Raw genomic sequence first — 143,669 nt, 5'->3', positions numbered from 1 at the left:
CCAAGCAAGATGGGTTGCACAGGAGCAAAAGGGCAACGACTGCCGGCCCGCAGCAAGATGCCAGGACGGTTGGTAGGGCAGGGGGATCTGCAGCCCCCCTCCTCCAACTCCACAGCAAACGCCGGGAGATCCTTACCTGGCTATTTCTCTCATGCTTCTCCCACCGGTTCCTGGTTTGGCTGCCAGCAGGCAGCTGCTAGCAACACCCCGCAGGGAGCGGTGCACAATGCGGTCGCCCTGCCTCTCACGGCACACACAGGTACCTGGGGAGCTGCCCCCGGCGCGGCAGCCGGGCAGAGCCCCCGCGGGACTACATCTCCCAGAAGGCCTTGCGCCTCCCGGCCCTTGCGGCCCCCGCTGTGCCTCGCCGCGCACTATGGGGGTTGTAGTGCCACGGCCTCTGCTGCCGTGCTCCGTGTCCTTGCCGTGAAAGGGCTTTGCGTGGCTGCGTAGTGGAAGGAAACAGGCACCCTGACATCGACTGAATACGTATTTTAAAATACGTATGTGTGTACACATACAAAAGCAAGAGACAACATGTATTTCTGCCTACAGTAAGGGGAAAATGGGAAGTGTGGGTACTTGCAATGCTCTTTTTGATTCCGGAGGTGGTTGTTTCACTGGGAGGGGAAGGTGGCTGGGGGGGGGGGGGGAAAGAGGGGGGATGAAGGAGGAGGGGGGATGAAACAGGGATGACAAGCAGCTATTGCCAAATAACTTCATAAAATCAGATTGGAGAAACTCAAATGTTTCCATGCACTAATTTGTTAATGACTGGCCTCAAGCCTTAAAACGTGCCCGTACTTAACTGTATCCTCCACTGAAGTGAATGCAATTGAATCTCATACTCCAGTTGTTCCAGAAACTAGAGGCCTCTAGAAATTATAAGCACGGCTTAGTAATGGTGAGATTTTAGAAGTAATTACAGGCTTACCCACATTCGGAGTTGCTGCACAGCAGCTTCCCTTGAACTACTCCCCTCCCCTGTTCTAGGTGTGTATTTCTCACTCATTTTGCTCTATTCTGAATTTATTTGCACCATTTGGGCTTTCAGTTCACAAGTTACCTTCTCCTGAACTAACAGACCTGTGCAAGGTGAGCCTAAATTGCACACTCTCTTTTAACTTGTGTTTAAGCCTTTTTTTAGGCATTTTGCCCAAAGAAGCTGTGGATGCCCCATCCCTGGAGGCATTCAAGACTACGTTGGATAGGGCCCTGAGCAGCCTGATCTAATGCCTGATTTAATGGTCAGCAACCCTGCCCGTGGCAGAGGGCTTAGAACTACATCATCTCTAAGGTCCTCTTCATCCTAAGCCATTCTATTGTGCTATGATGATGATATCTCCCCAAAAGCTGGGTATTGATTTTGAAGACCAGAAGCTCAGGAAGTCCTGAATTTGGGAGATCAGTAGGAACACTAAATGCTCTGAGGTTCTCAGAAAAGTTTAGAAACACAGCCCAATTTTCATAACTGGGATCAAAATATTTGTTTTCCTGACACCATCAGGAAAACTGAGCTGAGGGGAGAACACTCTGATTTCAGAGCCAAATCTCTCAGTAATTAGCCCCCATGCATAACAAGTTTTAATGTTAATTCATGGAGAATATAAATAACACTTATAATCTGTCCAGATTATAGTCTCCAAGCTTTAAAGTTTTGCCCAGGTTTTATTAACTGCACATGCATCAAAAATGTGAAAAATGTTCATATATAACCAGCCAGAGAAGTTCTTCCAAGACCAGAAGTTATTAAGCTCATGGACATACAAACAGCTTTCTATTATCTGAGACAAAGTAGAGGAGGAGAAAGGGTTGTTTTCCTAGATGGAAAATAATAATCCAAGAGCCATGCAGGAGATTGTATTGCACAGACATGGCACTCAGGAAGACTCCTTAGCTCTCACACCGTGCTGAGCCAAAGCTGTGTGGCTTTATGGACACGTTCCTAAATCAAGAAGACTTCCAGGGCCTGGAGCATGATACAGAGGCACCAGGGAGTGCTGCAGAACCACAGAGGACCTGCACTGCTCAGACAACCTACCCTGTGGGGCTGATGGGCAGACGCAGGGCATCCCTGCTCGTGCCAAGCCACCGAATGCTGCCAGAGCTCATCTGGACCAGGAGGAGTTCAGCTCTGAGCAGGGCTCTGTGCCTCGTCCTGTGCTCCCAGAACAAGCTGGCACCACACAAATTGCATACTTAATCCATAGCCTGGATAAGCCTTCCAGGATGATTAAGATTCTACAGTATGTGACTTTGAAAAGCAAGGTTTCGTGGACTCACTAGAAAAATGTGAGTTTTGACCTGGCACTTTTCATTCTAAGAGTTCTGAATAATCTTTTTTAATGTAGGTTTAGAGAAGAAAAAGAATAGAAAAGAATGTGTTGACTTCAGTTCAAGTTCAATTGATACGAAATCTATTAATCATTGGCATGTAATTTACATTAAGAATGCCTGTATTAAGGCAGAGACATAGAAAAGCTGGGATGGATTGCTTTCTAAGATCTTGTGGCATTAAGGCTGGAGCTGTGTTTATTTTTTTCTTTGTTCTGAACTCTGTAGCATTCAGTTGACTGAGGCAGTGTCTCTCGTTATAAATGAGCTGTTTTAAACTGCTTTTGTGAACACACAGGATTATTACTTACCCCAACAGGTACTTTGTTAGTCTCTGACTCTGCAAAGACTTGCATGACTAAATACACTGTGAATAAGTCCATTGAAATTGCTAAGGTCTGTCTACTGTTTTCATCTTCCTATTTCCCAGCACAATTAAGGTCTCAGTCATCTATTATTTGCAAGAATTCACAGATAAAATCTGAATAAAGACGAAGCGTGGATAACATAGCACCAGACCCTCATGTTGTTCCACTGGCACAGGGAAATCCACTGGAGACTCAACTTTGTGCAGACATCACTCTGATACTGGAGGGATGCCCTTCTCTGCACCGAGGGAACGGCTGCTGAGTGAGTCCAGCCATCCCTACTGCAGAGCTGGAGGAGATGCCATCTGTGAGGACCACAGGAGGGTGAACACAGCCTTTTTCCTCTGTGGAAAAGAGAAGCAAAGTCCAGGTGTAGCCATTTCCCAATAGCAGAAGGCAGGACAAGAGGAAAAATGATTTAGTGCCAGCGGTGCCAGAGCTAAAAATCCCCGTCTTGCACAGGGGAGCTTTCTTAAAGCCTGTGCACACAAGCTGTGGGGCTCCAGCCTGTCTCCTCGCACAGAAATGAGCAAGTCAGGCCTGCAAAACCACTCAGCTGCATACATGGCAAAGGCCTTCTGTGTGGTTTCAATATTTTGGGAAGACCTGAATTTCCTCAGCAAGCTCACTTAAACACATCTCAGCACACCCCCAACAGTATGCTACTCTGAGGAGGGCATTTTCACTAGGGTTTGCCTGATTGCAAGTGAACCCTGAGAGCAGCTTCTCAGTCAGCAGATGTGATGGCCTGCTAGACGCCAAAGCAGAGGGAAGCTGCCGGGAAACCAGTTCCTTGTCCCGAGGGCGGGGTGAAACGCCATCCCCTGCCTGCGGCCATTGCGGGCAGGCGAAAGGAGGCCCGGGCTAGCCGGGCTGGGTGGGCAGCAGGAGGCGTGGAGGCTCCGCCTTGTTCCTGCCAGTAGATGGAGCAGGCCTGGCACAGGACGTGAGAGCTGCTGGAGGTGTGCTGCCTCCATTCTGTGGCTTCCTCGAGGCAGCTCCTTCCTGGGCTTTCTCCTTTCCTCCGCTGACTGGAGGCTCCATCCCACACCCACAGACACGCTCCCCCTCTCACAGTTTGCCTATGGAGAGCTCTGGGTAGATGGAGATCGTCCGCACCTCTTTGTTAACCTTCTGTTTCTCCCAAACCAGTTCAGTGTCACTGTCCGTAATGGCCAACTAGGATATTTTCTGCTCGTATCACTGTTCTGTTGAGTTTAAACCAGGATCAACGTGAAAGATGGATATGTGCATGTCAGTTCAGCAAATTAAACCTACAGAGCTAAAAATGATCGGATTCCCAAGGTGAAAAATCAGAGGTGGGGGTTGAAATGGAGATGAATTACTCTTTTCCTACTCAGCCTTGGACATGGGAATTAATGGGAAAAGACAATATTAACTCCCTGCCCTCCTTCCCTCTTGCCTTAGGGCCTTGGAGAGCCAAGACTGATTCCCTGTGACGCCCATTTCTTTGCCGTCTTTCACTTGCTTTTTAGCGACACAAAGAGATGCTGGTCCTTCTGCAGCTCCTACCCACCCTACACATTTCAAGCTTCAGAAGCTAGAGATAACACACCCTGTGACTGGCACACATCAGTGCACTGCTCCCACCTCATGATGGCTGTAGATAGCACGGGGGATAGAGGTGAGGAGAGCCCCGATGGCTGCATTTTCATCTTTGAAGAGGAATGTGTCAGAGCCCACTGCCTCAAGGTAGTCAGGACATAAGGCAATCGGGGCGTGAGTAGCAAGGCAGCTCTGGGTTCTGCTCAGCAGGCAGCACTCAGTGGGCATTACAGCCAGCTAGCAGATAATGCAGGCACGGTGCCGCTAATGTGTGCATGCTTCGATGCAAACATAAAGACTGACAGATTATCCTGTGAATGATGTTAAGTGCTGTGCAGGATACAGCAGACTGTAAAGAATATGCACTTATTTGCAAAGAGAGGCGTTTGCAGGTAACTTCAATATTTACGCCACATACTTCCCTGTTTTCCCTTTTGGTTTTCATTATTCCGCTTTTTGAAACCAGCTCATTATTGTTCCTCAAGGGAGTGGGAATATTTTCTTTTCCTTATTTTTCAAAAGCAGTTCTTTTGTTTATGTCATACTTATGATCTCCACCATCATTAATTAAGACATCACCTGGTGTTATGCCCACAGGGGCAAATACAAGGCTTTGTAAATGGAGAAGTACATCAGTAGCTCATTTGCTTAATAATGGGCTACACATTTGAAGCCAAAAAGTAGTTGTGTGGCCTTGGTTTCTTCCAAATCTACCATCCTATTGTCATTTATTTTAGCCTATTGGAGGAAAAAAAGACGGTCAAAAATCCTAAAAGCTCATATCTGAGAAAGAACAGTGAGAAATCAAGACAATTTCTGTTGTCTTCTGCTTTTCTAGGGGCAGAAAGAGGTCTGCTGCAGAAAATATCTTTGAAATAGATATTTGACTGTTCTGCTGGACAGTAAGGAATAGAATTTTATGAAGTTTTTATGGGGTATTAAAAATCCAAAGTGGCCAAGTTTTCTTATGGAAAAAGTAAAATATTTAAGGTTTGAACAGAGGCACCATCTGCACGGGAGCGACCCCAGACCGATTGACAGTGTGTGAGTGTGTGTATGTGTTTCAAAGAGACATTCTTTATTTCAGTTCCGTTATAATTCTTTTAAATATTTATTACTGGAATGTAAATTGTGCTGAAAACTGAGGTCTTTGCTTTGGAAAAAACAGACAATCACCTACCATGGGTGTTGTGGCTCAGTGGAATATCCAAGTCCCCCTTGGAGAAACAAAAGGATTCGGTTATATAAACAAGTCACTGTGTTGAATTATAAAAGTGAAAAGAAAAAAAAATACCCCAAACCTGCTGACTGCTGGTTGAACTAACTGCTGGTTGAACTACTCCTTGGCTATGTGTGAACTGAAGTTCTGCAGATCTAGCAAGAAGCAGGAGCAATATTAAAATGAATTGGTTACAAATAGTGGAAATAGTCCAGCAAGCACATTTAGAATATGCAGCCCTAAGTATGGTTTTGTTTTCAGATTGCTTTGTCTTTATTTTGAGTGTAAAACATTAATAAGCTTCTTAAGGAGATTGGGGATGGGAAAAAACACTGCCTGATCGCCTTAAAGCCCGGGAAAATAAAAAAAGTTCTCAAGTTGCTGGATGAAATAACAAACCAGAATCGGTTTATACTTCTTACATTGCTATGAAAGCTTTACTTCTTGATCACTTCCAGACACCAGAAGGTTATTAAAAATCCACAAAGTAAAAGAAATTCTACATTTATATGAGCTTTAAAACTTATTTGGGGACCTCAGCTTGTTACCAGTGCCATGCGAAAGGCAAGCCTGTAGCATGAAAATAATTAATTGACAAAATGTGAGACCAAGGACCAACCTGACACTGCCAACATATTGGGAGAGATTAACCATGTAGTTCTGGGGAAGACAATATCTTCTGGAGGGTCAAGCTGAAGCAGGCTGGTGTGGATAGCACCAGTACTTTAGACGCAGGTATTTGTATCACTTCAAGCCCCACTGTCGTTTCAAAGATATAAATAGGCTTGCAAAAATCAGATTATTGGGAGGATTAAATTGGGATCAGTGTCAGTAATAATCTATGCCTTTGCAGTGACACCAATTTAAAGAGGGAAAGTTTGGGGGAGGGGATTCACATCGTACAGTATTGCCTATGGTCTGCATGGGAATGAAGAACTGAAAGGAAAAGAAGGGGGGTTGAACAGTACGGCTACCTGAGTCTGGTGGGGACCTGTGAGAGAACAAGGACACCAGATCCTTTTCAGCAGTAGCACCAAGTGCTAGCTGCAGAGACGAAACACTGAAGTATGCTTGTCGTTCTACTTGTTAAACTAATAAAGTCTCTCTTCAAACTGCATTCCCATACTTCTAGCCCCATATATATATTATCTATTTCTTTATTTTTTTAATCACATTGCCTGAGTCTTCTCTCCACAGCGTCATTCCCTCTCTCCTCCAACTGAGTTGCAGAAAGGCAGCTGATGCCCAGCCGTGGTATCTCTGGAGCTTTTGCACACCCCAGGCTGAGGACCATAACATGACCCATCATTATCACGCCCCTCTGTCCCAGCCTCTCAACCACTCTCTACATTTTCCCAGCCAGTCCTCACTCAGCAGCTCTGCTACCCAAACCAGTGCAGGTGCTGCCTCCTGTGACTAAGCATGAGGTAGCTGGTTGAGGCTCGTTATCATTGCCCAAAACACATCTCTGCAAGTGAGATCAAATTTACTCCGTTCTTTTCGATCCAGAATGATTTTGATAGCGGTACCTTTGATTTGATGATAAATTGCCTGCTGAATTTCCTTTCATCCAGAGACATGAGAGAGCAGACTATGCAAGGTACCCTGTGAAGTGATGTTGAGTGAATAAGGCATATTTAGACTTGTTTCCACTTGAGCCTTTCAGAAGAAAGTTGAAGGCTGTGTTCCCAGCCCAGGAGCAGCGTAAGGCAGTGTAAGGCAAGCCAGCCCTGCTTCTGTGTAGCCATACTTTTGCCCACTACTAGCACTGCTGTTTGAAGGGGTGGGAGGCCGTTCCAGTGAACAGCTGAGGACATCTTCCATCTGGGGAGCTGTCATAAATGCCTGTTGGCTTTTGGGATGTGCCATAAGGCCAGAGGCCTATCCTTTTCCCAGTTTTTCCTTACTAAGCATGAAGAGGCAGATGAGGAAAGGCATGTTGCTACGGAATGGTGCTTCACCCTTCTGCTGGCCGTCCGACCAGGATCAATGCAGCTCAGAGCTGTGAGCACCTTTCAGTAAATACACCTGGCTACAGCAGAGTCATGCTGAGAAGAAAGGAACGCAATACTTATTGGAATAAAAAATACTTGGGATAACTGCCTCAGCTGTGCTACCCAGTGACTAGAGCAATGCTAACAAGGTAAAAGATTCCCAGAACTGGCCTTCAGTGCTTTCTGTAAAGTTCACTCTCGCTCTGTGATAAACAAATTACTATTTTTTTTTTGTTAAAGGAACAAGTGTTGATATTTGGATTTGTGCCTTTACAGCTCTATCCTTTCAGTGGCTTTCTCATGAAAGCACTTCACATTTCTCATGTTAATTTTTTGCCTCCTAAATACGTATTTACATTTCTTCCCTATTTCTTTAGAGGCAAAATGCAAACCTGCGTCTAACAGAAAGACTCAGGCACCCCTCTTTTCCTTCTGCCTTTCAGTCTTGCTTCTGCTTTCCGATTTTACTTCTGCTCAGTTAATTAGTCACTCATAATTATTTCCCTCTTTATTTACATGGACATGTATTTTCCCTTGGAAGCTGCTGCCTGCTCCTTCAGAGCCAGCGTAACCTGACTCCAGCCCTGCAAACCTACTGGCGTCACACAGCCCAGCTCCAGCAGCCCACAGCACTTTGTGTGCAGACTGGGTGCTGGGTGTTGGGTGCTGGAAAACCTGTGCCCTCTGCATCATTAACAAAATGAAGGGTGCTCTTCCAAGCTGAGAATCAATGGCTTGGTTTTGAGAGCAGAAAGTCAGGCGGGAGCGTAGCAGGATGGGCACAAGCACCTTGTGAGAGCGAGGTAGATGAGGGCAGCCCTGCGTCATCACTGTGCTGCCCTTCTGCTGGGGAGCGAAGCCTGCAGCATCATGGTACCTGCTTCAAAGAGCTGTGGCAAAGCACGTCACTGCTGTTAGGGTAATGGGCTGGAGTTCTTGAGCAAATGGTGATACATAAAGGAAAAGTCTTTGCATAATTACTGATACTTAGAACATTGCATTCCAGAAAATTTGAGGGTAAGGAAATAGCTTTAAGGGTAATCAGGAGATAAATCTGAGTTCAGACCCCTTCCTTGTTTTTGCATTTTCAGCATCTCTTGGGGTTGATGTCCTACAAGCAGCACATACTGAGGGCATAATTCTTCTGCATGTTGAAGGATTTTCTGACTGTCCTTGGACAGCAATTAGAACCAATAGGGCTGTTCAACAAGCAGGGAAAAAAATCTTCACAGATATTTCATTTCAGTATCCTTTTTATTTTTTTAAGAACTTCACAGGTTTTCCAACTGTGTTTTGAACACTTTATTCTGAGGTTGTAAGTAAATTTCCCTCTTCTCTCCCATAGCTGGATAATAATAGAAACAACATATGCCCCTTCTATATCCACATTAAAAAACTTGATGCCCGTTCCACTTAGGAACTAGCTGCAACTGTGATTTCATTTTTTCATCTCATCTCACCTTTCGTATGGGATCATTTTAATTTCTCTGTAGTGGTAGACAGGAAGTCTGAGGTAGGTGTTTTTCTCAGAATCAAGCTCGGACTGTCTCTGGCCACAGCTGTTGGTCCAGTTTTCTTTGAGCAACCTGACCAAGTTGAGCAAAGGCTCTACTTTGTCCAAGCAGCAAACTTTACCACCAACAGCCAGAAGAAATTCTTCATGTGAACGCCAGTCAGGCTCCTACAGCTTTCTGCTTGCTTCTAGGCAACTCAGCATCTTAGAGTTCAAAGATTTCATTGGCCTGTGACCAGGGTACCCTCTGTAACCCTGCAAAGATATGGAAGTAATGCCTGGTTTGATGTCAGCTGTCCCAATTGCTACAGTTTGCTGGATTTCAAAAAGCATCCTAAAGGCAAACAACATGTGCCAGCAGCCAGAAGGCCAACTGTATCCTGGGCTGCATCAAAAGAGGGATGGCAGTAGGGCAAGGGAGGGGATTGTCTCCTGCTCTGCCATTGTGAGGACCTGCTGGATTACTTCATCCAGGCCTGAGGTCCCCAGCACAAGATAGTTGTGGGACTGTTGGGGTGGGTCCAGAGGAAGACTATGAGGATGATCAGAGGACTCCTATCAGCTCTCCTATGGGGGAGGAGGGAGTTGGGCTTGTTCAGTTTGGAGAAGGCCACAGGAAAACCTCACTGTGGCCTTCCAGAACATGAAGGGAGCTTATAAGCAGGAGGGGACTGAGTTTTTACATGGTCTGATAGTGACAAGACAGGGAAAATGGCCTTAAGCTAAAAGAAGGGAGGTTAGATGTTAGGTAGAAATTCTTTACTTGGAGGGTGGTGAGGCACTGGTACAGGTTTCCCAGAGAAGCTGTGGGTGCCCCATTCCTGGAGGCATTCAAGACCTATCTAGGATGGGCCCTGGGCAGTCTGAGCTGGTGGGTGCCCATGGTAGAATATTGGATCTTTGTGGGCTTTCAGATCGCTTCCATCCTAACCCATTCTATGATTCTATGACAAGCATTTTCTTTGTACGTTCTGCAAGCAAGATATACCCAAGTGACATCTGAGAATGCTGAGGGCTCTGCTCCGAGTACACAGCACATCAGTTCTTTGAGTCACCCAGCAGCAGGAGTGTGTTCCCTCTGCTGCACTTCTCAAACCTCTCTGCATGAGTTGTCCCCTGGGATATCCTCTCCATGATCCCCTTGCAGCATCACTGCTAATCTTCCTAGCCAAAATGAGAGCAGAAGCTGTAGCCAAGTGATCCCACATAATCTGTGAGTATCTCTGTTACTGAACATTTGTAACTATGGTCCAGAAATACTCCTGTAGGGAACCTGTCATAACTTCGGCTGACTCTGTTTTTTATGATGGGAGAAGTTTTCAGGAGTCAGAAGTCTGGGGCTAAGGGCTCGGGGGCCCCAGTAGGGTGAGGTCAAAAGCTGCAACTGTTTTTGGAGCAGAGTGCAAAATTCACCTTTCTGTAGATTCCTCACAAATACAAAAAGGAGGCGGAGGAGGGGACAAAGAAAAGTGAAGGGGGCCAGCCACTAGGATGGGAAGAGCAGAGTCCATGTTCAATAACATTTGTGCTTATCTCAATATTGTACCTGGCGCCTAGATACTGCAGCAATTGGAACCTCATAAATACTGGTGACAGATAGTAATTAGCACCCCATAAATACCATCAACAGATAATCTTGCCGCTAGGAAGCAATAACAAGTCTTTCATACTCAACTGGCTAAGCAAGCTTGAAAGTGAAAATAACAAGTGGATGGAAAATACACTATTCAAAAACAGAAGTCTTCCTCCAGAGTCAAACTTCTTCATGGAAATAAAGCCTACACCAGAAGTCTTATACAAGCCTAAGGCTTCAGAATGCCTCAAGTCAATTTATATCTGGCTGATAAAAGGGTACTTGATTGATTTGTAATAGCTAAAGGTGCAGCTCCTAGGAATGCATAGGGGTTATTTATTTTTTTTTCTGGAATCTCTGTGATCTCTACTGAGGGTGAGGAGAAGATTCCAAATTATGATGTATTTTTGGAAATACATTGAGACGGTTTCACAGAAAAGTCACCTTCACGTTTCTAAGAATTTTCTTGACTCTCTCTAGGGACTGATGATAGAAAGCTCCTAGTGTGATGTTTTTATCTGAGAGAGAATGATTATAGCAGATCCTAAAAGCATGATAAGCTGATCATATTTGGACTAAAATTAAGATCTTGAAGCAGAACCTCAAGTTTTCTATGTGTGTCCTAAACTAAAAGCATAGATTTTAGTTTAGCAAATGAGGGTATTGGGAAGCAATAACAAATTAACAGATATCCATAGATCAGCTAAAGGAGAAGGAAAAAACACAAACCTGAAAAACTAGCAAATGGCTGATAGGAAAAACCCACGTTTCCATTCAGCATTTGAATTCCACTGGTTTCCAAAATAGTATGTATTACAGGTTAACAAAAAGCACAGATCATAGAAACAGAATTGTTTGGCTGGGAAGGCACGTTTTAAGGTCTGCTAGTCCAACTCCCCTGCAATGAACAGGAACACTTACAGCTAGATCAGAATGCTCAGAGACCCATCCTGCCTGACCTTGCTCAGATGTCTGCAAGATCGGGACATCCACCACCTCTCCAGGCAACCTGTTCTGGCGCCTCACAACCCTTATTGTAAAATACTTCTTTCTTATGTGCAATCTAAATCTCTCCTCTTCTAGTTTGATGCTATTTCCCCTTGTTCTATTACAACAGACTCTGCTAGAGAGTCTATCTCTTTTCTTACAGCCCTCCCTTTAGATATTGAAAGGCTTGCTGGACGCTATCCAACATATCCATGTCTCTCCTATACCAAGGACTCCACATCTGGATGCAGAACTCCAGGTGAGGCCTCACCAGTGCAGAGCAGAGGGGCAGGATCCCCTCCCTGACCTGCTGGCCATGCTGCTTTTGATGCAGCCAAGGATGTGGTTGGCTCATGTCCTGCTTACCATCTACCACATCCATTTAGCAAAAGCAGAGCATTCAGGTATTCTTTTAGGTATCAGCTGTTGTGAAGAGCAGAGCTGCATGTCAAGTTTGTGTCTGTGTTGAAACATTTATTTGTTGAAACCTCCACTGACTTCATTAGAGTAAAACACATGAAGCAAAGTCATCGTAATCTGCTTTGCAGTGGCACAAGTATACATAACCCTTGTTCGTATGACAGGAGTGTCCAGATTTTGCATCCCAGCCTCTGACAAGGTTTGAGGGGGTTGAAAGAGGGAGCAGAGAAGGAAGGGCCACCAGCACTGCTCAGCTGATACTGCTAACACAAATGAGAGCAGCCGCTAAGTCTCTCACTGCCTCCACCCTTGCCAGCAGCCTCATTACTGTAAATAATGCTGCACTTATTTGAGACCTCAGGTTTCCCAAGGCTGGCGGCACTGGGGAAGCAGGCAGCATGAGCTTCCAGACGCCGACCCAGAGCCTGAATTGGTCCCTAGCACTGCTTCCCACTGCTTCCAGCCTTAGCTTCTTCCTTCAAGTGAAAGCATAGTGTGGCAGCTTCTCTAATCACGATGTCTAAATATAATACAAGGGAACACAGTTTAAGAGAGCTCAGATACATTTTTTTTTAAGCAACTGTCAGGAAACTGCCTCTGTTGCTTGCTGGTTTAGAGTAAGATTAAATGAATCAGTCTCAGCATTTGAATGCGTGGGACATCAGAGACACCAAAGTGACAACTAAGGAAATTTTATTTATAATAGGGCCCTCCTCCTGTAGCTGTTTGTGCACTAAGTTCGAGAGTACCTGCCCTTTATGTACAATTACTCACAAATGCTACGTGCAGGCCAGGTGGATGCCTGTGCTGGTTTGGCTGATTATAAAGTTCATGTAATTATTCTTAAACTGTCTAGTGATGTTTGGAAAAAATAGAGTTTATTTTGCAGCTGTTTCAAAAGGCTCTCTGAAGAGACCTCCACAGTGAGGAGCAGCCTGAGCTGGGCATCACTGCTGGGAACAGCCCCAGGGTGCAGCACAGGAACTAAAGCTCTAGCAGAGAAGTTCAGTAGTTGATAGCAGTGGTTGATTATTTAGTCCACAAGGAGTGAAATGGCAAAGACAAATTGGTTTGTCATAGGAAGCCTGGGCTTCTCAGCTCCCCAGCCACCGGATGGGGCCCCAAAGCTTTGCAGTGCCCTTCTGAGTAAGGACAGGCCATACCCATAGATCTCAGGTGAAGTGGCAGATGGAGGGCCAGGGGGTGGCACAGCCCCTTAGGAAGCAGCAGAACTGTTGTTCACTCAGCTACCAAGCACATCAGGGAGCTTTGCTGACCTCACTTTGTGAGTTTGCCTCACTCTCCCTCCCCATTTTGTCATGCTTGGCCTTTAGTCTGTAGCCTCAGCTTCTAACTGGGAAATATTAAAATGGCATTAAATATTAAGAGAGACAACACAGCATTCCTCACAGTGAGGGAGCTCCTGACACAGCAATGCTTTTCCTAATAAACTGCCTTGACAAACAGTTTACTTATATTCTTATTTCAATTAAATGAGCTGTTATGCAGTGGCGAGGATGAGTGTGGCTGGATGTTATTATGAGAAGCAGTAAATATTTATTTTGTTCTCTTAGAATAGAAGTGATGGGCAACAGGGTCTCAGGATGAGATGTCCTCAGCACAAATTTTGAAGCCATAGTCACAGGCTGTGGCTAACCAAGCTGTGCAAGACCAAGGCAGTTGTATGGATACATCATTGATAACAGTGATGGACTTCATGGCTAGTTTGGCTTTTGCTAAGATGTGAGCAAGAAATACAGATGATCAGTATTAAATATTCAAATAAAGGTAAATCCCATCCTTAACTTGGAAAAAGCAGTTGCCTTCTTGAATATCTTCAGCAGCTCTCTGCAACTCGTGGATTGGAAGCAATTGAGAACGTATAGCCTTGTCCCTGAAATGTGGAAGATCATCTCTGGCCGTGCAGAACAGAGAATCCCTCACACCAGTCTTCTGCAGCACACTGTACAATGCTGTAATCACAACCTGCTCCCAGTGAGATTTTTTTTCTACATTGCCCTTTTAATCTGAGATCGTTTCTTCCTTTGACTGGTGTTCAAGAATGGATTTAAAATGGGTATTAAGTCTAAAATTTCAGATGCAGAAGCATGGGGCTTGGAGTGCAGTAAGCTTCTTCATGCACGCTCACCTCTACAGAGATTATTCAAAGCCTGCCTGAATTGCCCTTCCATGGAGTTAGGGACACGCGTAGCTGTGCATGGGGCCCTGCTGATGCCACCAGCCATCAGCAAGGCTGAACTGGCTGGAACCGTCCCTCCCACTAGGGAGGAACTTTGTGTAGTAGGGAGTGTATGAGGTGGATTTTATGGGACGTGCTGGTAGTTTCACAAAAAAAAAAAAAAAAAAAAAAAAAAGCCAAGGAGTTACTAAGAGTAACCAGAGCAAAATTTAGAAGATCATCACTTCAAAAAATATTTTTTTAAAAAATGGGGCAATATTAGGGGGAAAAAAAATGTGGAAATAACTTTCTACACACTGAGCTTTTTTGAGCAAGGATATAAGGACTACATTCATCTTTGCTGTGTAGGATGGGGATTTTTTTTCTTGTGCTTAGCCTGTCTCTTAACACAGCCTTAACCGTGGAATAATTAACCAAGTCTGCATCGCAAATGCAGTGCTCTCAGGAGTTAGGTACTGATGTGCCCTTTCCCTCTGCAGCTGAGGTAGGAGGATTTCTAGAGAGCTCTGGGAGACAGCAGTCTCTCAGGAATTTCGGAGCACAGAAAACGTACGACTATTTTCACCAGGAGAATTTTCTTTAGTGAATTTTTCCTCCTTCTTGCCAAGGACAAACCCCTGACACCAGCCCACATTATTGTCTGAAGACAGATTGAAATCTCGTGATTCTGACATTGCTTTATTTTTAATTTCCACACTGCAAATGTCAGGGGAAAAAATACCCTAAAAATTATACTTCAGAAAAGGCTATAATTACTTCCAATTAAATCATGGCCCTGGTTGTTTGAAAGACTTGACCACAGCTAGAATTTCATTATCTGATAAGCACTTTTTTATTATTTTAAAGTTGTTTTTTTTTTTTTTTTTTAATAAGAAGAAAAGGATCCAAGGCTCTGCCAACAATACCTGAGCCAAATGCAAAAGCTAGAGGATGGAAAATTGCATTTAACCCCTCGAATGCAGAGGCCACATCATTTTTAGGGCATTTATTTCAGCGATACTCCTGGGGGGAAGGAAGGTTCAACAGTGCGCTGCTCAGATGTGGCTGAGGTGACCCAGATCCCTGCCTGCCCCAGGGCAGTGGCTGGGCTGCGTGCTGTCACCTCACCTCCCTGCTGTGAGGGACGAGGTTAATGGGCATGGTGGTGGGGAATTGATGGTTGAATTTGATGATCTTAGAAGTCTTTTCCAAACGTAATGTTTCTGTGATTCTATGATCTGTCTTGCTCTTCAGCATGCTGCCTTCGTCAAGGGTGCAATGCTGAACTTGCTGAAGTTTTACCAGCCTGCAGCCATGACAGGGCCATCAGCCCCCAGCCCACTTAAGCACACAACATATTTTCCATGTGTGTTCAAAGATAAGAGCATTTTCTCAGAAACGAGCTGCTGTAGCCCCAGAACACTGTGCCCGCTGCTTTTGGCCTAGTCAGAACCTAGTCAAAACCTGGTCTGGAGGCCTGAGCACTGCAGAGGCCAGAGGGCAAGCAGCTCCTCTCAAGGCTCAGCCCAGGGACCAGGCCTTGCTGCACACAGAGGCCTGGTGGCTTGGAGAGGAGTGGAGCCAAGTGGCCAAGCAGCAGGAGGGTGCACAGCAATTCAGCCTCACAGCCCCAGCAGCCCTTCCAGCAGGAAGCATGAGTGGCTTTGTGTGGCACCAGCAGTGCCCCCAGATCCCAGTCACAATAGATGGGGTTTTCATAGAATCACAGAATGGCTTAAGTTGGAAAGGACTTTTAAAGCCCAGCCAGTCTCAACCCCCTGCCATGGACAGGGCTGCCGCCCAGCAGCTCAGGCTGCCCAGGGCCCCATCCAACCTGGCCTTGAGCACCTCCAGGGATGGGGCACCACAGCTTCTCTGGGCAGCTGTGCCAGTGCCTTGCCACCCTCTGAGTAAAGAATTTTCCCCTAACATCTAACCTTCTCCCTTTTAGTTTAAAGCCATTCTTGTTCTGCTCCTATTAGACCATATGAAAAGTTGGTCCCCTTCCTGTCTCACTTCATGTACTGGAAGGCTGCAACGAGGTCTCCCTCGAGCCTTCTCTTCTCCAAGTGATACCTTGATGGATGTAGCCTCTGCAAAGCATTACCTTAAGATAAGCAGAGATGTAAGGCTGGAAATGGACCCACCGTTGCTGGCTGCATGAGACCCCACAGCTTGCACATGGAGCAGGCATTCCTGCTATCCATGAAAAAAACCTTCCCTCAGAACTCCATATTACAGTGGCTAGTCTCTGGGCTGATTGTCTTAGGTAGAAAGAAATTAAAAACTGCCATTGACTCACCAGTAAAAATATGTGAGTGTACCCTGCAAATAAAGTAGATTCCCTCAGCACTTACCTAATAATTTTCCTTTTAATTAAACTGTCCGTTCCCGCACTGATTTACATTTAAAAAGAAAACATCTGTGTCTATTTCACTGGGAAACCTTCCCCTGATGTTTACAAAAATATTTTGCTTTGCTTAATGTGAAAGATTTGGGGCCTGATTCTCTTTAACAAAATGATGCCTTCCAGCTCCTCCACGAAGGCAAAAAGATATTGAAGGTTCTTACTGACAGAGAGTTGCACACTCTCTGTGCTTAGAGACTTTCTCTTGTACTTTTTCTTTTTAAAATGTACATTACAGCTTTGTGTTGGAATATTTTTAATGCTGAATCTTTCTGAAGAAGAAAATGCACTGAATGGTTTTGAACAGACTGCCCAGAAAGGTTGTGGATTCTCCTTCTCTAGAAATATTCAAGACCTGCCTGGATGCTTTCTGTGCTACCTACTGTAGGGAATGTGCTTTAGCAGGGGGTTGTACTCAGTGATGTCCCTTCCAACTATGTCCCTTCCAACCCCTAAAATTCTGTGATTTTGTGATTCTGTGCCTTGACTGTGACAATGAGCTGAGAAAGCTGGATGCCACAGACGCTCTCAGACTTCTTCACTTTTCTTTAAGAGGAAGAGGAATAAATCACATGGGCAGTGATGGAGAGGAGGGAATCCCACAGCAGTGTTTGAGAGAACAAAGGGCACCTTGTGTCTGCACAAGAGACAGGGAAGGGTGCATCTCGCAGCACGATGCCCATCAGCCACTTCAAAGCTCACTTGCCTTCCAAAATTGATATTAACTTCAAAAACAGAGAAGAAAAGAAAGAAAAAAAAAAAAAGAAAAAAAAAAAGGAAAAAAAAACACTGGAAGAAAAATCTCAAATCACCATTTCCAGAAAAAAAAAAAAAAAAAGCAACTCCCATTGCTTTACTGCAGTTGTATGTAGAAGCTCTGCTCCCTACCAACAGCCCCCAGGACATGCTAGTCAAGCACCATATGCCTTTCTGCAGGAGAGAGCAACTTGCCCAAGGTCACTAAAGTTTGCCTATGTAGGGAGGAAATAGGAAAGGGTGACTTGTGCAAAGGCCATCCTACTGTCCCCTGCTTGCTCAGTGCCGCTGCTGCCCATGACTCACAGAGGACATAGCTGGCGGAGCTGCATGGGTGGTGTATGGCATTCTCTGATAGTTTATGAGAATGCTGTGTACTTGTCCATTAGCCACAAGTGTTTATGGTAGGCTTATGCATGTAAATGGAGAAGTGAAAAACTGAATGATGAAACAGTGAACTGTGCTTCTCCAGCACCGCCTCCTGTCCTCTCCCAAGGGAAGTGGTCAAAGAGAAGAAATGCTCAGAAATACTGGGGTGGGAAAGACTCAGTGGACTGAAAATTTTGATGCCATGTTCTGTTGGTTGCAGACACTCACAGTGTGGGCAATGATCCCTCCTGCACCAGAAGGGTGGCCAGGAGCATCCATCCTCTGAGCAATCTGACCCAGGTGGGGTCTAAATGATCAAGGAAAATGTCCTCATGTGGCTGCTCTGTTTAGGGAGGATGGAAGGAAGGTGGTAGAGCAGGGACATCTCCTGCGTGCATTGCACAGAGCAATGGCAAAGTGCAGCAAGGTATTGTATCCCCGCTCGAAACCACACGTCCCAAATGTTCTCTGAAGAAGGCTCTCACTTTGCATTTAAACATATGTATAGAGTGGTCCAGGGTGGTGAAAATATCTCTGTTGGCTTTCCTATTGTTATCAACAGATAAGCATCTGTGAACTTGATGGGATTACTGAATCTGAAGATGGGAATTTCTGTCCTGGGCCAGCTGTACAGTCCACTCCACTGTAGCATCTCACCCTAGCAGAGATAGAATGGCCCATGCTGTGGAGCCAAGCAGCTCCAGCACCTATTTGGGTACATCACACACAGGTCTGGCTGTTCCCGTATCTTCCTCCATACTCCACCAGCCAGCAGAGGGAGAGAAGGCACCTTGTCCATGCCCAGGCAACAGAAAAGAAGTCCTGAAAGTGAAGTTTAGCACAGGTGCAATGACTACAGGATAACTTAGGGTAAAACAGAGAGGGCAGAGTAGAGGAAACATCAGCACATCTTCATGTGGCAGGGACCATCGCTCCTGTTTTGCAGGTGAGGAAAACAAACCTGATGTGTGGCCTGAAGCCATGCTGCAGCAAAACACAATGATGAGGAAGGAGGGTGGTTCCTTCAATCTCCTGCTCCTCCACTGTGTTTTTGTCCCCTGCTGTTTTCTGACACTTTTCCACATCTTCTCCATGGCTCTGAAATAGGGCTCCACGGCTGCTGCTCTGATCAAGGGCAAGGAGGCAGGCTGGGATTGTAAGCATCAGCGGCCTTGAAAAGCAGAAAATATCCTCAATCACAGGAGATGAGAGAAGTGCAGAATTACAATGACCAGAAATGTGGTTCAGGGAAATGGGAAGAGCTGAAGTCTGAGGGTCTGCATGGCTCAGGAAAAGAGAAGAAAGAAGCAATTTCAATACTGCACCCATTGCTCGCCCTCCAGTTCTGGACTCCTCAGTGGTCCAAGTGCAGACAGCTCTATTTCTTTCCTAGATTTGGAATTGTTGGGTCTGGAGATCACTCTCCAAATGAAGCATGCTGGGCCCACAGCAGGCTTTGCTCCCTCTGCTGTACGCAGCCCTCCAGTGCTGGCCCAGCACCTCCACTTGCCCTCCTACTGCACCCCAGTGCTTCTGGCACATCCTCACCTTCCTGTCACAAACACAGCACTCGTGGGCAGTGAGGCAGCCTCTGTGTTATTCCAGGAAGAGGAAAAACCATGCAGAAAGCAGATGATGCCTTGCACACAACAGGGCCCACGAGAGTCCAGGGGTCATGTCATCCAGTCATCCAGCTCTATGGGCCAACAGGCACAGTTTTCTGTTCACTTCAATCTGTTGCTCTGAGCACCCCCCGAATCTCATTAAATCCCTCAATAAAAGTTACTGTGCTCCTCCTCCTTGAGACAAGCAAAGCACAGCGCATCCAGCACTGCCTATCCTGCAGTAGGAGAGGTCTGGGTTGACCCCAGCAGCACTGAGTGGCAGCGTGTTGAGGAGCAGCCGCGACAGCGGGCACAAAGCCAGGCCATCCCCCCTCTTTTGGTCCCAGGCTGCTCTCTGAGAGGAGCTCCATGCGGGACTCAGCGCAGGATCACAGCCCCAGGTTTTGTCCCCGCCTTTGTCAGAGGCTCTGCTGCTGTGTCTTGTGTCCCCGCTTGTGTCACGTTACCTGGCGGCTCATGTTCCTCTGCAAAGCCACCTTCAGGAAAAAGGGTTCTGGATAGTGTGGCTTTACCTATGGCTTTCTCATATGAACTGGCAAAAAAGATGCTCATCGGGTTGGGTTGGTGCTCCTACAGCAGGAGCTGAAAGAGGGAGAAAAATGGGGAGTGGAGGGGCGGCAGTGGCTGTCAATCTCAGTAAGAAAACACTTCTTTGATGTGGTTCTGTTGTGTTGGTTTTCTTAAAAAAAAAAAACAAAACCAAAAAAAACACAACACAAAATCATAACCCAAATCCTAGAAGCAACAACATATGTTTATTTTAAATGCATCCGCTAAATATTTACACTGCAAGCAAACTAAATTTAAAAAAAAAAAGGAAAAAATTGGAACTTTTCTCGGTGAACCAGATTGTGAAATGCCTTGAGGGAATAGAAGATTTATTTGGGGAGAGGGGGAGAGGTAGGAATTTTCCGCGCTATTGTAAAACATGAGCTCAAATTATATGATCCCCACAGCCAGTGAATTGCACAGCTTCAATCAGCCGCCTTTTTTATTTTTTTTCCTCCTCTCTTTTCTATAAAGAGGAGGGGGGAAGACAGAAGTGTTTCACCAACTTCTGTTGACTGTTCCTTTTTTCTCCTGATTGAAATGTGTTGTTAAACAAGATCCCACATAATCTCAGCAGAGGGTTTCTCTCGCTCGCTGCCTCTCCTTCTGGGAAGCCGCGATCAGTGCCATCGGCGCTTGATTATTTGCAAACTCCCTTCCCTTGCTTTTTTTTTTTTTCCCTTTTTTTTTTTTTTTTTTTTTTTTTTTTCCTTCCCTCCTCTCCGTCTCCCTTTCCCTCTCTCTCCCTCCGTCTCTCTCTCCCTTCCTCTCGCCCCCAGTGCAACTTTTGCAGGCGCCCCGGCAGACGCAGCCATGCCGCGCTGAGAGCGGGGGCACGGCGCCAGCCCCCCTCCTTCCCTCCCTCCCTCTCTCCCTCCCTCCCTCCTGCTTCCCTCCCTCCCTCTCTCCTTCCCTCCTTCCCTCCCTCCCCAGCGCCGCCGTCCCGAGCCGGGGGGGCCCCGCCGCCCGCCGCCCCTGCCCGGCCCCGCGCCTCGCCCCGGCCTGGCCCGGCCCGGCCCGGCGCCGCCGCCCCCCGCCCGCTCGCCCGCCCCGGCCGCGTCGGAGGGCCGGCAGCGAGCGGGGCTGGATGTGCCCGGCTCCCCCCGCGCTGAGGCGGGCAGCGATGCAGAAGGCAGGCGGCAGCTTCGCCTCCGCCGAGAGACACCCGCTCAAGATGGCAGATGTGTGTTGAGTTTGGGGGGCTGCGATCTCGCGTCGTTCGTGGCGGCGTTGCCATGAATAACAGGCGTCCTTGCACCGATGGCCCCCATGTACGAAGGTAAGCGATCCTCGCCCCGCGGGCTCGGGGTCCCCGCAGAGCCCAGCAGGCTGCGGGCAGGCTGCACCCGGCGGGGAGCGGGGCGAGGCGCGGCCCCCCCCGAGCCCGGCGGTCCCGGGCGCCCGGCCCCCGGTGGGGGGCGGTGGGCGAAGTCGGTGCCGGTGCCGCGCAGAACAATGAGGCGGCCGGAGCTCGCCCTGCGCCTGCCGTGTGCTGCTCGGCGCGGCTCCGGCTCCCGGCACCGGCCGCCCCGCTCCATCGCTCCCTTCGAGAGTTGCCCCCTTCGTGGGTTGCCCTGGGCAGGGCACGGGGCTGCGGGCGGCCGCTGTCACAGGGGGGACCCGAGTGCCCCAACTTAGTTCCTGCGGCTGTGGTAGTGCCTATTGTGGGGTGGCTGTTGGAGACGTACGTGTGTGTGTGTGTGTGCGCGTAGGGCTGATTTAAATCCCCTCGCCGAGCGTTTTCGCTGCCCGGCGCCGGGCAGCGTTACATAAAGCGGAGGGCACCGTGCCGAGGGGGTTCTCGAGGCCGGTCGGTGCCGGGCTGGGGACGCGGGGGCAGCACTTCGTCGGCGTGCAGGGGTCGGGCAAACTTATCTGAGGAGAAAATCGAGTCGGGGCTGCGGCGCCCGGCGGGCCGTGTAAAGTTACCGGCCCGCCGCCGTACTGCCAGGCAGCCCCGCGCGGGGCCGGGACCCCGCGGGAGACAAAGGGGAGCGATTTAGGCAGCGCGACGAGAGCGCCGGTTCTCCCCTCCCTCTCCGCCGCCCGCCCTCCTCCCCCGCTGCCGGCGACCCGACCGCCGGAGCCTGGCGCCGCCGGGGGGCGCGGCGGGGCCCCGCGCGGCGGCGGCGGGCCGCGGCCGGGGCCGGTGCTGGTTGCGTCCCGGGGTGCCGGTCGGGGCCCGCCCGCCGGCGGCGCCCTCTGCCGGCCGCGCCGCTCAGCGGCCTCGGGCCCCGTCAGCCCTCCTGCGCCCGGGCCGCCTCCAGCGGCGGCGGGCGGCCCAGGGGACCTGCGGCGGGCGGGCGGGCGGAGGACGACACGGCCACCCCTCCGCCGCCCGTCCCCGCCCCGGCGCGTACCTGCCGGGCCGGGCCCGTGCCCCCGGCGCGGCCCCCGGGCAGCCGTCCTGCATCGCCCCGCGCGCTGCTATTCCCGTCCTCAGCCCTCCCCCCCTCCTCCTCCTCCTTCCCCCCTCCCCGCTCCGGTGGGATTATGCGGCGATTTGCGTGAACTTCGCTCCGCGCCGGGCTGCGTCCAGCCGGGGGGCGGCGGCTCCGCTCTCCTGGGGCAGGGGCATGAGCGGAGCCTGCGGCCGGGGCTGCGGCCTCGCGGCGCCCTGCCCGCCCCCACGGCTTCCCGGCCCCCGGGCAGGGGATGAGAGGGGAGCGGAGGCCGCGTCCCCCCGCGGCTCCCGGGAGCGATTGGCCGTGCCGCACCGCTGCGTGTGCGGGAAGTTTAGCGGTGCCTTCGCGCATCCCAACTTCGGCTGTGGCCTGGCTGGAAAACAGATGGGGGAAAGAAATAATGCCCTGAACGGCAACCTGTGAAAAAGAATCCCTTGGAACTGCTGCAGAAAATCCTAGAGGGTCTGCGGCACGTCTGGAGGCCTGAAGTAGGTGGATATTCCCAGGCACAAGAGCCGGAAAATAGCGTGGGGGGGGTGGTGGGGATTGCTTTATGTGTTTCGCGTTGCAGTGTGCTTGTGGGTTAAATTGTTTCTGGATTGCTGAGAGGGAGGCGGAGGAGGGGTTAATGGCTGTGACTCCTCTCCTGCTTGCCGTGAGAGGTCCTTACAATTCCCTGAAATATCACAGCGCATAGATAAAAACTTACTTATCGCAGGGGATGTAATTTCCTCCTTGGAAGGAGATGAGGGCCGCCATCCTCCTGCCATCTGCCTGCATCCCTGCGCCGGAGCATTGGCCACTGTTATGCTGCCGAGCTGAGCGTGAGGGTCAGCGCTGCGGCGGATGGCTGTGCTGCCATCGTGCTGGGGCTGCGGGGAGCTCCTGGGGTTCCAGGAGGACAGGGGTATGCAGGTCTGTGGCTTGCAGGCTGCAAAGCGTGGGCTTTTCTATGGAAAATGTGCCCCGGGAGGAAAGGTGACACCTGGAAGGCCTTGTGAAACGGTTTCATTGGAACTTTGGGAGAGTGTAACAGAGCACACACAGATCTCCGGCAGCTCATGGTGTTTGGATGAGCATGGTGTGTGTGCACCAAGCTGCCGTCTTAAATGCTAGCTTGGGAAGGAGAACGGAGCCCCGCCTGATATTAACAGGCGAGGCATGATGAATAAATAAATATCTGGTCTGAAATTCTCCTCCCTCACTGTGCTTTAACCATTCTTCTCAAGGAATTCAGGGGTTTTCATGTTCTCTCCTGCCTGCTTTTCTCATTCCATCTTTTCCAAGCATTGCAGAGCTGAGCGGTAAAATGAAAGACATAAAAACCTCCCCAGTAAAATACAACAGAAGGAACACCGCTGCGCAGTGTGTGACCTGGATTTGGGTTGTGAGCCGTATGGGGATGTGCACAGGGCTGGAGCACAGGCCTTGGTGGGTATGATGCCGCACAGCCCCTGCTCAGGGGCCGGGTCAGCGCACTTGGGGCTGAGTGCTGGGAGTGTGGCTTCGAGGGGAAGCGGCTGGCCCAGACAGGTGAGCCTTGAGCTACTCTTGCAGCCACATTGCCCTGGTCTTCTGGCACCCTTCAGAACCAGGTCTTTGAATGGTGTTTGCGTGCCTTAACCTTTATTTGCAAAACAGTGATTACCTCTGTTTGGGTTTAGTTCCTTTTTGCTTTGCTTCTCATTCCTAACAACTTCGTTGCAACTTGCAGTGTATTTTTAGCAGCAGCGTCGGTAGTTTTGTATGTGGGCGGCTTATGGAATTAATATCTGTAATATTTGTAAATTGCACCTCGCCACTGGTGCCACTGCAGGAGCTGCGTGCAGAAAGAAGCTGCCTGTGCACAGCTCCTTGCTGGGTTTTAGAGGTCTGGAGCACCCTGACCTCAGCTTGTGAGGGCTCAGATCCTGCCTCGCACCAAGGCTCCAGAGCAGTCTAACCTCGCTCATGGGTCATCACATCTTGTGAAAATGCACAGAGCTTCCTTGTCAGCCGGGCGGCACCAGTGACACCAAGGAGAGGTCCTTACCCCAGAGGTTCTGTGCTGGAATGATAACTCGGAGGCACTTCCTGTTTATGGAGCAATAACCATAACTTGGGCTAAATCAGCGCTGGGACCAAAAGCGTAAGTTTTTATTAGCTCAGGATAACAGGAAGCCCCCTCCAGTTATAATTAATCTTATCGTGCTGCAGCGTTTAGTGATTGAATGTTTTTCAGATGTAACAGTGAAAAATGTCATTTTATTTTGGGAAGCGGAAATGGCTGTGACCAGGGGCACGCCAATGAGCAAGGGGCTCTGGGGCAAAGGGAGCTGATGGCAGTGACCGGCCGGGGCCCTCAGACCCAGAGCAGCACAGGCTCCTGCTGGCAGGTGACAAGGCCATGCACCCGGAGTGTGTGGACTCTGAAGTCCTCCTTGGTGCCTGCCCCAGGTTTGAGCTCCTGTCACCCGCTGCAAGGTAGGCCATTTGCTCAGAGGCGAAGTATTTAGGAGGCTGATGGAATGAGCTTAAGTTTTGGTCACATCCCAATGGCTTGTAAAAGTAGGTGGATGGTTCTTCAGGAGGAGAGTCCTGGGAAGCCAAATGGTAGAGGAGTCAGTGACCTGGGAGCAGCGGTCAGTCTCTGTCCCAGCAGTGGTCACCGTGCAAAGGGTTTTGGTGATGGTCGTGCCAGACAGTGAAGTCAACAGCTGGTACACCGGCATGGGGCTATGCCATTGGTGTTTCATCAGCTGTGAGACAGCTGAGAAAGGGACTTCGCAGGGTAGATAACAAGGGGAAATGGTTTTAAGTTGAGAGAGGGAAGATTTTGGCTGGATGTCGGGGGGAAGTTCTTTACAGAGAGAATGATGAGGTGCTGGAACAGGCTGCCAAAAAGGTTGTGGATGCCCCGTGGTGTTCAAGGCCAGATTGGACGGGGCCCTGGGCAGCCTGGTCTAGTATTAAGTAGGGAGGTTGGTGGCCCTGCCTGTGGCAGGGGGGTTGGAGATTCATGATCCTTGAGGTCCCTTCCAACCCCGGCCATTCTGTGATTCTGTGGTGGGCTGACAGCTATTGCGGTGTCCCCATCACTGTGTCCAAAGAGGAGAAGACGGATGGGAGGTGAGGCCGGGTATTTTTGCAAGTTCCACCCTTTTCCTCTCTGTTCCCAATTTAAGAAGATATTTTAAGGTCTGTGCCTAAACTTAAGCTCACAGGTGGTGCTGCTGACTTCATTAGAATTGTTTATGTCTTTAAAGCCGACCACATGCTTAAGTACTTTTCTGACTCATGGCCTCTATAGCTTAATCAGTCCATTTATAAAAATGAGGCTGTTTCCTCACCCTTACTAGGAAATCTCTGCCCTCTGAATGTGAAATATTGTTTATATGTTGTTTTTCTTCTGACTTTCAGGAGGTTAACTAGTGGAAAATAAGTAAGAATTAAACACTATTTGGAGAAAAAGTTTTCTCTTCATCTGTTTCCATATCCTAATGTGGACTTGGGCATTTAGCATGAAGCCTTCTTCTTTGAAGCTTATGGCCCTAGCAGTACAGGATTCAGCTTTTGTTTTGAAAACAAATCGAGGGGATAATTTCATCTCAGAGAGGATATTTCACACTTTACGGTACGGGGAGAGTCGAGGCGTGTTACTGCTTCCACCTGCTCACAGCACAGTGGCACAGTGTGCACCTGTGTCCTTCATCTGGCCACATCAGGAGCTGATATCCTTCCTCTGGAAAACATGAGGACAAGTATTTGAGGATACTGTTGCATTTGGATAGCTTTTTGAGTCGGGTAACTTCTGGAGCAGAAATTGCTCTTGTAAGACTTGCCATCTTGTAAGTAAGTAGAGGAGCAGGCCCAGCCTTCCCAGGCTGGTGAGGGAATTGCCACGTCAGAGTATTTACAAGAATCCAGGGTCAGGGCTAGAAGAATAAACAACCATGCCATTAGAATGTATTTATTTAATGGAAATAGTAATAGTCTTTAATACTGTGTGTATATGCAATGCCATGTATGTTCATTTATAAAGGGTGGCTGTCTAATCAAACCATTGACAGCATGCTGAAGAGTAGCATCTTTTACTTATTCACAGTAGGGATATAAAATGGCCAGCAGGAGACAAGTGCCTTCAGATGCCAGTCCCAGGTTGCCTTGGGCTCAGCCTGGTCTCAGGGAGGTACAGCACAGATAGGCAGCGTGGCCAGTGGAGCTTTGTGTGTTTTACCCTGCCTAAGTTGTGTACTGCAGCAAGCTGGGGGTTATGCTGGGTAAGGGAAATGTAGGTTGTTCTCTTGTTTTTCTCCTGGTGGAATGTTTGGTTGGACTTGCAGGAGCTCACTTGTTATTCATGCCTTGTCCCCCGTTATACTTTTTAGTGCAGGCACTGGAAGGCGTCTGTCTCTGGTAGGATAAAATGAGGACAATCACTTGTGGTTCCTACCATTGCAGGAGGGAAAGGTCACCCCACAACACAGTGAGATTTGCCAGAGAAACTTGGGGAGCTCGGAAGGGCAGTGTTCCCTATCCATTGTAACCTTTAAAACTTGAAGGCACTGTCAAGACCTGGAACAAGAGTGTTACGCTGAGGTAGCCTACAGACTGATGTCTCCTTCAGTTCTGAAGGCTGACAGGTTTATCTTACTCTGTGAGCTATGTTGAAGTGCCTGAGAAACTTAGCGCTCACCAAAATCATAGTAAGTGGATGCAGCAAAGACTTAAAATAAGTTGTTCCCTCTCCTTCAAAGCAGGATGTACTACTGTGCCAGGTGTGCTTGCCAGCATGTTCCCTAACACACTCATCCCCATGTACAGCAGTTCTGCAGCCTGGGCAATCACTGCCCCTCGCTGTGATTGTCAGCATAAAGTTTTGTTCTCCTCTGTAACTCAGCTGTACTTTTCTTGCTACGATTCATTGCTCTATCAACAATAGCTGTAGAAAAAACAATTCTTTTTTCTTTGTTGTGTCTCTCCTCGTTTTTGTGTTCCTTAGGTTAATCCTTTTTCAGACCTGTCTTTCAGCTATCTCTTCTGTGCCTTGTTTGGTGGAGTTCTGACCATTCTGGCTCCCTGCATTCTTTCCAGTAGGCCCACATCTCTTCTGTACAGCACTGCTGGATCCCAGTGCTTTCCCCAGGGTTCACTGGCTACCTGGAGCAGTATTCCCTCTTGTGCCTTACAGATGGTGCTCCTATTTGCTTTGCCTTGTGCACCGCAGCATCATTCATCTGTGTTTAGCTTAAGATGTTCCATGGCTTCAGCTCCTGTCTAGAGATCTGATGCCTGGTGAGCTTTTTTCTATGCTGCATGTGTGAAGCTAGCTGTCCTGTTTGAATTCCATCCTGTCCTTCCTCATCTGTCAGGACTGTTTTGAGTTCTAATCTGATTGCACTGACTTTGCAGTCCCTTCCTGCTTGGTGTCACCTGCCAATTTAAAAAAAAAGCACAATCTGTTTCTTCACCAAGATCAGCTTTGTTTTCCACTTTGCAGTCCCAAATAGAAGGCTGAGAAAAAGAGACATTGTTTTATTGAAAAAGAAAAAAAAATCCTGCCCCCCAAATATAGAAGCAATTGGGGGAAAAAAAAAACACCCCACAAAGCCTTGACATTTCTTTCACTCTTCCTGTCTTACCGTTCTGTGGTGCTTTTAAAGTATTAACAATTATTTTTGCTGTTGTAGCACCAGTGCCAGAGAAAAGCAGGATCTCATTGTGCCAGGCATGATGTTGACATAATGTGATAGATAGTTCCCACACGACAGAATTTACATTTTGTGTAGATACAAGTACAGGAGAGTGGATAATGCAGACAGCATCTGTGGAGATAGGAAAACACAATGTAGGGAATTTTGTATGTGTTTTTTACCAGGTTTCATTTGGGGAAGGGGAGGATGGGCTGAAGGGAGGGAAGAAGTAAGTAGGTCAAGGGACAAGACAAAGGAGGATGAGAGAGACAGGTGGGGGAGAAAGGTGATGGCAAGTGACTAACAGGAGAGATGGTCCCTGCTAAGTGTAGGGCTTGAGGCTGTCATAGCCAAGGCTGTCAGGAACAGAAAGTTCTGTGAATCCCCGAAGGTTCTCCTGCTTGGGCTGTATTTGCAGCTGTTCTTAGTAACTTCGGTCCCTTCCAGGTTTTTTCCCTGGGGTTGTCTCTAACATCCTTTGGAGGGAAGGCAGGCAAGGGCAGGAGTTACCACCTATACCCTAATGCTCATAGGCAGGAAGGAGAGAGTAAGGATTCCCCTGCTAGAGCTGAGGCCAGAGGCAAAAATGATGCTGTAGCATTCCCGGAAGATCTCTGATGCTGTTCTCCATGCTGGGGAAATTCTGATCTGGATGAAATGAGCTGAAATATCCATACTTTTCATTGATCTGAGATTCTTGTGGTTTCCTCCTTTACTGCCACTGCCCTTTCCCTGATGATGGCAGCTATGCAGGAAGAATGTGATCTGCCATCCTCACTCCTCCTCCCTGGCAGACCCTGCATGCTGCATCCTCCTGCAGGCAGATGCCAGCACACGATGACGGCTTTAAGGGCACATGTGGCTGTTGCACCCTCTTTCCCCGTGCTTGCCCTCTCACCATCAGTGCAGGTGAGTGGAATGGCTGCAGGCACAGAAGCAGAGCCACCTGTGTGTGACAGTTGCACCAGTATCGTGCCCTGCACAATGCGAGCCACAATGTGGCTCTAAGGCAGGGTGTGCTGTGAGCCTACGAGGCACCCTGTGCTGTTTTCTCCACTAGCAGCCCAGGTATATCAGGGTGTTCAGCAGTGAGTCTGGAAGATTATGTATTTTTCTCTTGGGTGAAGAGAACAAAAAAAGCTCTTTCTTGCTTATAGTTTGGGGTTAGGGCGTTTATTTGCTACTGGATGTGATCCAGTGGATTCAGCACCTTGCTGTTTATTTTTGCTTGAAGACGCAGTTTTTCTCCCAGTCAAAGATCATAAAGGCACAGGGAGTGGCGGGAGGCCAGCAACTCCCCGGCTAGGAGCTGCAGTGGCAGGGTATTAGGCTTATGCTTCTGGGGGGAACTTTACAGCAGATGAGGGAGTGGGATGATGGAGGCCCGGACTCAAGCAGCAAGGCTCAGAAAACAGCCAGTCCAAGCAAACCTGTGGAACATTTCAGAGAAAGTTGAGTTTTTTGGGAACCTCCTATAGCTTCCCCAGAATATTTTTACTCATAGGCAAAATTGGTAAGCATTTATATTTTTAAAACGTGGTTTATATTCTGCTTCTATCTGTGGTAGCGTCAGTGCCATCGAGGTATTTGTCTTTACCCTTTTGATGCTTGCCATTCCTGGAACGTCTCCTGCTCAGCAGCTGTTTGTAGGTGGTTTTTTTCCTCTCCCATAGCCATGTACCTTTCCTTCCTGTTTGAGGCATCCATAAACCTCTCATGGTGACATCATAGCTGTTTCCATAGCAACAGATTATGATACTAGAACAGAGGATAATATCAAACAGGAGGAGGAAGAGATAAATTATGGTGTTTGTGTGCATGTGTCTGAAGGCTTGATTATATTCCTACATCTCATCCGAGGATGTTGTCTGCCCAGTTACTTCTCTGTTTATCTTACATGCCTTTTAAAGGTTAGAGGAAAGCTCAAAAAAAAATAAAGATATAGAGGTCAGAACAATACGGACACATTTTTGATCGTTTCCATGTAAACCTGGTAGGCTGAGATTTATTTTGTTTATCTCAGCGGTAGCTCTCCCATGTCCCCTGAGAGTCATCTAGACTGGAAAAAAACTTGGAAGTGCAACAGTTCCCTCGTGCAACTTCACTTTTATTTTAATTTCCAATTATTTATATCCACTGGCAGTCAGGATCCCAAGTCAAGGATCTTTGTGCTGCGCATTTTCTAGAAGATGGATGAGTGGAACGTTGCCCCAGAGAGCTGACAACCTGTTTATGAAAGGGTGCAACAGGTGATCAAATCTTCCATGCCTGCCATGGGGAGAACAGGGAGAGGTACACAAAAGAATATCAGCAGAAGTGTGGCCACTGGAAGAAGCTCCAGCCTGCCCTGAGCATGGCTGTAGCAGAGGCAGGCTGAGCCTCACCTTTAGAATCATAGAATATCCCGAGTTGAAAGGGACCCATTAGGATCATCGAATCCAACTCCTGGCTCCGAAAATCAGACCATATGAATGACCCAGGGTCAGGATTTTACAGTGGAGTTTCTGTAAGAGCTGCGCTGGAGGGGGCCTTGGGGCTCTCCTGTGTGACCATCTGGGTTCTTTCTCCAAGTGGAGCTGACAGCAGCAGGACTGCGGTGGGACACATCTGTGTTGCTCCATGCTTACGCTGGTGGAATGGCTCTCTGCATAAAGCACGAGGCTGGAGGTGAAGGACTTCTAGCTGAATGCATGGGGTTTTATTTTGTTCTCCTAGGCAGCATTTACTGTTGACAAATTCCAGAGAGTTTGGCATGAATTTTCAAGAGGTCTCTGTTTTGCTTCTAAATAGAGGTAATTTCTAGCCACTCTCCTTGCTTTCCTATTTTGATGATTGACTTTTAGAGGCTGGAGCTAAAATTGCTGAGAAAAGCCTTGTAGATATGCTCATAGCTCTGTGTGCACACAATCTTTAATCTTCCTCTCAAGACAACATTTCTGGGGAGTAAAGTAGCTATTACTAGCCTTGAAAATACCTATTGTAGGGTCTGGTCTAACACGGCAAATCTGTTGTGGTGCTATCGAGCACATGAACAATGGCACAAAGTTCTGATCCTGCACTTGGGCTCTCCGCTGCTGCAGGGAGAATTGTAGGCTAGGGACCTCTGCAGAACAGGATAAGGTATGACTGCCTCAACCTGAAGCCATCAGTGCTGCTAACTCCCAGATAAACAGCATTGTTCTAGTGTTCTCCTTCAGCTATCCCACCAGCCTGTCAGAAGGTCACTGAGTGTTAGCTGTCAGTGGAAAAAAAAACAAGTAATATGTAACATATTGGCTCGCTTTAGCCATGCAGTGGGGTAGGTGAGTACGTAATGAGGTTGTTTCCACGAGGGCGATTTGGTGCCTTGCGGCAAGACGTGCCCTGGGTCAGCAGAAGAGAAGCACGCAGAAGCTCTCTGGCTTCTGGCAGGCTGCTGATGGGCTTTGTGGCCATGTTGAGTGAAGAGTTTTTGGTCCAGCTCAGTGCAGCCAGGCTCGGAAGATGTTGGCAAGTGGGAGGAATTGCATGAGGCGCTTGAACACTGTTAACGCTGTCAGGGGTTAAAGTTATAAAATGCATGAGCGCAGAACAGCTCAACAGGAGTTAATAGTTAGGTCACCTTCATGGAAGCATACTGGAAACCAGCACAGACCACAGAGGACTGGTTTGGTGTGCTTCCCATGCACAGCTCGCATAATGACAGGCTCCAGTGCTGTGTGCTAGTGCTGTTTCTGAGCAGGCTGATAGCACTGTCCTGCAGAGAGCCGATTGCTGCAGGCAGAACTCATAGGAATGGGGCAACAGGGGCTGCACTGAAGTCCTCTGCAGAGAGAAGGGAGATTGCAGCCTTTTCTCTGAACCTGGATTTAAAGGGGGATAATTCCTGGCTGCAGCCAGCTTCAGGGCTCCATGGTGAAACCCAAGACATAATAGTTCCCCCAGGGCATGTGTCTGCAAAGCCAGTGGGGATCACATTTAGTCATGAGTAAAATTCCTTCATCTCTTCTGGCGCTTCCACTGGCTCCACTAGAAACCTGCCTTCCCATCAAACTCCCCCTCTGTGCTCTCAACATCAGAGTGTGGATGTATTTAGCAGGCGGGGATAAGAAACATGTTGCAAACCCCATTTAAAATAGCTGCACCGCCTGACAAGGACATGTGAGACGCAGACACAGACGTACCCCATTGGTGGTGACAATACTTCCCTTGCAGTGTCGTTTTCTCATTCCTTATCTGAGGCTGTGAGCACCTGGATAATGAAAGCGCAGCTTCCCAATGCTTGTGCTGTCTGAAAGCACACGAGTTGGAAAGGACTGTAGGCATCATTTGTGTGAGAATACAAGGGAAAAGTATACATGTATGTGTGCACATGTGGGATGCTTCCCTTGTTTGCAGGCATATGAAGGACTGCAGAGACGTGTGTGGTGTGGCTGCCCCCCCTTTGTTTACTGAAGTCTTCCTTCTGCAAGGAATAAAGAAGGGAGCTTTATAATAAATATAAATTAGGCCTCCTGTGTGCTTGTGAACTGTCTCAGCCTGCACAGGAGGAAATATACACAAGGTGAATGCAGGGTGTTTCTGTAGAGCGATGCTGTGGCAGCGTGTGTGTTGGCAGGAGTGCTGTCTGCAGTCTGTGCGTAAGGGGCTGTGTAGCGTTTGCGAGCATGGAAGGCTGTAAATCACAGAGTGTTCAGGAGGGGACACTGCCACTCTGCCTGTAAAAGGCAGGGAAAGATTTTGAAGCAATGTGACTCTTTCAGGCTGAAGAGTTACTAGAAATCGAAGCTGAAAAGAGGGAAAAAAAAAAAAAGGTATAACCAAGCTATTTTGGCTGGAAAGGATCTGTAATCCACATCCACCAGCTCGTCTCCATTCTGACGCAGAACAGCTGCATGCCTGGCATCTCATACACACCTCTCCCAGCATCAGCGTTTGGCGGCCCTGCTGAACTGCTTTCTGGGTCTGTCTCCAGCTCTCCTAGCAGTTCTCGGTTCTGTCCTGCTGCATCCTCAGTTATTTCAGTCTTGATGTGTTCCTACATTGTAGCTGGCATTTGTATGCAACGCAGTGTCTCCTAGGGATTCTGTACCCATTTAGATGTGTTGAGCATACCGCTCATAAAGTATCTGATGTAGGTGGGACCACCTCAGTGAAGTAGCTGTATCTGTTTCAGTATCCCTATAGAGAGGTGTCTGAGCCTTCATTTTGCTTAAAGTGAGCCTGTGCTACCATGGAGCTCCTTTCTTTAGGACTGGGCTTGGCTTCGAAGTTCTTTGGTGGTCCTCCAAAAACGTCGCTGTTTCCCAGGGGAGTACTTGAGTCATTAACAGTCCCTGCACTTCCTCTTAGCCAGGAGGGACTGAAGGGGTTTCAGGAAGAATCTTTCCTGAAAGGCGACATCTTCCTTCCCTTACAGAGGTCTGCCACAGACAGACACCATGTCTCCTGCCAAAAGCCCCTGCCTGTAGAAAATAAGGTGGGGAGAAAGAAGGTCGGATTTGGGTGAGTGACAAGGCAGGGCAGGGCTTCAGGTGGGGATGCCTCACTCTTTTGATAGCGGGTGCAATAAAGCAGATGTTTGTGGCCACACTGGGGGTAAGTTAGGAACATGTTTATGTCATTTAGCATCACTGGTACAAGTTGCAGGTCATAGATTTTCATTATTTTTGGGTTTCATTGTTTTTCTGCAGCAGCCATCAACAAATGAGAAGTTTTCCCAAATGTGTTGCAGCTGCTGTTGGTTCTCCTGTCTCACTCTGTGTCATTGTAGGACCCACAAGAGGGCTTGGGCTTTCACTCCTCTTTTGTTTTTTGTCTTCTCCCTTCTGTCCTCACCAGCTTCTGTTCCTCTGCTTCCTTCCCTCTACCACAGTCCTGTCATGTTCAGTCATGCTTGGCTGAAGGTTACCAGCCCACTGGAGGCCTTCATGGCTAAGGACGTGGTGAGCCACCTGCTGAGAGCACGCTGGCTTTCCATGGGAGTGGGATCATCTGCTGCTGGCCTCTCGCCCTGCAGGGCAGTGGGTGTGTGGAGGAGTGGGAGTGCAGGCGTGCTCATGTGGCAAAAACGCTCCATGGTTACCATGAAATGTTTGCTAAAAAGGCAGATATTGGGAGGGAAACCAGGTGCAGGGAGCAGCAGGCTCTTCTGATGGTGCCAGTTGTGTTCTCTGGGAATGTAGGGAATAGCAGTGTTGCTCTTGCCCTCCTTGGGACTGATCTATGGTGTGAGGCTTTCCCGTTTTGGGGTCATAGGGGGCAAGCTAGCAGCAGAGGAAACCTAGCCCCATGTTGTTGGCTGAGCTATACTTAAGCCCCTTGTAAGCTCCGATTTGGAGGCTTATGTGGACCTTCAGTGTCACATGGGGATGCTGGCAGGCTGTGGGGCTGAGTTTCACCCTGTGTGAGCCATGACAGCCTACAAGGAGGCCCAGGTGGCTACACAGGAGACCCCAGCAGAGCTTCTTGTCCCAGCACAAGCATTGGACTTGATCAGCTTTTAAACTCTAGGTGTGATTAATTGTGGCCAGCAATTCTGACCTCTGTGGTTTTCCCCTGGATGCCCAAATTGGAAAGAAAAAAAAAAAAAAAAAAAAAAAGGTTAATTGTGCCTGCAAGCCAGCTGGCTGTCATACATCTGGTTACATACGTTCACCCTATAGTTCAGTCCCCGAGTGAGAATGCTTAGCTTATGGTGGGCAGCAGATCACCCCTGTTGCTTCACCGCAGGACAGGAGGCTCATCTCCTGAAGGCCAATTAGCCATTGGTGGGCACCAGCTGGGGTAGCTCCATCCTGCCCACCTTCCTACCATGTTCAGGTCCATAGGGCATGGGACTTTGGCCAGTGTGCTGGATAGTTGGTATTAGTAAGCTTTTACAAGAAAACAGATTGTTTTAAACCACAGCTAGGAGTATAGAACATACTGGAGCCTGGGTAACAGTAAATCCTAGTTCTCATTTGCACAAATACATGTGGTTCCAATCCTAGAGGCATTTTGCCTTCCTCTGCCTGTACCTTAGTTTTAGAAACATGTAAGTTTAATTTGTATTTGTTTCTTCAAAACACTACAAAATGTGGCCAGGACAGAGGGGCTTTTAAATTGCATTTGACACAGAAGGGACAAAAGGGATCTGGAGTCTCCATGAGTTGGAACCAGGGGAAGCCTGTCATTTACATGCCGTCACAGGGGAGCACTGAAGAGACCATCTACACCAGGAGAGCAGTGGTGATATTTGCAGTCTCTTAATAGTAGGTTTGCTGCTCAGATCAGACCTCTCAGCTTTCTTCTGGCCCAGCCAGTGAGACCCTACATGCTGGGTCGTGTTTCAGGGGTGAACCTAAGTGTAGGGTCATCTGGTGGATAAATGTCCTGTCAAGTGATAGGGTTGGGCTATGTGGCGAGGTTGCTGCAGGAGAGGGAGGTGATGCTGGCTAGTTGGGCTCTTTCCAGCACAGAAAAATGCAGGGTGCTCCTGCCTCTCTTTGTGTTTTGCCCCTGGGACAAAGAAATGAGAGCAGGTGTTGGCTTCTGCCCTGAATATGGGAGGGGGGGGGGGGGGGGGGTTACAGACCTACCTGAAAAAGGAAGACCTTCCCTGTTAGAGGACCTCTCCCTTAGCCCATTGCCATCTGTGGAGGTAAGGGACAGTTTTGTGTCCTCTTCTGCCTTTCAGCCAGCAAGAATACGCTCTGCTAGTGATCACCACAGCTGGGGCTTCTTGACACCCTCTCTTGCCATGCTGATGGGTTTCATGACACTGCTCTTAGCACCTGAGGATGGGCGTGAAAAGGGAGGAGCTGAAGGAAGTGGAGGAGGAGGAGGTGGAGATAGTGGCAGTGGTGTGAGTTAATACAAGACCCAGTGGGAAGCAGCAGCAGGCAGTATTATTTCAGTGGTTTGAGCCAAAACTTTCTCTGTCTCTTTCTCTCTCATTAAATTACAACTAATGCAAGTAGCATTGTGAAGGAGGAATTTGGGAACTGTTGTTCATCATCCAATCACTTGTAACGAATGTGCTGCTCAGTGCCATAGCCCATAGCCTTGCTGAGAAGTAATTCACTTGGTATTTGCAGGCATGACATGCATGCCATAAAAATTCCACTGTTAGCATTATTCCAGCATTAGCAAGGGGATATGAAAATAAATGACGAGCTATTGTTTTTCATTATTAGGTCCAGGCTTTTTGCTCCGCTGTCTTCTTTTTTTTCCATCCTCTGTACGTGGGAGAGGGAGTTCTCCATTCCTTTCATTTCCTTGTCTCAGCCACACCTGTACTCTCCCACTTTTTCTCCCGCCTGTCTTCAGGAAGGTGGATGGTTGGGTCTAGATTTGGAGGTTAACCAGAGCAATTCATTAGACTGCCATAGCAGATCACCACGGAGTGGTACGATATCAGAGATTATCTCAGCATTTTGTTATGGGTCTACAAAGCTGTTTTGCCCCAGCTGTCTCCAATGGGGATTGAGTCCCCCCTTTTTGATGGTTGCACTGGCAAGGAAGACTTTGGAGACGGGTCAGCAACTTGCTACTTTGAGGCAATCTGCAGGCTTTAAATGCCTTTTCTATTATTTAAGAGAAGGCAGAAAAAAGTGGGAAAGCTCTTGAGGCAGTTGTCAGTCCGGAGGTGCGGGAGCAGCCTGTAGCTGGCCATGGTCAATGCTTAAAAGGAGAAATACACAAAATGAGCAGAAGGGGATCAGTGACCCACAGTTGTGAGAGGATGCCTCTGCATTCCAGTGGGCTTTCCTGCATTTTCCATGTACTTTCATAAAAGGGAGGGAGTTGAATGTGTCAGGGGGAATGAAGCAGTTAAATATTATTTATCACTACTTTCTACCAGGGGGTGACCAAAGAAGAAAGCGTAGCAATTTCAGAAATGACCCCTGTTTCTAGGATCATTGGTTCCTGGGGCTGGTTTAGGCAAGCATGCAAACGCCCACCTGCTCCAAATAAAAGACTTCTTTGGAGAAAACGGACTTAAATATCCCCATGAAATCCCCGGGCTGAGTCAGTATCAGCACTGTACAGGATTCCTGCGCTCTGAATCTTATTCTTAATCAGCTAACCCAGGCAGTCTTTCATGTCACTGAGTTGCTTCTCACTCCCATTGCCCCAGCCCGTGTTGGCTGTTCAGCAGAAGGCCTGGCTGAGCTGAAGGCAGATGGCAGGGTAGGAGCCTGTGCTGATCCTACTACTATTAACTCTACTACTCCTCTGCACAGCAAGCTGCTCCCTTTGAACATCAGCAGAGCCATTTTTAAGAGCCCTGCAGCCCAGCCTTGTGTGACAGAATAGCTCATTTTGTCAGGGAAAAAGATACCTTGGCAAACTTTTGAATATTAGCTGTTGGGGTAACCTCGAGACTCTGGAAAAAGCAGCAATGGGCTTTGAGAGAAGAGCAGAAGCTGCAGGTATTGAGTTCCCAACTGGAAGGGGATGTACGAAAACTGTGTCTTTTTTTTTTTTCCTCCCCATTTTCTTCATTCATTTTCTCAGAAGAGCACCAGAGTATGCGCCGGAGTTCTCTGTGACATCACTTTGCACGTCATCAGGGTTGTGAAATCCAAAGCTGTGGAATCACTTCACTGATCCTGCCCTACACTGTGTTACCAGCATAACTTGATGCAGAGCAACCTGCAGGACGTTGTGGTTATTGTGGGCAGCCGTGTCCCGTGGGTCTGCTCATATCTCAGGCCAAGCATCTCCCTCTCCTCGTAATCTGCACTTAGAGCTGTGCACACACGCAATAGAGCTGTACATTACACAGCTTTTAACACACCAACAGCAAGTGTGGCTCTCACTGGTACACTTCAGGGCTATTTCAAAGTCCTGTGTCCCTCTGCCTGAGCTCCTCATGCAGTCCCATGCTGAGATGTCCAAGATCCTTTCAATGGCAAAGCGATACCTGCACTCAGTTCTGCTAGGATTTTGCAATATGCCTGAATCGGGGTGGTGGTGACACTGGGTGTGAAGCCATCTACTCATATTTGCTCATGATCTAAGAAAGTGCTTTCAGTTCAGACCTCAAAGAATGAGCTGCTGTGTCATTTAAAATTGTGTTACCAGCAGAAACGTATGACCTCATGGTATGAATAAGCAAGAGGAGATTAGCAATAAGTAAGCCTCTACTGTACATAAATGTCCATAGGAAAAAGAAAAAAAATCTTAATAGAAGACTCAGTTGTCTGCGTAAGTGAAGGCTGGGGATATGAGTAATGTACTGGTTCTTTTGTACATCCAATCTGATTCTGTTGTTCCTTCTTTGATTCAGGCCCCCTCCTTTGCTTTCTGTGCTCCCTAGCCCTCCTAAAGGACTTTTTCTGCCTTTTAGGAGAGTGCAGACCAGGAAGGGTGGAAGGGCTCAGTGAGGAAGGAGTTAAAGGACTGCTCAGTGGGGATTATAAAACACTCAGGCACTTGGAAACAGTTAAGAAGAGAGAAACAGATCCGCCAGGAGGGAGTGTGGCACTGGAGCCAGCAATTTGTTTTGTTACCTCCTTACATGGCAATGCAGAAGACCCTTCTAGAATGGGCATCCAGGTATCAGGGGGCGTGGGATGGGTGGTGGGGGTCATGTAGAGAATGAACTTGTGTGCTATCAAGTTGGCAAGCCTTCCGACCAGTTCTTATTGATGTGCTGTGCCCTGGTTGTGTGTCCTCCTTGCTGGGGTGGGACTTAGTGCCTGCTGTAGCCCGAGGACATGATCTAGCCCTGAGGGGTTGCCTAGAGGCTCTAGCCTCTTTGGATGTTGAACCTAGATGGGGGAGAGTGGTCTGTGTGCTGTCGGCATCACCTGGAAAGGTGGATGTAACAAACCCACAGTGTGGGCAGGTGTGTGGGTGTGCTTACATGAGCCTTAGTTACATATGAGGGCCCCTGTGAGGGTGTCTGTGAGTGGACATCTTGTGCAAGTGTGCCTGGACACCAGGAGCTTTCTGTCATGCTCTAATGAGGTGGCCTTGAGTCACAAGAAGCTGTATTTTTACTCACCGTGTCTTCGTACCTCAGCAGCCAAACAGAAACCTTGCATGTGCTGAGGCATCATATACCTCAGCAAGGACAGAGGATCTCCATCATGGGAAGGAAAGGCACCTGGAGGCAAAGTGGCTCATGCTGGCCTGCCGGCAGATATCCCAGGACATGAAGATCCTTGGATCTTCATTCATGATATCCTCCACATTCCTGTGCTTTAGGCAATAACTGCTCCCTGATTATGGATGCTACTACTCTAAGCTAAGAAATGACCTGAACGCAGGCCTTGCTGTGACCTCCTGCCTGGCTCTTCAGTTGTGTGCATCAAACGATATTGGGCTGTGGGGCAGTAGGAGTGTACCTTGGAGTGACTACCATACCTGTAATGTGGAGTCCCATTCTTCATGGGAGAAAAACAGATGAAATTAGAGCCAAAGTGTGCAGAGAGAGGGATTAGTCAGTCTGCAAGTGTCAGGGGCTTGCTGAAGAAATAGCAGGAGTTTGCTGACTAATGCCTGCAATGTTCAAGGAATAAATGAGAAATACTGAGGGGAAACCCTCTAATTCTGAATTTGGTGGGGGAAAAAAAAAAAAAAGAGAGGGAAAAAAAAAAAAAGAGAAAGAAGATACTGAGTTACAACTCAGCCCCCTAAATCTCTGACCTATATCTCCCTCCTTTCCCTGGAGTCATTATTGAAATTAAAAATTAATAGAGAACAACCAGGTTTTACCTCCAGGGTGCCCTTTTAGGCTTTCACTTACTGCAGGCTGAGACCAGCAGATAGGACTTTGGTGTACCTCAATGTGATAGAAAAATCAGAGTGATCTCCATCTAGGGTGATGGGAGGACAACCAGATAGGTTGAAGGAAAGGAGGAAGCTTTCTCTTTGGGAACAGCAGTCTCCAGCTGCAGAAGGAAAATGATGTCAAGCCAACAGGTTAAGTGAAAATAGACCAGTAAAAAAGAATAGTCCTTGAAGTCACAGTAACCTTATCAGGGGAAATGGAGGTAAGAAGGAGAAAAGAAGTATTTCATATCACTAGCCCTCTAAGGGCCAAGTTCAATGTGTTTGCAGAATATTCCTCTCTCTCCTCCCATTCTTAGTTTTTTAATGAGGAAAGAGAATTCTTATTTAGGAGACTAAAACCTAGGGTTGTGGGTCAGGAGGTTTCATTTCCCAGTTCTGCTGCTGCCTTGCTGTTTAAGCTCAGGAAAGTCACTTTTTATTTTAGCTCCATCTTTGTCTCTATAGGGTGTGTGTGGAAAGACAGCAGTGTAACCTGGCAGCCCAAAGGGCCAACCAAACCCTGGACCCAGCACAGCCAGCTGGGTGAAGGAAGGGAAGTGTCCCACTCTGCTCTGCGCGGCTTCCCCTCCAGCACTGGGTGCAGTTTTGGGGCACAACAACATGAGGACACAAAGTAATTAGAGAGCATCCAAAGAAGGGCTATAGAGATGAAGAAGGGTCTGTAGGGCAAGGTGTGTGAGGAACGGCTGAGGGCCCTGTGGTTGCTCAGCACAGAGCAGAGGAGCTGAGGGGAGAGGCCTGATGGCGGCTGCAGCTCCTCACAGGGAGCGGAGGGCAGCGCTGAGCTCTGCTCTGTGTGACAGCGACAGGGCCGAGGGAACGGCATGGAGCTGTCAGGGGAGGGCATCTGGGGGTTAGGGACAGTCGGCAGTGGGCATGGAACAGGCCGTGACCAGAGCTCTTCAGTGAGGGTATGTCGTATAACCAGCAGAGAGTTCTCAGGCTTAGACTTGCCTCGTGAGAGTGCTGCTTTGCTCCTTGCTGCTATCCTTATGTGCTTAAGAGGGACCTGTTGCAGTTATTTGGCCACTAGGCTATGAAAACCTGCAGCCCTCCAGAGAAGGGTGATGGTAAGGAGGATGGAGAGTGGTGGGAATCACTCTTGGGGCCACAGCTCACTGCAGGGCCTGGAATATGCTCTGTGCCCATCTGTGTCTTTTGTTGGATACATGCTCCCGTGTGATATGGGAGGGATGGCATCTCATGGCCATGGAGCGCTATGAGGAGAGGTGATGTCACCTGCTGTGGCAGCCGTGTGTGTGGGCTGGCTTGGAGGGAGCCTGAGCACATGTGAAACTGCGCTCTTTCCCATTCTCTCATGTTGGATGACTGCAAATCGACATCCCCAAGATCACTATCTGTATTTATCACATACATCTGAATGCATCAGGTGCGCTTGTTTTGCTCCTTCAGAGCCTAGCTCTTTATCTTTCTGCAGCATACCTCAATTACTGCTACTTTTGGGATACGTAGACTCCATAACTCCAAAGTGCCATAAGCTGAGGCATACGGGCTTTCTCTTCATGGACTTCTGCCTCTCCAAAATTAGGATGCCTCATGCAGCTTGAGAAACTAGGTTATATAGCAGCTTTAGTGGGGCTTTTTCCAGACACCAATTGACCTGATTCCTCGGACCAGCTGTTTTATTTATTAAGCAAAATAGTAGAAAAAGAGTGCATCTCCTATATAAACTTGATTCCTTGCAAAGAATGTTTATCTTTGTTTTTCATAAATTGGCATGGAGTGCTTCCTTCACATTGATTTCAGATATATTAATTTATACACTAGAAATGGGGAAGATTTGCCTTTCCTCTAATCCTGTTTCTAGAAAGATTTACCTAATGTGCGGTGTAATTTGTCTAATGTACAACTTTGTACGTCGAGTGTACCCAGATCCAGTAGAAACAGTGGGTGTAATAAAGGAGAGCGCTGTAGTGCAGTGCTGTAAATCCCTCTGTAATTAAAAATACTAAATTAGTCAATGCTCATGCAGTCAGAAGACATTACTATCTGAAGAGCAGGGATATAAAGCAAAAGTTCTCAGTGCAGGACAGAGAAACTGGGTCTGTGTTCGTCTCTGTGTGCATGTGGTGTGTGCCAGGGGTGAGGGACAGCTTATAACATCATTCACCAGGAATACAGCTTGGGTGGCAAAGAGGAGTCATCGGGAATTATCCCGGGGTTGTGCTTGCATGTTCACAAGGTGGGGGAGCAAGCAATTCTCCTGCCAGTTTGCATGCTGTCCCACTCTATTTCTTTCCATCCAATGCAGTGGGCAGTTAGAAGGCTGGATTTTATACTTCTACAAAAGTCTCCCTTAAAATAATTCATAGTTTCTTTGAAGAAGGATGGTACCATGGATTGAATGATTTTTATTTTCCTTTGTCTGTCTGTCTGTCCTTTTGTCTGTCTTCCTTTGCTGCTTTTAACACAGATGAATCACTGCCTGAAGTTTTCACGTGGTTCTTTATTTAGGATTTTGTGAATCTCCCTGTAACTAATCAGGAAAGACTGATAGATAGCAATGTAAGAGTCCTTGCCTGTGATAACTGTCCATCCATCTGTTCTATATCCAACTTATGACCACTCCTGTCTACATTGCCTGATGCTCGACTTCCTTCCTCCTTCAGGGAGAACCTCAGGCTGAGTAGTTAGAAAAGAGCAGACTCCTAACTCTGTTGAAATGTTCACTGAATTTTAAAAACTGAAAATATTCAAATAAATGAGAAGACAATCCTCACCTTAACAGCCCCATGGAAATGTCTACAGTTTGTATATCAGAGGCACACCTTTTGCAGTTTTCAAGAACATTAGCCAATACATGGACAAGTTTTAAGCCTTACAGAAAATTGTTGTTGCCTCATCCGCAGCAGATAAAACAGATCTCTGAAGAACTGGGACCTAAGAGTTTCAGTTAGACAGTTAAAATTAGTAGAAGCTTTTCACGTTAATCTGTCTGTGCCTCAATTCCCTGCCCATGCCATATGGATAATGCAGAGTCTTACTTTATGAGGGCATTGTGAAAATACATTCCTTCATGTTTGTGAAACATTCAGTTACTCTAATGATGCATATGGTAGGAAAGCCCATGAGTAAATTACTAATTCCGTCTGCAGAACAGTTTGACTGGTACCTGGTAAACAAGGCTTGGGGCCACACCTCAACTGATGCAGGGAGGATGAAATACTGAAAAGCTGCTCACGAAATGAGCACCGTGTATCCTGTGTACTGGGTGAGGCTAAGGTCCTGTAGAAAAATAACCTGCAATTATTATGCAATTAACAGCTCTATCACAATACCCAGGAAAAAGAGGACGAAGGAAGGTTGCACAGGCAGCCATAAAACTGAAGTTTCCTGAGCCTTGCATTCTTGATTAGCAGCTTTAAATAATCTTGCTTTCACCTGTTTTGTTTTCTGTGTAATTGTCTGTCACATGGAGTGGGCATGAGGAATAATCAGCAACTGTTGTTTGTGGAAGAAGAGACAGGGAAATATCTTCTGCCACTGGCCATCAGAGAAGAGTATTCCTGCTAAAGCCTTGTGTCCAGGCATTGCGAATTGGAGCATTTGTGGATCCTCAAGAGAAAGAGAAGTCGAGGTTGAAATAAAAGCAGACAAACCAAGATGTCGTTTTTCCCTTGTGAGAAGTGCTCAGTTTATGTTGTGTTGCTGCGATAACTCTGTGTACCATTAAACATTAATGCCACAAACCAACAGACTTGAAAGTTGTTTTAAATAGGGACGAGATCACCCCCTTGCTTTTTGCTGTGGGTCTTGTGGGTTTCCTGATTTTACCCTGGTGTTCACAGTTCTGGGTTTTCCCTCTGCTGGGTCCTGCTCCGGAGAAATTTTCATACATACACAAGACTGACATTGTTAAACTTGGGCAAATGATCTAACACTGAATCATTGGCAGAACCATCCCCAAATTCCCCTACTTTTGCTCATTTTTTTATATTTTGCCTTTCTACCCATATGTGTTTCTTCAGGTAAAACGAAATAGCACTGCCCACAGCCTGTTATGAGTTTGGAGTTGTGAGTGGGCAACAGCAGGGGAGGAGATGCTGTGGTTGAGGGTTTTAAGTAGAAATCATCATCACACTACAGATGACCAAGCTACTGGGAGGCTGGGATGAACACTGCAGCAGAAGTTGGCCTGTACCTACTTCTGCACTGACTTAGCGTAAGGGTGAGCTGAACACTTCGGTGCTGTGAATGGGATGGGTGCAGAGAGCAAGGATTTGTGATGTGACAAGAGGTACATAGGTACACACCGATTTTAAAGGGTTACGCTTCAGTACCCAAGCATGTTTACTGAGCGTTACAAGTTAAGAGTCTTGCTTGCTTTCTGCCTGCACTGTGAGTCAAACTAGGATGTATGTCTTCTTGATGTGGCTTTCATAATTGATGTTTGGTTATTCCGCAGTTGCTTTTCCCCATGGAGTTTCTCTTAAAAATGCCCTGTATTTCCTTTTAATTTTGACTGTACGTAGCAAGTGTATATTTCAGAAAGAATATTCAAGCATCATTTTTTTGTAAAGATATGATGCTGTTAGGTTACACTGGGGAGGGAACTGCTTATTATTTGTGTTGTCCTCTGAGAAGCTGATAAAGGAGGTCCTAACAGTGTTTTCCCTTCTCTATGTGAGCTTTCACAAAGGCTTGTTAATGTTGACACTGGTCTGCCAGTACTGGCTGGTTATTATGGCTGTTCAAGCATTAGGCAATTGTTTTTAAGCAATTGTAGTTTCTCTTTCTATTTCTCGTGCTTGCTTTTTTTTGTTTTGTTTGTTTAATAGCAGATCCTTTTCACATTCCCTCCTATTGACTCATCCAGAAAAAGACACACATTTGAACTTAAGTATATAACTTTATAGTATCACAGAATGACAGAAAGGCTTAGGTTGGAGCAGACTTTAAAGCTCACCTAGTTCCAATCCCCTCCCATGGGCAGGGCTACCACCCACCAGCACAGGCTGCCCAGGGCTCCATCCAGCCTGGTCTTGAACAGCTCCAGGGATGGAGCACCCACAGCTTCTCTGGGTGACCTTCTCCAGTGCCTCACCACTCTCTGAGTAAAGAGTTTTATTTTCGTGTTTATTTCATCATGTCTCTTGTTGCACAGGGCAGCATTTCACCTCAAACTTTATGATGGCAAGAGATCTGGGTGGGATCTCTCAGCCCTACCCACCTCTGTTGAAACCATCAGGTGAAGTCAGGGTGGAGCGGATGATTCTGCTTAAGCTGAGGGCCCTGAGAGCAAGGAGTGAGGGGTCTGTGGTCCAAGCACTATGTGCATGTGCCAGCACAAAGAGACCAAGCACTGGCATGGGCATCTTCAGTCACCTCACAGCTGTACCTGTGCTTAGGGCTGAATCCCAGGGAGGGAAACCCAGCTTTGGGCTGGAGTCTTTTCTCTGCAGAGACCTCCTGCATTCTGCACCCTAACAGGAGGATGCTGGCTTTGCTACGATTTGCTGCTTCGCAAATAACCGTTGTGATGGAGGGGTGGTAAGGATGTAAGCCATGACATGCATGTACCCTACCTCCTTCTCCCACTGCAAAGCTTGCAGAGCCCCAGAGCTGAGAGATTCTGGGCAGCAGAAGGGAGGTGGTGAGGGTGATGACTCCTCTGAAGACCTGCTATATTCTGGGGCAGGGAGTGCACGACTCCATTTCTGATGTCTGAAAAAGTCTCATGAAAACCTGCTCTTTGCCCTTTTGCCACTAGCCAGATCTGTTCTGAGTTGGGTCAGAGCGCATAAGACACAGTAGAAGGGATCACCTTTCTTCGAGAAAACAAGTACGAGGTGGCACCAGCACTTGTTTTAATTTATTCCTGCTCCTGGGTGTAATTATAACCTCTGGTGTTCAGTGTAAAGGTGGAAGGGTTGCAATTGAATGGGGCTAAGGTTTTTTTCAAGATGCATTAATACGTGACTTCTATGAAAAACAACAGCACTCACCCAGGAATCCAGACAGCGTTTGCAAGCTGCCTGTGGATTTATGGAGCATGTTGGAAACACACAGTGTTATTTCCTGAGTTTGTTTCTTTGCACAGTGATGATGTTTGCTTATTCTGGGACAATGATGAGACATTAAGGTATTAAAAACAAAATTAAAGAAGGGGTAGAAAATGTTTATTTCAAAAGTGAATACAGCTGCATTTCTTAACAGAAATAAAAGGAAAAACCTTCCAGTGCCTACTTGGGACTTTGAGAGTTCTGCCTAGAGAAAGCAATTTATCTTATATCTATTAATGTTATTTTCTTGCTGCAAAGGCTGTTTACATCAAAACAATATCTTTATTTTTGGAGTTCATCTGTTCCCGTTGCTTTTTCCCCAGCTGAACTCACAATGCTCGGTCTGTGACATCACCATTGGCCGCAGCAGCAACGTGTTACAAAGCGGATTTTTCACTCCAGGTGGACCTTGTGCCACAGGAGCAGATGAGCTCTGTGATTCCACAGAGTGTGTTTGAATGTGCGTGCTACTGGTCGCGGGGAGAGAAGTAAAGGGCAAGTCCACAAGGCAAAATGCAGGACTGGAGAGCCTATGGAATGTCTGCATGGGCCTTCTGTGAGTATGTAGCTTGTGGAGTTAGCATCTGTTCCCTAGGCCATCCCTACCCCGAGATTTCTTTTTTAAATCAGTTGAATGCTTCAACAGACTTAACTGGTAGCAAATTACTCAGTTTAAAAATGGGAGAGTGGGAGAGAGGGATTTAATTTAGCTTCAAGTATGACTCTGGGATCTAAACTGTATCGACAAGTTTTGTGGGGGTTTTTGCTTTTTTTATGTTTCTCTTTTTCTACTCAGAACCCCTTGCAGAAAACAAGGGAAGATGACTAATGTGCTGATCCTGCTAACACTTACACATGTGGTTGGCTTTAAATGCATGAGTTGTCCTGCTGCAGTCAGTCAAGACAATTCATATGCTTAAACTCAGATGCAGCCCCACATGCCTGGAGCAGGAGGGTCTAGCCAGCTGCCTTCGGGGAACAGTTAAATGAAGAATTTATAGAATATTTTCTAATGCAGGCACTGTCTTAACCTGGAAAAGCTGAATTTGCTGGCCTGGGTCCTCCAGGAGAAAGAAACTGGCGTTGTGCCTTTCCTCATTGCTTTTGCCTGCCTAATTCACTCCTTGGGTCACAGTCATGCAGTCACAAGCTGGAAGGTGAGGCATGTCTGCCAGAGTTGGGAAGACTGTAGCCTAAGAGGTAACACTGAGAGATGATTAAAAAACGGAAACAGAACAGTGAAATGGTCACTAGCCTCACTGACTTTACTGCAATATACAAGTTTATATATACATCCACTCATTACTAGTGACAGGTCTCTTTGTTGACTGCCTTGAAGAATGGTTTCTCCTGGTGGCTTAGCATGAATGGAGATGGAGCAGTTGTCTCACATCCCCTCCAAAGTTGGCCCCCTGGAGGCTAGGGGCACCATGGAGACCATTCAGGTGTGCTTGCGGAATTCCTTCCATGTTTCAGCCTCGTGAGTTCACTGAGGACTGTGGTAGGACATGATCAGGAAGAGGTCTTGCTATTTCTCCAGCATAGCTTTCTTGCTATGTTGGAGAAGACCCTGAGCAACCTCTGCATCCAGTGAGCAGCCTTTGCTACAAATATGTTCTCACTTCCAGCATCCCAGGTGTCTTTTTGGTCAGGGTTTGAGTGCCCCATGAGAAGAGCCCGAGTGTTGCTCTTGCTTTTCCCACATGGAACCATTTCTTAAGTATCACAAGTCAGAAGAGCATATATATATATATGTTATAGTTTTTCAGGCAAGCCCTTTAGTGTAACTATACTGGCAGCTCCAGGAGAGTAGCCTTTTACTTAAATCTATGTTTTGAGATGTCTTCAGATTTGTTTGTTTTGCAGGCTGCACACTGTGTTGCTGTTGTGGCAATCCCTGTGATTCACGTCTTGCGCAGTCTGACAAGCTCACTGTAGCTTGCATGTGCTGAGGCACACACTCTGCTTACTGCACTGTGCGTGGCTGGTACGGGAGCAGCCCTTGGTGCTGGGATCCAAAAGTGCCAGGTGTGGGGGCTGCTTCATTGAGCTTCTTGTGTAATCTCTTCAGGAAATGAGGGGTTGTCAGAACACTTGCTTGGACTTTAGTTTTTAGAGCTCCTCCAGGAATAGCCTGTTCCTTGGAGCAAGCAGAGCAGGGAGCACAAGGATCAATTTGGGCATCTAGTGGTGCTGCAAGGATCCAATTTCATATTTATTTTCTGTCCCTGCAGAGCAGGAGGTATGTTATCATTTCATTTTAACAGCTCAGTGTCTCTACTGCTGAGCCTGTAAAAGAACATGTCCCATTATACCTGCTGCTGTTTGACACCTGTCTTCCCTAAGGCACTGATGTTACGCTGGCTTGTTGGTCCTTTGCTTGCCGATGCCCATCCAAACCTCTTGACTCTACTTTTCTTTCTTTTTTTGATAAAGAGAAAAGGAGAGAAGGTACAGAGGGCTGAAAGTGGAGGCACAGGTGCGTTGTAGCCTTGTTGAAACTCAGGGGTTGGACTGGGTGGAAGGATTGAGAAAAAACAAGAGTGGCATCAACAATTGGGAAAGACAGAACAGTTTTATGGAAGTCTGGTGCCATCTCACATGCAGGCCCTCAGTGCCATGCACTGTTCACTTGCCCCATGAGTTGTCCATAAAGCTCTGGGGTCGCTCAGCTTTGGCAGTTCATTTGAGGGAGCGATGGTGAGCTGTGCAGAGATGGGTTTCCCCGAGCAGCTGTGAAATGTGTTCCAGTCCTTTCAAGTCAGTGTTATTCTTCCATGACAACACGGGAGAACAGATGTTCCCTAGAGATCTACCTATTATTCATTTTGCTGTAGAGTTACATCTTCCCTCTTTTATTTGTCTCCTCTGTGAAGTAAATATTTCCATAATAGTTAATATTAGGGCTTTCCATAGCCCCCAGTGATTTTTTGTCACTCAGCTGTATCTTTTTTTTTCTATTTTTGTCAGAATACCATAAATGTGAACAGAGATTAAGACAAGCTCTGTGTCGTGGGACACTGATTTTGTAGGCACTGATATGAATGTGTCTATTTTAAACTTATATATGGCTGGCACTGCAGAACGTGAGGTTCCACTCTGCACTTCTATCTATGCAGGTGTGTCAGAGACATGCTTGATGGTGTGAGCTGGGTGATGCATGTTCAATTGGGCTGGGCAGTAGGTTGGGACTAGCATCATCTGCTGGATGCTGAAATGTGAGGTTGTGGTGCATTGTGCACACTGAGTGAGCTAACAGTCTCCCCGGGTCCTGAATACTGAACTTAAAAAACTTCTGCGATCACCATAAAAAGCCTGTTAGGTAAATACATTTTCTGTGCACAAAAGTAATTGCCCTGCTCTCTTTCGTTCTGAAAACAATAGACATCAAAATGAATTACAGACCTGTGTTCTTTAAAGGTCACAGCTATTTGGCCCTCAGGTAGGTGTGTATTGAAACAGCTTTGGTTGAGATTTGTTGATGGGCTAAAGAAATGAAATGAACTGGGACTTAGGTGTAGAAGTCTGAAAACCAGCTAGAAATTGCCATGGATGTGGAAGATGAAGGAGGGAACTCCTGAGGTAAGGAAATCCCTATTTCCTGATGTGACTGGGGTAGGGAAGCTGAATGGACAAGGACCTTGTGTCAGGTGCGAAACCAATGGTCAGTGTTTGTTTGGCATTGTACTGGTTTCTTTTATGACTTTTTTTATCTAGCTTAAAACAACAGCTGTAGTGGCCAGGCTCTCTAGCCCATGCTGTTTCATGAACGATTGGTTGCTAGGACAGCTGCCGTCATCCACATTTTAATTGTGGATGTGATGACCAATTTCTCATCTCTCCCCAAGCTTTGGCTGGATGACTCAGCTGGTCCTCTGGTGACTCATTGCAGTCTCCCATGAGCCCAGGAAGACTAAAGAGGGAAGTGTGGCTATTTTCAGATACGAATAATAACCAAACCCAGAGACTATGGCCATGAAGAAGTGCTGCAAACTTCAAATGAATTGGGTGTTTAAGTGGGGTATAGGCTGGCCCCTTTCCCACTGAAATTCTTTCCCTTGTTGATATATTTCTGATGAGTCTGGTTTCCAGTCTCTTCACCCACAGGAATATTTGTTTTAGGAAAGTTTTTCCGTGAGTTTTGAATGCACAAAGCCTCATGAATGCTCACAGGGCTTGTGGTACTAAATTCCCTTAGCCGTTTCTGGCAGTTATTCCCTCTCATCATTGATTTGGGGATGGGATACATGGGATTCTCATAATTGCTATAGCAACACAGGTCCACCTCAGGCAGTTTTTCTCTCCAGTCATTCTTGTGTTAGACATAAGACATAGCCCAAGGTTCTCATGGATCTATCAAAAGCTCTTGTGATTGACCACAAGATCTTACTGATCTGTTTTTTGGATCCGTGGAATCAGCAGTGTATTTTCATCTTCTGAGAAACTCATGCAGAGACTGCTTTCCCAGAAACTTCTTTCCTCGTGACTCAGTTTGGCCAGACTTTGTTTTCACTGTTGATCAAAGACAGTAGGTGAGACTAGGCAACTTGGCTGTGGTATCAGCATTGCATTGATGATGTTGAACTTGTCCCACTGCGTCTAGCCCAAGTTCTCTAATTTCTTTGCTAAGTGAAAAGGAGAAGTTGGCTTTTGTTGAAAGGACATGGCTGCAGAAACAGCTGTGGTAGTGCAAAGAAGATGCTTATGGAAGAGATTGGATGACACTCTGTTGCAAAGTACATAGTGATATGTCAGTTCGGAAATATAGGGCCATGAATGAGAAGGAGGTCTGACAGCACCTTTGTTTAGCTAGCCCACCTGTCCGTAGCTAACTATTCTTCCTAACCTGGATTTTTGATTCTGTAGGTTTGGCTTCAGCTTCTGTGCTGTGCCCATGAATGCCGCTCAGAAGTTACTGGCAGTGACCAGAGTAGGCAGTTTTATGTGGGTTAAGGCATGCTCAGATGCCCTTGTCTCTGCATGGCCCCATTTAGCATCTGTAAATCACCAAGTGGAAGTTACATCAAGGATTCTCTTTCACTGTACTCCACCAAGAATATCATATGCTTGCTTTTTCTTGACTGGAATGTGTACAGCCAGTCTGATGGTAGGGCTGTCTTAGCCTAGGGCCCTGCTTTTGAAGGTCAGTCCCCTTTTCTAGCCCAGAACAACTGTAGCATGCTCTGCAGAAGTCATTTGGTACGTGTCATACTGGATCTCCAAGTTCAGTTTTGTTCCTCCTCATCGTTTTTCAGTCTTGCTAGTGCAAAAAGCCTAACAGCTATGGCATTAAACACTGTAAAGCTGAGTAAATAAATACGTCAATAAATAATCATATTCTACACAAAAGAGAATCCTGGGGGAGAGACTGATGGTAGATAGGGAGTTCTGCTGGTACCAGTTGAGATTTTTATTGTTTTCTTTCTCTTAATGGCTTCCTTTGATTTCTTCTATTTCAGAGCTTTGACGGAGGGGTGTAGGCAGTTACTGGTATCCCTGAGCTTCTTCATCACACACAAGGGCCTTATATGTTTCTTTCTTAAGTCAGATATCCTCTCCTGAGCTCCTGGATCTTTACTCTTCAAGGCTCTGAAATGCTTTATGTAGTTTATCCCCATGCCTAAATCAAGTTTTCTTTCTGTGTTAGCAAAAGCTTTGTGCATCACTCAGGCTAGCCATCCTTAGCCTGACACGATTCTTCTCTGCACATTGAACTGACCCTGTCCTCTTGGACCTTGCTTAAAGGGAATGCTGCTGTAAAAAGTGTGGGGCAGGTTCTGCCAGCAGAGTGAAGCAGGGAGATGTCCAGAAGCACTTCCTTGGGATTGCGTGAGGTAGTGGAGTAGCTTCATTTGTTTCTTCTGAAGGAGATTCGTTGCCTGCAATGGGTTGTCCTGTGACTGTTCAAGTGCAAGCGTGTGCTTGTGTGTTGGAGAGTGGTCATGTGTTTCGAAAGACAGGGATCAATGCAGCCTCAAATAAAGCAGAATAAATCATTGGGCCTCCTAGATGATGACAAGGGTTCCCAAGGATACGCTTGTTAGCGCTGAGTGTCGTCATGGAGAGCACCGTGGCCCTGTGTCACTTTCTTCGTTGTGAACAGCTCGGTGCTCTCAGCATAGAAGAGCTGGAGACAATTAAGTGACACTTTTCTGTAGGGTTACACTTTTCAGATGCTGTCTGAAGTAAAGAGATGACTGAATTGGTTTTTGAGGAGGAAAGAGTTCACATTCAAACCCTAAACCTAGTACTTCCCCACCAGTCTTAGGCTGGGCCTGGCAGCTCAGGCCCACCACGTACATCTGCCCTTCCTGCTTCTGAGCCGTGCTGGAGGCCCCAACCCTTGCCATTTCGTACATTTTTGGTTTCATACTCTCAATTCAGAATGCAAAGCAAAAACCCGTTGATAACAGCAAAATGATTTGTGACTGTTCAGCCATTGTTTTCACTTTTGGGAGGTTTTCTTAGCCCTGAGCAGTGAAGAGGCTAAAATCTGGAAGACAAGGTGAAAAACTAATGCTCAAGGTGTGTTTTCTTTCAGAACTGAATGGCTGTTTTCTGGATGTATGTATGTTACTGTTCCTGTGGAAGACAGATTATGTACTGAACTGTTGTAACTAATTTAAATGCTGGTCGAGTAATCAACCTGCAGTAGCCTTTTTTTTTTTTTTTTTTTTTTTTTAATTTTCTGAAATGCCCCATAGCTCTCAGTGTAGTGTGTTGTAAATCATGTCTTTGGTCTTTCTCATTTGAAAGGAAGAGACGTTACAGCAGAAGCAAGGTGGGCTAGTTAACCCTGGCTTTGGGATAGTCAAGAGATCATTGAATCTGTCTACCTCAATTTTGTGATGCAGCAGAGCTCCTTGCCCAAGTTCCCCACCACTCTTCTTGCATCTTCATCTTCCTTAGCAGCCTCGGTCCTGTGTATTGCATCCAAACCTCATCAGAGGCTTGTTTCTCTCCAACAGGTTTTTATCCTGATGGAAATGAAACGAAGGGGGGGACTTTGTGAACAGGCAAACTGACCTTTTCAGCCCAGCTAGTGCTTGATCTGAGTTTCAGATTTCGTAAACAAAGCAAGCACTGAATGTCATGCAGTTGCCTCTTTGCAAATGAAACACTTATGAAAAAATCCTGTGGGAGTGAGAGGCTCAGCCTGAGACTCCAACAAGCCTTGCCCATGTCCTGCCTTCACAAATAGGGTTGCTTCTGTCGAGCGAAGTTTGCAAGGTGCCAGCCATTCCCTGTGGCTTCATCAAACTGTGGGCATGTTGGAGTCATCAACATTACAAAGCTAATATTTGCAGGTGGGAATTCATCCAGATGAGGCAGCAGCTGCGGAAAAAAACCAAGTCTCCTTCCCACTAAGTAGATGTTGAGGGAAGCCACAAGTGTGCCAGCGCTGCCTGGGTGAGTAGAGCACAAGGCAGGCAGCACAGGGAAACGCTTGATTCATTTTGGTCCCTTTTCCAGGGCCCCCAACACCCATTTTTGGAAACTAATATAGGTGATGGCCAAGTAGGGAACTGGAGTTGGAAATGAGGCCAGTCCTCTGTTTCCTTTGTAAGATGGGGTGATGCTGTCACCCCCTGTTTTGAAGATGGAAACTGAAGTGACCCAGCTGAGTGATGTGAGCCATACCGCCTGGAAAGCAGAGTCACATTGAGAATCTTCTTATTTCCAGTTCTGCTTTCAGGATGCAGCTCTGTCAGCAAGTAGTAATCAGAGATGGAGATTGTAAGAACCCAGAAACTCTCATATTACAGATCTGTTTGGAGGTTGAAAGTATGGGCCTGCACACATGTTAAGCTGGAGTACGAGGCAATACAAGTTATGTATTTACTACTCAGTCCATCTTATAGAGCTCTCCAGAGGAAACTTCAGGTTCTGTAGACATGCTGTGGTTACTGTTCCACTCTCCTTCCACAGAGGCCATACAATGGGAGGGAGAAGGTTGACCAGAACATATATGCTGTTACCAAAAAGTCCTGCTTGGCACATGAATCCAAATAGCTGTCAATTCATCTGACACCATTTTGTCTTCAGAGTGGGGAAGCCAAAAAACATTTCTTAAACTCAGTGATCTTTGTAGGCCCCTTCCAACTCAGGATGTTCTGTGATTCTGTCATTCCTCGATAGCTTTCCCTCCCATCTTCTCTGAATGCCTGGAGGAGCTGGCCGAGGCTTATGGAGGATTATGGAAGCATGCCAAACATCATTTAGGGCAGTGCTGCAAATGTCACCACGGTCCTGCTCCTTGAGCATGTGAACTGATGGCTGTCCCATCACCCTGTCTGCAGCCCCAGCTGGGAGCCACATGCTGGCCTCACCTCTGCCTGCTCCTCTGCAAGAAGCTGGGAAGATGAACTTCTTTGGCAAGGTGTTGTGATAGGAATTCCTCATTGTCTTCCACAGACAAAGCTTCTAAGCAGGGATGCCAGCAGTCCCACAGTCTTGATCTTTTTCATTCTTCCTCGTCCTACCTCTGGCTTCCAGAATGAGGTTCTCAAAGCAGGGCTGTTCATGGAGAGAAAGCTTTCCTCTGCTCTGATTGTGCTGGGCTTAACTCAATGAAGCTGGGCCTTCTCACACCGAGGCCTCGAGTTCTGTGTCAGGTCAGTTGCTGCAGCATTGGTGGGGAAATAACAAGGCAGCAGAGCCTCTGGTGAGGAATATTTTAACCTGCGTTCTCAGGTGCTGTGTCATTAATTAACTGTAATGGGAAACATAAACTAGCCACAGGATTTGCAGAGGAAATCTATAATATCTCTTGTCATTATTGTAATTCATTAAAGTGGGGATGGAGGTGACCCCGACAGAATCCTTCAGTGAAGTGTAATTAAAGACTTAAATCTAAGTGTATATATTTGTCTCCGATTTTCTTTCACAAGCTTAAACCCAGGAATATGTGAGAAGAGCCCACAGACTGTTACTCAGGCTCATGGGCACCTGAACCCACATCAAAGGGATGAATAAGAATTGGATGGAAACATAGATAACAAGCTATCTAATAGTAGGGCTTTGTGGATTAGTGTGGATATGGAAGAGTGGAGTTTGTAGTGGTAAGATGTGAGATTGTGGTGAATGAACACTGAAGAGCTTGATATTGCAGGGACTTGACTTTGGTCTACAGAGGCAAAATAAAAGACAGCACAGATGGTTCAGAGGGAGGGCTGTGATTGGCAGTGGCTTCTGTTCACTAATTCCTTGGAGTTTGGTGTTTCAGGTGCATAGTGGGCTCATTGAATTGCCCACAGTTTGTATCCAACTTGCACAGCGCGGTCCAGTGACCCACCAGGTGTGGTGGGCATAGATGGATGTGGTTTGGAGCAGCCTCTGTGTCTGAGCTTCCAACATGGGACCTACTGGAGTGGTGCAGCCCCATCCCTATGTACAGGATGTGCTGGGGCTCTGGCTGTGCTCCTATATGCATAGCTCTTCCACCTCACAGTCTCCATGCCATAGTCCTAGGAGATGCTGCCCCTGTGGGGGCTGTGCATGTGCACATCTTTCACTAGGAGGGGTGAGAGACCATCTCACCAGCCTTCAGCCCATGCCCACACTGGAGACCTGAGGTGCCATCCACCCTGCTGTCCAGGTGGTGCTTGCTGGCACCTGGTGATCCTTGTTGCTAGCTTTTATCTGGCTAAGTAGGAAAATTGCAGAGCAGACTGTGAAACAGCAAACAGGGTGCTGCAGATGATACAGGGCTGTGAAGGTGGTCTTGGTCCCCTGCCATCTCGCCGTGGTGAGACCTACTGTGCAGGTGGGAGGGAGGTGGGAGGAAAGAGTTGTTCAAATAGATCATTTGATTGCGTTTATGGCTACTCTGTGGGTCGAAAAGTGCTCTTCCACTGTCTGTAGGATGTGGATTGAACATGGCGGTTCAGAGCAACATGAAGCCAGAGCAGTGCAGGTGGCAGGCTCTGTCACATCTTTGAGACCCACTATTCCCTGCTGAAGCATTTAAGAATCTACTAATTAGGATGAAACAGTTTTAATAGCAGGATGGGAAAAGTAGAGCAGAAGGGCAGAGGGATTTTCACCTGGAATGAAAGCTCTTGAGACATCTTCTGCTCACCAACAACAGGAAGGAGCTGAGGCTGTTGGGGCTGGAACTCTTCTTTGAGGTTTCTCCAAACATTATTAGCACAAGGAATTTGTGTACTCTTGAAGGATGTCAATCTGAAGGAAACTCCAGAAATGTGTGGTACTGGGGACTCTAAAGCAGCCACACAGAGGCCACCTTGAAGAAGAATACTGTGCTTCAGACATGGCGATTTTGAAGGTGCAATACATTAGGCATACCTGGCAGATCCCCTTTTCATTGCCTTCGTAACCTGGGTGTGCATGTGAGTTTTCAGGCTTGCATTTCTCTGGGGAGAAGAGAAAGATATTTATTTCAGGAGTGTCTTGTGCGCATCATTTATATGCTGAACACACGCCTTGTGCTTTTTACAGTATTTTTCAAGCAGGCTCTGTCGCTTTCCTAGCAGTCAGCAAGCAGCCTCTGGTTACAGTGCACTGGCAGCTCTGCAGGTACTCCAGAAGGTCTTACTGCCTGCTTAGTACAGGGCAGGGGCTGGGTCTCTTGCCACTGCAAAGGCCATTTGTATAAATCAGTACTAAGTGCTCTGAGTGAAGCAGAAGAAAACATCAGTGACTTTCAAACTGTTCTTTCTTTAGTCCCCACAGTGCATTTTTTGACCTTTAGGGTGAGGTGGGTGGATAGGGACTTCATCTCATTTGCTCTCCTGAAACCTGTTGGAAGTCCTGGTGAGGTGGCTGCGGGATTTGTGTGCGCGCGCAGAAGAAGGCCATCTGAATTGTAAATAGCACATGCTAAATTATTATTAAATGCAAGCTGATGTGGGAGGAGTTCTTGGGAAAGAAGAAAAAATCAAGTCTTTTAATCAAAGTCATTCGGTCTATTTTAGCATCGTCCCCTCACTGCATGCTGCATACTTCAGCTCATGTGGATGCTGCAGAGAGTTACCTAAGTCACATCAAGGACAGGGGAAGGCCCCATTAAATCCAGTCACTATCAATTGTGTGAGAGCTCTAAATGGCTCCCTAAAACTCTTTATTAAAGAAAGGAACTATCAATTTTATTTAATGCATTGCCCAGCTCGCTGCCCAGAGACTCACCACATGCAGGGTCTGTATAAAACTGAGCCCCGTGCTCCCTGGGCCAAGGTGTGGGGATGCTCCTTTCCCAAGCACCAGCTCTGGGATGCTGAGAGCATCACTGCCATGGGGCTGGACCAGAAAGCATTGCCCTCCTGCAGCCATCCCATCTCCTCACTGGGTCGTGGCAGACCTCACACAATCAAAGGTCTATAGCTGTAATTTGTATCACAGGCTGCATTGTCGAATTTGATCCCTGTAACAAGCCATCCGACTGTTACTCACATTTACTACTATTGCTACTATTGCTATGGAATAAAGATAATTTAAAAAAAGGAGAATATGCCACCAGCATGGTTTGGTAATGTCCTTGGGAAATTTAGGGTTGTGTTTTTCTCCCATTAGCTGCACAGGCAAATTTGCAATAAAAATGACTTAGCTGCAGACGCCTTCCTTTCCCATCACCAAGCTGCCAATCAGACTGTAATTTCTTGGTTTCGGACTATGCTGAAGAGCTAGCTGAGCTATTTTCCTTATGACATGTCCCCTAAAACCTCAGACTAGCAAAAATCATTTTGGACGGAAGAAAGAAAATTTCATCCTTCTTTCATAGGGGAAAAAAATCTTTCTCACAATTATATATGACCTCTGACAAGGGTGGCAGTGGCAGCAGTGGAGTCCGCAGCCCTCCCAGTAGCCACGTGTCTGTGCTGCCTTCTCCAATCCCCTGTTTTTGGGTAACAGCGTACCCTGTTCCTGCACAAACAATGCGGCAGGACAGCGAGGGGCTTGTTGTTGATGTGGGAACCAAATCCTAACAACAACTCGTTTCAATGAGGGCACAGGCAGCCTTCTGACGTTGATGATGTTGAGTGACTGCTGACCTTGTTTTTAGCGTCAGCTGATATCGACTGGAGCTCTGCCAGTTTGCACCAGTTGAAAGTCTGTCTCCTAATGGTAGTGATTATCCTGATTTTCACAGCAGTGCTCAGAAAGTTGCAGCTGCTGCTCTTCATATCTCAGACTTTAATTTGGGGGCGATTGGTTCTTCTGGTGTCATTCTAGGGGACTTCGTGAGATGAAACTCGCTCCTTCTTCTGCGTCAGTCCTTTTTTTTCCCCTTTTCATTTTGTATGAAGAGATATTGCTCAAGTGCACCACGAAATGAAAGCCATAAAGCTATAAATTACACCTCAGTTAGGTCCACAATATGTTACCAATTACATCTGCTTTATTATTCGCGTCCAGGGGGAAAACATACATCAAGCCAACCCCGCACTCCAGAAAGGTTGGTTCTGTACTAAAAAGAACACCATGACTCTTCCTAATCTATGGGATTAATCTCTGGGAAAACAAACACAGCTCTGCCTTACTCACATACAACAGTGGTGTCCAGGATGACAGGCTGACTGATATTGATGTGGCTCTATGAGTTTGCTGCGTGCTTCAGCATTTGTGGCAACCTCATTGCCCCGCAGAGAGGAGGGATGAGAGAAAGCACTTACAGGGCAGGGACCTTGGGAGCTGCTGCTCAGTAGGTTGAGGTGGGGGTAATTCATACAAATCGCAGCAAACAGCATCCGGAATGGAGTGTGCTTGCCTGACTGTGTCACCCAGCTTTGGCAGCATGCACTTATGTTTGTGTTTGCTGGTATGTATAAGTGTGTATGTATATAAGAGTGTATGTGTGCATATGGATTCCATACCAACTTAAGAAGAACACAGACTAGTGGAGAATGGCCTTATTTTATGAAAGGGAGCTGACAGTTTGGTACTGTCAAATCGCTGTGTGAAGGAGCTATCCATGTGCATTACCGAGTTTGTTGAGTTTTTGTTGCTGAAGCATTAATTCAGCTCTTAACTTATTAAAGTTGCAAACAATTCAAGGTTATGTTTGTGCTTAATAATTCAGCAACAGTGCTAGCTCAGCATATTGTCTTTTTCTTCCCCAGTCGTTCTGGTTTACAATAAAGAAAAACTGGCAACAGACAAAAAGGTTGGTTGTTTTGCCTTCTGTGGTGAAACCAGATGAAGGGGTGATGCTGGAGTGGAGGAAGCACTCTTCCTGCTGTGCCATCACGGTTAGGTGGCTCCATGGGGACAGTGGGGACGGTTCATGGGGACCCCACCCTCATCCATGGTCAGCCTGATCAGCCTGGATCAGGTCCCCTCTCAGTCTTCTCTTCCCAAGGCTGAACAGACCCAGTTCACTCAGCCTTTCCTCATAGGAGAGATGCTCCAGGCCCTTCACCATCTTCGTGGCCCTCCGCTGGACTCTTTCCAAGAGATCCCTGTCCTTTCTGTACTGGGGAGCCCAGAACTGGACGCAGTACTCCAGATGAGGCCTCACCAGGGCAGAGTAGAGGGGGAGGATCACCTCCCTCGACCTGCTGACCACGCTCTTTTTAATGCACCCCACGGTTTCCTTTTCCCATTTTTTTTTTCCTTTTTTTTTTTTTTTTTTTTGAATAAAAGTGTAGAAGGTCATTATCTTTTCCACAGCCAAAGAAGCACACAGTAAAAGAGGTTCTTTTCTTTTCTTAGAAATTAAATGGACCTGATTTCTCCACAAGCTAATTTGCACCTTGTATTGTTAACAACAATGTTCACTTCCAGGGGACCTGCTTTCCAGTGGTGCTTTTGTCACTTTGCATAAGAATAGGTGAACATAATTTTATAAATTTGAGACAACTGAGAGCGTGTGGTAGAGATCATGTTGTCTAACTCAATCATCAGTGTCCCTGAGCAGAAACAAGCTCTGGACATGATTCCCACACACGGACTTGGCAAGCAACCTGGGACATCATCTGCTGCTTCTGTCCTGGCTCCTTAGCTTTGCCAGCGCACCTCCATTTGTCATGGCGTGTCCTTTTCTGGTCCCATCCTGGCTCTCCGCAAGCCAGAAGCTACTTAGTGGCTTTATGGGAGTAAACAGATGTCTTAGGTCAGATCCACCAAGCTGTTTAATACAGAAGGAGCCTGAGGATTTGCAATTTGGCCTCCGTAGGCAGAATATTTTGCAGTATTTTACATCAGCAAAAGAGATGTAGATGTATTCCTGGAGACAATGGGAATAGGAGTCTCCTCAGGCAAAGGAGGAAAAAAATAACATTTATGTTCTCATTATTAAAAATGGGAAGGGGCAGAGCAAGAGAGCAGAATTTGTTTTTTGCTAGGTGTTTGCTAGTATGGTTCAGTTGGGAGTAATGATTTATTTTAGAGCATAATATTTTATTTGTGATGAATACATATTCTGGAAGAATTTCATTTTTGTGCATGTGTTGCATCCGAAATCTGTATCCCATTCTCCCTTACTGCCTCTGTACAAATGAAAAAAAAAACAAACTGGGGAAAGCATATTGACTCTGGATTCGCTCTGATATTTTACTGCAGGTATGGCCTCGCATGTGCAAGTTTTCTCTCCTCACACCCTTCAGTCAAGTGCCTTCTGTAGCGTGAAGAAACTGAAAGTAGAGCCGAGTTCAAACTGGGATATGACTGGGTACGGCACACACAGTAAAGTCTACAGCCAGAGCAAGAACGTACAGTCCTCCCAAGCAGCCGCCGCAGCCGCCGTCAACGCCTCCCTCCAGATCCCCAATCCGAGCATCCCTTACGAACAGACCATCATCTTCCCAGCAAGCACGGGGCACATCGTAGTGACGTCCGCCAACAGCACTTCTGGCGTGGTGGCAGTGTCTGGGCAAACACTGGGCGGGCCACATAACCTGATGCGACGCAGCACTGTGAGCCTTCTGGACACCTACCAAAAATGTGGACTTAAGCGAAAGAGTGAGGAGATTGAGAACACGAGCAGCGTGCAGATCATTGAAGAGCATCCACCAATGATTCAGAACAATGCCAGTGGGGCCACTGTAGCCACCGCCACCACCTCCACGGCCACCTCCAAAAACAGTGGCTCCAACAGCGAAGGGGATTACCAGCTGGTGCAACATGAGGTGCTCTGTTCCATGACCAACACGTATGAAGTGTTAGAATTTCTTGGCAGGGGAACCTTCGGACAAGTAGTCAAATGCTGGAAACGTGGCACTAATGAGATTGTGGCCATCAAGATCCTAAAGAACCATCCTTCCTATGCCCGGCAAGGCCAGATTGAAGTGAGCATCCTGGCTCGGCTGAGCACAGAAAGTGCAGATGACTATAACTTTGTCCGTGCGTATGAGTGCTTCCAGCACAAGAATCACACGTGCTTGGTGTTTGAAATGTTAGAGCAGAACCTCTATGATTTCCTAAAACAAAACAAATTCAGTCCCTTGCCCCTTAAGTACATTCGACCAATTCTCCAGCAGGTAGCAACTGCCCTAATGAAGTTGAAAAGCTTGGGACTGATTCATGCTGATCTTAAACCAGAGAACATCATGTTGGTAGATCCATCCCGACAGCCATATAGGGTCAAGGTCATAGACTTCGGATCAGCTAGCCATGTGTCTAAAGCTGTGTGTTCTACCTACCTTCAATCCAGATATTACAGGTAAGACACCGGGCTCAAGTCACATTACTAGGTGAAGTATTTTACCTACAGGAATTTTCCTTCGTTGCTGCAGATGAATGAGAGTCATCCCTTAATCCTGAATTGGAATGGCTCTTAAAAAGGCTTGTTGGTGGTAAGAGAAAATGCTATCATTCGCTCTTGGAGTTTACTTGCAACGAAAACCTTGTCAATTTGTAAATAGCCATAAAATATTGGTTGCAAAAAAACTGTTTGTGAGTTTCAATTCAGGAAGCCTTTTGGTGTTGTCTGCACGTCCTTCTCTCTGTTTTTGGAAAGAGGTACTTGATACAGAGAGTTCACATTTTTTTTCCAAGTCAGTGCAAGTAGGTTCTTGGTTTCAGGAAGATCTTAAGCCAAGTAATCTATACGCTGTCTGTATCTTCCAGCCTTTGTTGATCAGTGAAACCAGGCATTTTACAAAAAAGAAGGTTGGCCCACAGGAAAGCAACTGTATGGGTGCAGATGATGCTTTGTCAAGGAGTAGTTTCCACACAGGCTGTGAAACTTACTGGAATCAGTGGGAGGATTCTTGTTGGCTCCCATCAGCTCTGCATCAGGCAGCCTGGCGGAGCTGAATGCACTTTTCTCTATGTGGGAAGCTGTCGGTAGGGATGAATGAGTATTGTCAGCAGTCTAGGGTTGGACTGAGAACCTGTCAGAGACTGACGATTCCCACTTCTAGTGATTTTAACTGCAGGTACGTCATGTGCTTGGATGGAGTTTCTGAGTTCTGTGTAGGTGCACTCAAAGCAAAACGTGTGAATCAGCTCTATCTCCTTTGGTCTGTAAAACAGTTTCAGCAAGGAAGCCTCTTCTCATAACTCTGGAAGGTAATCTCCTGCTTGCATATTTACTCCAAGAGAATAGCTCCCTCCATAGATGTTCTCCTCAGACCTTCTCTTTGGTATCACTCAGCTTTTTTCGGCATCCTAAGGACTGAGAAAAACAGTTCTGGCTCAGCCACGTGTGAGGGAAAATAGAAGGAAAAAAAAACACATTTGTCTTTAGAGGACAGCTGAATTTAGAAATGCTCGGGCCCTTTTGTTATTGTAATTTTGTGAAACAGGGGCAAGAGGGAAAATGTAATCCTTCCTGATGACTGATATAATGAAAATTTGTTCAGGCATTGCGCGCAGCTCCTCAGCTGGGTAACAGAAAAAGCAAGATAGTTGCTCTGTTTGTAAATAGGACAGAAATCTGTTTTATACGTAGAGAGTATTTGGGAAAAAAAAAATAGCCTGAGCTGTTATCTGACCCTTCTCCTACTTCATAAACATCCCAGTGGCAAAGCACTCCATAGCTTGGAGCTTGGGAAGAGTTAATTTGCACAGGAACAGGAACTTTGACAATGTAGCGCTGCAGCAGCTGATTTTTATCTGCTTGTCCTTTGCTCTGAAGGAGGCCAGAAAAAAAATTCCCAACCCTAGTTTGTACCTCTGAAGAGGCTTATTAAATGAAATATTCTACCTGATGACAGTCCCATCCTCCAGGAGAGACATGTTTCTGTGGTAAATATGCTAAAGCTTTTAGGGTTGCAATTACCTGGCAGACAAGTAGGAAAAAAAAAAAAAAGATAATACAGGCATTTTGTTGTTGAGTTATCTGTGATTCTGCATTAGCAGCCTAGGTCCCAAGCTGAAAGGCAGAAGGGGCAGCCAAAATGAAATATGTGACAGAAAGCAGAAATGAAAGAGAAAAATGGTTCATTCTCAGCGACAAACAAGGAATATTTTTGTGGCAGTCTCTGGGGAGGAAAAGGCTTGATAAAATTTGCTTTTTATATTTTAAATGTTATTCCTGCCCGGTATGAAGTTGCAGCTTCTTGGGTAATAAGTTCTGTCTGTCTAAATCCACTCTTTCTGTGCCTCAGTTGTTGGGAGGAGGGGAGAAAGGGCAGCAACTCAGTGGGGAAAAGAAAGTTTAAAAAGGGAAAAGAAAAATCTTGTTGGGATGAATTAGCTCAGCAGGGGGCTGCTGATGAAGCTAAACTCAAGTCATGAGGAAAATTTATATTCTTCATTTTCTGATGGGGAAAAATATGGCATAGAATAAAGACCCGTTCTACTCCAAAGAGAAGGAACTTTCATGCTAGGAGAAACACAGGACTTTATAAAGATTTCATGTGTCTTCCTTTTAATTTACACTTGTTTTGCTCGCTAGAGTATGAAAGACAAGGGGATGACTTCCAGAAATGGCACATTTAAGCTGAATGTGAAGGAAAAGCTTCATGAAAGTAAAACCTTATAGATTCTAAGCAGGCATGCCAGAAAAGAGACTTGCACATTTACTGAAAGACTAGGCAGAGTGCTAGGGAATATAACTGAGGTTGGTTCTCAGCTGGAGGAGGTGTTTTATTTTGAGCTTTTGGGAGCAATTCCCAGATTGTCCCCACATATTAGTGACAACTTTTTCTTTCCCCATTTTTAACAGTACTCTCAAGAGTGCGATGGCCAATCCTTCCAAATCAGGAAAGTTCTGTGGGACCCTGATAATTCTCATGGCAGTACAAGACATTTTCTGTTCCTATAAATGATAGGCATACTTCCTTCTCCCAGAGGTGGAAGACAGAACTGGCTTTAAATAAACTTTCTGTTCTTTCTTGACCACAATCTGCATGGCCCAGCATAAACTAAAACAGTCCCAGGGCTTGCAGATTGTACATGAGCCATGTGTTGTTGCCGCCATGTAAAGTGCTCTGCAGATAAGCTGAATCCTGCTGCCAGGTTTCCTGTGAGCAAAGCAGTAAGGAGACATTGTGTTGCACTGCCAGAGCAGCTTGAGAGCCCTCACTGAGTCCACCAGCATCAGGAATACTGCTGTCACATCAGGAATACTTCTATCAGGCAAAGCCAGTTCTCTCCAGAAGGATTGTGGTGATGTTGAGATGGCAGGGTAGAACGGAAGGTACCAAAAAAGGCCAGCAGAACGTCTTTGGTTAGTGTCACTTCTCTTGTTTCTCAGAGGGTGGAGCTAGATCTGCTGCCTCAATTGATACTTGGGAGATCTTCCTCTCTCTCTCCTTACTGTAGGGGACCCAAGAATGGCAGGCCATGCTGTGTTAAGCCCTTCTGGGATCACTGGATCCCTAGTGCCTACCTGAGAACTGCGCTTGGTCGAGATGCCAGGTGCTCCTTGATCCCCAGCACTGAGCCTGCACCTATATAAGTGAAGGATGGCCATTTGCAGCCTGAAGACTGCAGCTCGTTGTGGGTGAAGGCAGTGGGTTTCCCAGGGACTGTGCTGAAGGTCCAAACTCCTTCAGAAACATTTGATGAAAGGAGCAAGCCCAGAGCAGGCTGCCTGCCAAGGGTGGGATCCTCTTGTTTACCCACATCCATCATTCCAACACCTGGTGGCCATTGTGTTAGATTGCCTGCTTCTTTTTGGTTTGCTGCTCAGCTGAAGTCACTCCTGTGTTTCACCCCATAGATGTCTGCATTTCACTAATTAGTGTCATGATCAATCTAAGTCTTTTAGAATTAGCAGAGTATTGCAGGTTTAAAATAATGGCTGTTAACCCTGTGTTGTTAAAGGATAAGTGTGGTTTTGTGCCTTGTCTAAAATCTGTGGTATGTGGCATGTCTGGCCATGGGTTGAGATGTCTGCTATGTAGGTAAGTTGCTTTTGATGAAATGTTTGGATAGCAGGGAGTATTGGTTTGAGGAGTTGGTAATCTTTGTTGGTCCCATTTCAGATACTACAAAAAAAATTTGCAAGTGTTACATGCATGTGGTGCTTGAGGTTCATGGTTAGTGGACATGGTAATGATGGGTTGATGACTGGACTAGATGGTCTTAGTGCTTTTTCCAACCATAATGATTCTGTGATGCCATGAAATTGTTAGGCTGTGCAGGTATTGTGCATGCTTTTCTAGATGAGCAGTGGTCTGGAAGAATGTAGGAGCCTGGCTGGCTCTGTCCTCTCTGTCCTGCCCCATATGGACTTTGGGCCATGACAGGTATCGGTCCTCCAGCCTTGGCAAGGTGGTTCCCTGAGCAGCATCATGACCTCCTCCCTGTCTGACTCAGAACACACATAGTTGCGACTAAAACTGCCCTTCAAGTGAAGCAGTAGTAATAGCAGGAGGGATAGGCCATGCTCATTAGGTTACTCAGTGAACTGGCATCTGTTAAGTCCTTGTATAACAGTGCTAATGCACTGAAGTTTCAAAATCTTCTGCCATTCTGGACTTGCAAAAACATCTCTATTTTAGGCTTGACTGCTTTTGCAACTGTGGAAGCCTCATTGTTCTGTCAGTCTGCTTCAATCTTACCTGCAGCATTCACTGTTTTACTGACCCTGTTTATCCAGGGCAGCAGCTAGATGGTTTCGGGAGGAAAGCTTCCACTGCAAACTGGAGTGAAGCCACTGGTTTCCGCACTGTAGAAAATTATAAACTATACTGTTTGAAGCAGTCCTTCTCTTCTTTCCCAGGGACACTGGAGTTTGGATTTGCTTTTTCAGTACCAAAACCATCACCGGGATGAACTGAATCTCAGTTTCTTTGTATCCAGACCACCAAGACTCAAAGGAAGCAGACACTCAGCTGAAAGGTTTTGGCTTTCTTCCATCTCTGTGGTAGCCAGGCCAGGTTGGGTTTTGGTTTTACAGGTAGTTCTTTACCAAGTTCCTTTGTGGATAAATCACCCAGAGCACGGATTGTAAACAGGTGGTGTGCCCATGATGCATCTGCAGAAAGCATGCACTGTATATTCCAAAATAACTCCCTTTCTAGAGTCTAATTTAAAACAGAAAAGCCTATAGTTTGGCCTCAACAATCTCTTCCAACCAGGATGCCCTCAGGGCTTTCTCTGGTGGAACTTTATTTCCCCAGGCTGTTGCTCTGAACAAGCAGCTGTAGCTGCTCCTCTCCTCTGTCCAAGGCATCGACCTGCCCCTCTGCCATGTGATGCTAGTGGTGCACAAGAGGAGGCCACAGCCCCAAAAGGAGTCAGAATGGCCACCATATTGTTCATTTATTTATCAAATTATGAAGTAGGCCCAGCTATACACCTCCAAGAGTATCTGTAACAAAGAGCTGTTTGCAAGGAATGCTGCCAGGAGGCTTTTCCAAGCAAAGCAAAACTGCTGTCCCCATTGCCAGTGTCCTGAGGAGATGGAGAAGTTTTGTGATGCTTCCTTTTGGTTTATCTGTGTCTGAACAGTGAAGAATTCAAAACCTCATTTGAGTGGTAGGTGGCTCCTTTTGTCCCCTTTGCCCTCCCTCAAATTGGCTCCTATACAGCAAGGACTGGGGAGTGGCAGCAATGATTACTCCTGCAGATATCAGCTTCATCATGGTGATGGAAAGGAAGGAATCTGTGTACCCACAGGCACCATTGGTGGGGGACAAGTGGCAGCCAGAAGCAAGTCTGAGGGTCAGAAGCATGGAGCTGGCATCAGCTGGATGAGGGGTCAGATCCTGATGAGTCAAAACCTCTGCCTTACTCCAACACAGGGAAATACCACAGCTCGCAGGCACAAGGAAATGGTTTGCAAAGTCCCTCTGAGCAGAAATGAAAAAAAAAGAAAAAGACTAAAAAATTAAACAAAAATATTTTTGGCTGCCACAGTCCCCATTAATTGCTGGAGCAGCCAGAGATGCTACAAGCACCCTAAAATCTGGGCTCCAGGACATCTGTTAACCATAGCCTGCCCTTCCCACTCTTCTTTTCCCTTGTTTGTTGTTGCTAGAAAGGCTTGCAGCAAGAATGTTTGTTTCTGAGGAGCTCTTTGTTTCCAGCTGTTTATCTTCACCACCTGAAGTTACTACCTCTGTTGGCCACAGATTTCGGAAGGAACAGAATACAGCCTTAGGTGTGGGGATGAGCTCCAGCAGCAGGTGAGCTGCTGAGCAAAACATGGAGAAAAGAAGGTCAATGCAAATGTGCTTCTAAAAGAAGAACGTTTACCCAAGGCTGCCGCTGCTGTTTAAGCGTGTTGCAGCGCAGTCCCAGGCCTAGGGCTGAACCCTCAGAGCTGCACTTTCTGGTGTGGAAACAACTGTATATGCTTCAAATGCAGCTCCTGGCACAGCTGCCTACTGATCTTTTTTATTAACCCAGCCCTGACCCTGGGCAGCTCCCTGCTTTCTCTGTGCTTGCTGCCAGAGGTGCTGTGGTGGCCACAAGGGGCTGGGAGTCCCTAAGCTCCATGCTGGAGGTTGCCCATGGGTGCTTTGGGAGTTGGGCTGTTTTGTTTTGTTATTGTCTCCTGCTGCTGAGTCTCTCACGTTATCACTGAAACAAGGCTGTCACAGGATTTCCTGCCTTCTATTTTCTTTTCTTTCAAGCTGTGAAAGCATATCAAGTCCGTTTTAGTCTGCAGCCTGGTGAAAGGATGAGAGAAATGAAGGTTATACTCCTATTTACTCTACCAGGGCAGGTCTGAAGGAGCTTACAAGTGGCCAGCTTGTTTTACTTAGAGCTATTTACCTACGAGAAATCAAAACCCTCCTCCTGCAGCGACTGGCTGTAGCATTTGAGGCTCCATCTGTGTGCCACACAAGAGGCTCACTGTCTTCTGATAGAGACACCTGTGCTCAGACTGTAGGCTGGCTACAGTGACATGCTGTTGCTACTGCAGCGGTGCTTGTGAGTGACAGTGCAGTCAGCAGGGCTGGAGCAGGGATTGTCAGCCATTGGCCTCAGCTGTGTGCATGTACGGCAAAGGTGTCCTGTTTGATCTCTGCTCCCTGTTGCTTACTTCTGCAGCTGTGAAGGAGAAAACACCGTGGTCCCACCCTGGGATGCAATTCCCTGTGTCCCTCTGTGCTTGTTTTAGTGACTGTCGAGGCCGGCACACTGCTGGCTGACAGCAGTGCTGGCTGCTGAGAAGCAGTGAGGTGATGCCCCGTTGGCTTGAGATCAGTGCTCCGAGAGTAAAAATAAGAAGAATTAGTAGCAGAGAGATTCATCATCCACACTTGTGAATCTGAAAAGCAGCATTAGCAACACAGTTTGCACAGGATTTCAGGGATGCTTGGCTCAAGTGCCACGTGCTTAAATCCTATCAGGCTTCTGCTTCCGTAACATCTCCCCTGTACATTTGCTCACTGCAGGCAAGAGATTGGAGTGTGACACAGAGGAAGCTTACTGAGTACAGTATGGCTGTGCAGTCATTAGAGTCATGAGTTTTAGGCCCCTGCACAGTGGGACTGAAAAGCTGATTACACCAAAGAGCACGTTCTGATTGGAAACTGTTTTTCTGCTCTGCTGCTTATTGGCAGTGAGGTTAGGAAAGTGACAGACGATGGCTTCTATGGCTTCTAAATGAATGAGTCATTACAAGAAGAGAGAAATGACCTGAAGATTCTACAATTACTAGGGGGCTATGCATTCCTCAGCGTCAATGCTGTCATTTCAGTCCCCAAAGCTCATATCTTAACTTGCTGAAGCAGTTGCTGCACTGGTGCTTCTTCAAGATAGAATGTAAAGGCTGGTCCTCAGGCAAGGCTTGGGAACTGTCTCATATAGGTCATGCTGGAGAAAGGCAGCACTTCTCAGGCAGCTGAGAGTTGTTCTCAGCTTGAACGGCACTAATCTTGTGGCCTGGCTTAAGCTGAGTTACAGCCCTGGATGTTGTCTCTAGAAGTGGGAAGGTTAAGAAAAGCTCCTTTTCCTTTTAGGCCAGGTCATAAAAAGGCTATTCTGTGGTGTGTTAAAAGGGAATAAAAGGAGAATAGAGGCATATATATCTATACTTTGAGAGAGCCTTAGCACTAAGAGGAATACGTAAAAGGTAAGGAAAAAGGAATAAAAGGGAAAATTTAAGTAGGAACCTGGAGAGGGATTGGGCAGAGGGAAATCCTTTTATAGAGAATGATTACATAGAATTCACTATTCCCTGTGTAAGGAAAGATGTGAGAGGAAAGGAGATGAGGCTTCACTTTCTTTGCTATCTGGAAGCTTCAAAACCAGTGATAGCCGATTTCCAAACAGGACAGAGTGCTGCTTCTGTTGTAGGCTGGGAAACAAACTGTGAGTCTCTGAGTAGCAGCTTGCCCTCTGCCTTCCCCTTAGTGAAGGACAGAAGCAATCCCAGTTATTGTTTCACTTGCACAGACACTAGTCATTTTGCACTGACAGATTTTGCCTTTATTTTATTCTGACTGGATTTGTTGCTTGGTGCACATGCAGGTCCTGTCCCATCCATCCTTGTGTTTGCTGATTTGTATTAGCATTAATCTGTTGTAGCAGACTTTTACCTACTTAAAAACTTGTAGTCTCTTGTGAAAGGCTCTGCTTAGAGGGTGGCGATTGTGAGGTTTGACCTGGATCTGATTGAAGTGAATCTGGATCAAAAATACTGTGGTTCAAAGACTTGGGTTAACTCTTTCTCATGATTTTGGTTTACTGTTTGCTGACTACTGCAGTTCCTAGCTGATTCCAAGCAGTTTCTCAAGCACAAGCATAGTACTGTGGGCCTGATGATATATGGAAAGTCCTTAAAGTTTCCTAGTGCTGTCACTGAGCTTTGTACCTTTGCCGAAGGCTTGGAACGGTTTCTGATAATTTTGGTGATGTGCTCAGTGCCCAAACCCAGGAAGCTCACAGCTGATGTGTCAGGGAGTTGCGAATATCATCTGTTCCAGCAGTTGGTGCTCACACAGAGGCAGACAACCAGAAGTTAGCAACTTTTTGGTTACCTTTCTAATAGAATGGTACTGTACAGTGTGGTACTGTAGTGAATTGGTGTCTTATGTTTTAACTGGGGGTCTTACAGTGAGATCAGTGGTGCTCATACTGCTGAACAAAGTCATGTTTTCTCCTTGTCCTCTCCAGTCTACCATCAGGTGTCTGTTGCCCTTTACCTTATGCAGTGTTCCCACAGGCTGGGGGTTGTGTTTACAGCCCCTCACACACAAAAATTTTTGTATCTGAGGCCTTCAAATAAAATGTTAAGGGTGGGTACACTTGTACACATGACTGTAAAGGAAGCACACACATCTATATGACAGCTGGGGTGCAGGAGGAGAGCTGATGACCTTCTTTGTACACTACATGGTTGGAATTCATGCTTCAACTAGTTGCTTCTGTGCGAAGCTATGCACTCGAAAGAAAGAGCAGGGCGGTGGGTGTGGAAGTAGGATCTGATGTCTCAGGCAAAATACTGGAGATTATTTTTTTTTCTCTAACGAATGTTTTACTTGCCAGTGGGAGGCTGCAAACAGGAGAATCATCCAAGAGGAAAACGGAGTATCTCTCTGACTCTCAAAACAGTATTAAGAGGGGCAGATGAAATCTGAAAGATAAACAGATTCAGCTGAGGCTAGCTAAATTTCCTGGTTACTTTACTAAAATGTTAATGATGAAATATTGCCAGTTGATTTCAGCAGGTGAAAGGAAACAATGGTGATGGCCTGTATTAAAAATAATAATAATAATAATAATAATAATAAAAACTAGTTTACTATAGAGGTCTCATACACTTAGCTGTCAAAAAGTAAAGCTCCTGCTGTTGTCAACTTAAATTAGTGGGCTGGATTCTGGAGTGCTGCATGAGTACAAATGAAATGTTGCTGTTCTGTAAAGCTCTTCTAGACACTCATTTGATAAACTATCTCCTCATAGCAGGTGTGTGAGGAACCAAGGAAGGGAAAGGTAGAATGAGCTGAAGACCATGTAGCTACGCTGATATATGTATGGAGATGTCAGCTTCAAACGTGTTCCTTTGTAGGTGAGGTCAAGATAGAGCTTGATGTGTGAGATACATAATGTGCGAGACAAGGAAGGACATGTTAACTGGGTTGGAAGATAACATTCTGTCTTTTCAGTGGGTTCTTGTTATTGTCACCAATGTTGCTTTCAGGAAAAAAAAAAAAGGTTGAAATTGTTTTTTTTTTCTTTATTGTTTAGCTCTTGTTCTCAGCTTTGTTATGGCCACAAAGAGATGATAAAAATGGATTGGCACAAAGTTGGGTTTCCTGTATCGTTTAGAGACAGGTTTAGAGTTGTATTTTTCAGCCCTTTACACTTTAATAGGATCTGTTCTTCATTTTGAAAATAGCAATAAAAGAGCAAAGAACATAAGAAAACACAATTCCCCCCCCCCCCCCCCCCCTTTTTTTTTTAATGAAATTGTCAGTGTTAGTCTGAACTTTACCTCTGATCTGTATGAAGTCTCTGAACTGTGCAGTTGGAAGAAAGCAGATACAAAAGACAGGGAGAATGTCCATGTGCCTCGCTACTTCAGAAGGTAATAAAAAGCCCAGAAATTTTTACTTGAATTTAATCAGTATATTTATGTCTATAAAAATCCACTGGGAGTAAGCTTTAAACATTTGTGATGGATTTAGAGAACTATCTTTCAGCACCATAGTATGATGTAACTAAAGCTTCAGTGAATTGCCCGCTTGGATTCCACAGGCATGGGTAGCATTAAAGCATGATCTGAACTGGTGTTAAGATGAAGAATGATGGTCGCTGGCATGAAGTGTTCCTGTATGGCAATCAGAGAAATTGTGCAAGTAGAGGGAGGTAGCTCAGCTTGTCAAAAAAGGATTGCATTTGGCAGCATGGTCTTGCAACACAGTTGCCAGCTGTGGACTTCAGTGGCCAGTGTCCTGCTGTGAGGTTCTTGAATGAAGGTTCAAGTCCATCCTTGGTAAGCTAAATAGATCTCCCCCGTAGCTGGAGAAACGCAGCAGTGCTTGTCCCACCTGTAAGTGGTCAGGGCATTTTCCTAGCAACCTCAATGCCCTTCTCAGGCTCTGAAGGGCAGCCAAAATGAAAGTTGGAGAGAAGCAGCAGAAGCAAACCCAGAGAATGAGAGACTGGTTCAGATGAAAGCATTGGATGGCAAAGGCCAGAATTGCTCGAGGCAGCTGATACAGCCACATGGACTGCTCCTCTCAGCCCAATTCTGCAGTGTGGGATTTGAAGAGATTCATTTTCAGCTCAAATTCCGTGCTCTTGAGCAGCCCTGAAGCTCTAGCTTCTAGACAGGCTCATAGCTTTTACTTTAGCCTGCAGCTACAGTAAATGATTACTGCCCTCAAAACGGCATTTTAAGTGGTGCAAAAATCCAGTATGCAGCGTATAACTCTAGTCCTCAGTTTTGTAAGGGAGACGCTGCAGCAGCCCTGACAGGGCATAAAAAGAGAGTGCTGCTTGTTTTTCCTGCAGAAAACGCCCCTGATTTTCTGTCTCACATAGATCAAATTGAGTGGCGAGTGAAAACCAAGTAGTTGGCAACCCTGCCTATGGTGGGGGTGTTGGAAATAAATGTTCTTTCGTGTCCCCTCCAACCTAAGCCATTGTATGATGGTGGAGAACTGGAGGAACAAGGAGGCTTGCAAATGCTGGCTGGTCTGTAGAGACATTGGTACGCTCAGGCAGCTTACAAAGTAGCCACTTCTGTTGCACTTCCCACATGCTTTTGCCTCCTGGCAGGTGCCTCATTTTCCTCCTCATAGGGATCCAAATTGTTGGATGTTTCCATTCCTCGCTAGGAACAGTGTGTTTTCATTATGTATCACTAGCGTTATGTTGGCTTCAGGTTATGCTTCAAGCTGTGCTGTATTGTCAGACTTGCTGCCGTCATTTTCTGCCAGTGGTGTGGTCAGGCACTAGGGGACATGATGCTTGGAAATGGCAGCCATGCTCTTGGTTGCCGTAGCTTTGGCAAGCTGAGTGGCTTTGTGGTGGCTACCTGGCCTCGGCAGCAGGGAGAGAGGCCTAAGGCACTGTAGAGCCATAGTGAGGTGGAAAGGGCAGGAGATGGTTGTGGCTGCTGCAAGGCATGATGCTGGTGTGAGACTTTAGGACAAGGCCTTGACTGACTGGGAGCTTAAAGGCTCTGTTGTCCAGCACCAGCCCACAAAAGTGTGTAATTAATAGTCATGCTAACCCTCCTCGTGTAGGGAATGGCTGACGGTGTTTGTAGGTGGTTACTCAACACCAAGGCGTGTTACAGCCAACCAGCTGAGACCAATTATGAAAGCCTCACTGGCACCAGCAGGCGCTTGCTGTCAGGCTGTGGGACTGAAGCTGAGGAGATGTGTGACTGCTCCGTGCTGCGGCCTGGTGGCACACGGCACTGACTGAAGCACAGCCTCCACATAGTTTGCTGGCCACCATCCAACTGTGGCTTCCCTACACTGGGGCTGCCTGTAGCTCCCGTTCCCAGATTTGGGGTGAAATGTCCCTTGCTGCTGTGGTGGCAGCACCCATATGTCCCCAGGGCCTGCTTGGCTGCCTGCTGTGAGATTCCCCCACTCATCGGTGTTTAGTCACTGCATGAAGATTTCAAGAGTGTGTGAATAAAAACGTAAAATGAAGCAAAAGACAAAGTGGTGCTGCACAAAAAAAAAAGGGGGGGGGGAGGGGGGGGGCACACTGAATCATTATCCAAAAGGTGCAGCCGTTAGAGGATAATAATAGTTTTTGTCTGCAGTGCAGCTGGGACCACAGTTGCAGAAGGAAGGTCCTCGCTGACCTGTGCAATGGCTCTGTTTGTTTAATGTGTGAAAACAAAGAACTGAAAAGCGGACAGGGCCCTTGCAGATATTCAGTGCTGCTGTTTCAGTGCCTCTATCTGTACCCGCTCATGGTGTGTTTGTTTCCATGCTCCAAATCAACTAATCGCAGCTACGTGCTCTTGGATGCCTTTGGTTTTGCGTTTTCTTCTCTGTGCTGGGGTATTCTCTCATTGTTGAATTACTATTTTTGTAATTCAGAAACTGCAACAAATAATGTAAAGTCAAACTGTTACTATTTTATGGTCTGTTTCTGTAACTAACTGTCCTTCAGAAGGAGCTCATAGTAATGACATTATTCCCACCCCTCCTCTCTGACCCCAGTCTTTTTCTATCCATTTAGCAAATACTGCAGCTTGCTCTGTTTTTAATGGGTGGGAATCAATGTGGCTTTTTAAAATTGGATTCTCTCTGCCTGCACAAACAAAATCAATGGTGTTATTGAGCATGTGCAGGGCTGTGTGAACAGGAGCGAGCCAGCAGTTTGCTCTGTGAGGAAGGGGCAAAGCTAGTGACTCACACTGGGAGGATCACTCTTTATTTCTCTGTGATTTTGATAAGGGCTGATGAGCAGCTCAGCACTTCTTAGAAAGTAGGGTCTAGGGAGCACTTTTCATCAGATGAATAAGATTTTTAAGGTGGTCAGTGTGCTGCTCTACTGCGGGCTAAAACCAGAGTAGTTTGAGTGCCAATAGGAGGTCTGAACATCTCAGCAAAATGAGATTTGATCTGAACTGTGCTTCAGTTTGATATCACTTTAAAATTGGGTTTTCCCCACCTCATTTTGCTCCTGCTGTGACCTGGTCAGAGACCTTTGGTCTCAGAGCTGAGTTTCAGAGGGAGGTATAACATCGAGGATGAGTTCTTGCTTTGCCCAAGTAAAGTGTTTGTATGTGAACAAAGGGGATGGGGAATTTGTGCACCCATGTTTTTCCTTTTGTGGGGGATTTAGTTTACTGATGCTGAGCTGCCTGGGGAACCCAGAATTGTTCGTGGCCTTGGGAGATGGGGGAAAGGCAGATTACAGATGGGTGGATTTTTTTTTTTTTTTTTTTTTTTTTTTTTTTTTTTTTTTTTTTTTTTTTTTGGTACTTCTTCAGGGATAATATTCAGATTTAATGTGAGCAGGGTTTTATTGTATGGTGTGGGAGGGATGGACTCTTCCAGCATGTTCTCTTGGAGACGTCAGCATCATCTGTAAGCCTTGCTTTACAACGCTGTGGTAGATGGTTTAGGAAAGTGTATTAAATAGTAATGTGGAGAATATTTTCAATAGAAACTAGTAGGAGTATTACAACCCATGAAAGACGTTGTACTCACTGGTCTTAAGAGCCTACCAGCCACTGCCTAGGGCTGCCTTGGCAGGACAAAGAGCATACATGGGAAGGAAGTTTGAAATTCATTCCTTGTTGAGGCTTGACCTCTATGTGCAAACTACCAGCACAGCGAGTGTATTTGTCTTCCAGGAATTAAGCTGATACTACCAGCCCTGTTAGACAGGATGCCAACAGCCTTCCAGCTGTAGCCAGTTTCAGACACCACTGATACAGGTCAGATTCAAACCAGTGACTTTAGTTTTATGTGAAAGACTCCAGAACCTTTTATCAACCTGCAGGGCCATTCAGTCATTTCACATAAATGCACATGCCAACGCTTATTTTGAACGCTGCTTTGTTGGAGCACAGCGAGCTCAGTGTTTTGAATGAGAGCAGAAATTTCTGGCTGTATGACAGAATGGGTTTTCTAATGCTCCTGTCAGCTGAGAAGCTCTGGGTACTGAAAAGGAAGGGGTGGCAACGAGGGAACTTTCCTAAAAAAAAAGACGTGCTTGTTTGGTGTCCATGACCAAACAGGGCTAGCTTTAAGATACTGTCAGCTTTGAGGATGAAGCACTGGTGAATGGAAAGGAAGAACTCTGTTTGTGGTGGTTTCATTCCTCTGTAGCCAGGAGGAAAACATGAGCTGCTGTATGGTTCCTGACTGTGACTTCTGATGGGATGCTCATCATGGATTTTGTCCTGTGACTTTCTGGATAAATCATCGGGGTTGGTTTTTTTCTTTTCTTTTTTTTTTTTTTTTTTGACCCACTTCAGTTCTTTTGATTTCTAAGTGCCAAAAATCTCAGTCGCCGCTGGATTTCACTTGCATATGATGTGGGCAAGTGTCTAGCAAACAAGAAAATTAACCTCCTAGTGTCCCAGTTTGAGTAAGCATTTCTTTATGACCATCATTTAATTATGTGATTGTGACTGGCCTGAACAAATGAGACAGTTTTAGTATCCTGTAATCGGTATGGCTCATCCATGCATACATTAGGAAGTATGTAGAATAGCTATAAATAATACAAGAACCATGTCCCAGTACAGTGGTTGGTATATGTATGTGTGTGCTGATAGACATGATTCTTCATCATGCAGGCACTGTTTTATCCATGCAAGAAGCTTGCTATCATCAAGTATCCTATAAAGAAGTGAAAAATGTCTTTATTTGCCTCTTTTCTTTCCTCAAACAGCAAAAGTCTTGCTTAATTATTTTCAAATGTTGGCAGCAATGAGTTTTTCTACAATTTGCAAATCGCTGCAAGAAGCTTCCCATGGTTGAAATGTGTTCAGCAAAGGGTCCAGTCAAACACCAGTTTACTAATCAATTAATTTCCATGTGTAATGCAATTTTTAATCAATACAGCTTTTTTTTTTTTCCCTCCAGTATATGCTGCAGTGAATATTAAGAGTTCTGAAAGAAAAATATAGATATATTGTAGAATGTGCCGGGAGAGGCTTTTTCTTCTCGTTTTGTGAAGTCCCCAAGACAAGTAAGCCATTTGTTGTGGAGAGGGCTCAGATAACTGTGAGGGCAGGAAGGTTTCCAGACAGCTCAATGCACTGTCTCTTTCTGCTAGAGGATCAGCAGCGTGTTCTGCAGTGTTCTGGGCCTTTCAGGTGATCGCTGAGAAATGGGTTGAAATGTCCAAAGAGCTCTGCTGGCTCCAGCTGCCCCTTCCTCCTCTGCCTGGTGCCATGGGAATGGGTAGAAAACATCAGTGTAACTGCTGGGGAAAACAAATAAACAAACAACAACAACAAAAAAAAACCAAACCCACAAGAGATTGTTCTTTATTTTGGGTTGTGTTTTTTGAGATTTGCAGAGTCAATACTATAAAGGTTTTGGCTAGAGCCCTGGCAATCAGAAATTTAATTAAAACAGAAAGCTAACGTTTAGATGAGTATGCAGCTGAGAACTGAAGGGAAAAAGAGGGTATTGATGATTGAATGAGCCTTCAAATAACAAGAGTTATTTGGACTACCTTCAGTGGTTTTGATTTGAATAAGCAATCTAAAGGCGCCGTTTGGTTCTGATTGGAACACTACTTCCCTCTGCAATTCTGCTTCTCCAAAATTTTTTTTTTTTTTTTTTTTTTTAGCAAAAAATACCCCTTCCCACTCTAATTGAAGATCCGCCACTCTGTAATTTTGGTGTTAGGCTTTAACGTAACATTTTTGGTGGCTGAAAAATCAATCTAATTTTACTTCATATAAAGGGCAGTTTTTCCTTTAAAAAAAAAAAAAAAAAAAAAGCGAACAAATACTCCGTCCCCCTACTAATCTCTTGACTGCGTGCTTAAACATTTGTCAACATTTTTAATTTTATTCCTTGCCTTTTTTTTTTTTTTCGGCAAAGTAAAAATAATAAGCTGAAGTCTGAAATAGAATTGTTGCTCCTCAACTTTCCAAAGCAGAAGGGAAAATAGATTACATACACAGTGAGTTTTAAAAATCAGCCTGTGTGTGGGATATGCTACACTGAACCTCCTTTCAGAAAAGAACTGGATTGCAGCCTTTAGGAACCGTGTTTACTGTAAGAGACTGAATTTATAGCAAGTAAAGGATGTGGGAAGTACCAGTTTGGTGCTGCTGGGATGACTGCAAAGCAAAAAATTTTCTTTTTAAAAAAAAAAAAAAAAAAAAAAAAGTGGCACAGACAGAACAGGGACTTTCCATCATGTGGATAAGTGACTGGAAATGCTGGGAATCCATTTGTTCTGGGAAGGGGCACTGCACTGCACAGCCACCTCTCCTGGGCAACCTATGGAAGGGTTAAAAGTCTGAGTGCGAATTGATTCGGGGAGCCGCCTCCTGTCACGGTGCTGAAGACTCATTTATTGGGAGAGCACTATGTTGCTTACTGTAATTGCAAGAAAATTAAAAGAAAGCAAATTAGCTGGGAGCTTTTCAGAACTCTTCCTCCTTTTGCTGACGTTAATGAGATTTTCCCCATACCAAAGCAGCTTTAATAACTTCCGCCGAGTGGCTTCTGCGAGCCACAGCTTACCAAAGGAAACAAACGCAGCGTGGCAGCAGCTGTGGCAGCGCAGGGGCAGGGGTGGCTGGTTGGGGTGGTTTGTTGTGGCCTCACCAGCCCGTGTGCGGGGCTGTGGCCCTGGCCCTCTGCCTGTGGGCCCTGCTCGCCCCTGGTCTCCTTTCACAGCTCGAGTGCTGGGATGGCTCTTGTTGGGGTGGCTTTTGCACGCAGAAGGGTTGTGCTGTAGGAAAGATGTCAGGCTGTGCGTAGGGCTGTATTTATAGCCAAGGCGTTTCCAGGAAGGCGAGCTTCCTACACTGGGGTGGAGGCTCGGGCAGAGGGCAAGGGCTCGAGTGGGCTCAACTTCCTCAGCAGGAATTCCTCCGGGAAGCAAGTGCCTGCTGCTTTCCAAGAAACTGGGCTTCTCCACTGCTAGCAGAGGGATGAGTGAAGATGGGAGGGATGGAGGAGAGTGCAGTTCGCCGTGCGTTTGGAGGCCCCTCTGTGGGAAAAGACTGAGTTGCAAGAGAGCTGCGTTACAGGCATAGGATGCAAGACCCCCTTTGCTCCTCAGCCCACCCACAGAAAAGCCTGGTCTCTGCTCCAGGGTGGGCGTCAGAGCTGTTACTGTTGGGTCTCCAAACCCTGCTGGGACAAGTGGTGGCGAGGCTGGAGCTCTGCCTTGGCTTAGCTGTGATGCTTTGCTGCATAAAGCTGCGGAAATCCCTTTGCTTTCCTTCAAGTTCATAGTCGTTGCAAATGTTTGTTTATGGTGGGCATTTCTATAGCTATACACACACAATCCCAGTGTATGTATACACAAGTGCATGTTGAGTGGGAGTAATATTTTGTAATTTCTAAGGCACTCCTACGTGAAGAGACGTGGGTGCCTAAGAAAACATAGCTGAAAGCAAAATCAACATGACCTAGTAAACAACAGCCATCTAGCACGTGTGCCTACCATAGACCAGATCCTTCCTGCACAAGCTGTGCTTCTCTGGGCTGCAAGGAGTTAGTGCTGCTTGAGCTGAGAGCTCTCTGAAAGATTTCACCGAATGGATGCAGATAGTTATTCTACAAACTTTCTTTTGCATTTAATACCCTGCTGTCCAGGTGTAGCAAAGCAACATCCAATGTCTGCAAAGGCTGCTTTGTAGGAAACACTACCCGCTAGGTGTGGTGCAAGCAGGTCTGCTATTTGGCTGTGCATGCTCAACAGACACCTGCCTGGTGCTGTCCTGTGGGTGATATCACGATTTGCAAGTTGTTAAAAGTTTAGGAGGATTCAGAACATTCTCTTCTGATGGTTTCTAAATATTTCATGCCTGTCATCCAAAGCAGTTTCAGTGCTTCAAAACAGCAGGAGAAAAAATTACGCATCGTGTATTTATAACACATGATTGCTGATCTCTGCTGACATTTATCTTTACTCCATAGAAGAGAACTGATAACTTGCTTGTGTCTGGAAGGTAAGTGTCATAGCCAGGATAGCCTGTCACAGATGTGTATTAACCCTTTCAATTTTCTTAACACTCTGATTGGCTTAACCAATGTTCCCATGATAAATTAGGCCTGTGCTTCCATTCTCCCTGTTTAAAGGAACACACAATGAGCCTTGCTCTGCTCCAAAAGTCAGCACAGAGATAGGAACTGTAAAATTACTCTTCAAGGATGGCAGTAGAGGTCAAGCTGAAGGTGCAGGGGCACAGGCGATGATGGCTCTGCGTGCATTAGCAATTAGCATGGCCCAGTGGGAAGGGATTTGTACAGCAGAATGGTTGGTGCCAGGGATTTTAAAGCAATATTTTTGGCCTTTTTAGGGGAGGCTGTTTTGGACTAGATCTTGTTCAGTGGGTGAATATTTGTTAACACTCTGATGACTGCTCTGCAGTGTGAGCATGCAACAAGTGCAGCAAAAGAGCAATTTGTCTCAAATGGGCTCAAACTGAAGCACTGCTGTAGATTAACTCAATCTTGTTACTTGCTTACATTTTCAGTGAGCTCTTTATAATAAGAGCTCTTCAGAGCTCTTCCTTTAAGTGGTCCCTCGGTTATCCCCTGCCTAAAGAGTGATGCCCTGGGGAGCCAGGAGCTGCCCCCAAGGATATCTAGTCTTGGTGCACAACCACCCAGAGCATTTTGGTTCCTCCCACACTGTGCAGGAAGAAATCAGGAACATGATGGCTCCTATCTCAGGATGGGAGCCGGATACAGAGTTGAACCCCGGGGCAGGAAGGAAGCTCATGCCTGCTCTGATCTTTCCCTCAGAGCTCCTTGCTCTCAGGTGCAGAGTACCAAACCAGCCCTCCCTGCCAGCACACCCACACACTTTGTTGTGCTGCTGGAGGCTTGTCTGTAGTAAGAGGGTGTTGAGAAGATCAAAGTAAGAAAACACAGAACACGCCGGTACCAGGGAGACGCAGCAAGTGCAAAACTGCCCCTCTTTGCAAGCTGGATGGAGAGGAGGGATTTCAATAAATACGGTTTTATTTCATCTCTGGGTTGACCAGCATCAGGCAGTGCATGGTTTAAAAAGAAAAAATAAAAGCAAAAGAGTATAGCTGCTTTGGGGGCTGTCTTTGCTGCGTAGAGAGCTGCAACCAGCCACTGGAAATGTTTGAGAAGGAAAAAGTGGATTATCGTCAGCTGAATGATTAAGGGGGTTACTTTTGAGTTAATAAAAACATAAAAAATCACTCTAGTCTCTGAAGTGTGACAGGTTACTAGAATTGTCAGTGCTCTACTGGAGATGAATTTACTCCAAATAAGATGAATTTGTAAGTAAAGGAAATGTTAAAGTTTGACACTTCAAAAAAAGATGTTCTCCAGTTGAATGTTTGTCATCTTTTCTCCTGCTGCTTCAAAACTGGGGGTTTCCTTGTCTGAGATTTGGATCTGATCGGTCTCTTCCTTAAAGAGTAAAATAGAAGTCTGAAAATCTTTTTATAAGAATAAAAGATCAATGGCAGCCAACTGAGATAATTTCTTGGAAAATGCACATCGTGGTTAGGTTTTTAAAGTATCTCTCCATATATATATATATTTTTAAAGGATGTTGGTAGTTCTGATTCAAAAGGCATCTTCCATTCTTACTGCCTAGCTAGCTCTCCCTTAATGTATATGAATAATATATAGCTTAAATATTTTATAAAAAGTGTGAATTACTTTAAATAGATTTTTTTTCCACCTGAGGCTTCATTTGAGGACTACTCTAGGAAAAAAAAAAATCATATGCCATAGACCTGCATGTGTGTGAGGGCAATGAATTATAATTTGTGTTCTCAGAATGTTTTCTAGTATGTTGCAGTGACATCAGCTACAAAGAAATCCAGCTATTCACATCAAACCGTGGGAAAAGCAGATAGAGAATGAGATAGAGAAGGCAAATTTTGAGAATTCCCAGAGCATGGCAGAGGTAATGCTAGAAAGTTAAACAACAGAAGAGATATTTGGAGAGATATTTGGAAGAAGTGTAGTTCTCTTTTGACATATCTGCATTAAGCCTATTGAAGTCAGTGTGACTGTGCAATGTACAAATCCACACCATTTGGACTAGGAGCCTTCTGGAATCGGGGCAAGTCTTTTCACATCTGCAGTCGCTATTAGTTTATTCCATTAATGGTGGAGTAAGTTCTATGTTTGTGAAAAACAATAACGGTTTGAATGGCCCCCACTGTGTTTTTTGTTGTTTTCTCACTTTTTCTTTTTCCTCTTAATTCATATTTCTGATTCACGAAGGGGAAAACTGAAAAGTGCAGTCCATTATGGTGTAACCAGCTGCCTGCACTGGACTGGCATGAAACCCTGCATGGTCCGTGAGGTTCATCTGTATTTCCAGGGGCCTCCAGCTCAGTGGGGCCAGGAGCTGGGAGCTGCCCCCAGCCTTCCTGATGCAGACGTGCCCTGCACGGGCCTGTTTGTGGCACCTCAGTGTGCTCTGGTCCTGGCTTTGTGTTCCTCTTAATAAAGGCTGCATACAAAAGCTGTGCCTGATACGTACCTGGAGCACAAAGCTGATCAGCAGAAGCCATGGATGCATTTTGGCAGGATAGGGAATTGCACTCAAGGATGGGAGGCTCCCCCCTCCATGTGAAGGTAAAAGAGTTGGTATCCATACTTGTAAGAAACTCAGGAAGAAGGAGAGCATAGGACGTGAGATATATTAATCCTGCAGACTATGTCTGCCCTCAACTTCGGAAAGTCAGGAAGAAAAGGGAAGTAATCTAGACGCTGCAAGTTTATTCAGAAGTTGTCAGTCTGGACACAGCCCTGCTTAAATTGAAAATAGCCTCCCTTTAAGGAAGAGGCTTCCTTGCTTGTTCTTTCTGTATTTATATCTGACCTGGGCTGGCTTGATGGACAAAATGTTCTGTACTTATTTCCTCTTCTTCTTTTGGAAGAATGCAGTCATTGAGTGCAAGAGAACTGAAGCTGCAGGAACTCATGGTGTGTACCGTGCTGGGGTTAGCTGCTCTGTGCCATTGCGTGGACAAATACTGTGTTTCTGAGATGAGAGCTGGCACCTGACGGGCTCCTTTTGTCCCTGCCTTTGTACTCCTGCAACAGCGAGACTTTCCTGCTAGGCAAAGAGCTGTTCCTCTGCCTTGTTCTGGAGGCTTTTGTGCTTTCCTGATGCAAAGACATCATCCTCCTCTGTGGTGGAAGTGAGGGATGGTGAGAGCAGCAAGACCTGTGAGAAATAGCCCTACAGGATTACAGAAGAATGTATGGAAATCTCCCCCGACTTTTATCAATTAAAGGGAAAAGGGGAATAGTATAGGCGTTGCAATTAAAAAAGGTAATGGAGTCTGATTTACATTTCAGAATGTATTAGCTTGGTTTTAATTGGAAAATAATTTGAATTGCAGGGGAAATAATTAGATTAGAAAGCCACTCAGCAATTTACTGCTCATATTCCCTAGAATCGGACTCCTGGTTCATAGAGTAATTTTGAACATTGTATGAGCTGTGTTTGATATCCCCCTCTTTGCCCTCCCCTTCACTCTGCTCCTAACGAATTGCGTGCTGGAAGTAGAGGCACATCTTCATTATCGACTGCATTTCATGTCTGAGCTTCCAGCTGGCCACAGGGGCTTTTTTGAGGTATGAAATTTGTGAGGAGCTGTGAGAAAAGGGCTAAGGAAGTTATTCTGGATTCCACCAAGCCATTTATTCCATAGCTTGGCTGTTAAAGAAAAATAATTTTCAGGTCAGCCTTGATATCCATTCTTGCAATGGGTAGGAGCATACAGGGGTTGTTCAGTGTGGGAAAACTGGAGCTAGAGAAGGGCATTGCTTGCAGTGAGCTCACTATCTATCCCAGATCATGGATATACAGCTGGTACTTTGCTTACTGAAGGCCTAGCACAGCCCCAAGCACCTTGCAGCCAGGAGCCTTCATCCTGCAGGCTTCCATGTGCAGCTGAGTCAAGGCCTCATTCCCCTCTCCGCATCTTGGGGTGAGCACCTGTGGGATGGAGGCAGCCTGCAACCACATCTCCTATTGCTGATGAGCACCTCACAGTCTTTTACAGTCTTTTGGATGTTGCTTGTGTTTTCCTGAGGTTCAACCCTTATGTTCTAAGGGAAAATCTTTTCCATCCCTGTCATGGAGAAGTACACAAGAGAATCCTATTTGGGGACTTACCTCCCACTGCTTATTAACGTTATAAATCACTGTTTAGAGGTTTATAAAAACAATTTGTCATAAATTACAGATCTTGAAAAAATCCTCACAGATCTCAGGCAGAAAGCTCCTTTCTCCTTTCTTCTCTACTAGGCCTTGCAGACTGCAGACATATCAGTCTATGGTTATTGAACATCCACAAGTTTATAGATCTCAGTGAGATGCACCCCTCAGAGTTCTGAGGGAATTTGACACGGTCCCCTGTAACATCCTTCTCTCCAAATTGGAAAGATGTGGATTTGATGGGTGAACTGTTCAGTGGATGAGGAACTAGTTGTAAGATCACCCCCAGAGAGTGGTGGTCAATGGCTCAACGTGTGGATGAAGATGGGTGACAAGTAGTGTCCCTCAGGGGTCAGTACTGGGATCAGTGCTCTTTAAAATCTTCATCAATTACATTGAAAGTGGGATTGAGTGCATCCTCAGCAAGTTTGCAGATGACATCAAGTTGTGTGGTGCAGTCAACACACCCAAGGGACAGAATGCTGTCCAGAGAGATCTAGACAGGCTTTAACAGTGAGACCAGCAAGACCTCATGAGTTTCAATAAATACAAGTGCAGGGTCTTGCAACAGGGTCATGGCAACACCCACTATCAGTACAAACTTGGGGATGTAAGGATAGAGTACAGCCCTGCTGAAAAGGACTTGGGGGTACCAGAGGATGGCAGGTTGGACATGAGGCAGCAATGTCCCTTCACAGCCCAGAAAACCAATTATATCCTGTGCTGCATCAAAAGAAGTGCTCATCAGCAGGGTGAGGGGGGTGATCCTGCCTTTCTGCACTGCACTATTGAGATCTCACCTGGAGTGTTGCGTCCAGATGAGGAGTCCTCAGTACAGAGGAGAGATGGACCTGTTAGAGCACATGCAGAGGAGGGCCGCTGAAATGATCCTGGGGATGGAACAACTTCCCTACGAGGACAGGCTGTGAGAGAGCTGGGGCTGTTCAGCCTGGAGAAGAGAAGGTTCTGGGGAGACCTGAGAGTGGCCCTTCAGTATCAAAAGGGGGGCTGTAAAAAAAGGGCAGACTTCAGGTTACAGGTTTATCAGGTTACAAACTAAAAGAGAGGGGATTTAGATTGGATATAAAGAAAAAGTTTTTTACAGTAAGGCTGGAGAAGCACTGGCACAGATTGCTCAGAGAGGCAGTGAATACCCCATCCCTGGAGACTCTCCAGGTCAGACTGAATGGGGTTCTGAGCACCTGATTGAGCTGTGGGTGTCCCTGTTCATTGCAGTGGAGTTGGATTGGATAAACTTCAAAGATTCCTTACAACTCAAAAGATTCTATGATTTCTAGTTATTTATTTACATACATAACCGTTGTCTTCCCTTCCAGGGTGGAAATGCTTATTTCACTTGAGGAACAACTTAAAACTGATTTGCTTGGGTGTGAAGAGTAATTGGACATCACTATGAGAAACAATTGCTTTCTGTAATCCATCATTATTGTCATATTAGCGTGTTCCTGAGGCAGGGCAGCAGTTGCTGTTCTCCAATAGACCTAGGTTGTTGTTTCTCCAAAGGAGTGGCCCCTGTTTCGTACCGACTTTTTTCCATCCTCTGTTTATTTCCTTAATGATTGAAGTGAAAGCAGATATTGTTAGATAAGTAGCTATAAATGATTCTGGCAGCTTTGCATAAAGGCATGTGATAAATTTTCAGGAAAGAATTGGTTGCCAGGATAACTTCTGAAGCCAAACGGTTGGTGCCAAGCTAAACGGGAAGAGCGCTTTGGAGGGACCTACGAGGAGCTGCCCTTGGGGGCTGCAGTTGCAGTCTTCCTTCTAGCAGGTCTCCTCTCGTGGCAGCATGGTGACAGACAGTGCTGTGTTCAGGGACTGGCCTACTCAACCCGACCGTTATCTGGGCATCTTCCATCCTGCTGCTTCTGGCCCCACATACTGCATTCATTCCCATCGCATTCTATTATTATTTTTTTCTTTTGTTTTCTCTGAGAAGTCCTCTCTTAATCTGCTAGTTCAGTCTAAGAAGCTGCATGAAGAACCCTAAAGGTCTGCTTGGTGGGACTTCATATACCCATATATATGTGATGGATAGCCTGTCCGCATGGGTGCATGGTGTGAGGACACCTCTTGGTGCTTCCCTTCACCTGGATGGGCATAAACAAGGTACCAGCAAAGGGCAGAAACAGGGCTGTGACCAAAGAGCATGGCTCCTTCACCAGGAACTGCTCCTCCTACCTTTCCTGGTGTCAGCACCTCAACATGAGCCTGCGAATGTCCCATCTGGAGTGGTCATTTTAACTCCAAAGCTTACAATCTGTAGGCTCCTCCATTTTAAAGAGCTGTTCTTCCATCTGTAGGCTGCCTGTGTATATTTGATATTTATAAGTCATGTTTTCCTGCTGAAAGTACAAACCAAGGAGAAGTGCCCCAGTGGCAGGACCCCCACCTCTGGCAGAAATGTGCGTGCATGGTAGTTCCCATTAGTTCCCGTTTGCTCCAAGTGGATTTAACTTTTATTTTCCAATGGCAGCATTTGAAAGGCATACAGGGCTGAGCTAACCATGTAAGTAATTAGGCTAGGAATGCAAGCAGAGGGGGCCATCAGCACTCATTATTTAAGAGCTGGCTTCATTATTTTTACTGCTTGGATGCTTATCTTAACATCAGCAGCCGTTTTTATTTAAAGGGACTTTGCCTTGCAGACTTTATATTCCTTGCTAGGCTCTCCTGGACAGGCACTCAGAGATCACACATGTTCCTTGCAGAGATGAAAATCAAATGTAGCGCTTCGCAGTGCTGAGTCTCCCAACGAATTTACAACCTCTACGTGCTTCACAGCGGTTCATGAGTCCATTTCTGAAACAGTGCTGCCACCACAGTGAAAGTAGGATGCTCTTTGCTGGTGCCCTGTGTAGTTTAATAGGTCAGAGCATGAAGCTATCCTGGGCATCTAAAATTAGATGATGATGAGATATGTTGGGAAAAGCAACATCAGGTCACATGGATGCAGTCGCTGCCCCTAAGTGTTTGCAGTTGAATATCTACCTTCGCTCTAAGCTTTTGTTGAATCCAACTTACTACATGGGAGCTGATGAAACTGTACAAGACAAGGTGAACCAATATGCAGTTGTGATGACTTTTTTTCTGACTCCTTTTATTAAATATATATATGCCCAAGGCTGTATTTTGGCTCTGTATATGCAAAAAGGGCCAAATACTACAACACTACAACACTGTGTACTAGTTGATCATTCTGATGTGTCCCTTCCATGACCCTTTTGTTCTATTTGCTGCTTTTTATCACTCCTGTATACATGGTGGATACCTGGGCTCTGCTACTGCAAATGGCCCTTGCACAAGGGTGAACGCTGCCATGTCCATGCAGAAAGAGAGACAGGCCATAAGCCTTCAACAGGAAAGATTAATGTGAGATGCTGAGCTGCTTTGTAAGGATATATAAGCAGATGTGCTGCATTAGAGCTTTTCTCACGCTGCCCAAAACTGCCCAGTAATTTGAAGACATCTTTCTGGAGATGGTCCATTTTCTCAGCAAACCCCTGGGTGCTGTGCTGTGTATCTGTTTCTTTGGGCATCTGGGGGAAGGAGAGGAGATACTTTCTTTTACCTTGCTGCTCTGGCCTTTCCTGCAAATTTGTGCCCAGCCCAGCAGAGTTAAATGCTGCTGCTGCTGTTGCGTGCAGGGCTGCTTTGTTGCCATGTCAACTGTGCATGTCATTTGTTTACATTTGATTTGGCAGAACATTTCATGATAAGAACCAAGGCCTCGAGCGACTTTGAACTGGGGGGTGGCTGGGCAGGGGTACATCGGGATGGGGAGTGAGGGAGAGGGTCTGCACCCACTTTCTGCAAGTGAGGCCACAGATAAGAGAATAAAGCCTTGTGCAGCGTCATCTCTGCAGGGAAGTAGGAAAGTGGGGAATAAATGTTAGAGTCTCATGTTATTATTGATAACAGCATACATTAATTCTCAGGTGGCTTCTCATAGCTCAACCCATCATGCATGAAGGTTATTTCCACAGCCTGTTGCAGCCAAGGTTCTTGCAGATGGGAAATTCTGTAATTCTACAAAATTCATGACAACTGGATCTGGATTGTTTTCATGTGTTAGTCAGTGATGGGAAGAGATGAATCTTTACAGGCAAAGACCCGCAATTCTAGACAAAACTGTGACAGACTTCCCTGAGGATTTCCCCCAAGTAAAAGGAATACCAGGCCTTGGCCTGAAGCCAGAGAGAAAATATGTCTTAAGGAAAAATGAAAATCTATGAAGACTGAAGTGGTTTGGTGGTCTCCTTAGCTAGCACAACAGCAGTACTGAAAGACTGCAAAACTATTTTTTTCAAAATGATTTGAAAGACAGTGTGCTTTTTTTCCCCTAAACAGAAGCAATCTAGGAAAATTTTCTCCCAAGTCCTGCTGGCAGTTTGCTAGGGCTGTTTTTCCCCTGTAATTGTTACCTGACCAGGAGTTAGAAATTCTCCGTTTTCCCATCTGTGCAGTTCTTTGCCATCTGGACATGAGATACTTCGCTTGTAGTGTTGGTGAGAGCAGAGTGCTGTGAAACTGGTGAGGTGATGCAATTTCTTCCTTCCTTCTCTTAAAAGAATGAACTGAATTTAATATGTGTTGATATGAAAAGCAAAACTCATCTCAGTACAGTGAGGACCTCAGAGGGTGCCAAGTTCATAGTCCTTTACAAGGTGCCAGCCTTTTGCAAGCCCCTCGTTGCTGTGTTGAGCTAGACACTGTGACCGCACTGGCAGATTGGCTTTCTGGGGCTTCTGCTTTCATCTAGGGGAAAATACCCTTTGAGTGTGATTTATGTCCAAACCACCAAGCATACCTTGTGGAAACCGTAGGAGAAATGAGTTGTAGGCCAGTGGTACCTTCCCCCACTTTGATCTCCTTTGCTCCACTCCTTCTTTTGGCTTGACTTTTGCGTACCTGTATGTGATAGCGTGGCTTTGTGCTCACCGAGGCAGCAGTTATCTTCTGGGGGCACTCTCATGTATGTGTGTGTCCTTTGGTGACAAAAGCTGCCCAAACAGCACCATCTCCCTATCTCCATGGTGCTTCTAATCCAGTATTCCCCCAAGTGAACATTTATGCCCATTTGTCTCAAGGGAAAGCACAGAGGTGGGAATAGGCTTTAGGGCTACACCAGCACATCAAATGGAGATGTACCTGGAGACCAAAGCCTCTAGATCAGTATGTAGGGTTTGGTCCTCCATTCTCTCATTGAGCTTGGACTCCAGGTCTGAAGATGATGCAAAGAACTGGTGTTGGCCTGCGACTGTGCTGAAGTTGCCTGTCCTTGTACCCAGCTAGTTACCCATCTCCATTAGTCTGGGACTCCCTCTGGTCAAGAATGGTACACGTATGGTGGGTAGCTAGGTGGAGAAGGTGGGCAGTGTGGTAGCATGACCCATGTCATTGAAGCAGGGGCAAAACATGTGTTTCCCTTCTTGTTTTCCCTCTTATCAATCCAGAGAGATCGCATCTAGGTGAAGGGCTAAACCAACCTCATGACTCCTTCGGTCTTTGGCTTCTTCAGGGCTGCATAACCATGCTACCAAATGCAATTATTTTTGTAAGGTGGGTCCACCTCCTGGCTGCCAACCAAAACTTTTTGAACTTCATTCATGCAGCCCTTGAAAGAAACCAGTGAAATATAAAACCCATCAGATACTACTGACATGTGTAGGATTTAATCTGGCTCCCAACCTGTGTAAGGTTTTATAGGGCACTAGTAATCACATGGTGTGCTCCAGTTCTTGCTTTTTAATTTTCTACTTAAGGGCAAAACTAGGTGCTTTCCTCAGAACATAGGATTCTTTAATTTTAGACATGAGGTCTGGCACCCTTTGTGGAAGCCAGCTGTCTCCTTATTTTCCTAGCAGTGCTTTCATTCTTCTACACTGCAAGCCAGATCTTTTTCTGTGTGGGATCCTTCTCACCTCAGCCCTTTCTCAGTTACATAAAGAAGGAAGAGTGCTAAAAGAGGGGCCACACTTAAATTTAAAAAGAAAAAAAAAAGAGTTGAAGCCCTTTCTGATGTGTTGCTACATGCCAGATGTCTGCCTATGGTTATTTCCAAATAAAAGCACTGCCAGGCAGCAGGAGTGGATCTATAATGTTACCTGTAATAATGAGCAGTATATGGGGTAATAGTACAGGGTGCAGTTAAAAGTAATGCATCTTGGGCTTGAATCAAAAATCACTGAAGTTAGGACAGTGCTTTGTAAAGATTTCAGTTGTTGCATTGTTTTGTAGCCTTCTCCTGTCCCACATTTTAATGTTAGTATAAAATCTAACACCCAACATGTGGAGGAGATGTGCAGAGATAACTTGTAGTTTGGACCACTCTTTGAGGACAAGGCTGTTGTCCGTATTCCTTCTGGATTGTCCCCTTTTTCCTAGCTAAATCCTACCCCTGACTCATTACTGAAGCAGCACTGGCTTGAAGAGGTGCCGAGGAGCGGTGCAAAGTGCTTCTGCTCTGCCTTGGGCTTTCATTTTCCTGAACTCTGGCTCCTCAGAGATTCATGATTCCTATGCCAAGAGCAGGGACATGTTGTTTCTGTATTTATTGGGGAAGGCAGATGCCCTGGTTCCTTTGTCACTTCCAGCAGATGAGCTTTCCAGATGGGAACCTCACTCTAAATAGTTCTTCAACAAAAATGACATTCCTTGGACTGCTTGTTCTCAAGAAGTGCTCCAAGTGACCTTAACGCGTTCTCAGCTGTCTTTTACAGCTAAATATTTCTTAATGCAAGGTCACCAATTGCAGTGAATTACTAATAAACCTGATGCTTTTATCTGAAGATGGTCTTGTGGCTAACATACAAAGTTGGGATAAAGGAAATTTTTTTGTTTGCTTGTGTGATCTTGTCTAAATTATTTATCTCCTACATCTCTTGGTCCTCCCAGCTAAAAAAAAATGGCAGTAATAAGTAAGTGTACTTGCCTTACTCAGGAGTATTAAAGTTTCTGAAAGACCAACAGCTTCATCTATAGAAACTCTTCTATAGCAATTATAGAACAGCAGAGTGCTTGGGTCTGACCCAAATAGCAGACCTGCTGTCTGGCTTCCTGCAGCAAGAGCCAAGTGAAAGTTCATTCTCACTGCAGCCAAGTATGGTAGTTAGCAGCTCTCGTGGACGTCCTCCACCAACCTCTGCTCCAAGGCCTGTATAGCATATGAATTAAGGTAAAGTTTTCATTCTGTTAGGTCTCTCTTCAAAACTCTCAGCAGAAATGCTTATGCCCCTCATTGGTGCTATACCTGGGGACCTCTTGGTCGCCAGCAGCAATTAATGCAGTGCATGTAGCCATGATTGGGAAGAAGAGAAAGTGATTGACTTTCAGATTCAGGGCTGTTGTTTGCAGGACTGTGCTTGGGGGAAAACCTGTATAAAGGTTCCTGTCTAGAAACTAAGCATACCTGATGTGGAATTATGGAGAAACAATAAACAGGAAAGTAGACAGTATGGCTTTTACAGAGTGGAGCTACACTTCACGTCCACCTGAGAAGTAGGTGTTGCATGACAGAGCCCTAGATGCTTAGGAGGGCAGTCCTTTTGGCTTCCTGGCAACCTGTACTTTAGCAGAGTATTAACGACCTTATCTCCTCTACAAAACTTGGTGAACTCTGCTGTGACAGACACACGCACGCAGCTTTCTCCCTGAAAGTCTGGCAGTTAAGACATTCATTCTCCATCTTCTACATGATTTAGCTTTCCCCTGGCTATTCCTCTGGAGTCGCGTTAGGACGCACTGAGCTAAGTGCAGCTGTCTTTACGTGGAGCCGTATTTGCATAGAGCTCCATTTGCATATTGGCTGGTGCTGGCGTACAATATTAATAAGGTATTAAAGGAGAGTGGAGGGAGGGGGAGGGAAGCATGATGACTTCAGTCTTGTCTAAGCAAGGCCGTGCAAATAACTTTCCTTTTATCCAGAATTAATGACTAATACGTTAACTGGCCTCGGAGCAGGATTGTGCCTTCCTGGGAATCGTGTCTGCAGCATCCCACTCCGCCTTCCACGCCACCAGAGGTGGTAGAGAGCTTGTCCACCTTCAGCTGCAAGGCTGGCGTGCAACCATGCATGTCTGGAAATAAATGCAGCTTTGTGTAGATCCACAGCATGGGAACGGATGGGAGGGAGAGTGGGTGAGCGAACAAAGGAAAAAGGGAGAGATGATCTCTTTCCAAAGTCTTAGTGCTTCCAGTCAGAATGGAAGCAGCAGAAAGGGCTAGCATGTGAGGTGCTCCTATCCCCACGCTCCGCTACTGCTGCGGGAGGTTGGTGGTGACCTGGTAATTTCACAGCACTCCTGGGGAACAGCTCGGTCTTGCTTTGGGGATGGTGCCACGGTATGGGGGAAGCTCTGTTCTTCATCAGTGCAGAAGCTGTGAGGGGAAAAACAAGCTTGCAACATCGCTTGGCAACACAATTATTATAATAGGGTTTGCTTCTTCCTACACTGCCCAACTGAATTATTTTCTCCATATGGTGGAGCCAGTCTGTTTTTAACTGGTTCTTCCTGCCCCTTCACCAGATGGCTGTTTTTAAGCAGGACCTTGCAGCTCTTGTGTAGTGCTGAGCTTAGAGCAGGAAGAGGAATTACAGGTGAGAGCAGACTTGGGACAGGTACTGCTGGTCCCGGTCGTGGGGGAACAAACCTATCCGGAGCGAGATGTGAGGTATTATCATCAAGATGAATATTCAGATGTTATCTAACAGGAAAAACTCAAAGCTAGCATCCTGTTTATTTTTGGTGGCTGTGAGGTTTTGATGAGAGCATGGAGCTGAAGGAGCCCTAATGGTCTGCACCACACTAAGCCTTCCTCATCTGTGCTGCCAGGTCACTTCAGGCCTGACCTGTCACAGCTCATTGTCCTCCTCTGAGGTGTTAAGCACAGCTTTGCTAATGCACTGCAATCCTCATCCATCTTCTTGCTATTCTCAACTCCGCAAGGCATGGCACCCACTTGTAACCTTCTTGCGGCTCCCCAGATCCAGAGGATCCTTGTCCTACACCTCAACGTGCCTGTGCCACGAGCACATCCTCAGAATACCATGAACACAGGAAGTAAGCAAACAACAAAATCTGCAAGAAAGAAAGAAAGAAAGGAATTCCAACCGTAGGTGCAAACTGTTTAAAACAGATAAACCACTTCTGCAGTTTGTACCTCAGGAAAAGATAGCACACCTGGCGTCTGGTTTGTCTAGCCAGGCACGGTGCATTTTTGTGTCCAAGGGTCTTCCTCATTTGCTTTCAGTCTGCTTTTCTAACAAATCGAGATGTACATGATCACGCTGCCACTATGTTCCCCTTAACTTTCAAATCTAGTTCAAGCAAATTTAATGCAGGGGGAGGGGTCTTAATGGCATTAAGTCCTACATGTTTCATGAAAATCGGCAGCTGGGCAGAGATCCTGTTAATGCATGCCCCGGGGGAAAGGCTGCCGTGTCAGCTTGCCGCTTAATGTGCTGCTGCAAGAGCAGCTCCGTACAGGGAGCTCCAGTCTGAGGCCCTGGTCCATAGGGAGCCAGGCTCTTTTCATTCTGCTGCTCGCAGAACCACTCGGTTAAAGCACAAGTCTTCCCGTGGCCTTTTTTTTTTCCTTTTTTTTTTTTTTTTCTTCTTTTAATTTTCTATGTATTTATTTTTTCTTTGGTGAGACTTGAAAATAAAAATAACACTTTTCATCTTCAAAGGGCTTTACAAACATCAGCTAATTAATCATTCCCTCATCTCGTTCACTGCTTCAAGGAAGTGTGGGAAAGGAGGGTTTTTTTCTGCAAGCGAGTGAGCTGGGTTCTCAGAGGGCCTATTGGAGTCCTGGCGGGTCTGCTGTTGCTGCTGCTGCTCCACACCAGATCGCATGGCTTTGGTTCTCCCCGCTGTTCTTTGTTTCTCTAGCAAGTAAATAAATAATGGAATTAAGAAACAACCAAGAGATGTCCCCCAGTGCATATTCCACAGCTGATGGGTAACTCGTCGACCTGAAAACACTGTAAATTGACTTAATTGGAAGGGGAAGAAAATTCCCATTGTTCAACCTGTGCATAGTAGCTCTCCAAATTTTCCTAGAAATTGTCTTAAAAACAATTAGGGCTCTTCTTTTCCCGGTGCCCTTTAGGATCTTGCAGGCATTTTCAAAACCAGAAGCTTCAGTTGTCTCCTGGTCCAGTTCCCCTGCTTGGCTGGCAAGCTGTGCTCAGGTAAGATGTTGGTCTTATTGCTGACACAGAGAGCTGAACTGGAGGTGCCCCACAGCTGGGATACCTGTCAAAAGTCATCTTGTGTTGCTTTCCTCAGGGCTTTGCTAAGGTAAGCCTCCTCTGAGTACAGCAGGGGCTACTAGCCACTGGGAGTTGGGTAGAGAAAGAACTTGGAACTCGGCGTGTGGAGGAGAGGTTTTGTACGGCATCTCTGGAATGTGGGAGCCAAGGTGTGCTGTGATCCACTATGCTTTTTTCCACCATCCTCCTCATTGTCCATTGTGGATGCAGCTCAGAGCTGGAACTCTGGGGATGGCTGATAGTCTGGTTTTGGTCCCATGGCAAACAATTGGAAATGCATTAAGAGTATTCTGAACATGGTTACAGTCGATATGGTGAGTTAGCCTCAGAGGGGAACAGTGCTGTGCTTTTGGTTCTCCTGGTCTGTGTGAAGGATGCCGAGAGCTCCTTGGTTTTTCTGGGTCCTCCTGGTACCTCGCTCTCCACTAGGATGAGCCTCGAAGGAACTGCAAAGGCTCTCACCTTTCTAGGATTCTTTTTCAAAAGAAATTCTATATTTCCTTTCCTTTTGAAACTATCAGTACTGGCTTTTGCAGTGTAGTTCTTTCTTCTTCTCTTCTGTTCTTCTTTCTGGGGCCCAAACAAGAGAGCACACACACCTTAGTATCAGCATTTGTTGTGCGGGTTTTTCGCTTGTCAACAATATTTTTTTTTTCCATTTTGCGTCAACATAGAGTTTTTTTCCAGATTTGGTTACAGCTAGGAAATAAGGATTTTAGTATTGTTAGGGCATGAATTAACTGTGATTTCTGGTGTGACAGAAAAAGAACAGAAAATATCTCTCAGATCTATGGCTTAAAGTATTTTTTTACTATTGTTGCTGCAGCAAAAGTTTTCCTTAGTTTAGACACATTTACTACTATTCTACAACTGAAATTCATGGGTCCAAAAATACTGCAGAAGGAAAAAAAGGAGATTACAGAGTGCAAGCTCTCAAAGGAAACTATTTTAGGTTTCCCTAAAGTAAAAAATACAAAATAATAAAGAGTATAAAAAAGACCCTGAGGCTTCCCTGCATCATGAACATGATGCTGCACTTGGAGCAGAAACAGAGCAAGTTTCTTGCAAATTCATTGTCTTCAAATCATTGCCTTGCGCTTCCCCTGCCCATCTCTCCATAACTCTAATTTGCCTGCCTGAATCTGCAGGTATAAATGTGCAAGAAATGGGTCCAGAGTGACTCTCAAAGCCTTGGTTGAGTCTGCAGGTCTGGTAGATAGGGAAAAAAAGTGTGATTTTTCTTTTAGACTGAGAAATCCAGATCAGGCATCAGGGAGAACGCAGTAAACAAGGAGCCTGGTGATGCTGTTTTTAGACAGGCACCGTTCAGAGTAGGATTGCACTTCAGGAGGTGCTAAGTATGTTCAGCAATATTGGCATTTTGTTTCGGTTGGATGAAGATCCGAGAGCAAAATCTGAGCCTTTCATGAATGGAAACAGTCTTCCCTCGCACACCCCTACTTCGCTGCCCTGCAGCGCGTTGTGCACCCGCAGCCCTCCCACCTCCATCTTGCCTCAGTCCCTGCAGGACATCCTTTTTCCATGGAGATGGCCGAAGTTAAGCTGCTGAATCCTTCAGCAGGGCAGCAACACCACGAGGAAACAAAACCTATAATTCATAAAGCAGTCGTGGCTGTTTCTGGTGCTGGGCAGTGGATGGACGCGGGATGATAATGAATGTGAAAAATGAGGCAGGAACGTGCAGTAACCTTTCGTGGTTAGCCGTCTGTCTGATCGATGGCCTGCATTGTTTTCTCCCTAACCTTTCTATGAACCTCTCCTTAGAATAACAGGGGAAATACAGTTATCCCCTTCCTGGGCTTGTTTGTCAGCAAAGCACTCGTGACCAGCCTTATCATTGTGGCCTAAGTCTTGCCATGTGCATTAGTGCACTGCATTGCAGCAGTGCTGCTGGGACCTCTCTTATGAAGAAAGGTTGAGGGAACTGGGCTTATTTAGGTTGGAAAAGAGAAGGCTCCGAGGAGACCTCACTGTGGCCTTCTAATACTTGAAGGGAGTGTATAAACAGGAAGGGGTACAATTGTTTACATGGGTTGATAGTGATAGGACAAGGGGGAATGGTTTTAAACTGAGGCAGAGGAGGTTTAGGTTAGATATTAGGAGGAAGCTTTTCGCTCAGAGGGTGGTGACGCACTGGTTGCCCAAGGAGGCTGTGGATGCCCCATCCCTGGAGGCATTCAAGGCCAGGCTGGATGTGGCTCTGGGCAGCCTGGTCTGGTGGTTGCACGTAGCAGGGGGGTTGAAACTAGGCAATCATTGTGGTCCTTTTCAACTCAGGCCATTCTATGGTTCTGTGATTCTATGACTTTCTCTGGTTTTATCTCTCAAAACCCAAACTGCTCTGTTGCCCTTAATTTCTAACACAGCCCTCAACTGATCACGTTTCTGAGAGTTGCAGTGAGGATTCTGAGCCCCAAACTCCCTTTGTCAGGAGGAAGATGGTTTGGTTCAGGCATTTCAGAGGGAAACATGTGATGTACACCAGATAAAATTGCAAAACATACAAAAATGTGAAGAATGCCAGGAAACGTACTTGAACTGCACAGTTGACGTAGAGGGCTAAATGGTTACAGGCAGTCATGATAGTAGATGATATGAATGTATACATAAGGGAGCCCTTTCTTTCAAGAAAGGGTGGATCTTTGCTGTCGTGTCCTGGGAAGTACTTTTGGTTGTTGTATTCATTTCTTCAGAGTAATTACCAAACCTCCCCTCAGCCAAAACCATTCCTGATATATGGGGATTTCTTCGCCCTTTACAAGGGCAGTCCTGGCTACTTGCAAAACAGTCAAATTAAGAAATGACGTCCGTACTGCAGTGAGATCCAAGGACAAATTAGAAGTTAAAATTAATCAGACGGGATTCATTCCAAATCCCACTCTTGCATGGCAGAGTGGAGGAAAAGTTTATTTTTTACGTCATTTTTTCTGCAAGTTTTGTATCTCCATAATTTCTCTTGTGACCATCTAAAGTTTTAGCGTTCCGAAAATGTTTATATTTTTTTGGAACATCGGCGTAGCTTTAAGGATTTGTTTTGGCAAGAAAAAATTGAAACTGTAAAAGGAGACATTTGAAGAGTCCCAGAAACAAATATATGACTATGTGTTGACATGTTATGAAGGTGTTGGGAGCGACTCCTTACTTAAAATTGTGTTGAAATTTGCACTTACTATGGATTTAAATTCATCTGTTTCACACTTTAATGATTGAATTTAGTCTCCTGATTTGGTACAGAAATACACTGGAGAACAATTGAATTTTCCATGTAATGATTTGAAATGAAGAATGAACTTACTTTGCAAAAGACTGTTATTTTAAAGGTCTCCCTTCTGAAACATTGCTCTGCCACATGCATCGCAGCTCCTTCTATGTGCATATGGATGCCTTCTTGCCAATGTCCCGTTTTCCTGCCCAGGTCCTGTGAGATGTATGGCCTCCATAGGTAAAGTCAGGACTGTGCAGGGCAATAATTGGTGCTTGGGGCAAGCAGGCAGACAGGCCAAGGGAAGGCTGGGGAGTGAGAAGGGCATGGGCTGAGGGAGCTGGTGCATCCTGTGAGCCCATGGTGCTCAGTTTTGGGCTGCAGAGCCTTGGACAAGCGAGGTGCCAGCTGGAGGGAAGTCTGTGTGCTGCCTGGCTTGGGAAAGCCGTGTGTGACAGCAGCCTGGGATTTTAGCCATGATCCTTTGCCCTTGATGAAGATTTGCTTAAGCTGTCCCACATTGTGTTCCTTGGGTAACCTACAGCGGAAACAGCAGGCAGCCTGGACTGTGTCACATCCCAGTGTGTCCCGCTGCACCAGGCTGGTGTTTGCATTTCTGTGCAGGTCTCAGCTTATCAAATGCTGGGCATTGAGTCCCTGAGTCTTGCAAGATGACCAGGGATCTGTCTTTTAGGGCAGGAACGTTTTTTTGGGGGGGTTTCAACAACATTTAATGCAGTAGTGCCTTGGTTCAGCCTCCAGATGTTAGCCTGAACATAAATGCAATCAAAAGTAGTTAAATTTGGAGGGGTTCATGTTTCCCTAATTCTACAAAAGAGGAGTGTTTTGTTGTTGTTGTTGTTGTTTTTGTTTGTTTGTTTGTTTTTTTCTGAGTGCTATGCCCCACTATTTGTACAGGGAGCTTTTACCAAATGCTTTACATTTTGTTTCCTGGCGCATGTTTATTTTCACAGAACTCAAGTTAAATTTGAAACTTTTTAGCTCTCTGTAGCAGAAATATCTATCTCCAGTGCTGTGCTGGAGCCCAGTCCCAGCTGTGCATACCTCCACTAGGTAGGTGTGTGGGTAGGCAGCCATTCCCAGGCCTGCCCAGGGCTTTTGCAGACCAGACGTGTCTTCCCAGCATGGGCACAGGGCGGGCCATTCATCTGGGCTCTCCATTTCATGAACTATTCCCCACACGGCTACTGCTTTGCTGGGTGCTATTTGCAGGTCATTTTACCTTCAAAACTGCCTCACCCCCACTAATACCACCTCTTTTGTAAACCCCTTCAGAACTCGGTATCATTACCGTTACTCCTGCATTTCATGGGTAGGAGGCACGGTGGTCTACTAGCTGTTCTCAAGGACCCCGCTTCTTTTCTTGGCACTGCTACGCTCTCTCCATATGATCTTGGGCAAATTGCTTCCCCAATCTGTTCCATTGTCACCACACGTCGTTTTAGATCATAAATTCTCTGGAACAGACAGAGTCTCTAGCACGTCATCTTTTAATGTCTAGCATTATGGGGCTCCAGTCTCCACTGGGACTTCTGCGTGCTACAGAAATACAAATAGTAGCTACTAATAATAATATTAAATCTGTGTGGCTCTTCAGAGATAAGTGAAGGACAGCTCTCCTCTCTCTAAGAGGCAGGCAGGATAAGTACTTTATTTTTGTCTTTGTCTCTTTTTAATTAAAAAAAGGAGCCAGTGGACATAATTAAAAGAGAAAAAATAAAGGAAAGCTGCAGAAATTTGATACTTTTAGCCTCAGACCTGCTCCTTCCTCTGTGAAGCCAATCTTAGGATCATGGCCAGAGTCTGGTTTGTATCCTTGTTTGCCAGTGTAGAAATTGTTTGGAGTCTTATATTGGCAGCTGGCTTTGTAGTCAGCCTAATCCCATAAAATCACCGTACAGCTTGGTGCAACTTTCACTGTTTTGCTGTGATGGGAAGTCTCTGGGAATGTTACAGATCAGGCCTCAGGAACTTCACTTGACTGAAATGTGACAGGGCTCTGGTCTGGAATGATAAGGGATGGGGATGGAGCTGCAAGTGGCCGGCTGGGAGGCTGCTAGGGACAAGGAGTCAGCTTCTGACTGCATCTGTGTGCTGTGGGATTTTTTAATTATTATTTCATTTCCAAAGGAGTGCAACAGAAACAACAAAAGGTCTTAAATATTCACAGTGAAAACAATAGATTTGAAAAGGAAAACAAAAAGGTCGAGCCAGATCTGGCATTGGTGGACATTTGGCTCTGAGGGAAACGAGAACAGCTTGGATTTGCATAAATTGCATACTGTGGGTCAGAAAGCAGTCAGAATTATGCTTGCATTGCAGTGGCATGAACGGAAGCACATAACTGGCATTCTTCCCCTCTTGATCAGATGCCTCCTTCAGGGGATCTCTGCACCCAATACACAGTGGCTCATCCATTCACTGCCTGGCATGGAATAGGGCTTTTGTTTTCAAGCTATGATTTTTCTAGTCTCTGATTCCTTCCATAACCTGGGAGAACCCCTGCCCACCCCTTTATCTTGGGGAGCAACTAGGGGTCACAGTGTATTGGACACAGCTCTGCTGCAGCACCCCACATGCATGTTTCAGTGCTCCTGGGTCAGCGTGGAGCAACTGTGGCTCGGGGCAGTGGTCATGGTGCTCAGCATCATGCATCTTCTCCGAACTTCACAGAGCCCTGCTTTTCTGAGTCCAGAGAGATGAGTGTGGTCATGATCTATCCCGTCAGGCTTCCTCCAGGGATGTAGAAAGCTACACATCTGGCTGGGACAAGCTTAGCATGTCTCTTGGCTGAACCAGGACCTGGCTTTCTTTTCCATTATTGGGCTTAATAGCTTTTTTTTTTTGCCTCTTAAGTTTTCCAGCTCAAGTGCAATGAAGAATTGCCAGTGGATTCAGATTCAGCAAAGCACTTAAATGTACACTTAGCTGTATTCAGTGCCCTCTCCAGGACTCAGGCAACTATTTGCTTCATGTTACACATATGGTAAAGGGCTTTACTGAACTGGAGCCGCAGCCTCCAGCAAGGTCATACAGTGCTGCTGGAACACTGTGTTGTGCAGACAAGGGCAGCCACTTGACAGCCCTCCTGTCTGCAGGTCAGTCATGATCCCCTCCCATCTTTAGAATTAGAATAGTGTAGCTGAAGGGACCTACAAAGATAATGAGTCCAACAGCCTGACCGCTTTAGGGGTAACCAAAAGTCAAAGTGTATTATTAAGGGCACTATCCCTCTTGAGCACTGACAAGCATGGGGCATCAAGTACCATGCTAGGAATCCTGCCCCAATATTTGACAACCCTCACAGTAAAAATTCTCTTCCTGCTGTCCAGCCTGAACCCACCTTTTATTCCATGTAGGCATGTCTATCTGCGGTACCCTGGCAGCAGAAAGGCACATCTCTTGGCCTTGTCCCTTCCACCCCTGGGACAGCATCCACCCTGCTATGGTCCTCCCAATGGCAAAGACAAATGGCACCGCACAGCTACTGATGGCTGTGTACCTCTCTGTTGATCCACATACAAATGTTTTAGCCTTTCAGCATTAAGAAATCATACTGTATGGGGAGATTTTGTGTTTGTTTGTGTTTGTTTTTTTTTTTCCTTGGGCCTGCTAATCAAAAGGGGCAATTCCTTTTTAATATCTTCCTGCCCCAGGTTTAATTCTACTGTATCTTGTCCGAAAAAGCTTTTATTTTCAAGGCACAGAGAAAATGATGTTTATGAAATACAAAGTACGGGAATTTTCTTTCCCCTCTGGCTTGAGGAGGAGAGCAGCTGGTGGAGAGTGGATGAGAAAGGCTTTATCTGCTATATTTTGGTTACTGCGCTTTGAGTGATGGGTTTAATAATTGATAGAGCAATTTAGCAATGATCCATAATCCTGAAAGAAGCCTACGCTCCCCACCCTCTCCTGCTCCCTCCCTCCAAGACTGACAGGCTGCTCTCAGTGTTCTTGTCTGCAGAATTTCAGCCCTTGGTTTCTGTAAACAGCCTGACACTGGAGAAGAGAAAAAAGCAACTGTTTCTAAATCTTTTGTCTGGTTTCTGCAGACAGCTGCCCTGCTTTCTCCAGCTCAAGGCTTCAGTCATTTGCTCTTGCTGAAGGGAGCCAGAGGTTAGGCCCTAACCTAAACTGAGCACATATATGCAGTGTATTTATGAGAACGGTACTGCAGATCCTCCCAGCTGTGACGCCTCCCCTTATAAAAACAGGCTTCTGTGTTCCTGGCTGAATCCATCCTTCGTAATCCCAAGAAAGGTGGATACAGATGGCATGTGCTTGGTGTGGTTTGCTAGAAACTCCTTCAGAATTAACCCAAGCAAATATCTTTTCACAGGAGCCTCACACTGATGGTCATGATAAGCATCAAGACCCCATTTGGGTGCAGGGTATTTCAGTGTCCACATGAAACCCCGTGTTTGAAGATGGGTGCGCATGATCTATATTAGCCCATCTTGCCCCTGCAGCAGCACGGAGCTGTGTTTGCAGGCACATGGCATGACACCCTCCGCAAGTTTTAGTTCCCCTAAATCCTGTTCTTGATGTCTGTATCTTTCTCCATCTATGGGAAGTGAATGCAGAAACAAAAAAGACAACAGAACAGGAGAGACATAGGTAACAAGGAGGAAAATAAAGAAAAGACAAGCTTATAGGTACTGAATATGTGTCGAGGCACATAGAGAAGGAAGAGGGGGTTGACATGCAGCCTGGCAGTAAACTGGCTATAAGGAAAGTGAAGTTAGATGTATAAAGTTATGTTTTGCCATATGTATTACATAGATGTCAGACTGACACCAGGTTGTAATTAAGCATGACATCAAGTCAGCTATGCACAGCTGTATTATTCCTTAAAATTACAAGAGCTGAGGTCCTGAGAGGCACAGTGAGGTTTGTGGTCTCTCCGCCATGGGAGGTCTGTAAAACAAATTGGCTGAGTGCTTACTAGGAGAGGCGTAGGTACAGATGCCACTGCATCATGGCAGGGAGGGAGTGGGTGTTTTCCCAGGGTCCAGTCTAGGTCTGGGAATCTCTGGCACGATCCTCTGGAGTATTTTCACCCATTGTAGTCAGCTCTTGTGGAACATGAACAGTGTCAAGGAGTGAATGGGATGGTTTAGTCTGCTTCTGTGATTTATGTGCTACTGAATGCCCTTAGTAATGATAGGTTCTATAAGCTTGTATTATAATTTTTTGGTTCAAGTCCAGAAGTAATTCTGGTATAACTTGCTTTATTTTGAAAAGACAGAAAGAACTGTGTGTGCACTTGATGCAAATGCCCTGGGACCTGCACTTGAACAGCCTGAAACACTCCCAGTATTTTGCCTGGACATAGGAAGATTGGGGTCACCTTGCTGTTGGCAAGTGTGTACTTACTGTGCCATACAGAGTCAGAGTAGTTGAGGTGAGAAGGAACCTCAGGAGGTCACTGAGCCCAACCCACTACTCAGGGTACGGTCAGGTATGCAATCAGAGTGGGACTTTGTCTTTCTGAGGCTTGAGAGCCTCCAGGAATGGTGATTGCACAACCTGTACTCATAGTCACTTATCTGCTCAGTGGAGATGTTTTCGTTCTCTGTAGTGGGATGCTTCCCTGTTCCAGTTTATACCTGACATCTCCTTCTCCTGTGGCACACGTCACAAGGCTCCCTCTGTTTGCTGTCACCCACAAACAAACTGGACGAGACTGTGCTATACCTCCTGCTCTCGGCCAGTGATAAAGATGTTAAGTAAGATGGGTCCTGGAATAAACCCCTGCTGTACCTCACTTGCTGCCGGCCACTAGTTTATATTTGTGTCCTGTAATATAAACCATCTCTGAAGGCTGAGTGGATACAGTCCTCTGAGCTGATACAGATATTTTTTGATGTGTTGCAAACTAATCTTGAGGGGAGGGCAAGGGCACTGCAAGCAATGCAGCATAGGAGCTACCCTCTAGTGGTGGTTGTGCTGGTGACCTGATGGCCTGGGAAGTCATTCTGGCTATCCCCTAGTCCTTTCCAGAAACTGTATCTGTGTCTGACCTGTGAAATACAGGGTGTTAATGTGAGAGGTGAAGCGGTGAGGGGAATCATAGAATGGCTTTATTTGGAAGGGACCTTAAAGCCCATCCAGCTCCAATTCCCTTGCCATGATCAGGGTTGCCACCCTCTAGATCGGGTTGTCCAGGGCCCCAGCCAATGTGGCTTTGAACACCTCCAGGATGGAAAAACCTAGAGTTAACCTTTGGCTCCCAGTAGATCAGCATGTTTTCTTCTACATTCCTGTAGTAAAAAGTCATTTAGGGTCTGAAACACAATGAGGGACCAGAAAAGGAGTCATTTACTCTACCTCCTTGGACTCAGGGCTGAGGGTGCATGTTATGGTATATTGCAGTAAAAAAAGATACCTTCACAAAATGCAGAAAGTCAACTCTGCAGATATGAAGAAAACTCCATAAATATGCCAAATAAAGGATGTAGTTTGGAGGAGGATGGAGCCCCATCACTTCAAGACACACTGCCATTGTATGTTAGCTGTATGTGTGTGTAGTGTTCATGGCCCCACTGCTATCTGTCCTATGGCACCAGTGGGTGCCAGGCAGTCCTCTCCTGGAGCTGCTGGACGAATCCCAAAGGAGCGAGGTCTGTGCACACAACTGGTCAGCAAGTGCCCACTCATGCTAACATATCGGACTTGTGCCGCCCCTGATCAGAGTTTTCTGGATGGAGATGTGACAGCTTCCAGAAGTTCAGTCATTGGCAGAAGTAACTAACAGGTAGAAGGTGGGCAGCTGTGCCGGCACAGCGTCACTGTAGGTTTGTCTGTACTGCCAACAGCTGCCTGCAGCCTCCTTCTACAAACATCACCATGAAGGCGAAGAGCAGACCTGCAGAAGGTGCCAGCCACTACCTGGTTTGGGGTTGCTTTTTTTTTTTCTGAGGTGTATACGTGCATATGAAGGCCTATGCTGAGTGACACTCAACTATGGGGCCCTCTCAGAAGGTGATGAATTATCCCTGAGCAGGACAGTTTTAAAATTCAGAAAGAGCCCAGATCTTTGAGCCCCCATGTTTGTGAAAATGAATTTTTTTGGCATTTGTTTTTAATGCCTTGTGATGTGTGGGTGAAAAAGTCGGTGAGCTAGACTGGTAATTAATTTTCCTGACAGAAACACCAGACAATGAAATTACCCTGCCACAAAGCTGGGTTGCTAAAGTAAATACTCTGCTAGCAGTGGGCCTGCAAGCAGGATGGGGTCATGTGTGAGGTGCAAGCAAATGATAGTGCTTCTGCCTTTGGGAACCTGTGGGGACCCTCATGCATTGGGTGTGATTGGAGAGGAGATGTGCGTTCTGTGCCAACGCCAGCAGCTCCTTGGAAACATGTGAACTTTCAAGCTCTGTTCCAAGTGATAAGGGACTCGCTGAACACAGCACTGAACTTAGGAGCAGGCCACCTTTTCTGTCCAGGGCAGTAATTCTGTGGGAAAGGGGCAGAGCTGTGAGAAGTGGGGATGGGCTGGATGCTTCTCAGTTGGAGGTGTGTGGGTGAAACCCAGCTTAAGACAGGGACCAAAAAGAATGGAGCCAGGCTCTTTTCAGTGGTGCCTACTTAGCAGTGGGCACAAACTGAAATGCAGGAGATTCTACGTGAATGTCAGTAAACACTTTTTAGGTGACTAAGTTAGATTAGGCTGTTTGGCAGAGCTTGTCTATAGAGGCTGTGCAGCCTCCATTCTTGGACATCTTTAAAAAGCCAACCTGGTGCTGGGCAACCTGCTGTAGGTAGCCCTAGTGATGGACCTGATGACCTACACAGGTCTCCTCCAACCTAAACATGTCTATGATTCTGAGGTTTGGTCTCTCATGGGGGCTGTTTACTTTCCCAGCTTCGTTGTGTTTTCTAACTTTGGTCTATACTAGTGAGGTGAGATGTAGACCAGGCTGTGCATGCCTGCCTGCCACACAGAAGTGCATTTTATTGAGAGACATTGAAGGCAGCTCACAGGAGAGAAAGGACAGAAAAGGTGAAGTTTTGTTTTCCCTCCATGTGCCTCATACTGGAGGCTGAAATTACTGCTGAGGGCACTGCAGATGAACCGCCTGCACATACCAAGGTATCTGGCAGTGAGCTGCCTTTGCGTGGTTGGAAACAAGGTCACCACCAAAACTGAACAGTGTGGCGAGTCTGTGTTTAAAACGAGCAGTGTTATCAAGGAGGGAAGCGCTTCACCGTGCAGCCATGAAGTGGTTTGCTGAAGGCAGTGTAAACCTCACAGTGCTGCTTGGGAGAGCTTGCTGCCGTGTGAATTTGGATTTATAATTGCAATACTCTGATGTGCACACTTTATTTAATAGAGTACTTTACCCTGTGATATATTGTTACCAGCTGCAGAATGGAGGAATCCCACATAAGAACTGCCTAAGACCCAAAAATATTTTCTTTCCCTATGGAAAAGAAAATTACACCATTCTTAAAGCAGCCAAGTTAAATTTGAGTGCTTTTAGAAATAAAAGGGTCAATTGTGGAACGGCTTATGTGCACGTTTTAGGACCAGAGTTATTTAATACATTAATTATCTGTGCAAATTGGGGAACCAGTGGTGAAGTGCTGAAGTGTGCGGACACCACAGAATTGTTAAGGTTAGGCTGCAGGAAACCTTTCAGGGACTTGATCTAGATTACAGACAATGTTATTCCAGATCAGTGCAACACTGAAAGGTGGTAAACACATGAAGAGGAAAAACAAACTATTTCTACATAATTCTGTGTCCTAAATTAACTGTAGCTCCCCTCAAGGAAAAGACTGTGTGTCTCAAAGGAGCTCCCAGATAAAACATCTGTTGAAATGCCTAGTGTCATTCCAAAGGCAAACAAAATACTAGGTTCAGGGAAGACTGGAATGCAGAAGCATTCTGCAAATAGCATAAAATAAGTCTGGGGAATATCCTTGTGTTTAAATCTGTTTAGTTTTGTTCAGCCTGTCTCCAAGCAGTCGTGCTAGGAAGAGGAGCTTTATGTAGAGTCAGATGATGGAAGAGGACTAAACATGCGAGGGGTGGTAAGCTGAGAAGCCCGAAGATGCTTCATTCAGAAGGAAGGCAAACAAAGGGGAATAAGGCAGAGATAAAAATACTTTCTGCTAAAAAGAAAGGTGATTCAGGAACTTCTGTTTTCACCTTTAGGCCAATCCATGTGAGCATGAAGTGAGAGGTGACACATCTAAACCTGATAAAGGAAAATCAGTCTTTAAACAACAGGCTTCAGGTGTTAATTAAAGGAAAAGGTTGTCCATGGAACTCTGTGCCAGAATGTGTGGATGGCGTTAAGATCTCACCTTGTTTCGAAAAATTGGCGTATGTGTTTGTTAAGAAAGGTGGGAGTTCCTTGTGTTTGATAAAGGTGTTTATGCAGAAGATCTGTGCATCCATAACTTGGCATACAAAACAGTCTTCACCTGACAAAGGTTCGGAAGACTTTTTATCAGTGGACAGGCTGTTTCGTTGCAGAACACGTAGCTTCTTCCACCGAAAAGCTTGGCACAGGCAATAGCTGCTGCTGGACGGGGCAACTTTGCTCCTTCTGGAATGACTTCAGCTCTCTTACACATGACGAACAGGACATATCTGCTCAGTGAAAGTCTGGAAGCCTCCATGGTTTGTGATCCCTGTCCTCCTCTTGGTGTCCTAATGACTGGTAAATTGGGGTACATAAGGCCCCATGTCTGGTGTTCTCACTGTTAGCTGTTCCAAAATCATCATTGGTACTCCATCTGGGACTGAATGGCTGATGATTACAACTAATGCTTAGGCTTGGTAGAGTATGATGAATACCAGCTTTCAAAAAGGTAAAATAAAATAAAGATATATCACCACCTCCCTTCTCCACAATGACAGGTCAGGTTTAATGTAAGGAATGTCATTCTTTTAAGTTGCTTTTTATGTGTCTAAACTGTATGGATGTTGCTTCTGTGCCTTCCTTCTCAACAGTGGAGATGCAAAACTTTTTTTTTTTTTTTTTTTTAATGTGAAAAATAAATTCTCTCTGAATTGTTATACTCCAGAAGCTGGAGCTTTAAGAAAAACCCACTGTACAGCTGAAGACTCAAGATAAAAAGATTAGAAATTTCAGGATCTCAAATTCTAGGTCAGCCCTTCTTACAGGGGTCTGGAGGTGTTGGCAGCACAAGTGTGGGGAGAGGGAAGGGGCTGTGTGCTGCATATGACAGCAGTGCATGTGTGTTTTATGAGCAGGGTGGTTTCCAGACGGTATCACATTGGGAATATCCCACTCTTGTGCTCCTTCCACATGAGATAGTGGGACGTGAAGTTCAGTGTGAGGCTGAGCTCTCATTAGTGACCAGGGACACTTCGTTCACAATGTGGAAGGCAGACAGGGAGAGGCAGATGGCTTTGAATGCAGGATTTACATAGTAATGAGATTCAGGTCACCATAGCTGTCTTTTTCTCTCTGCATTTTGTCTAGGTGTCGACTAGTGTGCAGGGATGACGGAATAGGAGGAAAAGGAGGAAAATTAACCCTTTGTTCCTAAGTAGAGATTGGTGTAAGAATAAAGTTTTCATGGTGGGCTGCAGAACAGTGGGGTATGAAAACAATCACAGGTGAAACTAGCAAAGCTAAAAGGAGCTGATTTTTAAGTTTCTGGCATGTTGGTTTTTTGGGGTTTTTTTGTTTTGTTTTGTTTTGTTTTTGTGGGAGTGGCATGAAGCAACCTCACCTTAAAATCCTACTATTTGCCTTCATATTTACCTTCTTTGTTGCTAGTGTGAGGCTTTTGTCATTACCTATCAATCCCAAACTGGGGAAGTTTGTATGCTGAAGATGGGGCATGGGTTCTTGTTATACAGTCTTTACTCATTTCTCTGAAAAAAAAAAAAAAAAAAATTTTGCTTGGTTTCTTAGCTGGAGACTTGTCTTCACATGGCTGTGTAATGGCACAATTAAAACGTAATGTTTTCCACTGCAATTGGTAATCCTTAGTATGATCTCAGTGGTGTCAGACCTTATCCTGTTGACAGATGGGAGACTGGGTACCACAGGTCCCATTTCCAACTCTGGAGTGACATTTGATTTGCTCAATTGTCAGACATTCCCAAAATATGCATCTGGGCCCAAGAAATCCTCAGGCTATTTGTAAAATGATGAAAGTTTCTTTCATCATTCATGTTTCTTTTTTTTTGTTTTTTTTTTCTTTTTAATATAGTTAGAGAAAGATGGGCAGGAAAGTTTTCCTTTCTGCTGTACATCACCTGACTCCAGAAAGTGAGGCTTTAGAAGACAAGAGCAGGAGAGAAGTTTAAGTTGGTTCCTGTGTAAAACAGGAGTCTTAGCATTGAACTGCATGTGGAAATATGGGTTGAGGTGGGAAAATTAAGGACTGCAACTTGTGGAAGTCTGAGCTAAAAGACCATCCTTGCTTAGCTGGGATCTTCCATGACAGCTCGGACGTCCCTACTGCTTGAACATGAGAGGTATTCTGCCTGCCATACAGGGGCAGCCCCAGTGCAGAGGAATTGGGAGGAGCAGTGGTGCATCTTCTGTGTGTCTGGGATCCTCATGGAGATCTGGAGCCAAAGCTTTTGCCTTCTCGTCTGGCTCCTCAGCTGGGCTCATGCTGCGACTCACTGAGCAGAGGGGTTTCAGTGCATATCTTCTGAAGTAGACAGCAAATATATGGTGAGACTGTCTCCACTTTTTGCCCATTCCAACTGAAAGAGAAAAGGAAATCTAATCAGGTGTCTGGGACAGATTGGAAAGCAAAGGCTTCTTGGCTACTTCCTCTGAGGAACGGTCTTATATCTAATAGATCTAATTAGGTCATTTCTCTGTTTTATGGTATCCATTTGTTTAAAAAGTTAGTAATCCTTTTATACCAGTCCTATGATGATTATTTAATGCTTGGCTGCTTGTGAAGCCCACTGCACTTGGTGAATAGGGGATGTTTTGTAGCAGAGCCAGTGCAGTTTCTCAGTGAGCCGGGCCTGGAAGCCTCCCGTGGGGATCTTATCTGGGTGGCCTGGAATGTGACAGTGGTGGCTCATTTTTCCACCTGTCGAATGAAAACTATGTCACTTCTCTCCTTTGTAAATTGCTGTGAAATGTAAGGCCTCAGTGGGGCTGTCTCTTGACTAAATGGGGCCAGAGAGCTCCTCTGCAAAGATAAATATTCACCAACTAATACTTGATAGCAGATACTTTGCCAGCAGCCAGCAGAGCCCTACAGTAGGACTGTTGTTCACTTACTGTTGTTCACAGCAAGCAGCTTCATAATTGTCAGTGGGTCCAATCTGGTTGCTAATGTTTTCTAACCTGTTCCTTTGCAGAGCCCCGGAAATCATCCTCGGTTTACCATTTTGTGAAGCAATCGATATGTGGTCATTGGGATGTGTCATTGCAGAGCTGTTCTTGGGCTGGCCTTTGTACCCAGGAGCTTCAGAGTACGATCAGGTTGGTACTGATGTTACTCTGGCTACTGATAAGAGCACAGATGTGTTGTTTTTTTCTTTTACTGTGACAAAAAGATGGCAACTTTTTCTGTTTTACTAACAGGAGATATTTGCACATGATTCTTGCCCTCCCACGTCAACTTTTTCATTATCCACTTGGAATACACTCAGTAGCCAGTGCTGCTTAGCATGCTAACAATTAAGAACTGACTGCCTAAGTGAACTCTCAACCAAGAGTAAACATTCCCATTGACTACAGAACTCTGTACATGTCTCTAATCATTGAACAGAGCAGGCACCCTCTCTCTACAGTAACAGCAAATATTAAATAGGGGTTTATTTGTTGGAAGAAACTGCATGAACTCTATTGCATTTTATAATCCCTGTTATGAGGGTGTATATTAAAAGCAGTGACAAGAAAGAGAACATTCACAGTGGTGTAGGTTTCTAGTTAACATAAACTGTCATGGTGCTCTCCCTATAGGCTTTTTTGCTTTTGTACTCCTAAAACATAGCACAGTAACTTCTAGAGTCAGGGCTGCAGAACAGTTTCCATTCTGATAGTCTTCCTTAGCTTTCTGCAAATGTGGCCTGGAAAAGGTCTTTTCTCTTTTAGGAAAAAGAAAAAAGCAAAAAAGCAGAGTAAATATTCTTTTCGTATATGAAAATGTTTCTTTGTCTCATCTTTCATAAATAGCATTTTTTAGCCAGAGCTTTGAAGGTGAAATTTGGCAGGGGAGATATCCCGCGGTGAAGAGCTGGGTCATTAGCGATTCCAAAGGAAATCAGACATAGCTGAAAAACCTACAAGCATTTGAAAATCACACACTAAGCATGAAGAGAAGATTTCTTTCTTCTCCCCCCGCCCCCTGCCAAAGAGTCATAAAACGCACAGCTGAAAAAGAAATCACCATATGTACCTGGCCAGCTTAACTGCTTCCTCTGGTAAAGTGCCGTGAAAGCTCCTGGAGAGCTGGGAAGGGGCAGGGTATGAGCCTGGCCCCTCAACACAGCATATGCTGCCTTACAGCCTGGTGCTGGGCTGCAGGAAGGTGCCCAGAGCTCCTCAGGTGCCCGGGTTGCCATGGATGTAGGGAGCTCAACAAGGCACACTTAATGGGTCAGGATCAGGAGTGTCTGGAAGACTTGGAAAGCTCAGCTGCTTTTAATACCTCTGTATTTGTTTGTTTGTTACCTCTCTCTGTCTCTTCTCTCAAAAGCGTTTTCCATTTTTCCATAGAGTAGATGAGTGTTTTACTGATTTTGCAGAGTTTTTCAGAGTGAAACATTCAGAAGTCAGGAAATGCTAAAATTCAGGTTTTGCGTGCCACATAGGCACACATTCTGTCAGTCTTTAATTATGTAATCACATGCCCTTTCTCCTCTGAAACAATAAATTTAAGTCTGGGATCCTGGAAACACATGGGTAGCATCTTTTTAGCTGTCCAGCCTGTGGCAGCCAGGACACAGTCGTGGAAGTAACCCAAACAGCAAATGAAGACATGTAGGCAGTAGTGATAAGGACTTCACACACTGTGAAGGTGTCATTTTGCTTGAATGTGTGAGGGCTGCTCCAAAACTAATGCCTCCTATTTTGTTACGTTGGCCCACAACATCAGAGGCAGATGTTGCTGCTATGGCAGTGGAGGTTGAAGCAAAACCAGGTAATTGAATTCCTCCATGGGGAAAAAATGGCACCCACTGACATTCATTGGTGCTTGCTGAATGTTTACGGAGACCAAACAGTGGATGTGAGCATAGTGAGGTGGTGGGTGGTGTGTTTCAGCAGTGAACAATGGTGACAGTGGGTCACCTCCACTGATCCAGATTTATACGAGTGCATCATGCACATTCTTATTCATTTCTGATGAAAATCGTAGAATCATAGAATCATAGGCATAAGTACTGGTGGTAATTATATTGAAAAACAGTGCTTTGTAGCTGAGAATTTGCCCTTTCAGAGAGTGTTGCAGTGGTCATTGTATCTGTTGTAGTTTCCATGGAAATAAATAGGAGACATTACTTTTGGAGTGACCTAAGTGTATTTCATCCAAGTTCAGTGACAGTCACTTCACAGATTTCTGTTTTCAACTCAAAACTGTTCCTAGGAAAAGGTATGTGCTCATGTGGGGGAAAAAAACAGCAAAAGTTAGAGCACAAATATCAAATTACTGAAATTACCTCCTGGAGAGGAGAGTGTGACATAAAAAGGTGCAAAGCAGAGAAGCTCACCACTGAAAACTCTGTTGGTCTTCCTCTTTAACCTCTAAAACCCAGGGACTTTCCTTCCTTCATCCATAGACTTTCTGGCAGCATATCACAAGGGTAAGTTTCCATAGATGTAAATGATAAATGGAGGAATGCCATATGGGAATTCTCTTTCCTGTCATTCCTTTCAGTGTGGGTTTTTTTGGTGAAGTCTGACTTCTCGCTGCATTTTCTCTTTTTTTCTTTGTTCTATTGTTTTAAATGCCTCCTGCCCTTCTTCAGGGAAGACCTCCAGAGATCTTCACAGGATGAACAGTGACCTTTCATCCTTTTCTTACAGATCCGCTATATTTCACAGACGCAGGGCTTACCAGCAGAGTATTTGTTAAGTGCAGGGACAAAGACTACAAGGTTTTTCAACAGGGATACAGACTCACCGTATCCTTTGTGGAGGCTGAAGGTAGGAAGACATTCCCTTGTTTCTTTTGCCTTGCTGTTGTTGGTTGGAAGTAAGGAGACGACCAGGTCACTTCCAAGCCTAAGTGTCTTGCTTTTTGTGATGCACTACAGACACTGGTGTGGGTATAGCCCAAGGTAAAACTGCTGTCACAGAAGTTTGCAGCCCTTAGCTCACCTTGTCTGGGAAATCTAAGTCCAGAGTTCATGTGGAAATCTCCTTCCAAGTACTGAAACTGATGTGCAATTTAAATGAAACATGCCCTGGGTAGACTTTGCTCTGTTATCTACTGCATTGAGGGGAAGGAAAAATAAAAAAAAGCAGGCAAGCATTTGGCTTCTGACAGTCATACCCTCTCGGAATGCAAGTGGGCCTAGAATCTCTTGTGCCAGCACATCTCGTGGCTTTCAGTCTCCAAGGAGAAAGAACAGTGGACTTCTGGCCATAAGGATGAGATGCTGAGTCTCACAGAGTGTGGAAGCCCTTTTGGACTTTCACCATATCTGGAGGAGGAGTATCCTCCGAAATGAAAAAGAAGAGAGAAATCACCTTGTGATTATCATCATAACCACAGTCAGTATAAATGCATAAATGTGTTTGCTCAAGCAAGAGATGTGCAGTGGTCTCCAGTGAGGTCAGGGTAAGACAAGTGGAGGGTAAGGTGGAAGTGGCACATAACGTATAGCTGGTTGCTGAGCAGTTCTGCTCAATGCCTTTTTTCTGTTTTGAGCAGACACCAGATGATCATGAGGCAGAGACGGGGATTAAGTCGAAGGAAGCAAGGAAGTATATTTTCAACTGTTTGGATGATATGGCACAGGTAAGAGCATTGGTGAGTAACAAGCACAAGGCTGCTTTTCATGCTTTTGGGCAACACCAGGAAAGAGAAGTTGCGTGATTTCTGTGTGTACCCTATTCTTGTGTGCCCTGTATCTGCACCTGAAGAAATAGTGTACCCTATATATACCTGCTCCTGAGAAACAGTAAGTTTACACCTACCAGCTCATCTCATTATGTACTGCTTTGCTGAGGGAGCCATGCACAAGAGCACATGTTCTTAGTGTGCCAGAAAAGCAGCTTTGGAAAATGGCTGAGTCACATGTCCACGTGTCACAGACCTGTATTTTCTTGTCTCTCCAGTGCCCCTGCATGTGACAACTGGCAAGTCACTTCACTTCTCCGAACTTTCATATTTCTGTTTGTAAAATGGTGACTTTGGAAATACCCTGGCTGTAGCAGATGATGCTTTCTCTGAAATGTGACTGGTTCAGGGAATGAGGAGTACTAATTCACTGAGTCGATTCCATGTGGTTGTGAAAGTTAATTCCAGCATAACCACTTCTGCAACTGCATGTCTGGAATTTGTGCTAGCAAAGGCTGCATACTGGAGCATTCACAAGCAAAGCATGCAGAAATGAAGGACTGAGATCAGGAGAGATTTCAACAAAAGGATGAAATGACACCTAATACACGAATAGAATGCTTCCAATAAATGTACTGAAAAATTTTATTTATTTTTTATATGTATTTTTGCTCACGAGATGCGTAGTAAATTACCTAACAACACAGTCCTTTAGATGATAAATATACTGGCTGCCAGATCTTGCCTGCTACCACATGGAATCTGTTCATCTTCAGTGGAGGGTGACTAAGTGATTCATTAGCCACTGACCCAAGCTAGCTGAGCACTTAACAGTCTGTCTAGAGATCTGATGTGCACAAGCCAGATGACAGTATGACTAGCCACCACAGATTTGCTGTGTAGCTTCAGCAACAACTCCTTTAGACATGGAGGCTTGTGGGTCATGTGTTCCAACGAGGAGTAAGCAAGGTTTGCTGGGGACCTGGCCATCTGCTCCTTCACCTTAGCACTCATCCTTGTCTTTTCTCCTGTAGGTAAATATGACAACAGATTTGGAAGGAAGTGATATGTTGGTGGAAAAGGCAGACCGACGGGAGTTCATAGATCTGTTAAAGAAGATGTTGACGATAGATGCTGATAAGAGAATAACGCCGATTGAAACTCTGAACCACCCTTTTGTCACCATGACGCACTTACTCGATTTCCCTCACAGCACACAGTATGTGGCTTTCCTTTCCCTTGAGTTTTGAGCTGGGGCTGAAGTATTGCTTGTTATTGAAACCAAATGTGTCTAAGGGGCATTATTAAAAATTCTAAGCCCTGTGTTTTAATCTTTTTCTGGCAAAAAGAGAAAAAAAGATGATTGGCAACTCTGGGGTTGTAAGAACTGTGTTGTAGATGCTTGGCATTTAAAACACGGTAGAATATGAAACATTCATTATGTAAATATCCAATAATTACGTATGTTTTCATTAAAATGCAGAAGAAATTATGCAATTAGTGCTGAGTGTATCAGTATATCTCAAAGTAATATAGTCCTGATTGTTAGTGCAGTAATCAACCTTATCTGCAGTGGCTGCCGACCCTTCCTCCAAGAACCTTCCCATCTTGCAGGGGTCAATATGGGGCTGTTTGCTTTTAAGGAAAAAGCTTTTTTTTTGCAGCAGTCTGGTTTACAGAAACAGGCAGCAGGAAAATAAGTTCAGTTTTTGGCTTTGTCATTTCTCGCCTGTGCAACTTTAAATACAACACTCTGACCTTAGATGCCACAGTTTGTAATGGAGGTGGATTCCACTGCCTGATGGACGTGTGAAGAAGTGTCATGCCTTCAAGTATGACTCCTAATGCTTTATCAGAGCAGCATGAAATAAATGCAGGAAACCCAGCACATCACTCTCCTTCCCTGGGCAATTTACATAGAGCCAGATTGTGGAGGTGCAAAATACAGGCACATGTAGGAGTTCTCCAGACCATTCAAAACACCTGGCTTTGAACATCCTGCTCTGTGGCTCTTTGCAGTAGAAGGTACTTTTATAGGGTGTCCCTTCAGTTACTGGCATAGCACCATACTCCATTGGGTGCTAGGTGCCTGTGTGTTTAAAGGCTGTGAAAAGCTTGGGTGAAAAAGTAATAGGTGCTGCTTAATACCTTAGAAGACTTTTATATGGATACCGTAGAGCAAAAGTTACAGTGCATCAGCTCGCCTGCCCATATCTGAGATTTTACGTATCTGCAATATTTCAAGTTCATTTGGGGTAGTTTTCTCTCTGTGAAGGAGATGTAGCTGCCTTTTTCTTGTGTTTATCACAAGATAAGAGCAGCTGTATACCAGAAAGTAGTGGGTGCATGGTCTGTGTAGACCCAGGCTTATCCTGTATAGACATCTCTGAGTGTTGTTATCTCTAAGCAGATACTAAGTGATAAAAGTAATGAAAACAAGACAGGAAATTGTTGTGCTAAATAGAGAAAAAGTAAGTTTTCAATATAAAAGCATAAGGTAAAAAAGGACTGTCTTTTCTAACAGTTTTAGCATCATACACAGAAGTCATTTAATTTTCAACAGCCAGTTGTGTGAGATAGGAAAGATTTGTGACACAATACATGGCCATAAGAAATCTTTCTGTAATACTGCAGGCAGGTCTTCGCTTTTGAAGTTCTCACTCGTGGCTGCTCAGGCAAAGCCCCAGAAATGCTGAAAATGTCATTGAGACCAACATTGATGAGAGTTTTCCCCAGATAAAATATTCAGCATTAGGTCTTTGAATGCTAACTGCTGTGCCAGCCAGGTGCATAGCCCTTCCGTGCTGGAGAAGGTGACCGGTAAAGGGAGCAGTACCCAGCATGGCAGGTTGATGGAAATTTTGTCTGTGATTGCCTGTGGTTTTGAGAATAGAAACCACAAAGCCCTGAGAGATGGAGGGACTTGTCTTAAAAGCAAATTGGGCAGAAGAGAAAGTGAATACGTATGGAAGAAGTAGCTTCTGGAAGAAATCACTGTTGCAGAATGCGTCAGAAAGGAGGATGTGAGTTTGAGCAGCCGATGAGGGGCTGTTCTGCTTACTTCCAAGCAAACAACAAAGTGAGTTTAGCTCCTAATCTCACATATTTGATTGCATGACTCTTAAACTGTTGGGTACTTTCTGTCCTGTTTTACTCTCTGCCATTTTAACTTTTTTTTTTTTTTTTAAGGACAGTATTACATTAGCAGGGATTATACTGTATTGCAAAAATCCTTTTGGCAACATATGCAACTTACCATGTATGGAAAACGCATTCTTTTCAGTACTTTCTGGTTTTTAGTGGAGGAGTTACATTCATACCTGTTTGGGAAAAGTCAGTCCAATAGTCTTCCACATTCATTTGATAAAAGTGTTTGAGTTCTCTAAATATTCTGCAGTTTATAGGTATTTCATAGTACTTTAGAAGACAGCAAATATTGAGCAGCTTTGCACTGTGTTCTGTGTGTCTCTTGTCTGCAAGTGATTATGGAACAGTAATTAAGAAATTACTTGTGAGAGAACACAGATGATCTTATGAGTAAGAGACAAGACAGGGATAAAAAGATCAAGGTCTTCTTCCTGAGCAACCTGAGTGAAAATATAAACTTACTCTTTTTAAGGGGAGTCATTTTTTCTCATTAAAGCTCATATGACATGGAGCTGTCTTTACCTGCCCGACCTCTAACAGCTTAGATTGTTGTGCACACAGTTGAATTTTTACAGCAACAGCTAATTTTTGCTGCTCGTGTTTTATATTTTTCGTGGTTGGGATAGCGGAAATGAGATAAATCCCTTTATACTTTCTTAAGTTGTATTTCAGACTCTGAGGACACATTTGTAAAAACGATTACTGTGGAAGGCTTGTGGAAAACATGTATTGGGTTTTAGAGCTTGGAAAAATGAGACTGTATTAAAAGCACAATTTTAGGACCGCTATACTGTTATCTCTTATGCCATGGTATCCCAATTATAAACGTGACATTGACAGTTTCATGTACCCAGCCGCAGTGCTCCAGCAATGCAGAAAGCATTTCATCTGCTTTACTGAGGGTACGAAATATGACATGTCTCAAGACTTCTTTTGCCATTATCAATAACGTTTAAAGTAAGCTCTGTGTTGAGGAAGAGGCTGTACTTTTTCCTCCAAGAGATCTGTTTCTCAATTTAAGATAACTTCTGATTCCCTTAGGGTGTCAATGAATCTGATTTGACATAACCTTTTGGCACATGAAGAGTCCCATTGACTGGGAGAGGACAGCTCCTGTGTTTTAAGATAAATGCCTGCGGAAGTGTTTAGCCAGGCAGGGGCAGTGTTTTAGGTACTTGTCTGGATTGAGCCATCAGTAACTACTTTTTAAAAGAGTAAGACTACAGGAGTCTCAGCAACCAAGAACAGTAAAATTCGTCCTTGCAAGGGACTTCTAAAATAACATTTAGACATACACTGGTACAGGAAGCATTAGTTGTCTTTTCCTCTCAGGTTCAGTCATCCTACTGGAATAAAACCAGCATCTCTCTTTCTTGCTCTCGGTCTCTCACTCTCTCAAACTAACTCTTTGATTTTTCTCGCCCTCACATCTGAAGACTGAAAGGTTTACTGACTTTCTGTGACTTACATTGCAGAGTTGAGACCCAGAAGGGCACCTGGGAGTCCACAAGCAGGCACTCTCATCCTGCCACATATTTGGCCCTCTTCAGTGCAAGCAGAACTAGCCTGATTCTCACTGGTTAAGAGAGACTTGCACAAATAGCAAAGAGCTTGTGTGACTAGAAAGTGCCAAGCCTGCCACTGAGACCTAACAATGCGGCTAGGGTCTCTGTGACGAGCTGTTGCCCTAGTTTGATGGTTGATTTTCTGTCTCTTCCTTGCCTTCCTTTTCCTTGCCCAGTGTTAAGTCCTGCTTCCAGAATATGGAGATTTGCAAGCGGCGGGTGAATATGTATGACACTGTGAACCAGAGCAAGACACCATTCATCACCCACGTAGCCCCGAGCACATCTACCAACTTGACCATGACTTTTAACAACCAGCTGAACACAGTGCACAACCAGGTAAGAGCACTGATGAGAAGCAGCCAGTGCTTGAAATTTTTACATCGGTAAGGCCTAAAAGATGAAAAGCAAACACAGCATCTCATTTTCCTTGCCTGCAAAAAACTGTTACTTTTCTACTGTCCTTCCTCCATTCTTTCTCATTCAGGCAAGCGTTAATCTCACGTCCTTCTGTGTGATTGTGAAATGTTGCTGTCATCGTTTATGTTATTGTTGGGGATGATAAATCCTGCTTACCTGAGAAGTTGCTATGGGGAAAAGCTCATTAGTCCCTTAATGCAGAAGCAGAACTGCATTCAGTGGATCAAGCAGAAGTGTTTGTGATCTTACAGTACTCCTTCAAATTGACATTGAAGTAAGAAGAATTAAAACCCTTCTGAACAGATGTAGCACTGCAACAGATCAACAGGAAAGAATGGTTTTGGGGTAATGTTTATTCTTATTTCCCATTGGTTTCACTCCAGGTGCCACAATTGACATGGGCACTCTGTTAGAGAACACATTGCACGCTACATTGCTGGGCTCTGGCTTCGTAATTGTGCTTTGGACTCCTGTATTTGTTTTACATGCCCCAGTGTTGGGGAGTGCTGTGCTGGCAAATTTATGGCTAGCAGGCTAAGCTTTCTGCTGTGGGACTGTTTTACAACAGCAAAAGGAAACCCTCCAGGGATAGCACTCTAGGAGGCTGAAGCTCAAGAAATAGCTGCTATCCTTTAAGCCTTTCTGGATAAGACTGCTTGAAATTCACTCTAGAGATTGCAAGTATTGTGGAAATGGTATTTCAAAAGCAAAGGAGCTGAAGGGTTCTGTGTAGGTGTACAGGGTGTTCCTGTGTCACTCAGCAAGCCAGACTTCATGAGTCAGTTCTTGATACATGCGATCACAGAGTGTCTTTTGGAGCAATTCATTGAGCAGATACACACAGAGTAGGTCATGGTTCAGTGTGACAGAGTATTAGTTATAAAAACGAGTTCCCATGCTTGACTGTTTCTGAGACACAGATTACAAAACTTTGTTCTGCGTGCTCTGCTAGGCTCCAGCTGCATGGCAGAGACACCATTTGTACTGTAGTTGCTAGTAGGAAATGCAGGCTTGCTTTCATTTCCTCACTGCTCATTTGATGTTCAGATCAGTTGCCAACTCAGGAGGTCTGTGGTAATCTGAATTTTCGTAAGGGGTGTGTATTGTGATCAGAACTGGTATCTCCAGTGTTCCTAGAAATGGTAGAAACATTTCCAGGAAGGGCGTTTTGATTTGAACAAGTTCCAGATTATACCATCCTCTTGAACATGCCACTCATCGTGGTTTCCAGTACTCTCTGACTTCAGAATCTTTGGGTTTTGCCTTCTTTCAGTTGCAGCTCCCGAGAGCCGTGGTGTGGGAGCTGCCGTGTTTGCTGCTGGGTGTGGTGCATGGGGGAATAGATTGCATTTCTCTGCCTTTGCACAGAGTGGGGAGAAGGAGGAAATGTTTCTCCATGGTGTCCCTTGTGACAAAGGCTGTGCAGCATGTGTACCCTTCCCCAGTCCAGTGGCAAACAGGTCAGTGTGCAGAGCCGAGCTTGTCACCTCCTGCAGTCTAGGCTTCAGGGCTTCACCTTGGGCTTGTTCATATGTACATTCACCAAAAGATAAGTGTTTGAATGGAGGGCTAGCAAAGAGGAAAAGGGTGGGCTCTGTTCTGGTAGATTTGCCTAGACATTAATGCTGAGGGCATATTTTTGTAGAGCAGTGGCAAAGCTGTTTAAGGGTTGTTTGTCTGTAACTGCTACAGACTTGGTCCAAATAAAGCGCAAGGCACCAAAAGATTTCTAAATGTTTTGCAGAGCAGTGTGCTGATTTTTGTGGCTTTGCAACATCCACTGCTGGAGCTTCTGCTCTGAGAGATTTTAATGTCAAGCCAAGCAAAATTTGGACTTGGAAAGTACTGTTATTACTACCTAGTGTTATTCTTCCAATCCTTTCTAATTTAAATATAATTTGAGTAGCTTGTACTAGCTTAGATGCAAGATAGAGGGAAGTCTGAACAATGAGCCCCCCTCTTAGGCTGACGCTTTGCAGGGCATGGAGATGCTGAGTTTCTTTTACCTCAGCAATGTGAGCTTTTTGTAGAGTTGTGTGCGTGATGTGAAAAGAACATGGTTTGGGGATAGCAGCATTTTCTGAACCCATCTTCTGTATGCTGCAAATCAGAACAAGTTAAGGGCTGTCTGCAGCTACAGTTCTCCACTGGAGAACGCTCTCTGTCTCTGAACATTTCCAGCAGCTCCATGTGGCCACAGGTTCCACGGCATGGTACAGTGCTGTTATTTAGGCAGACCACACTCCTTTTCCCATCACTGTCCTCACCTCCATGCTCCTCAGTGTCCTGCTGTGTTCTTTGTTTTTGATTTGCTGTTTTTAATTTAGATTTTCTTTTCTTTTATCTTACACTATTTTACTCTTTTTTTTTTTTTTTTAATTTTACTTTTGGATTTCACTTTTTCCAGCGTACCCATCTCCCTCATTTTTTTTGTTGTTTGTTTTTGTTTAATTCCCGTCATTCCTTTAGACCACCAACCTGGCTCCCACCTCCTCCAGTGCCACTATTTCCTTAGCCAACCCCGAAGTCTCCATACTAAATTACCAATCTGCACTCTACCAGCCCTCAGCAGCGTCCATGGCTGCGGTGGCCCAGCGGAGCATGCCCTTGCAGACAGGAACAGCGCAGATCTGTGCCCGGCCCGACCCCTTCCAGCAAGCTCTCATCGTCTGCCCACCAGGCTTCCAAGGTAAGTCACGGCTTCGCCTGGTCTTAACACTCCCCCCGGCTCTGTCCCGACTGCTGATTTATCTAGCTCTTGTTTGGAACGAGCTTCCTTCGTTCAGATCACATGGAAAGACATTTGTTGGCTTGTAAATCTGAGCAATGAGGTTGTTGCAGATTACTCAGATGTCAGCAGGGTGAAATGTCTGCAACAGCGGAGGATCTTGCAGGCAATATGTTGCCTTTACCACGTGGGTTAGAGGTGGCTGATTAAAAATAATGGGACAAGCACTGAAAAAAGAGGTGGGGAAGAACTTGCAGTATCTGTCATCCTTTGCCCTGAACATAAAGTTTGAGGTCCTTCTGCCTCACTTTGGTAAACTTGAAAACTTCCCCCTCAACAGGAATTAGTCATTGCATAAATTACTGGTTCAGTGCTTCTTGGTAATTCAGGTTTTAAAAAGGGAACTCAGGAAGTTAACACAGTAGAGAGTGTGGTGCTGCTGGTAATGAGGGTTTGTCCCATGACAGACACTTATGAGTATTTACTGGGACAATTCCTTCAACTCCAGCCCTGCTGATTAATTATTACTAGTCATCTAACTAGTATCTTACACCTCTGTACTCCCAGCATATGGACTGTCTGTCAGACAACTTGGGTGATGACCAGCCTTAGCTACTTCTCTTTCTTTTAACTTTGTATGCTGAAGTAATTTTGTAAAACTAACCAGGCATCTTTAAGAAGTGGTCTAAATAAACCTTGGTTCAGCTGATGCAACTTCTGCTGCGTTTTTCCAAGCCTCTCTGTACATCTGTCTCTAGGCACTTGTTAGAGTTCTGCAAGATTATCAAAGCTCTTTTGAACTGGAGGAGCTTAGTTAGACCTCTTCCACATAGTTAAAATGCATCACAAGGGTTTAACTTCAGAAATGCTGTACTAGAATATGTAAGTTAACATCTTCTGCTTGCTGTTTTGAGAAATCTCTAAAAGAGAGAAGGTAGCATGAAGACTGTGCCATGCGCTAAGGTGATGAAGAGGAAGGCTTTCTCCAGAACAGTTAGGCTAACAGTTTGGCTAAGAGCAACAGTTGAGTTTGAGGTGTGCTAGACTGAACATAATAAAATCAGAATCTTTAAAATTTGACTCCTGGGAAACTGTGCAAGAGAAAATCACCCATCCCAGTCAAGATTGAGTTAGTGCACAGTTCTGGATTCCACTTGTCCCACATTGATAACAAGAGAGCATTCTCACATAGCAGTGTTTCTTGTCTGGCAAGGACCATTTTCTGTTATCAATCCAGAGAACATCCAATAAGAAAAGCCATTTCCTCCTCACTTTTTCTTTTCTCCCTGTACACGTTGTACTGAAATGTTTCCCCTGGATTCAAGATAACTTAAAAATATGAAATCAGTTAATCCCTTAACATCTTTGAAAATGTCTCTCCTGTACCCTCATGAGTATATTGTGCTTATCAGCATCTGATGGACTTCCTTGGGCTAGGGTGGAATATGTGGGTCTCCTAGAACTTAATTTTTCAGAAGGACTAAACGCTGTGGTTTAAATGGACATCAGTGAATGCCTTTAGGCTCCTCTTAAAATCAGACCCCCATCCTTAGCAATGCTGTATATGACTAATGCTGTATCTTCTGTGCTTGTGAAACAGGGTTACAAGCCTCCCCTTCGAAGCATGCTGGGTATTCAGTTCGGATGGAGAATGCTGTTCCCATTGTCACTCAGGCTCCTGGGGCTCAGCCTCTTCAGATCCAGCCAGGACTCCTCGCACAGGTAATGAGCTCTGAAGACACCAAACAGAGCAGATTATTTTGTGTGTTATTTAGCTCTTGGAAGCTGGAGAGAGTAGCTTTCTCTGAGGGCCTTCTGTGCTGTAGTTTGGAGAAATGGGCAGCCATAAAGAGTCACCAACTTTATCTGAAATGCCCAAACCTTACCCAATTCATTGTCCTGCTGCTACATCAGAGTTGCAAATGATTCTGGAAAGACTGTTTGTTCTTCTTCTTCGTTGAGATCAGTAGGGATCTCAGAGGAGGCTGTGTCAGGCCTCTGCTGAGGAGGAATCGGTCCTGGAACCTTCCTGCATCCTCCTGAACTTGCAATCTCAGCAGCAATTTTTGCAGTTGTGCTGGTGAATTACATGCTGCTGAAAAACATCTTCTATGTTTTAATTTTGCAGCTTTTTATGAATCGTATCTCTGTTCATAAGTTATGGGAGAGATGTAGTTGGCAAAGAAAAGGACCTGATGGCCAAGGAGCTCACATTGTGAGCCTGTTGGCACAGTTGCCCAAAGTACTCTCACAGAAAAAGCATGGTTCCTCCCAGCAAGACCAAATGGAAATGGGAACCACTTATTACATACGCTTCCTCAAAGAGACACCCATCTCCTCAGAATTAAAAAAAAAGAGTAGTTTGTCATCCCTTGTGCTGCCTTTAGTTCATCTGTCCCTACAGGTTTTCAGTTGATGTCGGATAGTATCAGGCATGTTTCTGGGATCAAAAGTATCTTTAGCATTAAGTTATACAGCCTGGAAAAGATGATCTGCAGTTCAGAAATGGCCATGTGCAGTCAGGTACATACAGGCTTCAAGATTTATGCCCGTGCATTGAGTTGCCAGGGTATGTCTGCTGGTGCAATTACTGCAGTCCTGCAGTTCCTTTTTTCTTCTGAAGGTGGCCTCTCTTGGGTCACCACTCCATGGTAGCAAATGCTCTGAAGAAGCTTTGCTCCATATGGCTGTCCTGTCCCAGTTACAGGAACTCTGTTTCTTGGGCTGCCCTCTGATGCTTTCTATTGACATTTTTTGCACTGTCAGTTCGACAAGGCTTATTTGAGCTGCTTCTGCAAAATGCTCCTCACTTGCATAGATTTTATTTTTGATTTAATAGGAGAGAGAGAGTCTCTGTCTGCTGATATATCTATATGTCTCACATGATGAGAAACATTAGCTTCTGCTCTTATAGCAAGGCTTTCTGATAGATGCTGGTGGCATCTGGTGTCCACTGGCCCTGCTCAGTTCTGGCTGAGCAGCTGGTCTCACAAACAAATCTGTACCCAATTCCAGTTTCCTGAATGGAAAAACACAGCTCCTTTGTAATGCGTTGTAGTCACATCTGATCTTTGAATGACTGTGTCTCTCTCTGAGCTGTGAGCTGTTCCTCTCATGCACAGCTGGTTATCAAACGCTGCTCAGACCAGACTGTCCGAACTCCAACTACTAGAGGGGCTGTCCCCAGCAAAGAGCCTGCTGCCTCCTGAGCAAGTTTGTCCAAACATTGCATGCACAGAGGCCATTGAAAATGGGCTGATCCCATCTTTACAAATATCTCTGTACAGCTTGAGATCTCAAAAGGGGCAAGGCTGTACAGCTTCTGTGACGTGACCCAGCACTGTCCTCTGTCCTTGGATAGTGTCCTGAATGCTTGAATTTCTCGCATTTTAACTCCATCCCAGCAGTATTTCTTCCCATAGAAGTCCTGCCACCAGCTTTCAGAGCAAACACATTTATTCCATTAGTTGTTCTTGTTTACACCACAGGTGGGAACTTAGTTGCACCAGGGGCTGCACCATCTCCAGGGAGCAGAGGCCAGCACCGCACTCTGACACAACAGCACAATTTCAAAACAATGCAATAACTGAGAACAGATTGAGGCTGCAGGCACGAGCCTTCCATGTGTAAGCACAGCGTGCTGTGCTGGTGGATCAGCCTAGACAAGTCTTATCTGCAGATTAAATGATTCAGTGGTCCTTACCTAATAAGTGAGGAATTCATGCCTGGACCCTGACACTGAATCCAAATTTATGCTCTGCAGGAGAAAAAGGAGTTTGTATATGTTCACTTCTCCTACTGAAAAGGGAAGAAGCAGTTTTCTCTGCAAGTAGATCCTGATGGCCCCTTGGGCCTGAGCACAACAGTAGTTGAGTCTCATCTTTTGACTCAAAGCTGGTTAAAAATAAAAAAAAAAAGAAAGCAACTTTTTTTCCTACCTGATCTTTTACCTTTTCACCACCTCCTCCTACCTACTCTGACCAGCACCAGGCCATGGCTACAGCTGCTTAGATGAGGAGCTCTCAAGAGTCCTGTGACAGTTCATCTTTTGCAGATGTTGCTAAGAGGCCTCATAAGAGCAGCCTTTTCATTTAACATGGCATAATTACAAGATGATAAAAATTTGGAGTGGAACTGGGAAAAGTTTCATTTTTATACTGAGGGTGGCAGAGGGTGATTGGGGTACAGGTTATGGGATGCTTGTGAGGATGGAGATGGAGGTGAATGCCTGCCTGGATGAAGCCTCCCTTTAAAATTTAGCGTCCATAAGGCTTGTGAGATTACATAATATAGGCCTATGGAGGGCTGCGTTCCCCAGCCCAGGCAGCATGCAACAAAGAAAGTTTCCCTCTAAAGGAATCGCAGTGTGACCAAGCCAAAAAATTGATTCATGTGGAGTCAGTGGAGTGGGAGGACCTGAGGGATGATGGCATAGCAGAGCAATGACTCGACTTACAGAGCAGAGATCTCCACCCTGCGAGAGGGGCACCCACTGAAAAAAAGCCAGAGAGCATATGGAAGGAACAGGCACGTGATGTGCAGCAGTCAGTGTACAGCTACTCTCTGCTTTGGCCAAAGGGGTCATAGGTAGCTGGACTAGGCAGCAAGATGTTCATGCTGTGGAGAACCCTCAAACTCCTCTTCTTCCCCTCTTCGTGAAAGCCTTCAGCCCCTTGTTTTCTGTCCTGATCTCTGAAATTCTTTCTCCTTTTAAGCTGCTTTAAGATCCTGAAGTCCTCTAGGGTCTGTTGAGGTCAGAGGGAAAATTGGCTGGAGGCAGGGAGAAATCCCTTTTAATAAGACCATAACTCCCAGTTGATCTGAATAGTCGAAATTAAAAAGTGCTCATCTATTGGAAGTTTGGATTGAAATGCAGGCCAGTTTCACTCTCTCCCATTCCAAGTTTAACCTGACACACAGCTACTGCTTTGGAAATCAGGGATTTTTTCTTTCTTTTGTGCTATCTATATTGATAACTTTACTACTTCTGCCACTGTTTCCCAAAAGTATTCATGATCTATAACTGAAAAGCACCAAATGCTAGGTAAGATGACCGCAGTTATTACAAGGAGCCCCAGCTGGGTGTGGATGATTGCTTATATGCCATTTATGATGACTCTAATTAAGAAACACGTTTTCCTCTGGTCAACAGCAAGCATGGCCCAGCGGTACACAGCAGATCCTGCTCCCTCCTGCCTGGCAGCAGCTGACTGGGGTGGCCACCCACACTTCTGTCCAGCACGCGACCGTCATCCCTGAGTCCATGGCAGGCACCCAGCCACTGGCAGACTGGAGGTAAATCGGTGGCACATGGAGAACATGCATATGTGCCCATGGGACAGCCAGCATATGTGTGATGATGGCCTTTGGGCTGGGGCACTGGCACTTGAGCAGGAGTTGAGGGCATGAGGGTTGTCTCTGGGAGTGGGGATTCAGCAGCTTATTTATTGTCATGGAGCACTCTCTGGTTTCCCATGGGCAACAAGAGTGCACAACGAAAAGAAATTCTCTCCCAGGCTGCTCTAGCAGAAAGCTGAGCAGTCTGCTCCCAGACCTGCTGTCTTCTCCAGCCTTCCCATGCTCCCTATGGTATCTGTCAGAAGCCCATACCAAGAGTCACCCACCCTGGATCTGTGTGAATTTTGCTTGGACTTCAGGGCTTCCTGTAGTGGTCCCCAATGCTGGAGAAAGCCTAGGAAGCCACCAGTAATGGCGAAGGCTGTTGGCTATGGCCTCACAAGGCTGTGAAGCAGAAGGGAAAGGCCGGGGGCTGCAGCCTCTGCCTCCGGCACCCTGCAGCAAATTGTGTCCCCCTGTCTGAGAGCTACCGGCTTCTCTGTCCACCATTCCCCAGGCCCAGCACCATGCCCACTTCCTTTGGGGGGAAACACTCCTTCGTGAAGATAAACCGTGGCACCGAAGAGCCCCAAGGGTAGAACCTAAGTGCAAGTGGTGGGGAGAAAGCCTGCTGGGGAACCGCCGGTCGCATTTTAAGCATGTCCCTGTCTCCCCTCTTTGCAGAAACACCCACGCTCATGGCAGCCATTATAATCCCATCATGCAGCAGCCCGCGCTGTTAGCTAGCCATGTGACTCTCCCTGCAGCCCAGCCCGTCAATGTGGGTGTTGCTCACGTCATGCGCCAGCCGCCCGCCGCCGCCACCTCCGCTAGGAAGAGTAAGCAGCACCAGTCGGCGCCTCGGTGAGTGAACCTGGCCCCGCCACTGGCCTCGGTCGGCCCGAAATGCAGGCGTGCTGATAGGAGTGGGGTTTCCAGAAGCCTATGGGGCAAAATAAAGCTTGTTCCACTGCCCGTGACTTTTTGTGAGTGGACTGTCTGCTGCTTCATTAAGGGGCAGTTGGGTGTGTTTTATAGCCAGCAAACACCATGTGGCGTGGTAGGGATGCAGGACAGGAGGCTCGGGCCCTGCTTGTACAGGATGTTATGCTGCTGTGATTGCATGAGGCCTTGCAGTCACCAAAACATAAAATAGAGCTGTCTTTTAAGGTCAGTGTGGCACAGTGCCCGCTTGCCAAACCTCTTCTACTCACACTCCTGAGGTGCGGTGCCTGCATATCCATGGGGCAGTGCACTTCCAGAGACTGCTCCTTCAGAAACAGGTGCCTGATGTCTGCGTGTAAGACCTGCCCTTTCAGAAGCAGTTGAATGATAATCACAAAATTGTAGGGCATGGGAGGGAACTCTGGAGTTCATCTAGTCCAAATTCCTGCTAAAGCAGAGGGTTCCCTAGAGTAGGTTATGCAGAAAAGCATCCGGGCAGGTTTTGAATTTCTCCAAAGAAGGAGACTCCACCACCTCTCTGGGCAGCCTGTTCCAAATCTAAGTTTGATGCACTGCAGAGCAGAGGACTGAGGTGGCTGTGGGCTGCCTTCAAGCTCTCAAGCTTCTAAAACAGGTGGTTGGAGCCTATCTACAACAGTGCACAGCAGCAACAGATATCCACATCAACCTTTTCCTAATCATGACAGCATCAAACAGGGAGCATTTTATAAAGGCACCTCATGCAGGAGCAGTTCTATCAAATCTAGGTAGGAGCATTTTGCTCTGCAAGAAGAAAGTTGGGTGTTCCTTCATGTTGTGTGGTGCAATTAAAATGGTGGGATGACTGTGGTGCCTGTCACAGCCCTGTGGTCCTGCCTACAGAACAAGGCTACTGAGGTTGTATGTGCAATTGTCCTGAGGAAAGTCCTCTGGACTGTAAGAATAGCTCCTCTACTGAGCTACATTTCTTTCTTCAATTTTTTTAAGGGGGGAAGGGGGAAGAGGGCGAAATGCAAAAAAGAGCCGTAAGTGCAGAGAAGAGAACTAAAATGGGTCACTACTTGTTCAGTGGCAAAAACAGAGGAGCTTGTGGTTTTCCTGGGTGACTGGACTCGGGCCAGGGGAGCTCGGAGTTCACAACCAATTTTCCTCTAGTTAAGAGGCCGCTATTTAAATCCTTCCCATTTATCTGCTCTCTAATGTTGCATTTACTTTGGGTGAGCTCCAGCTGTCTTAGTCCATTCGCAATGTAGAGCAGAGGCAGCTCTGTCCCCAGCAAGCCTGTAAAAGAGAGTGCCTGTTGCAATAAACATGCCTGTGCAGGGCCTCCCCTCTCTCACCCCTCTGCAGGAGCAGGGTGCCTGTACTGGGGAGGAATTGGACACTTCCAGAGCCACTGCTTTCTAGGGCTGTACATTGTCATTGATTGTGATGCTTTTGTAGCCAAATGAGGAACGTGCTCCTTTGGAAAGAAGGCTACTCCATGCTGCTCATTGATATTCAGAAAGCACTGCAAATGCTACTGTGCAGTCATTTGTTATGCAAAAGACCCTGTGTAAGTTGGTATAGTGTGATATGTCCATAATGACTTCCTTTTGACAGATGCCACCTATTCCTTTTGTTAGCTTTTAGGCTACACTGAAAATGCAGCCCACATCCCACTGTAGAACAAAGCGAGAACTTTGTGTTTTTCGCATCTGCAAATGCTCCGCACTAAGCAGAATAAATGCAATTTTTTTTAAAAATAAACAAAATTAACAAGATTGGCTTTAGTCAGTAAATACATCTGCAAACCTGTGCCACACTGTTTTCTGTGCTGAGATCTCCAATCCAGCGGTCTGTTTACAACTTTCAGACAGGGAAGATGAAGTAGGAAGGTGGGGAAAAAACAAGGGCTTGGGCATTATTTTCAATACATGACAAAAAGATCGTTCTTTTCTTTCTGACCGACGGATGCTGTATTTGCATCCTCACGTGGGAATGACATGAAACTGAGTATATGCCTTCCTGTCTAGGTACTCCGATATACAGGACTTCTAGAGGATGAAGCATGGGGCAGGAAATGTTAATTGAAAATGTTCTTAATTGGCAAATTAAATTTTCAACTAAGTAAAGCAGTTTTCCTGATAAGTGATTGCTGTTTTCCACCATAAATTCTAATTTTACCTTTAGCTTTTTTCTGGACAGAAAAAAAAAAAAAAACAACAACAAACCAAACCGGTCGTGATGTATACATGCAGTTCACCAGGTAGGGGAGAAAGGGATTATCCTTTGGGTTCTTTCTCCTTGTGTGATGGCCATGCAATGCCTGCCTGTGTTTTGTATGTCTGGGCTGTGCGACTGGCCTCTACTTCCCAGTCTAAACTATAGCCAGGGACTCCTGGGAGGCAGCATTTCTCATCTGGAAATGTATGTGGAAAATGAAATTGAGTTGTTTTTTTTTTTTTACTAAAAGGAAGTACTTTTCAGCCAATTATAAGTCATGTGAGGCACTCTGACCTTTGGAAAGGTGACCGTGCCGATTTTGCAGTTTTCCCAGACTCCATAAGTCAGCGTGGGGGAATGAGAGGCTGGGAGTCAAAAGCCATGGCAACTGAGCAAGCTGAGATTTAACCAAGTAACAGCCTTTCCCATTTCCAGAAATGCATCCACCTACGAAGTTTCGTCCTCTCAGTCCGTCAGCTCGCCTCAGCGGTCGAAACGAGTGAAGGAAAACACGCCTCCTCGCTGTGCCATGGTGCACAACAGCCCTGCCTGCAGCACTGCTGTCACCTGCGGCTGGGGTGACATGGCCACCAGCACCACACGGGAACGGCAGCGGCAACCCATAATCATTCCCGACACCCCCAGCCCCGCAGTGAGCGTCATCACTATCAGCAGCGACACCGATGAGGAGGAGGAGCAGAAGCATGCACCCACCAGGTGAGCAGCAGCTCTGCTCTTCTCTCTGCGGGTGAGAAAAAGAGGCAGAGGAGTGCTGTAGGGTCCCAGCAGTTATGGTTGGGTCTTGGCGCCCGGGTCATCTTTAGTTTGGGAGGAAAGGTGATGGAGGAGCTGAGGTTCCAGCAGAGGACTTAGCAGTCCTAGCTCATGTTCCCCATCACTCTGTACATTTGCTGTGGATTTTGGAGAAGTGTCATAGTCTCTCTGTGCCATAGTTTCTCATCTCTAAGAGGAAATAATAGTTTACTCTATTTTGAAGGACTGTTCAAAGGAGCTTTTGGAAGATCTACGATAATGAGCCCTTTAAATCACATAGCTATGTAAAACAAAGACAGTAAGAAAGGTTTGGAAGGAAAGTAGCTTGAAACGGCCTTATCTCTTTCTAAGTAATCCAAGCAAAGCATTAAATGATGCCTTCCATACCTCGTATTTTCCATCAAAAGGACATGAAAACAGTTAAGGTTTGTGTTTCAAGTGCTCAGTAAAGAGTAAGTACATTTGTACGAGGGTTGCTCAGCTGTGATTGTGTTTCCAGAATATCCCAGATACATTGTCATAGGAGTGGCAGAAATTGATGTCTTCTTGACTGGCTGCAGAGAGGCATAGATGAGGCTATGAAGACTGTGGTGACAGAGTTTGCTCCTCGGAGAATTATTTCACCCAAATAAACAGTGCAGCACAGGGCAGCTGCCACTGCTGATCATCTACTGTGGATGAGAGAGAACTGCATTTTCTAGGAGTGTCTTTTCAGCGCCTTTGATCACATGCAGGCACTCTAGATTCCCCATCTGATGCCAGTCAGAGGATATCATTCTGTTTTATAAGTTGTAGAGAAGTAAGTGTGCAAACAGCTGAATAATCATACCATCTTTATGCAGGTAACTGAGCTGGGAGTTTTTTAACCTTGTCCCTCCAGTACTGCCAGGAGAGAGTTATTACTATTTCTTATTTAGGACGTGCTCCATGGCAGATTTTACTTTAATCACTGGAGATAGATATCTATATCTCTACATCTCTACATCTCTGCGCTGCAGTGATAAGTGGAACACTGCAGATGTGCACAGAACAGATGAGATGCGTTTGGCCTCAAGGAGCTAAAAATCTGTAAAGAGCTGTTCAGTTCAGGTGTCTAGAGCCACAGTTTCAGCCTGCCTGTCATCAGCCACTTCTGCTTTCCTACCCCCTTTCCCTTACCAGTGAACTCCACTAGAGATTGCTCAGTGCATCTCAAATTTAAGCTCACCATTAGTGAAATGATTATCATGTGGAATTGATCACAGCCATCATGCTTTTTTACCTTAAAAAAAAAAATCCGTGGTTTGGTAGAAGAAAGTATATTAGTATATTTTTGGAAAGGGTTAGATAAAGTTCAGAGTGGAAATCAGGACTAGAAATAAAGGAGTCCCTTAAATAAGGAGTCCCCTTTTCCAGGACTCTTAACAGAAAAGAAGGACAAGATAAGAGTTGCTGAAAACTAAGGTTGAGAAGGTAGGCACATGAAGAAGGCGGATATCTATCTCAAGAATTAGGGAAGCTGCTTGCGACACCATGGTGCTGTGATCCCAGGCTTTGAGAGATCATGTACAAGTATTTATATTTACCACCTGGGTATCATCTTGAACCTGGAGTGAGGTGGAAGGAAGAGCTGTCTCTTCCACCTCAACTTGGCTGCTATCTGATCAGTTGCTTCACTCAGCACCTCTCCAGGGAGAGAGGCAAAACAAAGTTCTGGAGAGTGTCTGGAAATCACTTTGGGAGTGTAGGGTATTTAAATGTTTGGCCAAGATCTGGTGGGGGGCTAGGAAAGTGCTCCTGGGAGCCAGACTTATATAAACAAACTGGCTTTCGTATGACTAAATCATATTCAGGACACGTTCCTGCCTAGAATGAGATCCCTGGCTACTTTTTGTATCCATATGGCATACCTATACAGAGTGCCAGGACTACAGCATTCTTGGGAGGCCAAAGCTAGAGAGTTAGATTTAATTCCTGAGCAGTATAGAGACATTTTGCATGGACATGGGTAATTCCAGGGTTGGTAAGGCTGTCTGTGCAGATATAACCAGAGCAAGTGGAGTACTGGGGCAGAGATACAAAAAACAGCATGTCCAGAATTAGAATTTTGGATAAAAGTCTCAGAGAGAGTGAAATCAGCTTGCTCAGAGCCTTTTGACCTGGGTAGATCCAAGACTAGATTCTCAGCCAGAGTAAAAGTCACTCGCTTTCAATCAAGGAAGCTGTGTCAGCACTTGATGCCAACAAACTTTGCCCCTGCCAAAGATGAGTTTGTTTGTTTGCTTTTTTCCATTGAAAGCATATCATTTAGGAAAGCACCTCTAAGTTTTCTTACATGGTTGTTGTTTACAAGAAAATGGGAGTAACAGTGAGGTACGTGCTTTACGGTAATAGGCACCCAAGTGTTCAGGATCTGCAACTGAGTTCAAAACGAAACTGTGCAAAGAATGTGTTGTCTCACTCGTATTTATGCAAATGTAATGCTGCTGGGCAATAGCTGTGGTATGGGGGTGAAAAGCAAGGAAGAACTTGAAACATTGTCTGAGTGACAGCCTAACAATATTATCTTTCTTGGATTAGGGTAGGGAAATAATATGGCGGTTGATCAGTCAGAGTTAACAGCCTGATCCCATCTTGTTGATAGCAGTGGTATCTTTGCAGTAACTTCATTGAAGTTGGATGCACTCCTGAATTTGCTGCAGCAGTTCCTTCTCTTATTTCCCGTGGGGTTACAAATTTCTCTTTGACCCACAAGTCTAAAATGTTTGCTTTACTGATTGCTCAGTGAAGAGAGATTAAAGCTGCTTGTGGCTGTGAGAAGTAGGAGATCGTTCAGTGATGTGAGAGTTTGTAAGTCTCAGTTTAAAAAAGATAGGTAAAGCTGATAAAACATGATCCTACTGTAGCCGTTTGGATTTAGTCTGACAGAAAAACCTTTCTGTGTTACCAGAGTAATACCAGAGAGCTTTTCTAGTACAGGAGAAGCAACTTCTTTTATTGTCAAAAGAAAAATGTGAAGAATTCAGTGTGATATGGGCAGAATTTTCCTTTACCTAATGAAAAACACAGATGTTCACACAGAGTGTTTAGGCAATACCAGGAGGCAGAGCAGGCAGGCCGGCATTTTACTCGTTCTTTGCTCACCTGTATTTGGCACTGGTGATGAGTGTAGTTTGTTGTAATCTTCTTAAAATCAATAGTCATCTGAAAATGTTGCGGTTCTGTTGTCTGAAGGCGCAGAGGAGGTGGTGCAAGATGGGCTCTGGGGGACCTGCTGAGTGGAGCCTTGTCAAAGAGGGCCATCTACTGGGCCCCATCCCTGTGCCCAGATAGAAATTACAGAGGAGAGACCTCAGGTACAATTCCACAGGACCCATCCTCATTGATATGGTCAAGGATTTTCAGGGTCAAGTTCCTAGTTTAAAAAATCAGTTTGTCAAAGCCAGGGCATTTTGCAGGATATACTGATATGTTTCATTGTCCTGTTGTTTTGGTGGTTTCTTTTCCTTTTGTAATATCCCCAGCGCAGTGAAATCTAGGGAGCTTCACAATTGCAAAAAGTTTTGACTATTTTTTAAAGGGGAACAAAGTGTCAGGGAATGAACTAATTGAGAATAAGACTTTTGTTTGCTGGTTTCCCTGGATGTAGATTTTCTTCTTTTTTCAAACTGAAAGCAAATAGGAAAAAAAATTGAAATAGTCGAAATGAAAAGGGAATATTTTGACTGAATAAAGCTATTTTTACCTAGGTTATACCCAAAAGAGACAAGAGAGCCTCTCACTTCTCTGCTGTTTGCTCTGCCACTGAGACTTTAAATAACATCTCTTCAGCTTGGCTTTCCATCGCAGTAATCAGTGTCTTCCCAGGCAAGAATCACAGAATCATAGAATCACAGAAGGCTTGGGTTGAAAAGGACCACAATGCTCATCTAGTTTCAACCCTCCTGCTATGTGCAGGGTCACCAACCACCAGACCAGGCTGCCCAGAGCCACATCCAGCCTGGCCCTGAGTGCCTCCAGGGATGGGGCATCTACAGCCTCTTTGGGCGACCCTGTGCCAGCACATCACCACCCTCTGAGTGAAAAACTTCCTCCTAATATCTAACCTAAACCTCCCCTGTCTCAGTTTAAAACCATTCCCCCTTGTCCTGTCACTAGCAACCCACGTAAACAGTTGTTCCCCCTCTTGTATACACTTCCTTCTAGTTCTGGAAGGTCACAATGAGGTCTCCCTGGAGCCTTCTCAAGAAAGCTGACCGAAGCTAATTAGTCAGCTACCAATTAGCCTCATTGGCCATCTTCACTGCGACAGAATTCTTGCAGGGTTGTTTCTTTTTTTCCTTAAGATGATAAACTATACAACAAAGTCTCTGTGTGGGTCTTATAACTGAGCAGGAGCTGATGTGAGTTGTTATTTGCCTTGTTTCCATTATCGCAATGATGGTGGAGCGTACTTCAGAGGGCATTCATTCCCCTTACACACAGAAATTTCTGGCAGGCACAAACCAGGTGTTTTTGCCAACTTGCTGATGTGTATGTGAGGGTCAAAATACCATTTGAAGTTCACTGTTGACATTTAGCCTATTGTGGCTGTGTTATGCTGTGCATGATAATGGACTGACTCTGCATAGCAATACGTTGACTAACCACAATCATATGGTGAAAAGATTGCTGTCTTCCATCTCCAGAAGACACAACAACATGCAGCTAATACCTAAAATAACAGAGATAGACAGTAGCACTCTCAACAAACCATCAGCAGCAGGACCTTTACAACCTGCTAAGCAATTTGGTGTATTTGACTTAAATAGCTACAGCATGTAGCTATTTACCCTAATAAAATGGCCTCACTGTAGTATTTGATAAGTACTTCATACCATCACAAAGAAAGTGAGTGCAGATTAACAGGTCAGGAAAGAGGTTGAACTTTGCAGAGAGAGGTATGTTCTCAACACTGAGCTATGCATGGCATAAGATCTCAATGTGAAGAGAGAGATTGTAGTGGTGGTGTGAGTTTTTGTTGGCTGGCTCTATACTTTCTTAGAATTGATGGATTATTCTGGAGCAACGAACTCGAAGTTCCATATTCTAAAGTTTTCAGAGAACTGGAACAAAATTTGTCTGATGAAAAGCTAACGTACTGTGGTGTACTTGCACACCAATTCGGTGGCACAGATGTGGGACAGCCACCTTCTTTCCCCAAAAAAGAAGGCCATCTTAGTGACTTTGAGAGCCAAAAGACTCCACTGCCATAGCTTCACCCACCCTGAAGGGCTTGCAACTATATGTGTGAACCACACACTGAAGGTGGAACGTCAGATTTTCAGTGAAAAAGATCCTGTTTATATTATGCTGTCACACACCATGCTTTTGAGCTTGACCTTCAACAAATAGAAATCATCTCCTCTTAACTTGCAACAGCTGCTGTTGTCCATGTCCCTCATTACTTAGATGGTGTCCATGTAGCTTTAGCACCTAGTTCAGCATTTTCTTTTCCTTGATTTCTTCCCACGTTTCGTTCTCAGAATCTGCCTTTGGCACCTTTCCATTAACAGCATCTCGGATGCCCAACGTCATTTCTGGCCCTGTTGTACCTGTGCGCATATTATCTTCTCTTTCCTCCTGCGGGTTTTTCTTTGAAGTCCTACCTTACTGTGGGGAATAAGGATCCATGATACATGCTAGAGAGCCTGTCTCTGAGGGTTGCTTCTGCTTTGTGTTGAGGGTCTGTGCACATTCAGTGAACGTGGGTTGCTTTGTGTCCAAGTTTGAGCTTAAGCCCTTCAGGACTGAGGGGGAACAGTCTGTTACTTGTGAACTAATAAGCTTACACAGCAATGCTTTTTCCAGCTGCTGGAAGGGAGGACACAATTCCTGCCACTAAGGGTTAAAAAGCCTTCACAACTTCTTGCTTTTCAGTCTGTGTAGATGGATTTGATGTCACTTTGGTAATCTTTCCCCCTCTCCCTCATCTGGAAAATTAAAATACACTTACCCACACAAGGCAGGCAGGCACACAAGCTGACCAGGAACACACGCTGACTCTCAGCGCTACTAAATCATGTATACTGCTGCTACTGTGCTTGCAGGAGGGAAAGCAATTACTAGGGCTGGAGTGAGCTTAATAGGAAGGGGGCAAGACTTTAATAGTATTTTTCTGTGTAAGCACAAACATCCCCAAAAGCTGTAGCTGAGTTATAGGAATACAGTAAGCTTGCTGAGTAGGCAAGTGCTGTGTCAACAGGTATAAGCTCTCAGCCCTGATAGTTTGTGAGCAGGGAAGGCAGTACATCAGCCTGGACCCCACACAGATAACTTCTGCATTTCTACAAGGTGGGGAGAGGAGCTGAGTCTTCAGAGGGAGCTGAAAGGAGCGCAGTTGTCGGTTAGCAAGGATTTGAGAAGGGGGAATGCTAGCTCTTCTGGTCTGAATTTTCAAAAGCCCTGTTTCAGCCTAATGTGTATCTTTAAGCCTGTGAATCAACTGATTTTCAGCATGAGTTGGGCCTTTGATGCTTTTGAAATTCCCACCCTTAATCTCTCAGGCAGGCTGTGGTACAGCAGGTGCCTAACTCCAAGCGTGTGAATAGTCCCGACTGACTTCTCTGCATTCTCTAACATTAACTGCAGTTGCTTCCTTTCCTAAAGAAAAAAAAAAAAAAATCTGACTGCTTTCAGTGGAACTCCTCTTGCACTTGAAATGATGCAGCCTGCTGAATCAAAAGGCTAATCACTTTGGCCCTAATCCTGCAAATATTTACCCATCTGCTTTAGCTCCATTACCGGGAATAGTCCAGCTGACTTCAGTGGAACGACACATATTAGTTGTGCTAAGCACTTGCATAAGTTCTGGCAGGACCATAGTTCAGGTCCTTCTCAGGTTTTCATCCATAAAATGAGCTTAATATCTTGCTAAGGTCCCTTTCTCTTGAAAGGTTTGGGTTTGGGGTCACTTGTTTAACCAAAGATTTTCGTCTTTTAACCAAAGAGAGCTATAATGTTTTGAAGGAGAAGATTCCTCATAGGCTCCTGCTTTTGCAAAACTTCAGTCAAGTTGGTGAAAAATATGCTCATTTTCAAATAATAAATATCACACATTTCACAGAAAAATGCCCTTCCAGTTCTACAGCTCAGCCTTTTCCATGTCAAGTATCAGCTGAGAGCAAGTATTTCCAGTTCAGTAGCTCAGCCCCTTTTGTAAGGAAGGGACTGTAAAAGAATAGCTAGACCTTATCAGTTGTCAGAAAACTCTTTAGTGACTTGATTTTTCTTTATAAAATGTAATAACTGTCAGAGATAGAGAATATATTTCTCTTCCCAACTGGCAGCCAAGGGTAGCTGCAAAGGGCAAGCAATGTGAATACTCATAAATGCATGATTACAGGCATTTCTACTGAAGGAGAGAGGAATATTGATGCAATATTAGTCATTTTTATTGGCTTAATATTCTTCTTTTGTAGCACCGTATCCAAACTGCTACATCTTTCTTTACATAAAGTAGTTATCCATCTAAGATGGCTTGTTGTTCTTTTCACTCCTAATCCAATGCTCCTCTGCTCCTTAAGGAATGCCAGGGTACCAGGATTCGCTGTCATCTGAAAGGTCCTGCAAGCATTGCTTTCAGCTTTTAGATTCTTGTGTAACAGCTTCCCCTCTTTCTCTGCTTGCTCTGTTTTGTCAGTGCCTTAGGATAGCTGAGGCCTCTCATGAGGTATTCTTCACAGTGCCTAGAACATCATGGTTTTGTGACCACTTCGAGCCATGGCAGGACCGTGCTGATAGCTCAGGAGACCTTTGTATGATGGTAACTTGTTTGTGAATGCGGCACTCCAAGGCATTCTTTAATGGAAAAGATAGCTGATGGTTATAAGTCCTGGTGAGCTGTGGTTTGTGAATGCTGCTGGAGAGGCTTTGGGACAGTTGGAGGGGCCCACCACCATTGATCCTGCCTGAAAAACAATTCAGGCAAAAAAATGTCCTTGAAAGGAAACTGCATTCAGTGTATGCTCTGCCTTTCCCTGGGTAAGATGCGATGCTGAGACTAGAGAACAATTGGTCCCATCACAAACTAAAACCAGATTAATCAGCTGTGACTGGACTGGACTGGACTGGCCAGAGTGAGAGAACAGAGGGAAAAGGACTTCTCTCTTTGTAGAGTGTGCACTCAAAAAGTTAAGAGTTGGATTCCTTTTTCTCCATGGCATTTCTGTTTCTGTTGGGGCTGTTTCCACCATTAAGCCTAATTACTTAGCTTTTTATGTGCTATCCATTTCTTTTCATCATTTTAAAAACTTCAGTTGCCATAACAACATAATGCAATCAGTGAAACATAGCAGCTATTTTCTGTAGTCAAGGTCTGTGCACTGTCAAGGATGTGAGCCATTTAAGCAAATCTTAGCTATCCCCCTTCCTCCCTCCTCTTTTTTACTCTCCCTTTCTCTCCCTAAACAAGCTCATAACAGGAAGAAGAAACCATCAGGAGTAATTAGACACAATAGCAGAGCAAATCCCAGTTGTACTCGTGCAGTCTCGTATAATGAACTTCTAGCACTAATCTTGGAAGTGTTGATGTTCCTTTTTAATCACTTTTTTGATGTCATAGATAGATTAGCTACAGCAGGACCTTGATAATCCATGTGAGAGCCAGGAGACCCAGTGCTTATTTGGAAAAAGAAAATGTAGAGCTTCTATACGGCGACACACACTTTACTCATTTTTTCTTCATTCATTCCTCAGTTTCAAATTTTTCTTGAAAATATATGCCCACTGCAATATATTAGTAAATAGAAAAGAGAGTATTTTGTAGATTCATGGGATTTAATAATGAAAATCCTTAGCATCTATTATTAAATCGTTGCTGGAAGGCTGGGAGAAACCACCACATTTTTGTGTGGGTGGTGAGACTTGCAACAAAGCATAGTATAACTGCTGGGTCTCTACTGCACACGTATATAAAAAGCAGCCCAAAAATAAATCTGGCAGTCTGATTCAGTGCTATTCTAAGCAGAGTGAATATAAGATCTATCCACGATGTCTTACTCACTCCTTGACCTCCACAAAGGCTTCCCTAGAATAGTAATGAGTGAGTTTTGAAGCCTGGGATTCGGCATAAGCAACCTCCAACTGGTGAAGGACTGCAGGGTGTGCTTTGCCTTCGCAGAGCTTGCCTGTCGTGGGCAGAGTCTTCCAGTGGCTTCCAAGTCGATAGTTCCCCATTCACTGTTTCCATTTGTATGCTTGTATTTCAGCACCTTGTCCAAGCAAAGGAAGAACGTCATCAGCTGTGTCACTGTGCATGATTCCCCCTACTCCGATTCCTCCAGCAACAACAGCCCTTACGCCGTGCAACATCGTGCAGGACAGAATAACGGGAACACGTACGACACCAAAGGGGTTCCAGAGACTCACTGCAGTGGGAACCCCCGAACGATCATCGTGCCACCACTGAAAACCCAAGCCAGTGAGGTGTTGGTAGAGTGTGATAGCCTGGCACCAGGTAAATTGCACCTCTTCCGTCAAGAGAATTAGTAAGAAATAAATGATTTATCTTGGAAGAATCTCATTGTTCGGTTTCATTTTCTTTGTTTGTTTATTTTGTTTTCCAAAGAAACCGTGCTCCTGCCTTGCTCTCAAGTGATACATCTGTTCTTGGGAGCTGTATTTCATTGCTTATGTGTCTTGGTACATACAGGAGTCACAGGGGCAAGTGTTACTCCTAGTTACTTCTGTGCAAACTCAAGAGCAGAGTGCAGTCTTTAGCTCAACATTTGACAGGAAAGGCTCCCAAATGCAAGTGTGAACCTTTGCTTCCTTGCCTTTCCATAGGTTTACAACATAAAAGAGATTGAAAACACATGTGCATTTTCATCTGAACTTATTGACGTTTCTGGGAAGAACAATTCCCCAGCATCTTCACTATGGACTGATGAGTTTTGCTCATCCAGAGCCTCTGCAGTATTAGATAGTATAGTGTGTTGAAAAGGGGCTCATGTGGAAGTTTGGCCCAAAGCAATTGGCTTTGTGCTACTTGACAGTCTTTTCTTTAGATGCACTGCTGGTGAACATGAAGGCTCAGAGAGTGAGCTCCCCACTAGCTCGCTCTCCCTCCCTTCCTACTCACCAAGAGGTCAGTCAAGCCAGGGCTTTTTTATGCTGTGCACAGTGTACTTTCCTTCCTCTCTTTGGGATTTGTACCTGCATCATACAGTTCTGCTGGCAGAACAGTTTCTCACACTTCTGAAGGATCTTTAAAGCCTTCTCCAGGGCCAGTTTGGGGTCCAGATCTGCTTGTCTGCCTCTAGGATAACAGTCTGGTTTGAGTATAAGAAGCACTGCTGAGGTATCTCTTAAGAGAAACCATTTTCTTATCCTGCTTCTGTTTTATGTCTCCTCCTCAAAACCACTCTGGAGGAGACTCAGTGAGAAAAAGGTAGGGTGAGCAATTAAAGAATGTGATATAAGCTACAAATGTGTTTCCTTTCCTGGCACAGTCACCACCAGTCACCACTCATCCTCCTACAAGTCCAAGTCCTCCAGCACCGTGACCTCCACCAGCGGTCACTCTTCAGGGAGCTCGTCTGGAGCCGTTGCCTATAGGCAGCAGCGACCAGGAGCACATTTCCAGCAGCAGCAGCCTCTTAATCTAAGCCAGGTAAGTCAATTGAGACAGATTTTGGTAGTGCATCACCCAGCTGCAACCCACTGCTCCTCCAGTATGGGCTGTCCTTTTCTAACCTGATGATAGTTGGGCCTCGTGTTGAGTTTGATGGATTCATTTCAGCTACATTGAAGAGCTTGATATGCTAGCTCTGGCAGTAGAGACAGTGCAGATTCCAGCTGTGAACGGGCTGGCAGTGTTCTTAACGTGTGTTTGGAAGTCAGATGATCTAAGAATGTGAGTGGTAATAGTGTAAGATTGGAAGATGCATTAGCTCAGACACAAGGTGGTGAAACAGGGCCGTGTAGGAAAGTCTGAAGTCTCTATAGCTGTAGGTAAGTACAGGGAGAGTATTTCCTGAGGAAAATCTCCAGCAGATGTGACAAGGCAAAACTGAGCCTCTAAGCATAAACAGGACCTCTTGTTGCGTAACGAGTTTGATTCATTCCATGATAAATCTGGGCTGAGATCTGAACAAAATCCCATTGCTTGGCATCAGGCAGTTCTCAAGATGTTTCATGGTCTGTGATCAAAATGCCCAAGGGATTCCCCAGGAGGTTCATTAAATGCCCTTTTCACAGGCTGCACCTGGAGCCTCTCCATTCCCTGAATTGAGGTGCTGAGTAGGGAAGTTACAGCAGTTACCAGTGTTTCCAGAGGAGAATGTCTGGAGAGCTCAAAGGACAGTGCCTGTTTGCTTCCAGAGCAGAACTGGTTTAAAACAAAATAATTTGTAGGAGAAAAATGTCCCCTCCCCTCAAAGTTTAGTTGAAATTTGAACTAGCTTGAAATAAAAGCAAGTAAAAATGGAGGCAGTGGGTGAGAAGCTGTTTCCAGGAGCAGAGGAGAGGAGTGGTTGCCATATTTTAAACCACAGTGACAGTATAGGGAGCTCTTAAAAGGATAAAGAGTTGGAAAACTAGAAGGAAGTAATATGGAGTGCTGCTCTTCCTGCCCTCTAATTTCTACTTTTTTGTTACTGAATATTCTCACTACACCGTAATACAAATGACTGGTAGAATTCTGTGGCATTGTTGTGCAATGCAAAAAAAAAAAAAAAAAAAAAAACCTGAAGAAATCTCTGAATAAGTACTTTGTATCTGTCCCACTGCAAGAAGATGCTTGTGCTGAACTAATTATGTCTGATTAGATGAGGGTGCCAGGCACCTGCAGGATCTGATCGAGCAGAAGGTTTTATCTCTAAAAAATAGAGTAGCTGCTTTACTTATCCTGGAAATGATAGCCTTAAAGACCCAAACTGAACGAAAATAAATTGCCTGTTCCAGGCGTAGCTAGGTGATTTAATTCCCCTGAGATATCCATGCACTGTATTACATCATCAGACAGGTCAATAACAAAAGCTGTGTGTCATTCGAGTGATTGGAGATGTGGAAGTGTTCCTAGGACCCAAGCATCCGAGGCTGGGTCTCCATGGGAGCTGTGTCAGCAGGTTGTGTCTCACAGCGGGGAATTCTGCTCTCCTTTTAGGGGCCACTGTGGTGAACATGTAAGGCTACAGTGTCTTGCTAGGCTTGGGAGGGACTTTTTGCTATCGCCTGTTCCCAAGGGAAGATTGTGGTGATGCTGAGGATGTCAGGAGAAGAGCCGGGGACTTTCCCGAAGCCGTCTCGGTTTCACGGGGTGGCCCCCAAGCACCACTGAGGATGTAAAGAGCCGTCTCTTGTCTTGTAACCAGTTATCACTATTGCTGTCTTTATCCAGGCCCAGCAGCACATCACGACTGATCGCACAGGGAGTCACCGGAGACAGCAAGCCTACATCACTCCAACGATAGCTCAGGCCCCGTACTCTTTCCCGCACAATAGTCCCAGCCACGGTACAGTTCATCCTCACTTGGCCGCGGCTGCCGCTGCTCACCTGCCCACCCAACCCCACCTCTACACATACACCACCCCGGCCGCCCTGGGCTCCACGGGCACCGTCGCACACCTGGTGGCCTCCCAAGGGTCTGCACGGCACGCCGTGCAGCACACCACCTACCCCGCCAGCATCGTCCACCAAGTCCCCGTCAGCATGGGCCCGCGGGTTCTGCCCTCGCCCACCATCCACCCGAGTCAGTACCAGGCTCAGTTTGCCCATCAGACCTATATCAGTGCTTCTCCAGCCTCCACAGTCTACACTGGATACCCACTGAGCCCCACCAAGGTCAACCAGTACCCTTACATCTAAACACTGGAATAAGGAGCGAGAGACGCGCCCGCCACGGGGGAGTGAGGCGGCTGCTTTTGTACTGAAGAACATGACAAATAACAATGCAATGGGAGGCTCGTGGGAAACTTGAACGAAGGAGACTTTCAGGAAGAAAAGAGAAAGAGGAAAGAAAGGGGAGAACCAATTCTACACTTTTTATTTAAAAAAAAAAATTAAAAAAAAAGAAAATGGAAAAAAAGAACAGAAAAAATATAAAACCACAAAAACAACAACAAAAAAAAAAAACAAACAAAAAAAAACAACCATTCTGCACCAAACTAGAGAGAGAGAGAAGCAGAAGGACCCCCCAGCGGGTCCTGTGTTTTGAAGAACTTCACCAATAGACTTTTA

At 45.6% G+C, this 143,669-nt stretch overlaps 1 protein-coding gene across 1 annotated transcript; it reads left to right on the top strand.

Moving 5' to 3' along the window:
• Nucleotides 1-46,238: 46,238 nt before the first annotated feature.
• HIPK2 (homeodomain interacting protein kinase 2) lies at nucleotides 46,239-143,297 on the top strand (the record flags this gene model as incomplete). The annotated part of the gene is made up of 15 exons (XM_079548263.1): nucleotides 46,239-46,281; nucleotides 60,246-61,344; nucleotides 109,701-109,824; nucleotides 112,372-112,491; nucleotides 113,222-113,320; nucleotides 114,385-114,569; nucleotides 118,239-118,401; nucleotides 120,952-121,171; nucleotides 122,811-122,932; nucleotides 126,363-126,505; nucleotides 127,232-127,411; nucleotides 130,133-130,414; nucleotides 139,699-139,946; nucleotides 140,941-141,101; nucleotides 142,830-143,297. The coding sequence occupies 15 exons, from the start codon at nucleotides 46,239-46,241 to the stop codon at nucleotides 143,295-143,297; spliced, it is 3,657 nt and encodes a 1,218-aa protein (XP_079404389.1).
• Nucleotides 143,298-143,669: the final 372 nt, after the last annotated feature.

This window comes from Tetrao urogallus, assembly GCF_951394365.1.
Source record: "Tetrao urogallus genome assembly, chromosome: 1".
In the NCBI taxonomy this organism is placed as follows: Eukaryota; Metazoa; Chordata; class Aves; order Galliformes; family Phasianidae; genus Tetrao; species Tetrao urogallus.
Note: the sequence above shows the minus strand (reverse complement) of the source record. Positions and strands in the feature narration are given on the sequence as shown.